This window comes from Aotus nancymaae, unplaced genomic scaffold (genome assembly GCF_030222135.1).
Source record: "Aotus nancymaae isolate 86718 unplaced genomic scaffold, 86718_ANA_hifiasm-v0.15.2.pri h1tg000072l, whole genome shotgun sequence".
In the NCBI taxonomy this organism is placed as follows: Eukaryota; Metazoa; Chordata; class Mammalia; order Primates; family Aotidae; genus Aotus; species Aotus nancymaae.
Genome location: NW_026988487.1, coordinates 15,675,502 through 15,810,084, shown reverse-complemented (window position 1 = coordinate 15,810,084; position 134,583 = coordinate 15,675,502). Strand labels below are relative to the sequence as shown.

The following is a 134,583-nucleotide window of genomic DNA, read 5'->3' as shown; positions in this document are numbered from 1 at the left end:
GAGCCACAGGGCCTGGCTACATTAGTACTTTTTAAAAGATGCCCTGGTGATTCCAATGTGCACCAAAATTTGATGACCACATTTTCATCTTTTTCCTTTTCAGTTAACAATACATTATGAATATTTTTCGTTATAAAATCATATAGAGCAATATGACTGTTTTTAATTGTTGAGAGTTTATTTTGTTCTACTGATGTACATAACTTATTTAACCAATCCCCTGTTCATGGGCATTTAGGTTGTTTATCTGTATAGCTGTATATCTAAATAGTTTCTCCCTATACTCCCAGGTTCTGTTTTAACTGTGAATGGTAAAACTGAGAACTATATCCTGGATACTACACCTGGCTCCCAAGAATCTCTGATATGTGCTGTTCAAAACCACACCGGAGAAGAAGAACTGCTCTGGTACCGAGAAACAGGGAGAGTGGATTTGAAATCTGGAAACAAAATCAATTCCAGCTCTGTATGTGTCTCTTCCATCAGTGAAAATGACAACGGAATCAGCTTTACCTGCAGGCTGGGGAGGGATCAGTCCGTGTCCATTTCGGTGGTGCTGAATGTTACTTGTGAGTAAGGGGAGAAGAAACGGCTAGTGGGTCTTTCATGTCTGTAACACAGGAAGTGGTAATTGAAATCTAGGTCTTGGTATTGCCAAATTGCCCAATTTATGCTCCCACCACAAAGCATGAGAGTACCTATTTCCCCTCATCCTCATGAGCACTGAATATCATCAAACTCTAAGAATTTACCAGCCTCATTTGAAATTTTCTTTTCCTTTTTTTTTTTTTTTTTTTTTTTTTTGAGACAGAGTCCCACTCTGTTGCCCAGGCTGGAGTGCAGTGGCGCGATCTCGGCTCACTTCAATCTCCGCCTCCCAGGTTCAAGCAATTTTCCTGCCTCAGCCTCCTGAGTAGCTGAGGCTACAAGCACGTGCCACCACGCCTGCCTAATTTTTAATTCTTGTATTTTTAGTAGAGACAGGGGTTTCAGTATGTTGGCCAGGCTGGTCTCTAGCCTGACCTCAAGTGATCCGCCTACATCAGCCTCTCAAACTGCTGGGATTATAGGCATGAGCCACTGAGCCCAGCCTATTTACATTATTTAAATTAAGAATGAGAGTGTTCACCTTTGCATAAGTATATTGGCCTTTTTTTTTTTTAATGAAACGCCTGCTTGTATCCTTAACTCGTTTTTTTTTTTTTTTTTCTGTTGGGTTTTATGCTTTTTCTCATTAATCTGTACAAGGGCTTTGTAGATTAAGGACATTAGACCTTTGTCATTTTGAATTTTAAGTATTTCTCCTATTTGTTTTTGAAAATTTTTTTAGTTCTTTTTTTGCCATATTGATTTTGAATGTTTATATATTTAAAGCTACAAGTCTTTTCCTTTGTAGTGCCTAGCTTTTGTATGCTGCTTAGACAGATTTTCATGGCGGGGCACAGTGGCTCACGCCTGTAATCCCACCACTTTGGAAGATCAGGAGTTCAAGACCAGTCTGACCAACCTCTACAAGAAATACAAAAATTAGCCAGGCGCAGTGGTGGGCACCTGTAATCTCAGCTACTCAGGAGGCTAAGGCAGGAGAATTGCTTGAACCCAAGAAACGGAGGTTGTAATGAGCTGAGATGCCACCACTGCACTCCAGCCTGGGCAACAGAGACCACATCTCAAAAAAAAAAAAAAAAGAAAAAGAAAAAAAAGATTTTTATTAGGGAATCAAACCTCACCTTAAAATAAAAAAAACGTGAAGCTCTTCAATGCACGGGTTCCAGGTATTGGTAACCCATTGATGGGACTGTACAGGCTTAGGGGACTGTCAAGTGATACTATGTATGTGATCACATGGGTCGTTGGGTGAAAAGCTGGTTCTGCATGAGAATGCTGTGGATGGTATGGTGATGGGTGAGGTAGGATGGTGCAGTACGATTTGGTAGAAAGACCCTATCTCTACAAACATAACATAGTGAGACCCTATTCCTACAAAAAAAAAAATTTGTTTTTAGTTAGCTGGGCATGGTGGTATACACTGGTAGCCCCAGCTACTCAGGAGGCTGAGGCGAGAGGATCATCTGAGCCCAAAAGCTTGAGGCTTCAGCGAGGTGTGATTGTGCCAACCTGGGCAACAGAATGAGACCTTGTCTCAAAAAAAAAAAAAAAAAAAAAGACAGCTAAGGAAATTAAGGCCCAGAATAGGGGCTGAAATCATAGCTGCAGCTGAGAACAAAACACTAATTCCCAAGCTTTTAATCTAGTGCTTAAGTGCTTACTCCATGAAACTTTTTATTTTATTTTATTTTATTTTGAGACAGTGTCTCACTCTGTCAGTTAGGTGGCACAATCTCAGCTCACTATAACCTCTGCCTCCCAGGCTCAAGTGATCTGCACAGGAGTCTCAGCCTCCCAAGTACCTGGGACTACAGGTGCACACCACCATGCCAAGCTGATTTTTGCATTTTTTTGTAGAGACGGGGTTTCACTATGTTGCCCAGGCTGATGGAACCCTCTTAAGGGAGACAAGGCAGAAATGCCGACAATGTGATTTGATTACTTAAATTGTTTTTAGTCCAGGCGCGGTGCCTCACGCCTGTAATCCAGCATTTTGGGAGGCCGAGGCAGGTGGATCACCTGAAGTCAGGAGTTCAAGACCAGCCTGGCCAACATGATGAAACCCTGTCTCTACTAAAAATACAAAAATTAGCGGGGCATGGTGGCATATGCCTCCGTAGTCCCAGCTAATCAGGAGGCTGATGCAAGAGAATTGCTTGAACCTAGGAGGTGGAGGTTGCAGTGAGCCGAGACCGCACCACTGCACTCCAGCCTGTGTGACAGAGTGAGACTCTGTCTCAAAGAAAAAAAGAATAGTTTTCAGTTTTCCAGCCTCAATCCACTTCTTAAATCGTCTTTATAACAATCTCCTAAATATCACTGTTGCTAAGTGTGTGGGTATGTGTGTGTATAGTTAATTGCTCAGTAATCCACAATGACAACACTGACACAAACTCATCAACAAATAAATCAAAATGAGCTCATAAAATGTGACAACGATATTATGTACCATTCAAAGGCAGTACCATTCTTGTTATAAATAGCAGATTAAGAACTAAATGGAAGCTTGATAACACACTGTTTGGGGGAGAATGTGGAGAAACAGGTTTTCTTATACATCATTGCTGAAAGTTTAAATTGAGAACACCTCTTTCGTAATACCTATCAAAATTTAAATTGTGCATATCCTATGACACAGCATTTCTCCTTCTAGATATTAACCTTGGAGAAATACATGCACATGAGCATAAAGAGATATGGACGAGGATGTTTATTGTAGCATTGTTTAATATTTTAACATGAAAACCTAATGCCCATCAAAACACAAATGATTAAAAAGGCATACATTATACGATAGCACTCTAAAAGCAATAAGCTAGATCTCTGTGGTTCAATATAAATACATCCAAAAAGCATGCAAGTTATTGAGAGAAATGAAGTATTTTATGTAAATCCTTCCCATGCTCCTAAAATAATACCATATATTTCCTATGAGTACACTATAGGTAGAGAAAACTATTTAAGAGAAAACAAATATAGGGAAGGATTATACCAAACTCATAGCAGTGGGTATCTCTGGAGATTCAGGAAGTGACCAGGTTGGACTTTAGCTTTATCTGAAATGTACTAATTTTTAGAGAGGGGATATTCACTTATACTGATATGCTTAAATTAATTTCAAATCATTACATAAAAAGAAATCACTAACAGAATCTGTCCACAAATGGAATTGTTCTATTTGGCAATTAGGTTCTCTATTCCAGCAGCTTCCTACATATCTGAATACCATATAACATCCTTGTTGGAAATGATACAGAATTCAAGCTCATTCCAAAGAGCAACAAAATGTCATTCTTCTGAGAGCGTTATTAATAGCACAGCCTACTCAGAGTCTAATTATTCAGCGTGCAGATTATACAAGCTCCTTTTTCCTCCTTTTCCGCCTCTACCTTTTTCCTAGTTCCACTCTCCAACCATTTCGTTACTATTCTGCACCTCTGCCAGAATATGCAAGGTGATATACATTGTCTACAACTGCCTTTATTGTAGAGGGAATAAGGAGTTGCTCACATGGAGCAATGAGAGGGGACTCAGCTGCCTTCCACAGATGCCAGAGTTGTCATGCTTAGAACACTTTCTGGAAGGGGGACATTATTTCTAGAGGATCACTGAGAAAACACAAAGATGCATTGGTAAATATGTTACCAAGGCAATGGTTAGAGAAAATGCAAAAACAGACAGTGAGAGTAACCCTCAAAACCACCACCACCGTAATAATAAAGCTAGCACTGTGGCAAATGCTTTACAGGGATTACTTTATTTAATCTTTGCAGCAACTCATGAGATGTATGATTATCCCATTTTTTTTAAATGTGAGAAACAGAGGTCTTAGCAGTTAGTTAACTGTCTCAAAGTCACAATAAATGGTGTGGATGGAATGAGGTCTAATTGCAATGTATGTCTTCTGAATTTTGTACTGTTTTGTGCAACACTAATACAGCTCGTTTTATTAATTCTCAGAGAACAAAGACTCAAGGCTTATACTCTTGGGTAGTGTTACAAATTGCTTGTCATAGATTCATTACTATATATATTATCTTCATAATCCTATGTTAGTTCATGGTTTGTCTTCTTCATCACATTAAAAGTTGTATGAGATTTAGAACTGGAACTATTATTTGCCCTTGTTACCCCAGGGCTTGGCACACAGTACGTATTTAATAAATTTTTGTCAAATGAATAAATAACCGGATGAGATAGACTGAAGGAAGACCTTGATCTCTGACAGTGAACTATTGCTTATCTGCTAATTAAATCTAAATGCTTGAGTCTTGCAGTTCCTCCTCTCCTAAGTGGAAATGACTTCCAAACGGTTGAGGAAGGCAGTAATGTGAAGTTGGATTGCAATGTGAAAGCCAACCCCCAGGCTCAAATGATGTGGTACAAAAACAGTAGTCTCCTGGATTTAGAGAAAAGCCATCACCAAATCCAACAGACAAGTGAGTCTCTTCAGCTGTCAATCACCAAAGTCAAGAAATCTGACAATGGAACCTACAGTTGTATTGCAAAGTCACCTCTGAAAACGGAGAGCTTGGACTTTCACCTGTTTGTTAAAGGTAACACTCTTTTTAAGTAATACCCAGCACAGTGCAAAACTCAGATTAGATGCTCAGTAAATATTTTTGGTGACAATAAATAATAATAACAGTTATGATTAGTAGCTAGGATTTTCTTTGGAGAATCATCCCCATCCAAGGATTTTTCCACTAAGAATCCTAGTCCATCCTTTTAGGGAAATCTTGCCCATTCCATATAGGACACTGTTTTTTGAGCAAAGATCCTTTCTTAGAACCAAATATAGAAAACAATTCTGCTTGGCTTTTAGGGAGGAGAATTTCCACGAATTCTTCTGGGCAACAAGGTGTATAGCAACTAGACTTCGGAGTTCACAGCCTCATAACAACAGAAGAGAAGTAAAAAGACACAGAGAGAAGAAAAATTAGGACTAGATAAGAAAATAGATCTCTGTAATCACTCCTAACTCAAATTCTAACCTGTAGGCTAATCAGCAGAGAGAGTAGGAGAAAAATAAGACAGAAGAAAGCCCTTTCTCTTGGATTATGCTTCATCTACCCAGGGTTATCACCTCTACAATGACAGATCAAATGAAGCTCTGAGGGGTTTCCCCTCCTCATATTTTTTGCTCATACAAAAAGAGAAAGGCAAAATACCTGGGGAAGCAGATGCCGAAAATGCTTATTCACACATTGTCTGGTCTCACGCCAGTATCCCAGGAGCGGCCCAACAAGCTGAGACTCCTATATCTTGTTAGAACAGTATTCACTTTGTCATTTGCCTCCCTGTACCCCCTCATTGCCAGTCTTGCCAGTCCCCAGGAAGCCAATTGAACCTCTGCCCGAAGTGTTGTGGTGATGTAACCATGGGATGTCTTATTTCCTTCCCTGCGAGGGGAAGGGTTATGTGATATGAACAGAGCGGCTGGTGGGGAAGAAGAGTTGCTGGTGGTTGAATACCCATCACTGTGATTTATGGCATGATAAATTCATTCTGCAGAGCAGTAGCAATATGCCCAGGGGCTACTTGTTTTAAAAACCAAACCCGCCTGTAATTCCAGCACTTTGGGAGGCCGAGGCAGGTGGATTACCTGAGATCGGGAGTTCAAGACCAACCTGATCAACATGGAGAAACCCTGTCTCTACTGAAAAAAAAAAAAAACAACAACAACAAAATTAGCCAGGCACGGTGGCACATGCCTGTAATATCAGCTACTCGGAGGCTGAGGCTGGAGAATTGCTTGAACCCGGGAGGTGGAGGTTTCGGTGAGCTGAGATGGCGCCATTGCACTCCAGCCTGGGCAACAAGAGCAAAACTCCGTCTCAAAAAAAACAAAAAAAAAAAAAAAAAAAACAAGCCCACAAATATCCTAAGTAACCATGGGATAGAAAAAGCTCTGTGGCTATCCCTTTGGACCACAAAAGCATGGAAGGGTGGGCCTCATGCCCTGCCATCGTGACTGACTACAAACACCACACTTGGAGACCAGGAAATTATATCCCTCCTGGTTAAGAAGAAATCATAATTGTTCTGTGTCACATTAAAAAAAAAATACAGCATATGTGGCAAACAAGATGCCAGCTTAGTACATTGGCTTTCAGGTGGGCAGAAACATATTTTGGGTAGGGCTCTTCCAAACCAACTGGTTTTTCTTATCTCTTCTTGCTTAGCTACTTCCCTGGCTGGTGGCATAAGCGCTCTGCTGCTGGGGCTCAGGCTAAATGCCAAGATGTTCATGAGCCCTCTCCTGGCTTCATGTCTCAGTGAGGAGGCTCCTAAATGAGGCCATGCAAAGCTACAAATTACATCACAGATCTTTTCTTGAGCATAAGATTTAGCCCATGTGTTGGGACTATTTAGCCATGATGCATAGGGGAGGAAAATATCAGGTCTGGTTACAAATGAGAGCATAAAACAGGACAAGGGGAGAGGTGTGTTTATGTAGTTACCCTTGCCAAAGTCTCTTTTTTCTTTCCTTTTTTTTTTTTGAGACAGGGTCTCACTCTGCCACCCAGGTTGGAGTGCAGTGGCATAATCACAGCTCACTGCAGCCTCATCCTCCTGGGCTCAAACAATCTTCCCACCTCGGCCTCCTGAATAGCTGGGACAGGTGCATGCCACCACAACCAGCTAATTAAAAAATTTTTTTTTTGTATAGACGAGGTCTTGACATGTTGACCAGGCTGGTCTTGAATTCCTGGGCTCAAGCAATCTGCCACCTCTGCTTCCCAAAGTGCTGGGGTTACAGGCATGAGCCACCATGCCCAGACCAAAGTCACTTTCAACAGAAATTTGGAATCCAAAGCAAGCCAATGGGTAAGGTAGTTTACTTCAGTTTGTTCGTAGAATAAGAGCTGTCACATGTGGCTTCATTTTATCTGGCTTGGTAAAAATATTCCAACCTGTGACTGAATTCTGATTTTTTTTTTTCCTAATTGTCCCACCTTCACTTCCCCTTTGTTCTGACATCTTGCAAATGGAGGGGCTCCCCAGTAAGGTGAGGGCCCTTGGGTGTGTCCCAGAGCTGACTAGTACAGAACCAGGGCTTACCAGAAAAAGGTTCACTGAGCAGTTTCTCCATAGGAGTGGTATGACCCATAGCTTCAGGAGAAGAATTTTTAGAAACAGCCAAGACAGGGCAAAAGTTTAATCCATGTAGTCCCCAAAATTATCCAGAGCAGGAAAATGATAAAAAGGTAATTACAGGCTGAGTGTGGTGATTCCTGCCTGTAATCCCAGCACTTTGGGAGGGCAAGACAAGAGGATTGCTTGAGCCCAGGAGTTCAAAAATAGCCTGGCAACATAGTGGGACCCTGTCGCTACAAAAAAATAGAAAAATTAGCAGGGTATGATGGCATGCACTGGTAGTCTCAACCACTCAGGAGGCTGAAGTAGGAGGATCTCTTAAGCCCTAGAGGTCCGAGGCTGCAGTGAACCGTGATCACGCCACTGCACGCCAGCCCGGGTGATAGAATGAGACCCTGTCTCCAAAATAATAATAATAATAATTGGTTAGTGTGTTATACAGTTATGGGGACAGAAGAGATAAACCCTATTTCATAATCTTAAGGTATACAGGGACTGGGTTTTGAAATTAAATGTATCTGAAGTCGCTTCTTCCCCTCCTCCCTGGCTTTTGCCCTTCACTTGCTATCTCATGGCCCTGTTTCCATTCTAATACTTAATCTGTAATATCTGTTTGTTTAATATCTGTCTCTCTCCTAGAATATGAGCTCCATGAAGGCAGAGGAGCCTTCCACATCTGTCCTATTTTCTGCAGAGCTGAACACAGTGCCTAACACACATTAGTCACTCAGTAAATATTCGTCGACTGTACGTCAATCCACAAACTCAATTGTACAATAAATAGCACATGCTAAATTTCCTTTAAATGCCTAAAATTTGATTTAAGCCATGACTGAAGCTCCTTCCCCTCGTTGGGCAGCATCAGAATCCAGGGACTTAGACAAGGTCTCTTAAAAACCTTTGTTGACCTTAAGTGTGTTTACTTTAAGAAACAGGATCCTGCCAGGTGCACTGGGTCACGCCTGTAATTGCAACACTTTGGGAGACCCAGGTGGGAAAATTGAGGTCCAGAGTTTGAGATGAGCCTGGGCAACATACCCAGACTTCATCTCTTAAAAAAAAAAACAGTTGGCCAGGCGTGATGGCTCACACCTGTAATCCCAGCACATTGAGAGGCCGAGGCAGGCAGACCACTTGAGGTCAGGAGTTTGAGGCCAGACTGGGCAACATATGGTGAAACCCTGTCTCTACCTAAACTACAAAATTACCCAGGCATGATGGTGTGCACACCTGTAGTTCCAGCTACTTGGGAGGCTGAGGCAGGAGAATTGCTTGAATCCAGGAGGCAGAGGTTGCAGTAAGCCGAGATCAAGCCATTGCACTCCAGCCAGGGCAACAGAGTGAGCTTCTGTCTCAAAAAAAAAAAAAAAAAAAAAAAAAGAATAGGGTCTCACTATGTTGCCCAGGGTAGAGAAGAGTGGCTGTTCATAGGTGCAATCATAGGGTGCTATAGCCCTGAACTCCTGGGCTTGGGACCTGTAGTCCCAAGTAGCTGGGACTACAGGTGTGCCACCCTGCCTGGCTTTTACTTTTACTTTTAAGAGTTTCATTCCATATCATAAATCAAATATATTTTTTTAAAAAAACACATTATATGTGCTTTCTGCTACAAAATTTTTGAAAGAATCTTTATAACTTATATAGATTTTGAATTTTGTTATAAATAAGTTATTCATTTGGTTCTTATGGATTAAACTTTATTATTTAACAGTTGGGTTATAGTTGACACCAGGTTGCATTTTATAGATGCTTAAATGTTGATTAATTTTGCTATGTTCTTTTCATATCTTGAGGCCAATCATTTTTTTCTGGGTCTCAAATATTTTCATAAGCTCTTAGAAAGCCTGCAAACATAGGCACTATGCCTGTAGTGACTGATAAATAAAGTAGCTCTCAGCCAGGTGCGGTGGCTCACACCTGTAATCCCAGCACTTTGGGAGGCCAAGGCAGGCAGATCACCTGAGGTCAGGAGTTCGAGACCAGCCTGGCCAACATGGTGAAACCCCGTCTCTACCAAAAATACGAAAATTAGCTGGGCATGGTAGCATGTGCCTGTAATTCCAGCTACTTAGGAGGCTGAGGCAGGAGAATTACTTGAACCTGGGAGGCACAGGTTGCAGCAGTGAGCTGAGATCACATCACTGTACTCCAGCCTGGGCAACAAGAATGAAACTCCGTCTCAAAAACAAAAACGAAAACAAAAAAAACTAGCTCTTGGTTTGCCTGCTGTTCAGAAAATAGAAGAGTGGACTTTCACTTCCAGGTGGCCGTGGTTGCTGCTAACCTCTTCCTAGTCCAAGTTAGAAGTAGGCTCTCTGTCCTTGCATGACATTTAGAGAGATGCAGAAACCTTTGCCAACGTTAGGAAGGCTAATGCTTAGAGTCCTACTTCCCTAGAGGCACTTTGCAGCCACCTGCTATAATGTCTTGTCACCTGCTTGGGTACCATCACAGTACAGGTACAAGGCTCCCCACTGCTTTTGAGGCCCACAGACCTCTCTCTCCTTCTTAATCCAGAAAGCTCTCCACCCTTTCTCTTCTTGCTCTCAAAGCCTTCCGCCCTCTCTTTCCCCTCCCTCTGGAATACTTCCCAATATATTCTGAGCTTTTCAAAATGCAGGCAAAACCATTGACTTCAATCTACTTCTGCTCTGTGTGTGGCAAAAATTGTGGGTGAAGGAAGCCCAAAATGGTCTACTTGTTTTAGGGGAGTTACTCATTTTACATTATTATTCCACAAAGGAATGGATTCAAAACTTACCTCTGCCATTTACTAGATCTGTGACTTATTTTTTTATTTTATTTTTTTTGAGAGAGAGAGTCTCTCTGTCACTCAGACTAGAGTGCAGTGGCATGACTCTGGCTCACTGCAACCTCTGTTTCCTGGGATCAAGCAATTTTCCTGCCACAGTCTCCCAAGTAGCTGGGACTACAAGCACTTGCCACCACACCCAGCTAATTTTTGCATATTTTTTTTAGTACAGATGATGGGGTTTCATCATGTTGGGCAGGCTGGTCTTGAACTCCTGACCTCAAGTGATCTGCCCACCTCAGCCTCCTAAATTGCTGGAATTACAGGCATGAGCCACCTCACCCAGCCTAGTTCTGTGACTTTGGACAAGCACTGTAACCTCTTAAAGGCCCTGGTTCCTCACCTGTGAAATGAGGACAATAATACCTACCTTTCTAGATTGTTGGGGAAGATTTAGTTAAGGGGATGATATAAGTAAAGTTCAAGGCACTATGTCTTGAATACTGGGACATATTGGAAGTATATGAATGTTCATTCTTATTCCCTGTGTTTGCATTTCCAACAGATAAAACCACTAGTGTACCAGCAGAACCCATTATTGCTGCATGTGTTGTGGTCTTTCTGACATTGTGCTTTGGACTGATTGCTAGAAGAAAGAAAATAATGAAGGTATCTAAGTATTCTGAGCTATTTAGGTAAAAAGCCATCATCTGAATAAAGACAGAAAGCTAGAAATACAAGTGACTTCAGTTAGGAATCCTTCTTGGCAAAGTTGAGTCTGGTCTTTCTACCACGTGTTCTAAAATACAGTTGCTCATGGGAATAAAAAGTATATGTATATTATGAGTACAGATTTACAAAGAAGAGAAGTGCACATGGGCAAAGCCTGAATTGAAAATAGCTGTGTTGGCAAGGGTAGGGAATTTGGGGCTGATTTTCCTTCCTATTAAATTTCCCTTTATTGTTGCTATGGTACCTGTGGTATAATAAACAAATATAGGGAGGAACATCTGCTCTAGATTCAGAGATCTGCATGAAAAAGATGGCATTGGCTGCTCACCTCTGGACTATGGCCACATGTCCTGGCTGCAGTTTGAATTATTAAGTGGTTATCCTCGTTGGTTGGCATGATTCAGAATATGTGCATGCATAGGTTAATGCCATGCATTTGACTCTGCCAGCTAATCCAGTGCCAAAGGAGAGCAAATATGGCAGAAAGCCCTAGGCTGAGTTCATCATTCAGCAAGGGGCATTCTCCTTGGAACACATAGTAACTGGGCAGCCATGTCTCCCAAGAAGCAATTCACTCCACTTTCTATTCCAATCCAGAGCATTTTTTTTTTTTTTTTTTTTTTTGGAGATAGAGTCTTACTCTGTTTCCCAGGCTGGAGTACTGTGCCATGATCACAGCTCACTGTAGCATCAACTTCCTGGGTTCAAGTGATCCTCCCACCTCAGCCTCCCAAGTAACTGGGATCACAAGCATGCACCACCACACCCAGCTAATTTTTGTATTTTTTGTAGAGACAGGGTTTCTCCATGTTGCCCAGGCTGGTCTTGAACTCCTGAGCTCAAGCCATCAGTTCACCTCAGCCTCCCAAAGTGCTAGGATTACAGGCACGAGTCACCATGCTCAGCCACAAAACATTTTTTTTCTTTTTCTTTTCTTTTTTTGAGGCAGAGTCTCCCTCTGTCGCCCAGGATGGAGTGCAATGGCACGCTCTTGGCTCACCACAACCTCTGCCTCCCGGGTTCAAGCAATTCTCCTGCCTCAGCCTCCCAAGTAGCTGGAATTACAGGTGTGCACCACCATACCCAGCTAATTTTTGTATTTTCACTAGAGACCAGGTTTCATCATGTTGGTCAGGCTGGTCTCGAACCCCTGACCTCGTGATCTGCCTGCCTCAGCCTCCCAAAGTGCTGGAATTACAGGCGTGAGCCACTGTGCCCGGCTTATTTTTTCTTTTTCTTTTTTTTTGAGACAGTCTCACTCTCGTCACCAGGCTGGAGTGCAGTGGCCCGATTTCAGCTCACTGCAACCTCTGCCTCCCAGGTTCAAGTGATTCTCCTGCCCCAGCCTCCCGAGTAGCTGGGATTACAGGCACGTGCCACCATGCCCAGCTAATTTTTGTATTTTTAGTAGAGATGGGGTTTCATCACATTGGCCAGAATGGTCTCGATCTCTTGACCTCGTGATCTGCCCACTTCAGCCTCCCAAAGTGCTGGGATTACAGGTGTGAGCCACTGTGCCCAGCCTAAGCATTTTTTTTTTTTTCGGTAAAAAAATAAATACTCAGGTATCTAAGATCCTGGAAGCATCTTAACTAAGAGTTACATCTTCTTTGTGTTTAATAAAAATTACTAGTATGGCCCCCAAAACGACACCTGAGCCAGTGCAGAGGTGGCTATATTTCCACAGCACCTGTCCCTGAGCCATCTTAATGCATTCAAAATATTTCTCCAGGGCCTTAAAAAGCAGGCTAATTTATTGCCATGTTTGCTTTTAGCTCTGCATGAAGGATAAAGACCCTCACAGGGAAACAGCTCTGTAAGTACTCTAGGCTGGGACCAATGCTTTTCTAATAAGCAGATGGATAGCAGTGATATGCATCACTCTAGACAAACTCCAGAGATGGGAGGTGCTGGAAGGGGAAGGGGTTCAGAGAAGAATAGAAGGTGGAGGAAAATCTGCCTCCACTTTAGAGGAAGACAGGTTGAAAAGTTCCCTAGAACAGAAAACACCTTTGGTCCTATGTCTGGTCTCTCTTTAAACAAGTTTGCCCAGTGCATGTGCAACTGCATTCTATTGCCACACAATGCAAATGCCGTGGCGGAAGCCACTGCTCCATGCTCCTTTACAACAAGACCAGGAGCCACCTTCATCCTCATGCTGCCTTCTCTTTGCAGCTTCATTTAGTGTTTCCAGCATACGTGGAGTGGGTAGTAGGTAACAAGAACAAAGGCATGTTGTCAGGGAGTATGGGTTTTGTTTTGAATTTTTTTCTTATTGCTATAATCATCATTATAATTAATTTCTTCATTCATTTCAGTTGAGAAAGATGAGATGCATCGACTACAGAGAGAGAGTTTTGCATCAGGACCTCCACAATTCATGTAGTCCCATCTGTATTTATTGCTATTGTTAAATTCACTCCTGTCACTTCTATTTCATTAATCACTTAACAGTAGTTGTTATGGCTAATTTGATATACTTGTGGAACACTTTTGTGGAGAGAGCTATTAAGAATGAAAAGTAAGATTCGTTAAGTCCTCTCCTTGAAGTATACATTAATTAATTGAGATTTGTTCTAAATAGGTTGTTAGTCATTTACAGTTTAGTGTGTTTTTTTCTAGGTAGGAGATACTTTGGTCTCACAAATCAGTGTAAAACCAAAAAAAAAAAAAAAAGGAGGGGGAGGCAACAAACATAGTAATCAATGTTTTAAGTTGCTCAGGAAACACATTAAAAATATCAGTTATGCCAGGCGCCAGGTGTGTTAGCTCCTACAATCCCAGCGCTTTGGGAGGTTGAGGCAGGCAGATCACTTGAGGCCAGGAATTCAAGACCAACCTGGCCAACATGGTGAAAACCATCTCTACTAAAAAGGCAAACAGCCGGGCATAGTGGCATGCACCTGTAATCCCAGCTACTTAGGAGGCTGAGGTAGGAGAATCACTTGAACCTGAGAGGTGGAGGTTGCAGTGACCTGTGATGGCATCACTGCACACCAGCCTGGGCAACAGAGTGAGACTCTGTCTCAAAAATAGACAAACAAACAAAAAAATCAATTATAATCTACGTTTCATAAAAAGTGTTTTAGGACTAAAGAAAGAAAGAAATATATAATCTCGAAATATAAGATGCTCCTTTAAATGGAATAAATTTAGTATTATGAAGAACTCAGCATATGTCCTTATTTTTCTCATCTCATTGTATTGACATGGTCACAAATTTTGTGTGCTGGATGTGGCAATGAACATGGTCATTTGTGTTGAGATATCTGTAATAATTCTGAGTCAGCCTGTACTGTTCTTATACATTCCCAGTTTAAACTGCAGCTCTCTTATAATTTATCATCGACTTTCCCCACCTCCATTCTTTCTTCTTTTTTCCCCATAAGTTTGTGCTTCTCCTTCCCACACAACTGGGGGAGCTTCTGGGAGAGGCAGCCTTGGCCAGAATCATCTTTGATGTCTCTTCTGTGCTCCTCCTCTCTTAGAAAAACAAAACAAAACTGTTTTCATCTAATTTTGAAGTAGCTAAATGTGCCACAGTGCGAGAGAGATCTGCTATCAGACAGGTGGTAAAAAGTCTTCTTGACATAGAAGCAAAAAAGAAGAAATTAGCAGAATGTATGAAATCTCAGCAGACTTGTTTCTAAAAAGAACAGACATAATCCTCCTGTTAGCCTCTCTTTGCTTCCTTGGAAATTTCAATATGAAATTGATGAGAGAGAGACTGCTACAGATTGTGAGTTACAGATTTCTCTGTCTTCTTGGAGGACCCACAGGGTTTTGTGGGGAAGCCTCCAGATCACATTCCTCACTCAAGATTTCTCAAAGTAGAATCTGGAAACCCTGGGAGAATGCTACAGGGATAAAATTGGATTATGAAAAAATCTGAACGTTTAGATGATTAAGTAGAAGCCATGAGACTGTAAAGAAAAAAACAAATCTCAGGCAATGGTGGCTGGGATAGTTTAAACATGGAAAAGGAAACAGAAAACTTACAAATCAAATTGGAACTGGAATCAGGAACCAGAGTTCTAGTGTTGGTTCTGTTAACTTGGGCAGGAAAAACTCTCGTGGACCTTTGGGAAATGAGGAGGTTAGATTAGGAGAACCTTATCCTTAAAGTACATGTTAGCTTGAAAAGTCTATAATTCTCAAAAGATCCTACATAATTTAGTTAAATGCTGGAAAGAGTTGGCAAGAAACACTGAAAATGTAATCCCTTTGCCCCACCTAGTAGAATTATGAATCAGCTTTGTTCTAGGGCATACAGCAATCCTTGCGAATTACGAGTCATAAGAAAAGAGTTTCCTCACCCTTATAAAATATAGTGACCTTGTACATTAGCACAGGTAAGAAACATTAACTAGTTTTAACAGAGCACAGCAATATTGTAAATGTCATTGCATTTCATTTTGCCTTGCAGTTTGGAAAAAACAGAACCTGTATTAAAAACTATGTATATTATTAACACTGAAATTGTAAGTGAGCCTGCTTGAGAAGGACATGAAATTCCAGGCCTCAAAAGAGGACCCCACTGCCTTTCCCCAAATGTCTTTTCCACTTACTATGAGATACCTGAAATTCCAACATTCATTCTTCTGGTTTTGACCCATAGGACTAGAAGTAGCAGCAGAGAAGTGACAATCTCAGTGTCTCCCTTCTCAACCTTTCCACCAGTAAGGATACCTCTTGTTATTATCACATTCTCCTTCTTGGGCCCCATTTTCCCAAGAACTAATCTATGAAGCAACCTTTATTTATTAAATAATAATTATTATTTGGCCAGGTGCAGTGGCTCATGCCTGTAATCCTAGCAGTTTGGGAGGCTGAGGTGGGTAGATCACTTGAGGTCAGGAGTTCAAGACCAGCCTGGCCAACATAATGAAACCCCATCTCTACTGAAAATACAAAAAAATTAGCCAGGCATGGTGGCGGGCACGTGTAATACCAGCTACTCAGGAGGCTGAGGCAGGAGAATCGTTAGAACCCGGCAGGCAGAGGTTGCAGTGAGCCTCAAGCATGTTATTGCACTCCAGCCTGGGCGACAAGAGTGAAACTACATCTCAAAAAAGAAAATTGGAAAAACAAATAATAATTTTTTTTTGAGATGGAATTTTGCTCTTGTCACTCAGGCTGGAGTGCAATGGGGCAATCTCAGCTCACTGCAACCTCCGCCTCCTGGGTTCAAGCAATTGTTATGCCTCAGCCTCCCAAGAAGCTGGGATTACATGTGTGCGCCACCAACGCCCAGCTAACTTATGTATTTTTAGTAGAGACAGAGTTTCATCATGTTGGCCAGGCTGGTCTCAAGCTCCTGGCCTCAAGCGATCCACCTACCTCTGCCTCCCAAAGTGGTGGGATTACAAGTGTGAGCCACTGCACCAGGTCAGATCTTCTGATTCTTTAAGAGAAGTCAGAGATCTGAATTTTTATGTGTAATTCCCCTAATTTAAAAATGTTTTTTTGTTTGTTTGTTTTAATCCTAAATATCTAGGAGTAGAAGAATCCTCTTATCTCATTATATGCCATCCTCTGGAAGGGAGGTTCTAACAGTGTTGACTTGGGCTTTCATTGTCTCATGGAGATTTTTGTGAAACTGCTCTTGGAATTCTCACTCATTGCTTCCCCAGAGATCAGGCATGATCACGAGGAGCTAAGTCAGGAGACAGTTAGCTATGCTTTGCTGAGGATTTATGCACAAGATTTTACCCTATAAACAATCCTATAAAATGGTCATAATTGTCACAACTTTGGAGATGAGGACACTTGGGTTCAGAATACATAATTAATGTATAGAGAATGAGTAAGCTGAGATTCATACCCGGGCTGATCCAAAGCCTGGGACTGGAGTAGGAAGGAGGATATCACAGAAGGGGTAAAGGTTGAATAATAAAAACTTCACCTCTCTCATCATATGCTGAGAGTGATATCCATATTAATACCACTTCTAATGACTTGTAGAGAATTTATTTCCAGAAATAAAGGAAATTTACAATAATCTTAGTTGGAGAGCCTTTTGGAAATGTTACAACACTCGTTGAGATAATTTGCAATACCCTGCAGTGTTGCAGGACTGGAGCTGAGAATTGCTGCCCTAAATATTTGTTTGTCCTCCTGATGATAATAATCACCAAGTATTACTCTTTGTCAAGGGGTGGTTTGCATAGATCATTTCTGATCTTTGCAACAACCCCTGAAAGGTAGGCGTTGGAGCCTCCATTTTATTGGTAAGGAAAGGAAAGAGCTGAGAAACAAAATAACTTTGATTGAAGTTATAAAACTAGTATGAGATTGAGTTGAAATTCAAACTTAGGGCAGTCTGACCCCACAGGCCATGCTCTTTTCCCTACACTACATGGTCCTAGGGCAAGGGTATGAGGATAAAGATGCTTGAATGTGATTGAGAGCATCTTGCTGTGTTAAGGTTCTGGGAATTGTGGCAGAGGTATTTATCATTCACCGAATATCCTTGAGCTCTTCACGTTCTCCTCCCTCCTTGCCATTAGGTAGTCCATGTGACTAGTTCTGGCAGAGAGACTATGAATAGAATTATGGTGCCACTTCTGGGCAAAACAGGATGGGTGCATGTTCTTTAGATTCTTTCTTTGCCTGGCGTGGCAACTGGCAAGGTGAAGAGATGTTGGAGATGTCACAGCATCTGTCAGCCTGGGGTTCTGAATAACTATATGGAGCAGAGCTCCCTGCTAACATGTAAGTAATGAACATGAATACAATACTTCCTGTATTCTTCCTATATTCTTGTTTAAGCCACTAGATTTTAGGCTTAATTTGCTACTGCAGCCTACCTTAACAGGCTTGTTCTGACTGATGCAAATATTTTCATTATAGTAAGAATGCAAGAGAAAGTTGCATTTAGTCTACGACATACAACAATCCTCGAGAATTATGGGCCATAAGTAACAAGTTTCCTCACCCTTAATTTCAGGGGCAAACTCTTTAATAACCCCTATTCCTCCTACTGCGGACCCTGAATCATATATAATACTGAATAACCTGCAACAAAAACATGCTTTTCTCTTTGAATAGACAACATTTTTTTTTTATTATTTTTTTCTAGAAAGACCCAGATCAGAGCTAGGCTTAACACCCCGCTGACAATACATCTTTGAGGAGATAGGGCAACAGGAGTGTGAACCAGAATAAAATTTGTCTTTTTATTAAAAAAAATCAATTCATACTTAATCTCATGCCAGAGATTACAAGAAATAAAATTGACACATTAATCACAAATTTCCTAATACTCAGGTAATCTTTTCCCAAGATCCTATCTCTGCAACTTCAAGGTTGCTATGCAGCAAACAACTTACATCACAGGTTGTTTACATATACATACTGGTGAAAACTATGGGGAACACTATTGTAAATTAACACAAAAAAACTGAGTTCTCAGAAAATTGTATATATATATACATATATATACACACACAAGCATATATATACACACACACCCACGCATATGTACATCTATAGATATATATAATGGAAGAACTTCAGATCTTCCATTTGTTCTTTGTGTGTATATATATACACACGGATATGTATATTTTTTATGTGTGTGTGTGTGTATATATATATACACACACACACACATAAAAATGGAAGATCTGGAGTTCCTGCCAACATATCCCTACAGTAAAGTGTTGCTGTGGAAACTCATTAATTCCTGAATTATTTGTCCTTATTTCTTCTGACACTCCTGATAGCAGCACTAGTGCTAGACTCTGTTTAAATTGTAGTTAGTAATAACAATCTCATATTTTCATGTTACCTTATACATGAAATGCCTCATGTAAACATTATATGTTTGATTCTCACAGCCACTCTGTGAGACAGGTAATGCTATCACTATTTATGATTTGCAACTATGTGATGTTAAAATTCAGAAAGGTTAAGTGATCTGTCCAAGGTCACAGAGCTAGTAAGAAGAGTCGTTTCTCCCATCACTCTGCCTTTTGATCCTAAGTAAATACTACAGTTGTTCTTGGTTTTGTAGAGGACAATCATTCGGCCCTTTTGTCTTATAGGTGATTACTGTATGACAGGAAAAGTGACAACAGGAGATGAAAAAATAAACGATCTCACACAAATACTAATTGTTTCCATTGGGTATTGTTAGGAATTGTCAAAATTGAGTTCTCTGCATTACCTGACATATAGTGGCATCACCTAACAGAAGTTACACCCTTATGAGCACTTACCTTGTACTGTTCTGAGCATTTTTAATATATTATAACTCAATCTTTTTAACAATCACAGAACAAGGGTCCTATTTTTAAGTCATAACCTTTTTACAGGTGAGGAAACTGAGGCACAGAGGATCTAAGTCATGAGCCCTGGGACACACAGCTTGTTGGTGGCTGGACCAGGATTTGGGCCAACATTTAGATGATTAAGTAGAAGCCATGAGACTGTAAAGAAAAAAACAAATCTCAGGCAATGGTGGCTGGGATAGTTTAAACATGGAAAAGGAAACAGAAAACTTACATATCAAATTGGAACTGGAATCAGGGACCAGAGTTCTAGTGTTGGTTCTGTTAACTTGGGCAGGAAAAACTCTCTTGGACCTTTGGAAAATGAAGAGGTTAGGTTAGGAGAACCTTATCCTTAAAGTATATGTTAGCTAGAAAAGTCTATAATTCTCAAAAGATCCTACATAATTTAGTTAAATGCTGGAAAGAGTTGGCAAGAAAGACTGAGTATGGTCCTGGGTCTTTAATCACTAGACTAAATTGCCTTTTACATTAAGAATGAACATGTATACAATACTTCCTATATTCCAGGAGCAGATATATATAGACTTATTTAATCTCCATTATTGGCACATTTAACATTTTCATTGAAATAGGAAGCACTGAGGCCAGAAGTTTGAGACCAGCCTGGGCAACACAGAGAGACCTGTCTCTAAAAAACTTTTTAAAAATTAGGCCAGGTGAGGTAGCTTACACCTGTAATCCCAGCATTTGGGGAGGCCAAGGCAGGCAGATCACTTGAGGTCAGGAGTTCAAGGCCAGCCTGGCCAACATGGCAAAACCCCATCTCTACTAAAAATACAAAAATTTGCTGGGCATGGTGGCACATGCCCTTAATTCCAGGTACTCTGGAGACTGAGGCAGGAGAATCGCTTGAACCCGGGAGGTGGAGACTGCAGTGAGCTGAGATCATGCCACTGCACTTCAGTCTAGGTGATAGAGTAAGACTCTGTCTCAAAAAAAAAAAAAATTAGTCAAACATGGTGGCGTGCACCTGTACTCCTAGCTACTCAGGAGGCTGAGGCAGGAGGATCACTTGAACTCAGGAGGTCAAGTCTACAGTGAAGTATGATCATACCACTGCACTTCAGCTTGGGTGACAGGGCAAGACCCTGTCTCCAAAAATATTAACTTAAAAAAGCATGTAAAAAGACAGGGAGGGAAGGGCAAATGGAGAAAAGGGAGATGAGAGAGACACACACACACACACGCACAACTTGAAGTGCCCATGATGAGTCCTGTATTCCACTCAAAGAACATATGCCTTGAAGTGAGCACAGGAGTGGAAGGAGCCTCGGCTCCCCTGGCCAGTCTTCGTTCCCTCATGGCTCTCTGGGTAGGAGCCTATTGTGTGCTAAGGATGAGTCTAGTGTTCAAGAATTTGTATTTTTTTGTACAACATAGCCCCTAAAAGGAAGCCAAATACCTCATTTGGTTCTCAACCAACAAAGACCTCTCTTTCCATTCTGGAATAAAAATTGTCGGGCCAGGCGTGGTGGCTCACGCCTGTAATCCCAGCACTTTGGGAGGCTGAGGCGGGTGGATCACGAGGTCAAGAGATCGAGACCATCCTGGTCAACATGGTGAAACCCCGCCTCTACTAAAAATACAAAAACTTAGCTGGGCATAGTGACGCGTGCCTGTAATCCCAGCTATTCAGGAGGCTGAGGCAGCAGAATTGCCTGAACCCAGGAGGCGGAGGTTGCGGTGAGCCAAGATCGCGCCATTGCACTCCAGCCTGGGTAACGAGCAAAACTCCGTCTCAAAAAAAAAAAAAGAAAAGAAAAAAAAATTGTCTCTACTGTGCTTACAAAGAGAAGATATTTGAGTCTCTGATGATGCTTTCCCAAAGAATTTGCAAAGATAATTTTGACTACAATCAATTTTTGTTTGACTTTGGAACCTCATCCTTGAGTAAGCTGCAATTCCACTTGTGTCTTTGAACATGGTCAGTGCTGAAGGGAGTAGTTCGATTCCTGTAGATAGTCATGTGACTGAGTTGTATGTATTCAACATTGCTCATGGAAAGGTTGTAGCTACCAGACATACATGAAGCTACCAGATGCATAAACAGTTGCTTTGAAAACCCGGCTCCTCATCCTGGCTCAGCTACTAATGAACTGCTCAACTCAAGGAAATGATGTAACCTTTTATAGGTTCAAAACCTAAGGGACTAGACCACAAGATAATCTGTAAGATCCCGTGAGGCTTCATATTATATGATTGATTTTTTTTAAAATTTAACAATAGATGGGGCATGGTGGCTCATGTCTGTTAACTACGGCACTTTGGGAGGCTGAGACTAGTGAATTGCTTGAGTCCAAGAGTTTGAGACCAGCCTGGGCAACATGGTGAAACCCCTTCTCTATAAAAAATACAAAAATTAGTTGGACCTGGTGGCGTGGCCCTGTGGTCCCATCTACTCTGGAGGCTGAGGTGGGAGTATCGCTTGAGTCAGGCAGGTTGAGGCTGCAGTGAGCCATGTTCTCACCACTACACTCCAGCCTGGGTGACAGAGCAAGACTCTGTCTCAAAAAGAAAAAAAAAAAAAAAACCCAAAACAATAATGAAACAACTCTTAGGAGGCCTTACCACTTCTTAGGCAGCTCAAGGGCACCATTAAACAATTCCACCAAAGAGGATATAAACTTTGTTGCACTCAAGAATCATAGCCTTGAATTCCTGAAATGATTTTATAGCTATGGTACTTCATAAAAGTGTTTAATAACAAACTTGACTCACTTGGAAATCACCAGTCAAAAGGACTTTGCTCCAATTTGAGATGTGAGTTATACTGGTTTTTAAGACAATATTTAATAATTTATTAACAAGTTCATATTTCTGCTAAAGAGTCATAATTTTTTTTTTTTTTTTTTTTTTTTTTGAGAGAGAGAGTCTCACTCTGTTGCTCAGGCTGAAGTGCAGTGGTGTGATCTCAGCTCACTGCAACCTCCACCTCCCAGGTTCAAGTGATTCTCCCGCCTCAGCTTCCCGAGTAGCTGGGATTACAGGCATGCACCACCATGCCCAGCTAATGTTTTCATATTTTTAGTAGAGACGGGCTTTCACCATGTTGCCCAGCCTGGTCTCCAACTCCTGGCCTCAAGAGATCTGTCCGCCTTGGCCTCCCAAAGTGCTGGGATTACAGGCGTGAGCCACCATGTCTAGCCTAAGATTCACAATTTCTAAATCACTCTAAATGTAGGGATAATGCTTTTATGATTCCACAATGCTGTCAGTCATATAACAAAGGCTTCTATCAATGGTTCCTTGTTTGTCATGTTGAGTGGTCATCATTATTTTCTGCCTCTATCAGACAAATTAAAATGGGCTAATGTGAAAACTTAACAGCTGCAAACTTATGTGCCTAAGAAAAACTTCATGATTATGTTCCATTAACTATCCACAAATGGTTGCTTTGCGACAATTAGAAAAATGAGATACGAAAACACTCAAGCCATTTATACATCTGCAGGTGTGCTGTATAGACTAGTATGTCTAAAATGCTTGAGCTTCAAAGTGCTTTCACTTACATTATATCTTCTGATTCTTAGGCTTAGAGAGCTTAAGTCTCTTCCTTCCTTCCTTCCTTCCTTCTTTCCGTCTTGCTCTGTCACCCAGGCTAGAGTGCAGTGGCACAATCACAGCTTATTCATTGCAGACTTCAACTCCCAAGCTCAGATGATCCTCCCACCTCAGCCTCCCAAGTAGCTACCAACAGACACATGCCATCATGCCCAGCTTATTTGTGTGTGTGTGTGTGTGTGTGTGTGTGTGTGTGTGTGTGTGCTTTATTTATTTTTTGGTAGAGATGGGGTTTTGCCATGTTGCCCAGGCTAGTCTTGTGCTCTTGGGCTCAAGTGATCCACCCGCCTCAGCCTCTCAAAGTGCTGGGATTCCAGGTGTGAGCCACCATGCCCAGCTGAGAGTTTAAATTTTTAATCTCTGGAATCAGACTATTTGGGTGTGTATTTTGACTCTACCACTTTATCGGTTGTATAATTATGTGCAAGTCACCTAATTATACCTTCTGCTCTTGTGCTTTCTCATCTATAAAATGGGAATGGCAACAGAACCTACCTCCTGACTTACGGTTATTGTGAAGATTAAATGGGCTAAAGCTTGTACAGAAAACAGAACAATGCCTATGGCACAGGAAGCACTCAATAAATTTAGCTACTACAACTAGTATTATTATTCACCCCACTTTTCAGAAGATGAAACAGACTCAGAGATTAAATGAATGCATATACCTATAAATACTAAAACTATTAAATACTAAAGCTATTAAAATATTAAAGCTATTAAAACTAGGTATAATAGACTTCAAACTTTGGCCTCTTAACTCCATGCCACCTTTCTTATTTAATGTAAGAAATTAAGAGTTCTAATTGAGTACTTTTAGGGAAGAATTATCTTTCTTTCTTTCCTCCCTTTTTTTTTTTTTTTTGAGTCTTGCTGTTTGTCGCCCGGGCTGGGGTGCAGTGGCGTGATCCTGGCTCACTGTAACCTCTGCTTCCCAGGTTCCAGCAATTCTCCTGCCTCAACCTCCCAAGTAGCTGAGATTATAGGCACCTGCCACCATACCCGGCTAATTTTTGGATTTTTAGTACAGACAGGGTTTCACCATGTTGGCTAGGCTGGTCTCCAACTCCTGATCTCAGGTGATCCACCCGCCTCGGCCTCCCAAAGTGCTGGGATTACAGGCGTGAGCCACTGCGCCCTGCTTGCCTTCTTTCTCTTTCGTTTTCTTCTTTCTTTCAGGGTAAGATGCATGTTTATCTTTTGTTTTCAGTTTTCACTTGCACTGTGAATGTATTCAGTTTTACTTTTATCTGTTGAATCATTCTTGTTGGAACAAGGAAGAAATAAAATTAAATGAAAGAAAAATAAGATGAGAACCAAAAAGTGGAAATTGGATAAGAAAACATTACAAAGGATATGCATTGGAAAAGGTGGAACTGAGTCACCAGCTCCTGCATATTAACTTTGTTTTGTGATTTTTATGCTTTGTTTTATTTCAAAAAAAAAGAAAACCAAAAAAAAACAAAACAAAACCTCTGGCCAGGTGTGATGGCTCATGTCTGTAATCCCAGGACTTTGGGAGGCCAAGACAGGTGGATCACTTGAGATCAGTAGCTCGAGACCAGCCTGGCCAACACAGTGAAACCCCGTCTCTACCACAAATACAAAAATTAGCCAGGCATGGTGGTGCACACCTGTAATCCCAGCTACTCGGGAGGCTGAGGCAGGAGAATCACTTGAACCTGGAATGTGGAGGTTGCAGTGAGCTGAGATCATGTCACTGGACTCCAGCTTGAGCAACAGAGCGAGATCTTGTCTTTTAAAAACAAAAAGATAACATCATAATTATTATACTTAAATATTCGTTTCAGATAGTAAAGAATGTAATTCATAAACAGAGGAAGAATTAAAGAAAGCTCTGGTTTTGCAGCTTTAAGTAATGCCAATCTAACAGCATTCCCAAAAGGAAACTGAGGTCTAAGGTCTCCAATGGTACTTAATTGTGATTTTCTCTCAAGTCCAATGTCTCCTGTTTCACCTCTGTCACTTTCTCTTCCATTTGTCCTTATTTTCCTTTTATCTTTGTTCCAAGATTTAGCTTTTGGTGATTGTGGAAGTCACTTTTTAAGAATGAGTAATGTAAAGAAGCATTTTTAGGGTAACCCAACCAGGACTTCCTTCTAGCTAGATCCTCACAGCACTCAGGATCAGCGCCTTATTTTGTTGTTCTTCACAAGGATCTTCCTTTCTCCCTAACAGAAGGAAAGAAAAATAGAGGCAGTTTCCCTGCATCTTCCAGGATAAGGTCTTAACTCCTCAGTGAGCACTGTTGGCTGTCCATGTTTGGCCCCTCCCCTCTCTCGTTAGTTCCGCTATGCTCAGTTTCCAAACAGATTTTGCTGGTTTTTCTTTTTTTGAGAAGGAGTTTCGCTCTTGTCGCCCAGGCTGGAGTGCAATGGTGTGATCTCGGCTCACCGAAACCTCCGCCTCCTGGATTCAAGTGATTCTCCTGTCTCAGCCTCCTGAGTAGCTGGGATTACAGGCATCCACCACCATGACTGGCTAATTTTGTACTTTTTAGTAGAGACTGGGTTTCTCTATGTTGGCCTGCTGGTCTCGAACTCCCGACCTCAGGTGATCTGCCCGCCTCGGCCTCCCAAAGTGTTGGGATTACAGGTGTGAGCCCGGCCCAGATTTTGCTGTTTTAAGATTTTTGCATATTTCATTTAACTGGAATTCCTTTTCTCTAGCTATTTTCACTTGATAAACTCCTAACTGGGCAAAACTCAGATGATCTGTCATCTCTTTCAGGAAACTTTCCCTAAAGCTCCCAGGGAGTTTTATTTAGATATTTCTCCTCTGCAATCCACATCACACAAGGCAAATCTCTACCACAGCACAGGGTTAGGGTTAGGGTTAAGGTGATCCACCTCCAAAATGTGTTCCATATTCATCTGTTTCTTTTCCTCTCCACCACTGACTTCTTTTGTTTTTTTTAATTGAGATGGAGTCTTGCTCTGTCACCCAGACTGGAGTGCAGTGGCGCCATCTCAGATCACTGCAACCTCCACCTCCTGGGTTCAAGCAATTCTCCTGCCTCAGCTTCCTGAATAGCTGGGATTACAGGTACTCACCACCATGCCCAGCTAATTTTTAATTTTCATATTTTTAGTAGAGATGGGGTTTCACTATGTTGGCCAGGCTGGTCTTGAACTCCTGACCCCAAGTGATCCTCCCACCTTAGCCTCCCAAAGAGCTGGGATTACAGGTGTGAGCCACTGGGCTAGGCCCCACCACTGCCTTCTTTATCCAGGTCACCATTCACCTCTTGCCTGGACAAATTATAGCCTCCTAACAAGTCTTTGACCAGCCTGCCTGCCTGCCTTCCTTCCTTCCTTCCTTCCTTCCTTCCTTCCTTCCTTCCTTCCTCCCTCCCTCCCTCTCTCCCTTCCTTCTTTCCTTCCTTTTGATGGAGTCTCACTCTGTCATACATGCTGGAGTGTAGTGACACGAACTTGGCTCTCTGCAACCTCTGCCTCTGAGGTTCAAGTGATTCTCCTGCCTCAGCATCCCAAGTAGCTGGGATTACAAGCACCTGCCACCACACCCAGCTAATTTTTGTATTTTAGTAGAGACAAGCATTCACCATGTTGGCCAGGCTGCTCTTGAACTCCTGGTCTCGAACTGCCCACCTTTGTCTCCCAAAGTGCTGGGATTACAGGCGTGAGCCACCACACCTGGCCTTCCTTTCTTTTTTTAGTCCATCATTTACACTGCAGTCACAATGACCTTTTAAAGAAGAAATATTTCATACATACAAATACATAGATAATGTATAAAATTAGGTATAACAAATACTGTAGAATGAATGCCTATGTACCCAACACCAGCTTAAGAAACAGGAAACTAGGCTGAGTACGGTGGCTCACACCTGTAACCCCAGCAGTCTGGGAGGCTGAGGTGGGCGGATCACCTGAGGTCAGGAGTTCAAGACCAGCCTGGCCAACATGGTGAAACCATGTTTCTACTACAAATACAAAATTAGCAGGGCATGGTGGAAGATGCCTGTAATTCCAGCTACTTGGGAGACTGAATCAGGAGAATCACTTGATCTCAAGGCAGAGTTTGCAGTGAGCCAAGATCACGTCATTGTACTTCAGCCTGGGCCACAGAATGAGACTCAATCTCAAAATAAATAAATAAATAAATAAATAAGAAACTCAGTGTCTTCTCCCCAAAGGTAAATACTATCTTGAATTTGGTGTTTAACATTCTCTTGTTAAAAAAAAAAAATCTTTTACCACCTATGTATGTATTTCTAAGTAATACATTATTTAACTTTGCTTGTTTTTGAACTTTTGAAAACAGACTGCATGCCATTTGATTGGCAACATGATTTTTGGACTCAACATTGCTTCTGAAACTCATCCATGTAGATTTTTACTTCTGTGTAATAATATTCCATTATATGACTGTGTCGCGATTTATACAAATTCCTGTTGATGAATTATTGGACTTTTTTTTAGCTTTTATGCAATTGCCAGCAAAGCTAGTACATGCATGCCAGAATTTCTCTAGGGAAAGAGAAATTACTGTGACAATGAAAATGTTCTATATCTATGCTGTCCATCTAATAAGGTAGCCTTCAGCCATGTATCACTATTGAGCACATGGAATATAACTACTATAACTAAAAAACTAAATTTTTTATTTTAATTAATTTAGATTTAAATAGCCACAAGCATCTAGTGGCTACCATAATGGACAGAATAGCTCAAGAAAATATAACCAAGAATAGAGTTGCTAGATTATAGAGTATGTGTGTCTTCAACTTTACAAAATATTGACAAATGCTTTCTAAAGTGGTAATACTAATTTATACTTCTATCAGTTGTATAAAAGAATTGTCAACATATTTTTAATACTTGCCACTAAAATTTTTGCTTCTCTAGGTATAAACTGGGAATAGTCAGAGGTGTTTGAATCGGAGCAATGCCATACTGAATTGGGGCTGGGTAAAATAAGGCTGAGACCTACTGGGCTGCATTCCCAGGAGGTTAGGCACTTAGTCACAGGATGAGATAGGTCATTGGCACAAGATACAGGTCACAAAGATTTTGCTGATAAAACGATGTGGTAAAGAAGCCAGCCAAATCCCACCAAATCAAGATGGCAATGAAAGCTACCTCTGGTCATCCTCACTCCTCATTATACACTACTTATAATACATTAGCATACTAAAAGACACTCCCACCGGCACCATGACAGTTTACCAATGCCATGGCAATGTCAAGAAGTTACCCTACATGCTCTAAAAGGGGGAGGAACCCTCAGTTCCAAGAATTGTCCACTCCTTTCCCAGAAAAACTAATGAATAATCCATCCCTTGTTTAGCGTATAATTAAGAAATAACTATAAGTAGTCGAGCAGCCCAAACTGATGCTCTGCCTATGGAGTAGCCATTCTTTTGTTTCTTTACTTTCTTAATAAACTTGCTTTCACTTTATGGACTCACCCTGAATTCTTTCTTGTGCGAGGTCCAAGAACCCACTCGTTGGGTCTGGATCAGGACCCTTTTCCAGTAATAGCATCTTATTTCCATTTTAGTTTGTATTTCCTATGTCATTGTTTATTTGCCATTTATGCTTTTTCTTTTTTGTAAAATGTCTGTTTAGGTCTTTTGCCTCCCTTTCTGTTGGGTTGTTTGTCTTTTCCTATTGATATTTTGGAGTTCTTTATATATATTTGTGTTTGTTTGATGTTTATATATTTTAATGTTATATTTTTCAATTAAATGTGTTACAATTATCTGCAAAGTTACCCCTAGAAATACAAATCAAATCCTGTCTCTTCATTTCTTAAAACTCTCATTGCACTTGGAATAAAACCTGAACTTCTTATGATGATGCAGTGAACATTATGACTAACTCTCAACACCCATACATCTCTGCAGCACTGAGGAGAAACAACACAATTTGGGGAATTGCCCATTGCACTAGGGACAGTCTTCATTGATGTAAGGGTAAGCTCATCTCCTAACCAATGATTGGTTCAGGAAAAGGCATGTGATCTCATTTTGGACAACAAAATTCAGGGAGAGATTTGCTGAAAGCTTCTGGGAAAGTTGGCCTTAGGAGGGAGTAAGAAAAAGCCAGACTTTTTTCCACTGGACTTGAAAGAGGAAGTGAAACTGCCTTCTAAATTGTAACAGTGAGAAAATTATGACAATGAAAAAGATCTGATCTAACAAACCCCATATTGCCTTTAACCTCCAAACTGTCCTTGTCCATTCCTGGGCTTGGGCCAAGTTAACTTTGGGAGAAATTTAGTTTGTAGCTTAAATGATAATAGCCTTTCTCCAAATTAAACTGCCTTTGTAAAACTAATGAAAGATCACCAAGTTAGGAGGATGAGAGGAGCCTGGATTCTGCCAAGATGTAGATGTGAACAAGGACCAGCCATTATGATAGAGATCACAAGATTTGCTTCTTCCCCAGTTACTCCTACAGCTAACATCACTATTGCAGAATCTAAAATTGGCCTTTTGAGATATCTTTTCAGGCTTTTGTGTTTCTGACAACCGGAGAGCCCACCCAGACATGTGACTCTGGACTCACTGGTAATGTGGCCCTCACCAAGAAGTAGACTTAGCACACAAGGACTGGAGTTTCCACACCCCTATGATTGCATCCCCAACCAATCAGCTGAACCCATTCCCTTGCCTGCTGCACTGTCCTTGAAAAACCCTAGCCTCTGTGTTTTCAGGGAGGCTAATGTGAGTAATAATAAAGCTCTGTTCTCCCAATTAGCTGGTTCTGTGTGTATTAAACCCTTTTTCTATTGCAATTCCCCTGTTTTGATAAATTGGCTCTATCTGGGCAGCAGGCAAAATGAACCCAATGTCCTTGTTGAGTGCTGCTTGTTTCTCTCCTAAGGCCCTTGCACCTGCTTTTTCCTCCTCTTGCGACTTTCTCCCACAGGTCCTCAAAAAGCCAAATCTTTACCGCCATTCAGTTTCAGGACAAATAGTCACCTCCTTAAAGGGGCCTTTAATGCCACTACTCCCCCTGCCCAGTCACTATCACATTATTGTGCTTTATATTCTTTATATCACTATTTGAAATTATCTGCATATATTTGTTTATTGTCTTACTCCCCCTCTAGAATGTAAGCACCAGAAGGGAGAGACCTTGTCTATCTGGTTTTCCTGTGTATTTCTGTATCTAATACAGTGCCTGAGACGTAGTAATGCTCAATGATTTTTTTTTTTCTTTTTTTGAGAGGGGGCTTCACCATGTTGGCTAGGATAGTCTTGAACTCCTGGCCTCAAGTGATCCACCCGCCTTGACCTCCCAAAGTGCGGGGATTACAGGTGTGAGCCACTGCACCCGGCCAAATATTTTTTGTATTAATCAAAAAATAATGATTAATTTTGTTGTTCATTGTCCCTACTAGATGGAAGCTTCTTTAGGTCAATGACTAGTCTCCTTCATTTTTTGTATTTTAAGTGCCTAGTACAGTTGCTGCCAATCAGTAGATGTTCAACAAGCAGTTGAATAAACGAATGAAAGACAAAAATTGAGGTGAAATATAATGTCAACCTATTCCCTTTATGGAAATATAATTTGAAGTTGAGTCTCTCTTATTTTTTTTTCTACTGATATAGGAGGATTTTGTGAATATAGTTATATCCCCATGAGTAAAAGATGCATACCTTTCAAAGGGCTTCATGATTTGACTGTAAACCATTTTTTCAACTTCATTTCTTATCTCCTGTATACATTTTTCCCCCTGCCATTTACTGTATGTTACTGCCACACCAAATTCTAGAACAGCCACATTTTATGAAAGGGTTACATTCCTGAAACCTTCACGCAAAATTTAAAACTTCCAAAATCCAAGACTATTTTTCTCATAGCAATAAATGTGAATTTATTGAAGGAAAGATACTATTTTTTCAGCTCAAATGGCTCCGCCATGTGGCAATAGCATCAACAGTTTCTAATTTACCACCACCGGATTTGAAAGTATGCAATTCCTGACAAATATTAAATATTACAAAGGTTTCACACCACTTCAAATTTTGTATTAATGGTTTATAATGAATGATTTCAAATTTGCATAATTCGAGTACTCATAAAACTCGACCAAACTTTCTCATTGTTTTTGAATCAGACTCAAGGCCGTTCATGCCGCTACATTTGCTTATGCTGTTTCCTCTGCCTAGAATGCTCTGTGAAGTGCTAGCACCTAGAACAGTGACTGGCAGAAATGTTACATCCCGAGGCAAGAATAATGTGGGTATAAACAACAACATTCAAGAACATTGGCTAATGTTTCAAAAAACACCCCAGACATAATCTACGACTAATGTTGAATATGCTGGAACACCTAAAAATCTGAATCTAAAGTTCTTTGGGTTAAAGGAGGGGTGACAGGGTTGGTTTAAGCCCTCATGAAATTTAGGAGTGGCAGGGAAGGTGGAAGTCAGAAAGTTGCCAGTTCTCCTAGACTCAGATGGGTGCATGCCACATTCTGGAGAAAAATTACAGAGAAGGGATATAGGTTCCTTTAGGCCCAGAAAGCCCCAGGATTCAGTATGTCAAAGTTTTAGCAGGGTCAGCATCTGCTGGTTTCGCTCATCTCAGGGAGGTGGGAATTATGAGGATGAGAGTGGGGACGAGAGTGGAAGGGGAGAAATAATTTTCCCAAACTCCACCCAGGTCATTCTTAATCAGGGGTTGAAAAATGCCTGATTTTTATAGGCAATAAGTCCTATGGATAACAAATATCCATAGGCAATAAGTGTAAGACTTCTTTTCCTCCTTTGATGCAGAAATGACTACCATGGGAAAACAACATTTTTGTTTTTTTGTTTTTGAGACAGGGTTTGGCTCTGTTGCCCAGGCTGTGGTGCAGTGGAGAAATCTCTGCTCACTGCAACCTCTGCTTCCCGGGCTCAAACCATCCTCCCACATCAACCTTCCAAGTAGCTGGGACTGTAGACACACACCACCACACCTGGCTAATGTTTGTGTTTTTGGAAGAGATGGGGTTTTGACACAGGATTTTTCTCAGCCACTTTGCCAGCCAGAGACCTCTGGCCAGTGATGCCCCTGCCCAGGCCTTGCTTGGCACTAAGTTCAGTGCAGGAGGCACCCTGACCACTCAGTGTGCCTGGTTTGTGCTCTGGCACAGATCCCACAGGCACCACAGCTGCACACTCAGCCCCTAGTGGGAAGAGGTGTGTGGGTGAGCGAGTGCAGGGTCTGGCCAGCCTCTCCAAGTGCTGGCATAGGAGCAGGCTCCATGTGGGGCTTGTGGTTGGACCAGATGTGTCTCAAGAGACTCCTGTGGTGGACTCTGGCATCCAGACAAGGGGAACGTAGTGGCACCCAAACAGGGAAGCCTGTGACCCTGAATCCCCAGAAGGGGTGTTACAGCATGCTAAAAGCTCTTTTAGTCCCATCGTCCACAGCCCAAAAAACGGGAGTGTATTAACAGTTCTGTCAGTCCCATTGCCCTGCTCTGGACCATGGCTCTGGGGCTGGCCCGGCCCTGCCATGGTGTGGGGCAGTTGCCAGGTGCCAATGGGGGTGGGAGGCAGAGGGCTACAGTGTTACTGCCTTTTTGTACTTGCATTCAGTGAGGTCCCGAGTTCTTGTCCAACATCCAAGAAGAATGAGACCACACTGAAAATCAAAGGATGAAGAGGGTGGAGAAGAGTTTTATTGAATAATGAAATACCTCTCAGTGGAGAGGGAATGCGAGGATGGTCCCCCACCTGAAGGTGGTGTCTCTCCCATTGTGGCTGGGTCTGGGGCTTTTATGGGCTCAGAATGGGGCAGGGTGTGCTGATTGATTTGTGGGTATGGCAAAAAAGGCTAAAACAAAGGCACCACTCAAAGGTGGGCACGATAGTGTAAAAAACCAATTAGGGAAGGGTAGGTATATATAAATTAGGTAAAGGATGGGGCTCAAACAGAGGAAAGCATGCCAAATAGGAAGTGGGGTTCTCAATCCAGTCCATGGATTTATCCAAGACTTGTAGCTTGGCTTTCAGGCTTTAAAGTATATTTGGCTTGAAGGGAGTTCACCAGGGACTGTCCCCTATCTGCCCAGGCATTTGACTGCCTTCTGTCACTATCAGTTTCACCAGGTTGCCCAGGCTGGTCTTGAACTCTTGGATTAAAGTGATCTGCCTACTCAACCTCCTAAAGTGCTAGGATTACAGGCATGAGCCACTGCACCCAGCCAAAACAATATTTTAAAGAGAAACCAGCTACCCAGACTTGTATTCTAAACTTCCTAATTCTAAATATTGTCTCAAAAAAAAATTATTTTGAGACAGGGTCTTGCTCTGTCACCCAGGCTGGAGGGCAGTGGCATGATCACAACTCACTGCAGCCTCAACCTCCCAAACTGAAGCAACCCTTCCACCTCAGATTCCCAAGTAGCTTGGACTAGGTGCACACCATTACACTGGCTAATTTTTGTATATTTTATGGACACAGGGTTTTGCCATGTTGCTCAGGCTGGTCTCAAACTCCTGGGCATCCTGCCTGCCTCAGCCTCCCAAAGTGCTGCGATTCCAGGCATGAACCACTCACTGCCCCTGGCTAGCTCAAAAATTTTAAATTACCACGCAGACCAAACAAAACATCTTGAAGCTGAACTTGTTCCAATAGGCTACCAATACGTGAACTCTGAAGTTGACTATCAGATCTGGTGAAATATAAGGACGTTTCCTGACCTTCAAGGCAAATCTTGAAGTTAGTGAGACAACACTTAAATATGAATAAGTTGCATAGAATTGGAGTACATTTGTGTTAGATTCTAGTCTAGATTGTATTCAACATAAAATCCTGTTTTTTTCTATCGAAATAGAAGTAGTTGACAAACATATGTCGAAGACTGGTGAACAGCAAAGGAGGGCACAAAGGGTGAACAATTTGCCTTGAGACTGGCCTTATTTGCTTTAACTTGGTAGAGTTGCATGGAAGCAACAGGCAGAAGGTGTATCTGCAGTGGCAGATGGTGCTGCTTCACAGGATTTATAAAGATTTTCTTTTTAGAGACAGAGTCTCACTCTGTCGCCTAGGCTGGAGTATAGCAGTGTGATCATAACTCACTGCAGCCTCAAACTGCTGGGCTCAAGTGATCCTCCCATGTCAGCCTCCAGAGTAGCTAGGTTTGAAAGTGTCTGCTACCACATTCAGCTAATTTTAAAAAATATTTCTCTCTTTTTTTTTTGTAGTGGTGGGGTTTTACTATGTTTCCCAGACTGGTCTTCAACTCCTGGCCTTTAACTTGAGGCAGCAATCCTTCCACCCCAGCCTCCCAAAGTGCTGGGATTACAGGCAATATTTTCTTTTCAAATACTATGGAATTCATACTAGAATTCTGTTTTTGGTTGCTTTGTCTCACAAGGTGCCACTGGGCTGTACAACATCTCTTCTGGCTGGAATAAGAGGGATAGAGCATAATAATTCTCTTCTTGAAGAAATGTCTTCCTGGGTGGGTCATTTGGGGGCAACCCACTGGGAAAACCAGTTTCATTCCGTACTTCCTCGCCATGCCCATATAGGGGCTGAGTACCTGGGTGTAAATTGCTGGGTGGAAAGCTGGTAATATGGGTGCCACCCTGATGATGGGGACAGAACAGGAGGCTGGCAAAGAGATGATGATAGGAATCTATGGGCATGGGGTGGAGAAATGTAATCACCAGCATGGAAAGGGTGGCAATAGCTGTAAAACTGGTCCCCTCCACCCTCCCCAGTGATTCCATCTCCTCCTGAGCTCTTACTCTTGGAATTGCATCCTCTCTGACATGTATTTAATCTCTCATCTTTACTGGTTCCTTCCTCTCATCCTCCAGTAGACATAAATTTACCCTTTCTCCCCAAAGAGCTTCCCTAATATTTACCTCCCTCTCAACTCACTGCAATGTTGCTTCTGCCCATGCTGCCCTTCCACTAAAACTGCCCTCTCTAAGGTTGCCTCTAACCCAGTTGCCAAAACCAATCTTACTTGATTTTCTGCAGCTTTTAGTTGAATTCACTATCCTCTTCCTGCCTTCCTGGGATTCCAGGACATAACTCCCCAGCTCTCCTACTTCTCTGACTGCTCTTTATATTTCTGCTGGCTCCTCTGTCTTTACCCATACTTTAAACATTATCATTTTCAGAGATAATGTTACCCCCATATGGCATCCTTATAAGAAGTAGTGAAAGAAGCCAGGTGTAGTAGCTCACACCTGTAGCACTTTGAGAGGCCAATGTGGGCAGATCATGATGTCGGGAGTTCGAGACCAGCCTGGCTAACATAGTTAAACCCCGTCTCTATTAAAAATATAAAAATTAGTCAGGCATGGTGGTGCACGCCTGTAATCCCAGCTACTCAGGAGGCTGAGGCAAGAAAATTGCTTGAACCCAGGAGGTGGGGGTTGCAGTGAGCTGAGATCATGCCACTGCACCCCAGCCTGGGCAACAGAGCAAGACTGTCTCAAAAAAAAAAGAACTAGTGAAAGGTGCATCATCCTCTGGTGCATGGCTTGGCAAGCAGAGCCTGGACTGCATTTCAGTCCCTACTCACCACGCTCAGCCTGGTGCCCTTGTGCCATGAACACCCTGTGCAACTGCATATTGCAGCTCAGGGCACTATCTGTGGTCTTCATCTCTTTCTTGCTCTATCCTCTTTCTGTACCCTGTTGACTTTCATGGTTCCAGTTTGAACCTATAGGTATCTTACCCAATCTCCAGACATCTTTTCATCTACCTCCTGAACTTCTCTTCCTGGGTGTCCTGTGGACATCCTAACTTTGTCATGGCCCAAACTCAGTTCAGATCTACGTGCTTGCATACTTAACGCCTATCTTTCTGTATGCCTTCTCTTGGTTAATGACCCACCTTCCATCCTCTTATTCAGCTGACAACTTCAAGATTATTGATGCCTCTTCCCTTTCCACCATTTAAGGCTTTTGTCTTCTCCCAAGCTGACGACTAGAAGAACCTTCTAACCAGTTTCCCTATCTCCAGAGCCTCTGCCATCCAAATCGCTCTCCCCATTGCCACCAGATTTCTTCTTTTACACAGAAATGAGCATATTTTTCCTTTGTCTCACAACCCATTTTGTCTTCTAATTAACCATAAGATAAAGTCCAGATGCTCAGGTGTGGCATATAAAACTCTTTATATCTTGGCCCAAACCTATGAAACTTTTCCAGTCCTACACCTTGCCTCTGCTCCCGACACACTGCTTGCTCTTACCCACATCAGAATACGTGCACCCTTTCTTGAACATGATTTTATTCTCTGTGCTTTCGCTGGTGCCTTGGATGCCCTTCTCCTGTTCTTTGACTTGTAAAAATCTCATCCACTCTTTAAGATCATGCTCTCTTGTCACTTGTATTTTCAGGTACCCTCTGGTCCTAATTGACAGTGCTCGACAGTGCTCTCTTCATTGCTTCTAGTCTACAGAGCTATTGGTATGCTAGTACAGATAGTCTAAAAATTGTTTTGCGTCTCTTTCCTACTACATTGAGTTTCTTAAGGGCAAGATTAAGCTTTATCTGTCTCTATCTTCAGCAGCTTGTCCAGTGCCTACTGCATGGTAGATACTTAATAAAAATTTGATTTGAATTGGGCAGGATGCTTGAACATCATTCTGTATAATTTTCAGCCCCTTCTTCTTCAGATATTGAAAAAATAGATGGTTGATGGGCCCACTTAAAATAGTTGCTATGATATAACCCCAATTTTTATCTGAGTCTCTCTAGGGACATGGAAACCGTAATTTCTCAAATGACTTATTGGTGCCTGAGTATGGATTTTTCCAGATATCAGAGTTCCTGTGATGATTTTCAATCTAAGAAGACCTAGATTCTAGGTTACACACACACACACACACACACACACACACTCATTGTTTTGAATAGCAGATACAGGGTTTCACTGTTTTTAGTTTTACCCTCTGTGGGTTCTATCCCAACATCTCACTAAGGGCTGAGATTTCAGGGCGTGAAAAACAGAATCAACAAAAACAAGGTTTTTACAATCTCAAAACTTTGGAAAACTGCTGAGTTATCTTGAAAGCCTAGAGGGGGAGCATCAGTTAGAGGTTTTGTAGAGAATCCGGTGAAACAATATTGATGCTTAAGGCTGACCACTGTCATCCTCCTGAGTTAAACCCAACAGGACATGCTGGACTACACAGGAGACACTCGTGGACTCCGTGAAGACCAGAAGGGTAGTGTTCTTGAAATGAGCACATGCCTATTTGTAGAACTCTGGTGGTAGCTTTGGAGTGGGTGGGAAAGTCTTGGCTCCAACTTCCCCTCAAAGAATTATTTGCTTCTGATGAGAATCCAAGCAACAAGTGGCCATTGAAAATGCAGTGATTGGTCAGCAAACGAAGCCTACAGTAAGAAGAGCCTTCGGGTGCATTTATTGTGACAAGTCAACCCGTCCTAAGCCCGACGCTTAATTACGGGACCTCTCAGCATCTCCTTCCCGCCTCAAGCCCCCTTTTGGCTTCTCACAAGGCTTCCTAGGGACGCTTCCACTATGCTAGCGTGAGTACTCGGGGCCTGGGCCCGTAGGGAACCCGTCAGCCTCCCTCCCGGAGCGGGCCTGATAGCAGCAAGGCGCCCGCGCGGCCCGGAGGCTGGAACCCAGGGGAATAGCGCTTCGGCGCCGCCCAGGCGCGCAGGGCAGTGGCGTGGTCGTGCGCGGCTGCAGGCGCGGCCTCGGCCTCCGGGCGCGGGCCGACCTAGCGCGTCAGCTAGGCCGCCCCCGTCGGCCCTCCCCCGGGCGGGGCTAGCCCCGACGGCGCTGACTCAGCAACGCGAGGGGGGAGTTTTGTCCCTCCGCGGACCCCGTTTCTCCCGGCCTCAGACTCCTCGCCGCCGCAGCCGAGCCGGTTTCCTTCTTCCGGCGCTCCGGGTATAAGAGGCAGGTCGGGCCACCTAGGCAGCTAGCCGCAGCGCAAACCCGGCGCTCGCCCGAGGACCCTGGAAGCTACCGTTACCCCGCCGGGCAGCGTGGGCGCCATGAGCAGCGCAGGTGAGGCGCCGCCGTGGTCCTCTCTGGAGGAGCTCCGCGGACCTCGTGAGGCCCGTCGGCGGGGAAGGCTGGGGGCTGGGACCCGGGGCGATGGCGGGGAGGGAGCTTTCGGGGCAAGCTGGAGCGGCCTGGAGGGGCCTGGAGGGAGACATCGCCTTGGAGAAGGACGCTGCTCCTGGGCTTCCTCGCTGCAGCGGGCACCTCAGGATGCGCTTACGAAGTTAGATCTGGGATGCGGGAGCCCCAGATCAGCCGTTTCCCCCGGTCTTTTTGGCGTTGAAATCCCGTTTGGTTTCCCAACAGGACTGAATTCGGAGAAGGTAGCTGCTCTGATAAAGAAACTGAATTCCGACCCCCAGTTCGTACTTGCCCAGAATGTCGGGACCACCCACGACCTGCTGGACATCTGTCTGAAGCGGGCCACGGTGCAGCGCGCGCAGCATGTGTTCCAGCACGCCGTGCCCCAGGAAGGCAAGCCCGTCACCAACCAGAAGAGCTCAGGTGTGGGCTTCCACTTCTCCCGTACTTTCCTTGACCTTCCTGACAGCATCCCATTTTGGTGTCTTATTTACGAGTGGTCTTAAGTTCGTACTCAAAGAACTGGTCGTAAATTCGTAGAGAATGAGGCACAGGTACAGGCAGGTCTAAGAACATTACCCATGTGGTTTGTTTTAGTGTTCTGTGGCTTGTTAGCACATGCGGTTAGAGTACTAAAGTGACAAGTCCGTGAGCATACGTTTGAGTGTAATTCACTATATTATGTCCTGATGTTACGTGATTTGTAGTCCATGTCTTGCAGATCGATGGTCTTGGTCACAAAACAGAGCATTGAGGAAATGTTCGTATTCTTGGAGGACTCTCCAGAAATGCCCTGAAGGCACGATACAAATTTATGAAATAGAAAGGATACAATGTAATTTGTAATTACATTAAAATAAATATGCTTCTTGGTTACAACTGAAGCTAATGTGCTGATGGGCTCAGTTCCCACCAGTAGATCAGTTTGTAATACAGGAAAAAGTTCTGTTCTCATGCCTTACAGGTCAAGAAGTCTCGTTTTGCTCTCTACTTTCTAGCACCACTCTTAGAAAAACAGCTACAGTGAAAGATTGGATATCTAGGGATCTAATTAAGGAGCACATTCTCATCACAAAATTGTAGTAAAAGGATTTTTTTTTTTTTTTTTTTTTTTTTTTTTTTTTTTTTTGAGACGGAGTTTCGCTCTTGATACCCAGGCTGGAGTGCAATGGCGCGATCTCGGCTCACCGCAACCTCCGCCTCCTGGGTTCAGGCAATTCTCCTGCCTCAGCCTCCTGAGTAGCTGGGATTACAGGCACGCGCCACCGTGCCCAGCTAATTTTTTGTATTAGTAGAGACGGGGTTTCACCATGTTGACCAGGATGGTCTCGATCTCTTGACCTCGTGATCCACCCGCCTCGGCCTCCCAAAGTGCTGGGATTACAGGCTTGAGCCACCGCGCCCGGCCAAAAGGATTTTTTAAAGTCTTTATCTACTTAAAAACGACTCCCAGTCTATCTGTATGAACAGGAAGCACATTAGTGCTTGTTTACAGTCGGTCAGAACTCAAAAAGCACACATTTCACGTGAGTACGTTTTATAGTATGTACATTATGCATCAATAAAGTTGATTTTTAAATGTTAAGGAAAAGTCAAGACCTTACAATAATTAATGTTTTGCTCTAGAAGAAAGTGCTTGGAGTGGTGTGAGCTCTCAGGCTACAGATGATCCAGTTGGTAATGTTACAGTGGTCCTACATAGTTTAGATTGCAGTGATCTCTTAGGGAACAGGTCAGGTCTTACACATTTTGCAGTGTCACTTTCATATATACAAAAGATCCAAATAGCATGTGAGCTATGTACTTTATTTTCATGCAGTTTTCACATCACCAGTGCATCCAGATCCCTTCTACTGGAAATATGTAGCATATAGAAGAGAGATTGCATACAGATAAATCTAAGGTAAAGATGAACTATAGTAAGGCACTGGTGACTTTCAGAAAACACTATAGTTAACTTTAGAGTTTTTTTCTTGTTGCAAAATTATTTTTGTTTAATGTAGAATATTTGCAAATACCAGGTGAATATTTTTCCTATATTTGTGAGGTCTCTGTGTGTCTGCGTGTGTGTTTTTAATGTGGGTTGATAGCTTATATATTGTTATGTAATCTACCTACTTTTTTCACTTACCAATATATTATAAACATATTTTCATATCAGTAAAGTTATACCCAATACAACTGAAGGTTTTTCCCTCAGAATTTTCCTTCAGAGAAGAGAGAATTACCCTATATTTAAGACCTTGAAGACTTTTCTAATGGGCGCTCTCAGTTAATTTATTTTGAAGTAGAGTACAATTTGGAGGAGACATTACTCTGAAAAACCTCAGATGCATACATTTTTGCATGCTTACAGAGGTCCTTTGATTGAGTCAGCTTCTTTTAAAAGGTGACAAATTTGAATAAATTGATGTTGCATATAGTTGTAAATAGACCTTTTAAATTAAGATCACTTAAGTCAGAACACGAAGTGGTGACGTGGAGTTTGTGATTATACACATACAGGACACATGAAGAATCTGATTGTGTAGTTGATGCTTGGTGTAGAATTTTCAGGGACAGCATCATGCATGGATTCAAAACATTGCTGTGACTCAAACATACTAGATGGAAGAAAGATGACGTGTGCTGATTGAAAAAATGGATCTAATGATGGCACAGATACTGATTGCTAGGTACATGTGAAGATTGAATCAGTGTGAAAATGAAATGTGAAGTGGGAAAAACAGCGCTTCTAAATCCATTTATTATGTTAACATGATTTTAAATCTAAAATATATTTAAATTACTAAAATATTGGCTAGATGCTGTGGCTCGTGCCTATAATCCTAGAACTCTGGCAGGCTGAGGCAGGGTAAATCACTTGAGGTCAGGAGTTTGAGACCAGCCTGACCAACATGGCAAAAGCCTGGCTCTACTAAAAATTACAGAAATTAGGTGGGCGTGGTGGCATGCACCTGTAATTCCAGCTACTCAGGAGGCTGAGGCACGAGAATCAGGAGGCAGAGGTTGTAGTGAGCTGAGATTGCACCACTGCACTCCATCCTGGGTGACAGAGTGAGACTCTGTCTCAAAAAAAAAAAAAAAAACTAAAATATTATGGGTAGACAATTTGCTATTCATATATATCTTTAAGTGTTTGTAAAATCCAGTTAGGCAAATATCTGCCCTTTTTTTGACTTATCACTGGAAGAATGGAGTATTGACTTATGTTAAGGTCAGCCTATATTGAAACATATTGAAATGCATATTCCAGATTAAAGGGTAGAGGCTTTTTTTCTTTCTTTATTTTTTGAGACGGAGTCTTGCCCAGTTACCCAGGCTGGAGTACAATGGTGCAGTCCCAGCTCACTGCAACATCTGCTTCCTGGGTTCAGGCGATTCTCATGCCTCAGCCTCCTGAATGGCTGGGATTGCAGGCATGTGCTACCAGGCTTGGCTAATTTTTGTATTTTTAGTAGAGACAAGGTTTCACTATGTTGGCCAGGCTGGTCTCAAACTCCTAACATCAGATGATCCACCCACCTTGGCCTCCCAAAGTGCTGGGACTACAGGCATGAGCCACTGCTCCCGGCTGGATGGGTAGGGCTTTTTAAAGCTTTTGCTAGGTATTGCCAAATTGCATTCAGATATTTTGTACCTATTTAGATCCCTATCCAGATTGATAATGATGCTTATTTTCCCAAATGAAATAAATGAAATGATGTTTCCCCACTTAACAGATGTCTTATCATGAACTTTTAAAACTGCTTCTACCGTTTGTATCTTTTTTGGCCACTGAGTGATCTGTTTGTGATCTCTGTTCATGGTTTTCTAGCATGTTTCTTTTTCTAATGTGATTTTCTTGGGTGAGTTGTAATGGATTCTTTATTTGATATGTAAAGAGTGTTTGCGTTTAAGATATTAAACCTTTGCATATATATTGCTAAAAATACCACCTTTCTTTTTTTGTTTTGTTTTTAATTTTTCTGCTCTTACTGATTTACTCTTTCTGAATTGTCCAGATTGTGTCATGAGTTCATTGTTGGAAAATAACAGTTGGAGCAATGCTATCTGTGTGAACCCTCATAATTTCTTGATGTGCTTTCTTGTTTCAGGGCGATGCTGGATCTTTTCTTGTCTGAATGTTATGAGGCTTCCATTCATGAAAAAATTAAATATTGAAGAATTTGAGTTTAGTCAATCTTACCTGTTTTTTTGGGACAAGGTATGGGACTGATCTGGCAAGATTCTTTTTGTATTGATAGGCCTCAGTAGGGACTGCCTCTGCATTTGTTGCTTTTCCAGTTACAGCCTGCCCTTTGATGATAGGTGAAACACCTTTCATTCTGATTTCCAGAGTATCAAAAGTTGACTCTTTCAAAGGCAGAACTGTTTTTGGTTAAGTGGCTATTTTTTGCAATGAAATAATAAACTTACTGACTTGACCTTACTGCTTGTCTATTTGAAATTTTGAATTTTGAATTCAATATTCAATTGAATATATCTCCCTTTTTAACATCTTTTTAGGTTATTTGTTCTTTTCTAGGAGCTAATTTCCCTTCTCTAGTACTTGTCTGAAAAAGAGTAAATAATTTTATTTATTTATTTATTTTTGAGACAGGGTCTTACTCTGCTGCACAGGCTAGAGGACAGTGGCGCAGTCTCAACTCACTGTGACCTCTGCCTCCCGGGTTTAAGCCTCCCTCCCAACTCAGCCTCCTAAGTAGCTGGAATCACAGGCGCATGCCAGCAAGCCCAATTAATTTTTGTATTTTCAGTAGAGACAGGGCGTTTCACCATGTTGGCCAGGCAGGTCTCGAACTCCTGACCTCAAGTGATCTGTTTGCCTCGGCCTCCCAAAGTGCTGGGATTACAGACGTGCACCACTGCGCCTGACCATATTCCTTTTCTTAATCTTCAAAATGCATATTACTAACCTGGTTTAGTGGCTCATGTCCGTAAGCCTGTAATCCCAGCACTTGGGAGCCTGAGGTGAGAGGATTGCTTCAGCCCAGGAATTTGAGACCAGTCTGGACATAGCAAAACCCTGTCTCTACAAAAAATAAGGGAATTAGCCAGGTGTGGTGGTGCACACCTGTACTTTCAGCTACTCAGGAGGCTGAGATAGGAGGATTGCTTGAGCGGGGGAGGTTGAGGCTGCAGTGAGATTGCACCACTGTACTCCAGCCTAGGCAACAGAGCATGACCCTGTCTAAAAATAAAATCTGTATTACGTAAGTGTTCATTAAATGTTTATTGATTAAAGACTCTAAATACCAGGTTTTGTTTTAATATTGGAATATAAGCACTGTACATATATACATAATATATTGGGATACATACACAGGTATAAGAAGAAACTTCCAATATTCTGATGAAATCAGATACAATGTTTAATTACCAATTTTAGTTTAAAAGTACTTATTATGGGCCAGGCGTGGTGGCTCACGCCTGTAATCCAAGCACTTTGGAGGCCAAGGTGGGCAGATCACTTGAGGTCAGGAGTTCAAGACCAGCCTGACCAACATGGTGAAACTCCGTCTTAAAAAAAAAAAAAAAGTACTTATTATGGTGCTTGTTTCAGCATCACATATACCCAAACTAGAATGATACAGAGAAGATTAGCATGGCCTCTATAGGATGACATGCAAATTCATGAAATATTCATGTTTTTAAAAAAGAAAAAAAAAACTATTATGTTGGTTCCATGGTAATTACAAGACTCCCATTCTGTTGATAATGCCAATAAAATTATTGGCTCTTTTTTCTTTTAATTTTATTTAACTTTCTTTACTCTTTAGGTTGAACGCTGTTATTTCTTCTTGAATGCTTTTGTGGACACAGCCCAGAGAAAGGAGCCTGAGGATGGGAGGCTGGTGCAGTATTTGCTTATGAACCCTGCAAATGATGGTGGCCAGTGGGATATGCTTGTCAATATTGTTGGTAAGAGTTCTTTCTTTAATGGAACTGAAACTCAGCATGATTAAGTAAGCCTCTATAGTTAGACATGGGCCATTTCTTTGGTGGTTACGTACAGAGTAGAATTGGTCTCCAAGAAGGATATATAGTTACTTCTAAGGACCTTTATTTCCCATTCTCACCTGTAGAGTGACTTTCTTAAATGAGGGGTAAGGAGATAGCTACTGTGAAGGTTGGGCTGGAAAAGAAAAGGTAGTATTAAGTAGAACTAACTTTCCTTGAAAAGGTTGTTGTCCTTTCCATTGATGTAATCAGGAAACACATTAAAACTGTAGCTGTTTAAAAATGTCTTCAAACATTATCTTTTGGGGAAATCTCATCATGCTGAGCACTTTACAGAAGTATGATAGATACACTTGATCTTGACCAAAAGGCTGAGAAGTGACAAAGTATCATAGATAAAAAGAATAGAATTAATTCTAGCATAGACAGATAAATATGCACATTAAAAACCTGCTTAGGTGGGATCCGAGGTGGCTCTGGCCAGTTGTCCTGGCGCTTGAGGAGCGGCCTAATTTTTAAAACAATCACTATTTTTGGCAGGGTTTCTAATCTTTTACCTTATTGAACGCTGGAAATTTGTTTTCTTTCAGAAAAATATGGTGTTATCCCTAAGAAATGCTTCCCTGAGTCTTATACAACAGAGGCAACCAGAAGGATGAATGATATTCTGAATCACAAGGTACAGTGTTTGAAGCAGAGTTGGATTGAATTCTTAAAGTACTTAGTAGTGTACTTTCCTTAAAACTTATTTTTAAAAGGGGTTTCTGGGTATACAGTGTATATAGTTTGTATGCAAGATAACTACTGATGTCAGTGTCTGTCAAAATCAATGTAGCTACGTATTAAGTTTAAAAATAGTTAAAATTAGAGGGTTTTTCCTTATAAAAATCTTCCACCTTTATTTCTGTTGATTTTAATGTTTTCTTAGGGGAATATTTAGGAAATAGAGTCCTATGTCCAATTAATATTGGCCACAAGCACTTAGGGTGTTGTGTCTCTCACTTGGTTCTAGTGGAGGTGGGCTAGAACTCCTTTATATGCTAGTAAAACCAAAAAGAACTATTTGCAAGATGCCTTTAAAGAGGGTGCTGTGTTCTGAGACTTCCCCAGACCACATCAATGTGGTTTATCCACCCACTAAAGATTTGATGCAGTTACTGAACTGCTTTTTATTTGCTTCAGTTATCTTAATGAATCATTATGTCTTCTCTACATAACCAGTTTTCCCAAGAATTATAATTCCTACAGGGATGCTGCTTTGCTAGCCAGGCATCCTTTTTGAGAACTGGGAGTTACCAGAATCTGCTGTCCTAATCCATGAGGCTAAAATGGGATTTTTCATTTTCCTGGGAGAAAGATTACATTTTAAAATAAACTATAGATGTGTTTCCCTAACATTAGAAGTAGGTTATTTTCTATCCTGGAAACACTTTTAGCCTTTATTCCAAAGGCTAAAAGATCATTAATAGTATGGCATTTGATTCTATTTGAAGTGGGAGCAACATCTTCTTTAGCACTGTGGTTAGATTTCAGTTTATCTTGGTCAGCTAAAAAAAATGAAAATTTTACTGGGGGATGGCATAACCATGGTCATCGTCAATTGGCAGAGAAGGAAAAATGGACAGCTATTGAAATTCTAAGTAAAAATCTACCAGAGTGACTTAGTGGCATAAGTATCTTGTCTTCTGCTTTTTCTGAGTGATAGGCATTATGTAATCAGATGTTTTTCCCATGCCCAGGCACATAAAACATCTTTATGTGATGTTTGCAGAGCAGGAACAGTTCCATCTAGTACTTTGGAGGAATAATTTTTGCATTTTCTCCTTATGGAAAGTATTTTTAGCTATGTGTTTAAACGGACAAGTTGAAGAAAACCATTTGCCTTTATGAACTTTGCATGAGTATGGTTTGAGTTATATGTCAATTAAAATTAAAGAGAACTAGCGTTGGTCTATGAGGCTCATTTACAATTGAATTTGGGTAACTATTGGAGTGCTTAATAAGTTTCTATCATAGATGAGAGAATTCTGTATACGACTACGGAACCTGGTACACAGTGGAGCAACCAAAGAAGAAATCTCGACCACACAGGATGTCATGATGGAGGAGGTAATAACAAAATTTGGATTTTTTGTGACCCTTCTAAAGAACTCTTAGAATATTCCCATCTGTTAAATTAATGATTAGGAAGCATAAGTCATGAAAACAAATGTTTAATTGAATTTAAAATTACTTATTTTACAGCTGAAAAAACTGAGCTTAAAACTTACTTTCCCTTTTAGTATAGGACTTGGACTTAGGTTTTCTAATTCTTAGTTTAGTGGTTTGTATAATCATTCTTTTATCATTTCATAAATACTAAAAACCTTTTATGAGTTTGGCACTGAGGAAACAGATGAGAAAGACATAGTCACCGCCCTTAAAGAGCTCAGTCTCTTGGGAAAAAGAAAATACATCTATAATTATAATAAATCCTATGCTAGATGTGTAAAAACTGATGTGGTGGTCATAGAGGAGGGAGTGACTAGCTCAGTGAGCTGAAGGTTCCATAGGGAAGATATTTGAACCACCTCTTGAATGAGTAGTCAGAATTTACCAGGTAGATAACAAGGAATACCATTCTAGGCAAAAGGAATCGTATGACTAGAGCCATGAACAAAGATAGAATCTTCAGGGAATAATGTGGCTGAAACATAACTTGTGTCAGTATGATGGGTAGCAAATTAAGCTAGAAAGGTAGAGATGTAAGGGATGTTGAATGGATGCCAGAACTTTTGACTTTTTTCTGTGTAAATAAAGATACGGAGCTGTTGATGGTTATATTTGTTAAAATAATGTATGTAAAAACATTTTGGAAAATGTAAAAAGCACTAAACAAATAGGAGGTGGTAATATTATTTATGATCAAGACAGTTAAGAATTTTTATTATTAATACATCTATATCCAGAATGAATATACATAAAACTGAAATTGGTTTGAGGAAAGAATAAATGTTTCCCTTTGTCAGCCAGTGGGCCCTTTATTAGGCTTCCTTTCAGGACTGTATGGAATTAAAATGGCCTACTTTTTTTCACTGCAATGGAGAACACTAATGCTTCACTCATGTTATCCTTTAAATTTTAGAGAGGCAGCATAAAAGATCATTAATGATCTTTTAGGAGTAGTGGAGTGTGTTATCTCTGGAATCAGGCTGTCTTGAGTTTTAGTCTTCTCATTACTTAGTAGCCATATATCCTGGGACAAGTTCCTTAAGCTCTAAATGCTCAGTTCATATTTAACATGTCTAGCCTAGTGTTTTACACAATAGCTGTTTCTTAAATATTTGTTAAGTGGATGAATGCAGAAATTTCATTTACCAAATGCATTTAAATAACCTCATTTTTATCTCAAATTCTTATGGAAGAGAGGCATCTTAGTATAGTAGGAAAAAATAGGCTTTGAAGTCAGACATACATGGATTTAAATTCTGGCTCTTTTACTTAACAGTCTGTCATCCTAGATAAGTTAGTTAACCTGTCTGAGGTTCAGTTCAGGATCCAAAATATTTTCCTTTTTGGATTTTTGGGGAATCAAATAAGGAATTAAACATAAGCATACAGGCATAGTGCCTGGCACATAGCAGGAATTCTGTAAATGTTACTTCTCTTCCTTTCCTGCTTGGAATGATCTGTCTTGCAGAGGCTGTATCTCCTACATAATTTACCTTTATTTAGGATTAGATTAAGATGGTGGGGGTATAGTAGGAATGAAGGTTCTGCGAACAGTTATGGAAAAGGGCCCAGATAATACTGCTGTAGATTGTAAGCATCCATTTGGCCTTTGATGTTTTCTTTAATGATCTTTGAGCTAATGATGTGTCTAAGATTCATGTCCTCATCATTGGTAGAGCATGATAATTGGCTGATAAGAATTAGGGCAGATATGTTTCACATATTATTTTCCTCCCCTACTCCTGCCTCAGAGAAATAGTAAGATCCCACTTTGCCAAGTCCCTTGTATGAATGTTTTATAGGATTATTTACTTAATGATGCTACCTAAACTATTTACTACAGAATTTTGTGTGTAAGGGCTTTTTCCCCCCTAGAGACAGAGTCTCGCTTTGTTGCCCAGGCTGGAGTGCAGGGGTGCAGTCGTAGCTCCTGGACGCAAGTGAGTCTCTTGCTTCAGCCTCCCAAGTAGCTGGGACTATAGGTGCATGCCATCATGCCTAGTTAATTTTTTTAAAACACTTTTGTGGAGATTCAGTCTCATATGTTTCCTGGGCTGATCTCCACCACCTGGGCTCAAGCAGTCCTCCCACCTCAGCCTCTCAAAGATTGCAGGTATTATAAGCATGAGCCACCACACCTGGTCTTGTGTATAAGGTTTTAAAATTTTTACAATCCCCCAAATAACTCCTTTTTATTGAACCTGACTCTTTGGTAATGAAGAGTCTAGCTACAGTTTTAAAGCCACAAATTAGTACCTATGATTTGCCTAACCTTGTAGGCAAGTCAAAATAATGACTTAATTAACAGCCATGAAGCTCAGATGGCTTTGAATTTATTCAAACACATTTTAATATGTTTATGCTAAAGGCATTCTTACTGAGAGAAGTGAGGTGCAGGCTGCTTGTTGAGATGACCGACAAGGCAGATTTGTTTTAGAGCTGTGTAGTCACCTCTATTGCAATGTTATTTCAGTGTCCATTTTTTTAGCCTGCAGATCTCCTTAAGATTATTAATGTATTCTCGGTTGGGCACAGTGGCTCACGCCCGTAATTCCAACACTTTGGGAGGTTGAGGCAGGTGGATTGCTTGAGGCCAGGAGTTTAAGACCAGCCTGGCCAACATGGCAAAACCCTATCTCTACTAAAATATGAAAAAAATAGCTGAGTGTGGTGGTGTACCCCTGTAATGACCACTGCTTGAGTGGCTGAGACATGAGAATCACTGGAACCCTGCAGGTGGAGGAGGCCAAGATCGTGCCACTGCACTCCAGCCTGGGTGACAGAGTAAGGCTCTGTCTCAAAAAAAAAAAAAAAAAAAAAAAAAACCAGAACCCCAAATCCCTGACTGTTAAAAAGCAAAACGTAGCCAGATATAGTGGTGACACTTGTAATGCCAGCTACTTGGGAGGCTAAGGCAGGAAGATCACTTGAGTCCAGAAGCCCAGGAGTTCAAGTGCTACCTGGGCAACATTGTGAGACCTCATCTCTAAAATCAGTCAATCAAAGACCCAAAACAATGTTTGTCAGTGCCACAAAAAGGGAAAAGAAGCCATTATGATTGACTTAGGAAATTCTACAGCAGTGGCTCTTGCTATTAAAAACAATATGTAGTCCTAACTTGTCCCAAACCCACAAAGTCAATTTCCCTGAGAATAGAACCTAGTTATCTTTATTTTTATTTTAAAGACATTTTTGATTTAAGAGTACATTTTTAACATCAAATATATAAAATGTTTGAGTTTGATGGCATATACTACACAGGAGGCTGAGGTGTGAGGATCACTTGTGCCCAGGAGTTCTAGGCTACAGTGAGCTATGATTGTCATCATTTCACTCCAGCTTGAGTGACAGAGCAAGACCCCATATCAGAAACAAAAAAATTTCAGAGTATATTTTGGAAATGAAGCTGTCAGGACTTGCTAATGAATTGGATGTGGAGGACAAGGAAAAGGGAAGTATTGGGATAATGTCCTGGGATCTTGAAGGGTGAACTTACAGATAGGAAAGAAGGCTTTTGGCAGTTACGACAGTGTGAGGGAACCAATGTGTAGAAAAGATTAGCAGGTGTGAATGAGAGAAATAATAATTAAAGAAGCAAGGTTTTGGAAGAGGGAAAGAATAGATGTGGTCTAAAGTAGTGCCATGAGACTTCAATGTGTACGTGCATCACCTTGGGATCTTGTTAAAATGCAGATTGATTCAGTAGGTGTAGGGTGGGGCCAGATAGTCTGCATTTCTATTTCCTGATGTAAACACCTCTAAAGTAATCTCAAGATCATTATTTAACTGAGTTATCATCTATGTGAGTTCATTCTCTTTAACATCACAGAAGTGCATAAAGTATACATTTTTTTTTTTTTTTTGAGATGGAGTTTCCCTCTTGTTGCCCAGGCTGAGTGCAATGGCACGATCTTGGCTCACTGCAACCTCCGCCTCCTGGGTTCAAGCAATTCTCCTGCCTCAGCCTCCCGAATTGCTGGAATTACAGGCATGTGCCACCACACCTGGCTAATTTTGTATTTTTAGTAGAGACGGGGTTTCTCCATGTTGGTCAGGCTGGTCTCAAACTCCCAACCTCAGGTGATCTGCCCGCCTTAGCCTCCCAAAGTGCTGGGATTACAGGCGTGAGCCACCATGCCTGGCCTATAAAGTGTACGTTTTTAGGTATTTCTGTGCCTGAAAACACATTTAATGCCTCCAGAGGCATCTGCTTTTCTCCCTGCTTTTGCAGGCATAGGTGGTTTTAGTTTTGGTTTTTTTTTTTTAAAGAAGCAGATCTTTGCCCTTCTTTCATTGCCTACCAGAAAGTAGTAGAGAGCTGTCTTCCCTTCCCCTTCCTCTGTGAGTAAACAGTCACTAAGGTAGGTTCCTTACTCCTCTCCTATAACTAGCTCATTTACCCACAGCGCTGCACTTTCATCAAAGTTGAGCTGTTTTCTGTGACTGCTTTAGTGTTCTTGTGACCATTCTGTTTGATCAATAGGTTGTTTTACCTTTGAGACTGCTTTCTCCATCAGTAAAACTATAAAAGTTGGGCTAGACTGTGCACAGTGGCTCATGTCTATAATCCCATTGCCTTGGGTGGCCAAGGGAGGAGGATCACTTGAGCACAGGAACTTGAGACCAGCCTGGGCAACACAGAGACACCATCTCTACAAGAAAATGAAAAAATTAGCTGGATGTGGTGGTCCATGCCTGTAATCCTAGCTATATGGTAGGCTGAGGCTATAGGATCACTTGAGCCCAGGAGTTCAAGGCTGCAATGAACTATGATTGTACCACTGCACTCCAGCTTGGGCAATAGAGTGACACCCTGTCTCTTAAAAAATTTTTAAAAAGTTGGGGCAAATGATTGTAGGGCTTTACATTTTTATACAGTAGAATTAATTAATATTTCTACAGTGCTTTAGACTTTACTGTGTTAGAGTTTCTCAGAAACCCAGTATTGCAAATACAAATGAAGACTAAGATTCTGTCTCTTCTGCAGTGGTTTCAAGCACTGAAATCTTTTAGCCTTAACAGTGGAAAGGTAGAATTAGACATAGATAGTAAGAACTTAGAATACTAACATGAGAGTTTGCCCCAATTGAACAGACAGTGAGAAATCAGGAAGATTTTTGAGTAGAAGAATAAATAATATGAAGTTTTGCTCTCTTTCAAGTAGTTTGGTTGTTATCTTTGAACTACCTTACTATTCTAATCTCTCCATTCTGTGTCTGCCTGTAGCTGCCTTAAACAACTGTTTAAGGTTCTTGCCCTTTTTTCTTTTTTTGACAGAGTCTTGCTCTGTCTCCCAGGCTGGAGTACAGTGGGGCGATCTTGGCTTACTGCAGCCTCTGCCTCCCAGGTTCAGGTGATTCTCCTGCCTCAGCCTCCTGAGTAGCTGGGATTACAGGCACGCACCACCATGCCCAGCTAATATTTGTATTTTTAGTAGAAACGGGGTTTCACCATGTTAGGCAGATGGTCTCGATCTCTTGACCTTGTGATCCACCTGCCTTGGCCTCCCAAAATGCTGGGATTACCGGCATGAGCCACAGTGCCCAGCCAGGTTCTTGCCCTTCTAACACTTATGACTGATTCTCAACTGCTGCATCTTTTCCTCCTTCTTCGCACTTGATGTCTGTCATGGGTATGGGAATTAACTCAATCCCATATAATTTGTCTTTAAATTGGGATCTATGCCTTTTTTCCCTTTATTTCATATCTCATTCTTTTACCTTTCTCTCCTGATTCTATTTTTTTAACCATGTTATACTTCAGCAAGTCATTTAAAACAAACAGATCTTTCCACTAGGGAGATTTTTTTTTTTTTTTTTTTTTTTTTTTGAGATAAGGTCTTGCTCTGTTGCCTAGGCTGGAGTGCAGTGTCACGATCACAGCTCACTGCAGCCTCAATCTCCCAGGCTCAAGTTATCCTCCCACTTTAGCCTCCCAACATGCTGGTATTACAGGCATGAGCCACTGTTTCTTGCCTGAAAATATTTTTAGGAATTTGTTACAGTGGAGCTCCTTTATAAAATGAGACTTGAGAGGTAGGACCCTTCTTTATAATTTACATTCTTATGAAATATATTTAAACTGGAAATAGGGCTTGGACCTTTCTGGCACCAGTTGCAGCTTTTCTAGTTATACGTTGCTAGAAGGGGACTATATAATCCAGTGTTGTAGGTTAGTTTAAGTTCCCGATTTAATTAGCTAAAGATGTAAAATCGTAATCAGAAGACAAATGGCCCCAAGAGGCAAGTGCAGATGCATTCAGCATAGCTTCCCTTGACACCCGCCTCCAGGGTGCAAGTGAAGGGTCTCTATCAATCAAAAAATTGAGCTCAATTTTGGGCAGGCTGCCCTTTGTACTTTGGTACTCATATCACAATTTTAGGAGACCTTTCTCAGTAATCTGTATTTAAGGAAATAATTAGAAACATTGGCTGCTTTTGTTCTTTTTAAACCAGACTCAGAATGAATAGGATCCCATTATTATTCATTTGAGGAATTGAGGAAATCAGAATCAGTTGCCAGGTATCATTGAGCCATGTATATCTTTGCCTTCAACTTTCTAGCATTTTGGAAAGCCCATATTCCGAGTCCACCCCCTTCATCAGGTTAGTTCTAAATTTGGTTTGAAATGACAAAAGTGCTCAGGGCTGGGTGCAGGGCTGGACCTGGTGGCTCACGCCCATAATCCCAGCCCTTTGGGAGAGGGGAGAATCGTTTGAGGGTGAGTTCGAGACCAGCCTGGCCAATGTGACGAAACCCTGTCTCTACTGAAAATACAAAAAATTGGCCAGGCGTGGTGGTGCATGTCTGTAATCCCAGCTACTTAGGAGGCTGAGGCATGAGAGTCGCTTGAACCCTGGAGGCAGAGGTTGCAGTAAGCTAAGATCATGCCACCACACTCCAGCCTGGGTGACAGAGTGAGGCTCTGTCCCTGCTCCCAAAGAAAGTCATGTGTTCGGTAAATATTTCTATAACATATGTACCTGACACTGTTCTAGGCATTGGAGATTGAACAGTGAGCGAAACAGAAAAGAATACCTTTGTGTAGTTTATGTTCTAGTAGGTAAAGCAAAGTATATAAGAAGTATAATATGCCAGAAGATAAGTGCTGTGGAGAAAAATAAGTGTTGTGGAGAACAGATAGGAAGTACTGGGATGGGAAGTGAGCGATTTTAATTAAAGTCACAAATACATTTCCCTAAATGGGCTAATTGTTGGTTTTAATATTAATTTAATGTGTAATTATATTCTTAGGAATATGGTTGTACTCTCATTAATTTCTGTATAATCTCTTGTGTTCAATGTCCAGTATCTTTTGTCCTGAATGCCAAGTAGATCTTGTGAGAAGCAGGTGACACTCCTGTGTTGCCCACCAGAGAGCAGACTTGGATATCTAAAGCTCACTGCCCAGGGAATGATTTTTCAGAATTGCAGTCTCTTATCAAGGAAATAAAGTATCAGAGACCGTGGAAGTTATTCTTTGGAGCATTTTTTTAAAATTAGAGCTCATTTAGACCAGGTGTGGTGGCTCACGCCAGTAATCCAAACACTTTGGATTATTCCTGAGGTCGGGAGTTCAAGACCAGCCTGACCAACATGGTGAAACCCTGTCTTAAAAAAAAAAAAAAATTAGAGCTCATTTAATTAACTGCCGTTATTTGGTGCAGAGTCAAATATTCCTTCTAAAATGTTACAGACTGAAATATTAATGACTTTGGATAATTTATAGTAATGGTAAACAAATAGTATAAAACAAAGCAACATCTCTCAAGTTACAAAGTTTTACTAGTATCTAAAGAGAAAGAAATATCACCCTTATCCTTATTTATGCCTTAGTTATATCTTTGATACAATTCAGATTTATAAAACATAGGTGATAGGGCATAAGTATTGTCTTACAAAAGGACTCACTATAGAATTCATTTAGATAGCAGAAATGTGGATTTCCTCTAATGTATTTGGGAGAAGGAGGAATTTAACACTTTTTATTTCAAATAGGGAGTCAAGTGCATAAGTTATTTTGCAAATTATAGTGTGAAACATTTGTATTTATCTTTGGAATATGTTTAAAAGTAAACAGAAATTCACATAGTTATCTTCATCTTAATTGGGCCTGGCCTTGCCTCTCCTTTTTTGGCCAGGGCCTGGCTAAGCTGGATTTACCACCCTTGGGTAACTGAGAATTGATCTAATTGATTCCACTACTACATGTAGATAAACATATAACAATAGTTACTAGTTGAAAGTACATACAATTTAAGTCTTTAAAACTTTTCTAATCTAAACATATTGACTGTACACCTTCATTGTCATTGACTTGATCGTAGTTACCAGTGGCAATGTCCTCCTCCTCATGACAGATGGCTAAGTTGTCATTTGTAGCCTTGGCACTGAGCAAATGCAAAGTGACTGTTCCATGTGAATCCCAAACAGAGCTCATTAATCTTTGACTAGAGTAACTCAATCATAGTTGCTTATGTGATACCCTGCCTCTTCTTTTCTGTGGTAGAAACTAACTTGAGAGTGACACAATGTTAAAGAGAGATTATTTAATAACCAGATGTTCAGGCTTATGACACATACAATAAATCTTAATAAAGGAAGGTTCTTTCTTGGAAAACAGAACAAAACAAAATGACAAGCATAACTTCTGTAAGATAACTTGCTTCTGTTAAGATAGTAGAATCACAGCAGTGAAGAACAAATTGCTCATATACACAGCAATATGTGTGAATTTCACAGGTATTATGTCTGCCAAAGGAAGCCACACACAAAAGATAATATGTTCTTTGAATACTTATATGTGAAGTTAAAGGACAGGCAAAACTAATAGATGGTTATAAAGTAAAAATGATGGTTATCTGGTGGAAGTTGTGAGTTATTTACAGCAAAGGGGCCAGAGAACCTCCAGAGCCCTGGAAACGTTCTGTATATTGATGTGAATGATGGTTACATGGGTATATATGTATGCTTTTTAAAAAAATGAAATTGAGCTGTATACTTAAGATTAGTGTGTTTTACACACTTAACATATGTTATGCCTGACTTAAAAAGTAAGAAAAAGAAATTAGGTCACGGAGTTTGGATTTGTTGTGGGAGGTAATAGGGAAACATTGGATCTTCAACAGGGAAGTGAGTTGACAAAAGTAGTGCTTTTAACATTTCTTATTCTGTGGTGATATGGAGAAAGGAACAGTGTTCAGATCAACTGGTATACCTACCTCATGTCCCCAGCCCTGCTAGATGCTATAAAGGGCACAAAATGTCCATGATCATGTTCTTTAAGAAGTTTATAATCTTTTACGGGAGACAAGTTATATGAACCCTACAAAGTTACAGTAAATGGTAGATAGATGGAGTTTTGGAAACAGCATTAAAGTCAGACCTGTGTTCAAATCCTAATTCTGCCGTTTAGTAGCTCTATAACTTCGGGCAAGTGATTTATTTCCCTGAATCATGATTTCTTTATCTGTAAAAGGGGGATAATATCTACCATCTTTGTTGAGAGGCTTAAGAGATATGATAGTGAAATATAGTACAGCATAGTAGATGGTCAGTAAATCTTCCCTTTTTAAATCCTGTAGCCAAGGAGCAATACTTTGTTGTTGTTGTTGTTGACAGCATGTGACCTCAGTTTAGATTGTGGTTTTCTGCTTGGGCTATATGACCTTAAGTAAATTACTTGGTTTCTTTGTGTCTCAATCTCTGATTAAAAAAGAACAAGAAGAAAAAAAAAGGTGAGGGGGCAGTGGAGGGAATTATACCTTGAGTGGGTATTACGAGAATTAAGTGGACCTAGCAGATACATAGTATCTAGCACAAAATAGGCACACTTGGTAAATATAAAATTTGTTTCTCTTGAACACCATAGCAGATACAAATGTGTGATATAAATAACGCAGGTAGGCCGGGCGCGGTGGCTCAAGCCTGTAATCCCAGCACTTTGGGAGGCCGAGGCGGGTGGATCATGAGGTCAAGAGATCGAGACCATCCTGGTCAACATGGTGAAACCCCGTCTCTACTAATACAAAAAATTAGCTGGGCACGGTGGCGCGTGCCTGTAATCCCAGCTACTCAGGAGGCTGAGGCAGGAGAATTGCCTGAACCCAGGAGGCGGAGATTGCGGTGAGCCGAGATCGCGCCATTGCGCTCCAGCCTGGGTATCAAGAGCGAAACTCCGTCTCAAAAAAAAAAAAAAATAAAAAAAAATAAATAAATAAATAACGCAGGTAATAGGTGATTGGATCGGGGCAGGGGGGTGACTGTAGGTGTAGAAGGGAGAGGCAGATCATAGCATTACATTTTTTAAAAGACAAGGACATTTGATATAGAAGAGTAAGTACTTGTGGCTCGGCACAGTGGCTCACGCCTGTACCAGCACTTTGGGAGGCTGAGGCAGGCAGATCACAAGGTCAAGAGATCGAGACCATCCTGGCCAACATGGTGAAACCCCATCTCTACTAAAAATACAAAAAACTTAGCTGAGCATGGTGGTGCGTGCCTGTAGTCCCAGCTACTTGGGAGGCTGAGGCAGGAGAATTGCTTGAAACCAGAAAACGGAAGTTGCAGTGAGCCAGGATCACTACTACTGCACTCCAGTCTGGCAACAGAGTGAGACTCTGTCTCAAAAAAAAAAGAAAAAAAAAAAGGAAGAGGAAGAATACTTTCTATATTCTGTCCTTGTGCAAGGTACGTCTCTTTTTCTATTTTTTTTTTTTTTTTTTTGAGATGGCGTGTCACTCTGTCACCCAGGCTGGAGTGCAATGGCACGATCTCAGCTCACTGCAACCTTTGCTTCCCAGGTTCAAGCGATTCTCCTGCCTCAGCCCCTGAGTAGCTGGGATTATAGGTGCATGCCACCAGGCTCGGCTAATTTTTTCTATCTGTAGTAGAGACGAGGTTTCACCATGTTGGCTGGGCTGGTCTCGAACTCCTGGTCTCTCCTGGCCTTATTTTTGCATTCCTATAAAATGAAAACAATATAAAATACATCCTTGGATTGTAATGATGTTAACTTGAAGGTGTTGTGACATTATTAGAAAATATGTTGTCTCACAACCCAAAAAATTATACCTTATTACTAAAAGTTACTCGTTTTATTTTTGAGACAGGGTCCTTGCTCTGTCACCCAGGCTGGAGTGCAGTGGTGTGATCTCAACTCACTGCAACCTCCGCCTCCTGGGCTCAAGTGGTCACCCCATCTCAGCCTTCCGAGTAGCTGGGACCACCCACAGGTGCAGGCCACCATGCCTGGCTAATTTTTGTACTTTTTTTTTTTTTTTTTTTTTAATTTAACCATGAAATAGCTCTCAGGAGATCCTGAGAACATGTGCCCCTACTTTTTGTATTTTTTGAGATAGGATCTTGCTCTGTCACCCAGGCTGGAGTATAGTGACACAATCATGGCTCACTGCAGCCTCTGCCTCCTGGGGTCAAGTGATCCTCACACCTCAGCCTCCTGAGCAGCTGGGACTACAGGCATGAGCCACCATACCCGGCTCATTTTTTTCTTTTTTAAGATGCGGTTTCACTGTGTTGTCCAGGCTGGTCTTGAACTCCTGCGTTCAAGCGATCCTCCCGCCTCACCCTCCCAAAGTGCTGGGATTACAGGCATGAGCCACCTCACCTGGCTGTCTTCTTCTAATAATGCTTTTAATAGGCATTGTCATCCAACTCCAGCTGAAAAACTAGTTTCTTTCCTATGAGTAGAGACCTGTGTTGTAATATAAGGAAAACATCAATGCATAAAGGGAAGGAAATCCATTTATAATATTTGTCATTATTTGTTACTTGAAAAATAATCAGCAGAGCAGCAACTCAGATCTTGTTAGTATCAGTGGTAGGCAGATTCTTGGCCAAGGAAGTTTAATAAATATTAACATTCAGAATTGCATTGTTCACAGTATTTATTTGAGAACTCACAAGTTGACTGATAGCAAATCCCAGACATCAACTTTCCAATTTTTGACACAGTTAAAAACTGATTTTTTGTGAAATTTCTGGTTTGAATTTAACCACTAACTTCTTGTGTTTCCTAAGCTTAAGGAAAGTGAAGAGGTGAAAAAAATAACATTTCCCCCTAGCCATTGCTCGTTTGTCCTCCTTCTCTCTTCCAGATATTCCGAGTGGTGTGCATCTGTTTGGGTAATCCACCAGAGACATTCACCTGGGAGTATCGAGACAAAGATAAAAATTATCAGAAGATTGGCCCCGTAACACCCTTGGAGTTTTACAGGGAACATGTCAAGCCACTCTTCAATATGGAAGATAAGGTTGGAGAATGGCACTGGTAGTCACTGGCTGTTTACTTTCAAACAGCTGTTAACCACAGGGAGTGGTATAAGATTCTGGGTTAGCATGCATGATTATCAAACTAGAAAATAAACATTTTCCCCCACTTCTTCTGAAGTATTTTATGCACCTAATGAAGTTGGTGGTGCCAGGATTTATCATACTTTCCCCAATGTTCCTCTTCAGAGACTTTTTAAACTGTAAGCCAGCAGTCATTTTAATTCCCACATGCGCCCCTGTTTAGGACCAGAATCATTCTCAAGTGCAAAGACGATGGAGGTGTATTGGGTGTTTCTTACCGTGGATTCAGAGCACTTCTGTACTGAGGTCCCCTCTGGGACCTCTCTTGTTGAAGGGACCAATCATAGTTTTTTCTGTTCCCTTTAGGTAGGTCTTCCTCATCTGCCTAGCAGGATGATTCCTTTTATTGGCTTCTTGGTCCTGTTTAAAGCAGATGCCCGTTTTGTAACTCGAGAGCAGGAGCCTTGTGATGAGCTCTCCAATTTTCTTTACTCAGTGCATGTAATTTTTCAGAATTAGTTTGGGGGGTCAGATGCGGTGGCTCACACCTGTAATCCCAGCACTTTGGGAGGCTGAGGCAGGCAGATCACCTGAGGTTGGGAGTTTGAGAACATCCTGGCCAACATGGTAAAACCCTGTCTCTACTAAAAATATAAAAATTATTTGGGCATGGTGGCGTATGCCTGTAATCCCAGCTATTTGGGAGACTGAGGCAGGAGAATCACTTGAACCCAGGAGGTGGACGTTGTAGTGAGCTGAGATCACGCCATTGCACTCAGCCTGGGTGACAGAGCGAGACTCTGTCTCCAAAAAAAAAAAAAAGAAAAAGAAAAAGAATTGGTTTTGGAGCAGTTCCTGCTGACAGGAAAAACAGATGTACCTCCTAAGTTGTCTCTTACATGAATTAGAATAAGTAGGGGCCTCTCATATGTATTTTACCACCTTTTGTTTCTTTGTTAAATAACAAAGAAATTGTTAAATAACAATGTGGCTGTAGTGCTTAGCTTATAGGCAGAGATGATGAGCTTGGTGCAAACATGAACCTAGAGGAGAGCTATGTCTTGCTTGACATTCCTGGTTTTGTACTCTAATCAGTATGTTCTTGATCTCAATAGATTTGTTTAGTGAATGACCCTAGGCCCCAGCACAAGTACAACAAACTTTACACCGTGGAATACTTAAGCAATATGGTTGGAGGGAGAAAAACTCTATACAACAACCAACCCATTGACTTCCTGAAAAAGATGGTTGCTGCCTCCATCAAAGACGGAGAGGTTGGTATTGTTTTTGTATCTTTGGGGTTCAAACATCTTTTACTTCTTTGATGTAATAGGAAGACAGGGTTTATGTTGACTTTCTTTCATCCTCTTCTATTTCTAGGCTGTGTGGTTTGGCTGTGATGTTGGAAAACACTTCAATGGCAAGCTGGGCCTCAGTGACATGAATGTGTGAGTGTAGGAAATTTAAAATAGAAAGTCATTTGTGGGTTGTTGCTGTTGGAGTGTGCTCCTGGTACAAAATGACTCTGCTGAGGTTCTTCCGAAGATTAAGGTTGGCCTAAGGGCATGTCTCTTTCTTTGCATCCTTTAGAGTTTGAGGATTCATAGCAGAAACTCCACATACTTAAATACTCTAACCCAGGACATCAAGATCACACTTTGTATCTGAGTGGAAATTGTTGGGTGTTCCTAAAAAGACATCCTCTATGAGAAAGACAGTTTTAAAAAAATAATTGACTACTGTGTAAATGTGTTTAGTGCATTTGGGAATGTAATGAAAGATTTTCCAGAGCTCCTGTTTGCTGTCTTACTTTGGTAACTTTGTATTCTGTCTTTTTGACAAGTGGGACTAATTTGCATGCATATTTTAAAGCATTCCTCCTGGTCATTTGTGACAATGAAGGTTCATTTGTGAACTATATAGGATTCCTTGACTGTTAAAATTCACCATTTTGGGGTTACTTATAAGTAGTTGTTACTTGCAGGAAGTTGAATAAATATCTTGATAGAGAAATCTGCTAAAAGAGAATTAATGAGGTTTAAAAACTTTTTGAAAACAGATCAAACTCCCAAGTGTGTCTCTCACACCAATTAGAACAAGCAAGGACCTCTCTTACATGTACTTTGCCTTTTGTTTGTTATCTAACAATGTGAGTGTAGTGCTTATGCAAAAATATCCCCAATATTTTGGGCATTATTTATTTAAATTTTAATCATCAATGATATAAAAGTATTCTTGCCTAAATGACAATGTAAACTTGTCAACTTCTGATGTGGAGAATATATGTTTAATCTTCTCTTTTTTCCCTGCATACTCTTGTGACACATAGAGAATAGACTCCCACTGAGAGACTAAATTCTACACGTTCCATATTCTTTCTGAAGAGCTACAGCTAGAGGCTTATTTATTTGGAGCTGTTGAGCCCCTTCAGATTCTTCTGAATTCCTTTTACAACCAAAAGCCAGTTTTCCCTATGATGGTACTCCCTTTATTTTGTACTATCATTCTTTTTACAGCTATGACCATGAGTTAGTGTTTGGTGTCTCCTTGAAGAACATGAATAAAGCAGAGAGGCTGACTTTTGGTGAGTCACTTATGACCCACGCCATGACCTTCACTGCTGTCTCAGAGAAGGTATGACCCTCAGCATGCCTGCTGGAGTGTTTGCACAGATGGATCTACATTCTCCTGCAGACTGTTTACCCAACAGAGCTTCATTCATAGTGTATATGATTTCTGTTCCAGGAGGTGGAGGTTGCAGTGAGCTGAGATCATGCCACTGTACTCCAGCTTGGGTGATAGAGTGAGATTCTGTCTCAAAATGAATGAATGAATAAATAAATAATATTAAAAAGGTTTTTAGCCGAGTCCTGTGGCTCACTCTTGTAATCCCAGCACTTTGGGAGGCCAAGGTGGGTGGATCACAGCCTGGCCAACATGGTGAAACCCTGTATCTACTGAAAATACAAAATTAGCCAGGCTTGGTGTTATGCACTTATAATTACAGCTACTCAGGAGAATCACTTGAACCCGGGAGCAGAGGTTGCAGTGAGCCAAGATTGTGCCACTGCACTCCAGCCTGGGTAACAGAGCGAAACTCTGTCTTAAAATAAAAATAAACAAACAAATTAAATAAATAAAAAAGATTTTTCAAATAAGGATGTTTTATAACTAAAGCTCTTTAAATAAAATTTTTTAACTATATAGAGAGTTCTTTTTTTTGAGACTGAGTCTCGCTCTGTTGCCCAGGTTGGAGTGCAGTGGCACAATCTCGGCTGACTGCAACCTTCTTCTCCTGGGTTCGAGCTATTCTTCTGCCTGATTCTCCTAAGTAGCTAGTACTACAGGTGTGTGCCACCACGCCAGGCTGATTTTTTTTTTTTTTTATTTTTAGTGGTGACAGGGTTTCACCATATTGGCCAGGCTGATCTCGAATTACTGACTTCAAGCAATTTACCTGCCTCAGCCCTCCCAAAGTGCTGTGATTACAGGCATCAGCCACCACACCTGGCCGAGAGTTCTTTTTTGAAAAAAGAAAAAGAAAACCGCTTGTAATTTCCAAGAGAAATTCAGCTTTTTATCATTTCCATCTCATAGAATATTTGTATTTTTAAGAAATAAAAATAAATACTTCAATGTCATTTTCTTGGGAACTTTCATTCTTTGATTAGCATAGTTTATTTCCTTAGGAAAATGGAGCTACCTTACATGCTAATAGTATATAGCAGAATTTATATTATTATAACTGGAATTTTATATTGAACATTTTTCTCTTCATTCCACTAGAGTTTTTGATCACTAAAACAAGTTTGAACTATACTTGAGTAATAATACAGAGATAAATGCATACTAGTGGTTATATTCCCACAATTTTCTTTCTTTTGTTGCTGGTATCATGGAATCCCTATAAGGGAGTTCCAGGTATTACCATTTTGTAATTTTAGATGACCCAGAGAACAGTTTGATCTAGGTCACTGCATTGGCCAAAATTCATTGGCCAAAGGGAAAACATCGGAAACATTTTCAGACTTACAGTAACAAGTAACTATATCACTTTAGGTGACATCGACTCTAACAGTGATATTTAAAAGGAAAGGAAAGTTGGACTACAGTGGGGAGAATAGAAAACCAAAACAAACATATAATATTCCACGTATTATATACTATGTGTATAGTATATAACGATATGGTTTTAAAGGATTTGGTGACAGAGTCAGGATTAGTACAGGTAAGGGTGTTTGCAACTTTTGAGTTTGTTGTTTGTTGGCACTATTTGTGAGACAGAAAATTACTGAGATCCAAGAAAACTGCCAAGAGTGGAGTGTTTGGGTTAGCAGAGCCAAAGAAAACCAAATCCCATATAGTTGAGACTCATCATATAGTTATTTGCAAGTGGGAGTTGACAGATGAAATCATTAGACGGTAATACAGGGGTCAGTGCTCTTCTCATGCTACAAAGATTTAAGTTACTTTGACATCAGTAAATGTCCTGGGTAAACATGAAAGAGAAAAGTCTTTTCCCAAATGGAGCCGCCTTCTTGTCCCTCTCTGTGTCACTGTAGTAAAGGCTGTAAATGAAGGTTATCATGATAAGTATCACTGTCTCTTTAAGAAGATGAAACTTGAGCTTATTTTAATAATGAAGATGGAAGAAGGAGAACAGAACTGCCTACCTTTTGTTTATGAAAATAGTCTTTTTACTTTTGCTTTGCCATTCAGTCTCTTCTATGAAATTCAGTATTTGTGTAACTGCATCAGTAAAAGAACACATTTGGAGAGTGTCAGTATTTGGTTTCCCCAAGTAGAAAATCGGGCAGTATGATGAGTTTATTTTGTTTTGTTTAAGAAAGACTCTGACAATGTTTTAGAATTATTTCTAAAATAAAATAGGATGCATTTGCTTTAATCAGTATTAAAAGCAAGAATCCCCAGCTTCAAATGGTGTTTACTGCTTTTAGTAGCTTAATATATTTTTCTTAGTCAAGTAGCACTTTTACATGCTTATTTTATGTATAGAATAGAAAGGATAAAATAGTATTTATTATTTTGTTAGTTTATTATGTGTTTGCCCCAAGAGATTCAAATTTCATTTCTGTTGGAGTATCCCTTTGGTGATAGTAGGAAATATATGGCCTTGACCAAGTACGTCCTGCCTGTATAGAGCAGGCTACAGAAGAGTTAAAATTATGTGACACCTCAGCAGGGAGAATCTGGCTTCAGACTACTTACCATCATCTACTTTTTTGCAGGATGATCAGGATGGTGCTTTCACAAAATGGAGAGTAGAGAATTCATGGGGTGAAGACCATGGCCACAAAGGTGAGCTCAGTTTGGTAATACTAACTCCAAGTGATTGGGTCTGCTGTACTCTGCCTCTCTGGGTGTCAGGCTGCTCTAGTATGGAGGATTTCTCAGGAATTGGCTCCACTGACTAGACTATTCTACAGAAAAATCTGAGGATCTGATTTGACCCCAGGATTTCCCTGACCTGTATGGCATGCCTAAACTCCTTGACTCTGAGACTGCTATGTGCTACATTTGTTGCAAACTATGCTGACCCTCCCCTCTTTGTGGACTGCTTGGCTAGTGAGGAGGTTGAGTGCCCTTGCCAGGATACTTGCTATATGGCGTTTGATGCATTGTCATCTATTACATCGGTACTCTAGAAAGTCAGAAGCCTTCTGCATGGGAGAATGGGACTGGCAAGAAGCTTTCTTTAGGCATTTATTACAGGCTCCTTAGAAGTTATCATGCCTAAAGTGGAAAAGAATGCTTTGCTTACTACTTAGAACTTTTTTATACTGACAAATCAAAACCTAGGGAAAAGTCATAACTTATGCTAACTAGACTAAACAAAATAACACAGGTAATATGTGAGTTGTAGAAAAATTTTAAAATATAGATTTAAAAAAATCTCTAATAATCCAACCACCTAGAGATCACCATTGATTAACACTTCAGGGTATATTATTATAAAATTTTGAGACCATGTTTTTAAAGACTGTCTTTAGTAATTGACCAAAGCCTTTTGAAGGAGATTTTACACTTTAATTTTTAGGGTTCCAAACCAAAAGTGGCAACTACCATGGCATATGTGTACATGTGAGCGTGTAGATGCATGTGTGCTGGTGGCATTTTGTAGCCAGCTCTTTCCCAGAGTCCCTTTTTCTTTTAGCCAGTGGATTCTGTCTAGGAAAAGCATTAACTGCAGCTTAGTAGACTAGTTAGAAGACTGAGAGGAAACAGGTAGGAAAGCCAGAGAAGATTCACATTCAAAGCTTTTTGGAAACAAACTTTATCATACATTTTACACAACAGGAATTAGCCAGGCATTTTATTTTTTAAAAAGGAAAGAAAAAGAGATTTTAGCAGCTCTTTGTTGTTGCCCCACTCTGTATTTAGAATAGCGATTTTCCAACTATGTTCCTCACAGCCCTAGGATTTACAAGGATAAAGGAAGAAGAGGAGGTGTGGAGGTTTGGACATGAGCATATGGGACTTCCATAGCTCATATTTGAAAATTGCTGGTTAGAAGAGCCTGCTAAGCTGAGTTTTGAACTTGACAGCACTCTAGTATGTTGATTGGGCAGCACAGGGTTGTATATGATAGCCAAAATCTGAAGACCATTTATTTGTCATTCTAAGGCTTTTCATCTCCCTATGAGAATAATCACTGGTGGATTTTGGCTGACTGCCCCAGGGATCTGCTGTGAAACTCAGCAGCCCAGTGTTTATATGTAAACAAATACAAGTGTTGTTACTGCATTTCTCTTCATCATCAGATAGTTGCATGTTCACCTTCTGTGATTTCTGTAGTTGTTCTATGGTTTCAGAGGTGCCTGTTAAATTAACTATTATGAATTAGAATACAACATTTTAAAATTGGTGGTTTCTTGTAAGGTGAATTTTAAGATGAATACACATTAGGATCAAGTACAGAAGGGTTTAAACCTCAGCAAAGCTAGCAGACAGTAAAAATAACTCACAATTTACTTATATCTGTAAGTTGGTGATAGTTAAGAGATGGATACTTGTCTTAAATTTGAAAGATTAGATTATTTGTAGCAAACGTAAGATACTGAGTTGAAGTTTTCTGTTGTTTCCAATGAACCCTCTGCAGCTTCTGTTTCATTTCTGGTCTAATTTGGTTCCTGTAATTGGGTTTGTTATTGTATAGGTTAGCACCTAGGAAAAGAAGTAAAGTTACATTTGTTTAGATGAACCTGGATCCATCAGCTTGCTGTGATAATTTTTTTGTCTGCAATAGTCACTGAGGTTGAAGATAGTAGTATTTTCTGTTTAAGAGAGGATAGACACTTGTTAAATCTGGAAAATATGGTTTTTTGTACTGTGAGTTACTGTCTTTATTATTTTGAACCTAAATATTTACTCTTAAAGATAATTTTATGTCTCTTTACTGTATATAATTTTTCCATTTAGCTTTACCTCTTTATTTGTACTCAATAAAAGTTTTGCTTCTGCTAACTGACTCATTTCATTATTATGCTGAGAGAACTGCATAATACAGGGTCTTGATATCCCCATAACTTGTCTGTAATCCTTCTTAGTGAAATCTGCAGCTATCTAGTAAAGATTAACTTTTTTGTTGTTCTCAAATAACTGAAATGCCTGTGATTATGCACAGCAAAGCATTTCAGAGGACAGCCAAAAGATAAGAAATAGAACTAGAGTGGGGGTAGGGAGTCGTTCATTTGAAGCCAAAACAAATTATTCTCATGTATTTCTTGGTAATGTTCTTTCTGACTTAACAGGAAGGAAGGAAAGAAAACATGATCTAATTTAATTGGCACACTTGGTCTGACCTTAGGAGAGCGCATAGTATGTTATTATGTTGGCAATGTGTGTTTACCCCAGCAGAGCCTTCTTGTCTGTCATCCTAGTGGACATTGGCTGGCACGTCCGAGGCAGGACCTCTTTTTTGCCCTCTTGGGAGACGACAACCTTAAGAAGCATTGTTGGGATTTTGTTTCTGTAGATAACATTGTTAACAGTTTGTTGCTATTCTCTTTGGGATTTCTGACTATTAAGATGGATGTTTCTGAAAAGCGGTGTTGATAATACATGCTGGAGATAAGCAGAGCAAAGATACCTGGGCAAGCTGCCCTTCCCCTCTGCCCAGCCCTGGCTTTGGTTCTCCCCATTGGTCATGTTCATGGCCCTCTTGCTCAGAAACTGTTTTGTAACAGATAAACTATTTCGCAAAATGGACAGAAGGTTTTGTCTGACCAGGAGAGACATAAAAGGAGAAATTAGTTTTTGCCTTACTGTACCAGTTGGGTTACTTCAAGTTGGTGAATTCTAGTATTTATAGTCAGTTATACTGAAAATTGGGTGCATATCTAACACATAATACCAACATGGGTTTCTTTTCTCTCCTGCTTCTTAAAATACTTGACTATGCATTTTGTACCTTGTTAATGGATTATATCAGAAATGGATTTCACAGTTAGATGAGGAACAGACTTTGGGATTTGATATATTATCTTTCATTTTGAAAAGTTGATAAAAATATTTTGTAAAATAAGAATTTAAAATCTAGAAAGTCATCTTTGATTCCTCTCATTCTTAGAAATTCATCTGAGAAGAGCCTAATCTTTAAGCCACAGTAACCTGAAGCTCCCCTAGCTAGTAAATGTTAGAGCCAGAATTATAACCCAGATGGTCCTACAGCAGAGCCAGTTTTCTTAACCACTAAACTGTGCTTTCTCTCAGCTTCTCTTTTCTAGTAGCATGTTGTCTACTCATGAAATAACAGGTCAATTCATGGTCGTTGGTGAGCAGAAACAGTGAATGAGGGGATAGAAAACTGTATAAAGGACCTGGAGATGTTGTGTAAGTGTCTGGCGTCGGGAGAAAAGGCCTTTAGAGTGTCATTTTTGGCTGGGAATTTGAGTGCAGCGTGGAGAATAGGGCATTTTGTGAAGGTTTATGTCCTGTGAGGGTTTGTGTCCCACATTAGCACGTTGTGACTTAGGCAAATAAGAAACTGCAGCCACTCAAAATTTTCCTGAATTTTGTCCATGCTGCTTTATAATAAGGTTATTTAGTTCTTAACTTTTTTTCTTGGACAATTTTAAACATATGTAAAGTAAACAGGATTGTATTAAGGAACTCAGCATATGCCTGTCACCCAGCTTCAGTAGTTACCAACATTTTGTCATGCAAATAACAGTGTATTTGATAGTCAAGCAATTCCTAGGTGGTCTTTCTAATGAACCAGTCTTAAGATGAAACTTTACTTCTTTGTGATTGGTTCACTTAGTTATGAGATTGTATTCCATTTCTAGAGCCTGACACAGCAGAGCTCTGAATGTGGAATTATCATAAGATGGTTCTTAATGCTTATTTGGTCTAGTTTCTCAATATGATAAGTAACAACTTTTAAGTAAAGATACAGGGGGATATTATCTAATTCTGCAATGTTCACTGAAGGAAAATACTTAAGTTTTAAAACTTTTGTCTCTCCTGGTTTTCATTTTGAACCAAGGTTGAGTTTTCCATTTTTCACATTGCTTTTGTTCCTTTCGGATACATGAACATTTGAAATTGTTTCTAACTCACTATCTTTTATTACAAATGAGCCTCTCTGTTCCTGATTTCTTTCATTTTAGTAAAATTTCCAGACTTCCTTCTAGAAAGGAGCCCTCTTAATGATTTCAGTTAAAGAGACTTTGGCATGTTAGAGATTAGAAAGAAACGTGACCACTTCAGATTATATCTAGATTTCTGCTGCTTTCTAAAAACCAATGTTATGACCTGTAATTGTCTCACCAGCCAAACTGCCACATGTTATTTTGGAGATGGTATGTTCAAAGCTAGGCACAAAACTCAATACATTATTTATATAATACTATGTTGTAGAACCAGTTGAGTTGTGGAGAGACAGTTACTAATAATTAATTCTTGATTTTAGATTCTGGGCAGTAGTTTAACTCCTTGTAATGTCACATTTCTGTATCAGTAACATGGACAATTAGTTTGTTTCTTTTTATTTATTTATTTATTTATTTGAGACAAAGTGTCGCTCTTTCGCCAGGCTGGAGTGCAGTGGCATGGTCTCGGCTCACTGCAACCTCCACCTCCCGGGTTCAAGCGATTCTTCTGCCTCGGCCTCCTGAGTGGCTGGGACTACAGGCATGTGCCACCACGCCTGGCTAATTTTTGTGTTTTTAACGGGCTTCACCATATTGGCCAGGCTGGTCTCGAACTCCTGACCTTGTGATCCACCCACCTTGGCCTCCCAAAATGCTGGGATTACAGGAATGAGCCACCATGCCCTGCCTACTTTGTTTCTTTATAGCTCCTACAGTTTGTATGGAGCCATCAAATGAAATAATGTATGCAAGCATTTTTCAAACTGTATACTGTTATATAAATCTAAGGAGTTATGATTAGCCCATATTTCTGTCAGAGGTACTCAGGACATATAGCTACAGGGCATCTTGCTTCATGCGAATTCGTAGTTTGCTAATGTATTCGTACTTATTTCTCCTCATGACATCAGATTAGAGTAACTCAGGGTGTGAATGTGGGTGATTATATCCAGTTTTTATGGGAAGAAACTGAAACTTATTGACAGTTGTGTCTTATTCAGGTTGTACAGAATTAGAGATAGAATTGGAATTCAAATCTCTTAATTTGACACACACAGCTTCCTTAAAAGTACATATTACTTACAAAAGACATTATTTGCAGGTCTGTTTGAGGTTCAGTTCTGGATCTTTAGTTACAAGTAATGGAAATTATAGGCAATGTTGGCCAAACTTGCTGAAACAAGAGTGAATTGTAGAACTTAAAAGCAGAGGTTTCTGATTTCCAGGAAAAGGGCAAGATGCAAATTTATTTTGTCACCTCAGAGGGCTTCATGTCTCTCCAGGCTTGGGGAAAGTGTTGCTATCATCAAATCTGGATATCTGGGTTCTTTCAGAAGGGCTTTTTTGTTGATGTTGTTGTTGAGACAGATTCTCGCTCTGTCCCTTTTTTGTTGTTGTTGAGATGGAATCTTGCTTTGTCCACCCAGGCTGGGGTGCAGTGGCGCGATCTCAGCTCACTGCAACCTCTGCCTCTCAGGTTCAAGTGATTCTTGTGTCTCAGCCTCCTGAGTAGCTGGGATTACAGGTGCCCGCCACCACACCCAGCTATTTTTTTTTAAATTTTTTTGTAGTTTTAATAAAGACGGGATTTCACCTGTTGTCCAGTCTGGTCTCAAACTCCTAACCTCAAATGATCCGCCTGCCTTGGCCTCCTAAAGTGCTGGGATTACAGGCATGAGCCACCACACCCATCCCTCTCAGAAGGGCTTTTCATCATCCATCTTTATTAACTAAAGAGCCTGCATGACTTCAGCTGAGAAATAGTACATGTAGATGGAATAGAGGAAGCATGTGTTCTCCAGTTCACTGGTGCTTCCTTATCAGTGTGTGACTAAGAGGGGGCTACCATTATGTGGGCAAGGACAGACTACGTGACAGAGGCTCCTAACCTGCAATGAGGCATCTGCTTCAGGGAGAAATCTCCTCATATCTAATGTAGAGTTTTGTGTATAGATGTGCTGTCACCTGTAGAGAGAACCTATAATTTTCACCAGATTGTCTCCAGGGTGTGTTTGCATTGGTTAAGAAGGACGGAGGTTAAGCACAGAATCTGGAGCCAGACTGCCTGGGTATGCATCCTGGCTAACTCATCTATTGGCTGTGTAACAGTAGTCATTGACATTTAACCTATCTGAGCCTCAACTTTCTCATCTGTAAAATAGGGATACTAATTGGACCTATCTCATAGGGTTATTGTGAGAACCATACCAGGTGCATAAGTGCTTAGAAATATTAGCTTCCATTGCTACTGCTGTTAGTGTTACCTATAGACTAATGAGAGCAAGAGAACTGGAACATGAAGCTCCCTAACCTTTCCCTTCTAGAGCAGAGCCGTCTAAATTGCTCCATGGTTCCAGCTTCAGATCTCTAAAAGTTCAGTGCCCTAGTGTGATCATTATGCTACATCACCAGTGTACTGGGCAGGTGACCCATAGTGTGGGCTTAGTGTCGTGAGAGAAAGCAGTGGAGGTGAATAAACTAGTGCCAAGGAAAAATCATTAGCCGTAGCATCAACTCACATTTATTGATGGGTTGCAAGGAACCGTGCATAGACGGTGGTGGAATGAATATCTCTGACCCTCAGAGGAATTTATACTTATTCACCTGTGACACAGGAAGGGGATTTGAAGAGGGCTATGATGTGACAGAAGTGGCATTCATGGTGTGCTCCTCAGACTGTAAGATACAAGATAAATAGACCGCAAAAAACAGAGAAGCGATGATTTTTTCCAAGAAGGCAGTTGACAAGAATTAGGGAGGACCTTCCCTCAGTGAGGAGACAATAGGAAGACCTGGAAGCTGAAGTTATTGAAAAGCGGGTAGGGGGTTGGAGAGAGCACCTCAGAAGCCCAGGGACTAGAGGGTGTCAGGAAGAACATGGTGGTAAATAGTGAACAACAGAGCAGACAGAAGATGGGTCAAGGAGAAAGGCTGTTGGGTTGGACTTAAGGTAATTTTTAGAAACTAGGAGGGGTGAGGGTCTAAGCCCAGCTGTCCTATTACGCTCTATCAGCAGCATGTTAGTACTTTGCTCCTTCAAAGGCTAGGTACAGTGGGGTTGCAAGGAATTGAAGCTGGGACAATTAAGTCTGTAAATCTTGGCTCCATATGGTGTTTAATTTATTGTAAGAACAAATATGTAAAACATAAACACAAGAATAAGCTCAGAGTCACACGGGATAAACTGCAAGGGAGATGGTGAGTGACTGGAACTGTGAGGCCTCCTCAGGGATTCTTCAAGGGTGAGTAGAGTTTTAGGGAGGATTATTAGGGCTGTGGCTTTTTTCTGAAAAGGGAAAGGGAGCCCAGCCAGAGAAATGGTGGCTGAGAATGGCAGCTCTTGGCATTTGGAGCATGAGTTGAACAGGTCAGAGGAGTGAAGCCAAGAAATAATGTGACTTGCCATCCACAGAGCTTTTGAGGAATGACTGACAAGCAGACTTCCTCTGAAACAAATAGGAATAGCGATAGTTTGGGGTTAGAGAAGAGTCACTGAGTTTCAGTGGGAAAGCAAAGCCCTTGGATGACATCTAAATTTGTGCTTTCCTCTCCTGGTCCACCCTCAGAGCTCCTGGAGAGCTGCATGTGCTCTCAGGACCGCCTGGCTTGTGCTCACTGATCTAGAGAAAGGAGAAGACAGCCGGGAAGTGAACAGGCTTCTTTTGGGCTCCTTAGTAGAGGGCACTTCTCGGTCTGTGGACACTTCTGCTGACTTAACTTTGTGGTGGTTTAATGGTTTAAAAAATACAAACCACAAGCCAAAACAACCCCTTTTCTCTACCACATTTTCCACCCTGCATTTTTTCTAGTGTATTTACCAGGGAAACGGTACCTTCTAACCTTTGTTTCTGAAAGAGGCCACAAGTAATATCCGGCTATAAGAGTATCTTTTCTTTTATCAGCAAATGGTTTATGAATGTAAATGTGTCATCACCACACAGCCAGACTTTTATGTTTCCTCTGGAGGAAAAAGAAGCCTCTTCTCAGATCACCGTTTGAAATGGCAGTCATATTATAAGTGGTGGTTTTGGTTCCCTTCCTCTGGCTTTTTTTTTTTTTACATTCAACCTGTCCTGTTAAGCCTTTCTAAATACATGCACTTAGAACACATGGCGTCTCTTTTGTTTAAAAAGACAAAATAGCTAGCCAAACATGGTAGTATGCACCTGTAGTCCCAGCCTACCCAGCAGGCTGAGGCAGGATTGCTTGAGCCCAGGAGTTCAAGTCCAGCCTGGGCAACATAGTGAGACCCTGGCTCTAAAAAATAAATAAATAAAAGATACAAATGACCTCATAAATGGACCCAACAAAAGCTGGATTCCTGTTTGTTGATATGGGATTTGTGAGCAAATGGAGTTGGTTTCAAAGTTATGTACCTGAGCTAGATTAAATGCTGTCTGTTCCTGAAGCCATGACTACCTCTCAAGTTTCTCTGCCCACCGAGTGCTCAACTGGAGGAAGCTGAGCCCTATGAGAAGGACAAAATTTGAATGTAAGACCTGGATTTGCTGTCGGCTTTACTTACTGCCCTCCTGCCTCACAGTATTGTTGTGAGGATCAAAATCAAAACGAGGATAGTGATGTGAAATTGCATTGTGAAGTATGAGCTCCTCACAGGGTTTTGGGGGTATATGTGTGTACATTTTTTGTTTTATTTTCTAAAGTGTAATTCTTTTAATAGATAATGAAATTACATTGTTCCAAAATCAAAATAGAAAAAGATAGATGAAGAAGAATTTTGTTTCCATCTCTGTCACTCTTCACTCCATTCTCCTGCCTCTCTCTCAGGTTATTATTTCTGTTAGTTTCTGGTGTGTCTTTCCTTGTTTTTTTAGTACAAACATACATAGATATGTAAGTATATTATTACCTCCTTTTGTTATATTAGTAGTAGCACACCAGGTCTCCTGCTCTGCATCTTGTTCTCGCGTCACTTACAGCATATCTTGGGGACATTTCCTTATCAGTACATCAGTACAGCTTCATTATCCTCCATTGTCTGCATCTACCACAGTTTATTTAACAATTTCCCTTACTATTGGGACTTGGGTTGTTTCAGTCTTTTGCTATTACAAACAATATTGCAGTGGGTTACTATATATGTGTACAGTGCTTAGTAGAGCGCCCGGCACATAGTAAGTGCTGAGTAAATATTAGCTTTGTTTCACAAAAATTCATATTGTATGCATGTAAGTACTGTGTATCTGTAGGATAAAGTCCCAGAGATGGCATTGCTTAATGAAGAGGGTAAATGCATTTGTAATTTTTCTAGGTACTGAGGAGGACAGATCCAACACCTGTGAACACCATTCCATAGGCATTGTGTCATTTTGCACATTTGCAACATACCCTGTACAAATTCAAGGAGATATTAGCACATGCTTCATCCAGTGGGTACCTAGCAGAAGTGGTTGACAAATTTTCACTACTTAGTTACCTGTTGAAATTATCTGTGTTCATAGTTGGGGACTATGCCAAAGCCTTAGTGAGTAATGGATTTTTCATTGAGACTTTTTGTTTCTGATGTTTTCTTATGACTTATCCTACTTTTTTTCTCATAATTTATTTTTCATTATAATAGCAGAAAAATGTAAGCATAATACCAGTTAGAAACCAAAAAGAAAAAGATTGATAAATTTGACTTAATAAAAACAAAAAATGGGCCGGGATCGATGGCTCACGTCTGTAATCCCAACACTTTGGGAGGCCAAGGCAGGTGGATCACTTGAGGTCAGGAGTTCGAGACCAGCCTGGCCAATGTGTCAAAACCCCGTCTCTACTAAAAATGCAAAGAATTAGCCGGGTGTGGTGGTGGGCACCTGTAATCCCAGCCACTCAGGAGGCTGAGGCAGGAGAATCACCTGAACCCGGGAGGCAGAGGTTGCAGTGAATTGAGATAGCGCCACTGCACTCCAGCCTGGGCTACAGAGCGAGACTCTGCCTCAGAACAACAACAACAAAAAATATTGGGCTAGAAAATATAAACTAAATTAGAAGGCAAATTACATAATAGGAAAAAAATGTTTGCAACTAATATAAATATAGAATGTACTATATTACTGGTCACTGTGAAAAGGAATAAAGCTCCAATTTAAAATGTCCAGAGGGCTAGGTGCAGTGGCTCACACCTGTAATCCTGGAGCTTTGGGAGGCTGAAACAGAAGGATTGCTTGAGCCCAGGAGCTCGAGACCAGCCTGGGTGACATGGCGAGGCCCCCATCTCTACAAAAAAAATAAGAAAATTAACTGGCTGAGGAGGTACACGCCTGTAGTCCCAATTACTTGGGAGGCTGAGGGGGGGATCGCATGTCCCCAGGAGTTCAAGGCTGCAGTGAGCTATGATTGTGTCACTCAGCCTAGGTAACAGCAGAGTGAGACCTTGTCTCTTTTTTTTTTTTGAGGCAGTCTCGCTTTGTCACGCAGGCTGGAGTGCAGTGGTGCGATCTTGGCTCACTGCAACCTCCGCCTGCCTCGTTCAAGCAATTTTCCTGCCCAGCCTCCTGAGTAGCTAGGACTACAGGCGCACGCCACCATGCCCGGTTAATTTTTTGTATTTTTAGTAGAGATGAGGTTTCACTATTCTGGCCAGGCTGGTCTTGAACTCCTGACCTTGTGATCTGCCCACTTTGGCCTCCCAAAGTGCTGGCATTATAGTCTCAAGCCACTGCACTCAGCGAGACCTTGTCTCTTAAAAAAAAAAAAAAAAATGAACAGTTCTGAAGCAGACACTTTACAAACGAAAACTGTCAATAGCAAGCAAACACATAAAAGGAGAAAAGGCTCAAATTGGATCCAAGAAGAAAGTTGATAATTGTGTATACCAAATATTGATTAGGATATAAGGAAATTTAGTACAATGAAGCATTGCTTAAGACGGGGATCTTTTCTGAGAAATACTTCGTTAGGTGATTTTGTCATTGTGTAGATGTCATGGAGTGTACTTACACAAACCTAGATGGTATAGCCCATTGCTCCTAAGCTACAAACCTGTACAGCATGTTACTGTACTGAATACTGTAGGCAATTGTAACACAGTGTTATTTGTGTATCCAAACATAGAAAAGGTACAGCAAAAATACCGTATTATAATCTTAATGGAACCATTATTATATATGTGGTTTATTGTTCACCAAAATGTCATTGCACAGTGCATGCATATAGATGATTAAAGGTGTGCACAAAGATTTACTTACAGAAACATTTATAACAATACTGTTTCTAAGCATGGAAAAACAATTGGGATTCCAACAGTAAGGGACTGATTAAATATGTTTTGATTTAATCATGTGGATTCAGTACTTAAAAATTATGATGTAGATAGATATATTTCATTATCAATAAGGAAAGAGATTAATGGGAAAACAGCATGCGTATTACTTTGTAATACAAGACCACCATGTGTGATATCTCATTTTTAGAAAATTTGTAGCATCTAGTACATGTAGAAACTTTATCAAGGATACATGTAAAATTTGACAGAGCTTGAATATGTGTCTCAAGGTGGTGGGATTGTAGGCAGCTTAAAAATTTATATTTGGCCAGGCGTGGTGGTTCACACCTGTAATCCCAGCACTTTGGGAGGCTGAGTTGGGCGGATCGCCTGTAGTCAGGAGTTGGATACCAGCCTGACCAACATGGCAAAACCCTGTCTTTACTAAAAATACAAAAAATTAGCTGGGCGTGGTGGTGAGCGCCTGTAATCCCAGCTACTCAAGAAGCTGAGGCAGGTGCTTGAACCTAGGAGGTGGAAGTTGCAGTGAGCTAAGATGGCGCCATTGCACTCCAGCATGGGCGACAGAGTGAGACTCCATCTCAAAAAAACAAAAAAATTATATTCGTCTTCTCTTTCTCCTCCTTTCATGTTTCCAAAAATTTTTATGATGAGTCTTTGGGTAATTTTTAAGGAGTTAAAAAGCAGTATAACATTTCAGAAATTTTGGAGAGAAACTCATCTATCCCATGGTATAAAATTCTCATTTGTTAATTGCTTTTCATGGTTTTTTTTTTCATGTCCATCTATATTTCCAACATAGTTGTAATTAACAGGATATGCCACTTTAATCTCTTTATCACCTAAACATTTTCTCATGTTGCTACACAGTCTTTGCACCTTTATTATAAAATGATTCCTGTTCTGTGAGGTGGTTTCTCCCTGATGATTAGCAAGCTTGAAATATAAGACAAGTGCCAGTGAGACTTCTGCTTTCCTTTCTGGGAGTCTTTCATCAACCTTGAGTTATGGCTGCCAGGTGAAAGATTGGCAGTGACTGAATGAGGTCCTGGTAGTCCAGCTTCTTAGTTCTATGCTGCCAAGCAGACGGTCAGAGCAGAACACATACCTTCATTTTGTCATAACTTTTTAAAAAATGCAAAAAGTAATAGCCACATATAGTTTGTTAGTGAGGTGAAATACCTCATAGAACAAAGACAAAGAATATAAAAATTTCTAATATGTTAGAATATATTTTATATTCTTTGTACTCTTTAGTCTGAAAAGCTTAAATCTTACATCTATGGTGGGATATCAGAAAAAAATGTTTTCTTAGGTAAAGCATCTTCTTTTCCCTTAAACTAGACCACTCGAAGCTCTTCTGTTGCTGAATGAATTTCACCTAGCCTATCTACAGCTATATTCACAGACACTGTTTTTCCCTTTGTAGACCAACCCTACCCTTTGTGTTACAAAATACAGAACCAGTGCTGGTGTTTTTTGTATGGTTGGTTGGTTTGGGGTGTTTTGTTTTGAGGACTGTTCACTTTTCTTTCTTTCTCATTGCATGTAAACAAGACATTAAAGTTAAACAAAATTTAATTTCACCTTGGTTCCTAAAGCTGACTTTATCTGTTTATCTATTTGTTTCCCTCAGTGTAACCTTGGGATCCCTGGAGGAAGTTTTTATCTTGTTTTCTTTTCTTCTTTCCTTGGGGAATGCTTGTTTCTAATGGCCAGTGTGCCTAAGGGTTAGGAGCTGCACTTTCCCTCAAATCAAAAGGGCCACCAGAATCCTGCCTGAGCAGGTGCTTTGCTGCTTCCTACACAGGTTTCAGACATACTGATCCTAATCTTCTCAGTCAAACTCCAAGACACACAGTGTCAACAGTTACGGCAGCCACAAGTTCATTATCTACATAGGGCACAATTACTTGGCAGCCACCTAGACTGTGAGGTTTTTGTGGGTCCCCAGAGAACTCATATCCTGAAGAGAGAGACTAATCAAGACGGGTCCTCTTGGCAGGGACATTGAAAGGGTGGGTTACAATTGATAGGAATTTTAATTTGTGAGGACTTAATCTGATATGCTTTTGGAACAAGATAGTGTAGATGTACTTATCGTCCATTTTCTTGGAGCATTCTTTGAAGATTCATTTGATTATGTGGTGATAGTATTGTTGAAAGGACACAGAATTTTATTACATGAATCTGCTTCTATCCTTCACCTGCCTCACTGCCCAGGGCTACTGCAAGGATTTATTCTGCCTGCATTGTGGTGAGGGAAGGGATGACTAATGTCTCAAACAGTCTGGTGTTCCTTAGTCTGCTCTCCTGCTTGCTGAGAGCTCCTTTTTGGGAAGGCCGATGCTGAGTTTTTCAGGAAGCACTCAGTTAGGATGCAATGTTTTAGTTTTAAGTATATGCACTGGTTGACCCTTGAGTGGACAGAACTTTTGTTGCCAGAACCTGGTGGCACTGGTGTGTGTGCTCTTAAGGGCCAGGTCCTGACACCAACAAAGCCAGGAAGTTTGGGATATATAATCAAGACAAGCCAGCAGTAGCACAGGCTACAGAATGGGCCTGTACTCTTTCCATCTCTCGTCTATTGAAAGTAGGGTCAGTAGGAGGCCAGCTCATCAGGAGACAAGGATGCATTCTTTTACCTGCCTTGGTCAGAGCACTTGAACACTTTTCCAGAGTACTCTGAACCCCCTCCATCCCCATGACAGGGTCTTGCTCTGTTTAGGCTGGAGTACAGTGGTGTAATCTTGGATCACTGCAACCTCCACCTCCCAAGCTCAAGCGATCCCCCCACCTCAGCCTCCAGAGTAGCTGGGACCACAGGCTCAGGCCACCACACTGGCTAATTTTTTATTTTTTATTTTTTTATTTTTGGCATTTTTTGTAGGGACGGGGTTTCGCCATGTTGCCCAGGCTGGTCTTGAACTCCTGGGCTCAAGCAATCCACCTGCCTCAGCTTCCTAAAGTGCTGGGATTACAGGTGTGAGCCACTGCACCTGGCCTCCAGAGCGTTTTTGAGGGTAAACGTATACTGTGCCACATCAGAATGATCTGTCAGAGTTGAAAAACAGGATTGGGCATAGATGACTTCACTAAATCCATTGTGTTTTCAGGTTGAATAATGTCCTTCGTCACACCCTTTAGCATACAAAATTAGACTTACCACCATTGTTGCCTTTTAATTATTTAAACCAGTCTTGCCTCAAGAGCAGCAGTTCTCAAAGTGTGATCTGTGGGTCCCTAGGATGCTTTGAGGGGTGTGCAAGCTCTGCCCTTCAACAACATATCTGTGTGAGACTGGATTTCCTTCATCTGCTTCAACCAGAACAACATACTGCAACAATTAAACACAGATGCAGATACAGGAATTCAGCTGTCTTCTGCAAACTCAAACATTAAAATGTAAAACAGTGCCACTTTTCTAACTAAAAATATTTTTTTACAGAATTTAATTTTTTTTCCTTAAAATATATTGTTTATATTCATTTTTTATACTTATTTCTAAATAAATTAATATGTTTAACTTTCGATTTTAGTTTCTGGCATAGTAAATAATGATAGCTGTTAGGTCTAAATTATTAAGGACCTAAAACAATAGATATTAATGTTTTAGGTGCTTAATAATTTTAAGAATGTAAAGGGCAGGGCTTGAGGCCAAGAGGTTTGAGAACCACTGCACTAGGGGACCCTCTTGGTGGAAATGCCTACTTCTCCTTTCTCTTGGTCCTGTGTAGTGGGAAATGGTATAGCACAGGCCTAGATGTATACAAACACTTTCAGAGAAAAATGGCTCCAGTGTTTACTATAAAACAGGTATCAGACACAGTCAGCTGACAGTCATGACGATGATGGTTATTGCTAGTCTGGGGAGCTCTTGGATGTGGGTGCCCGCATTTCTCTTGATTCAGTACACATCGTTTCCTCTGTGTTCCTTCTGTGGCCCAACAACCCATTCTTGTTTGAAATATACGGACTTCAGTATCTCATTTTAATTTTGCTCTTCTTATTAGCAGTGGTTCGGGTAAAGCATTTTTTTCCCATTTAAAAATGTTTTTTGGAGATCTTGGGGAATTTTGGAGATCTTTGGGGAATTTGTTTTTATTTAAATTTCAGTAGTTTTGGGGTACAGGGGGGTTTGGGTTCATGGATAAATTCTTTAATGGTGATTTCTGCGATGTTGGTGCACCCAGCACCTGAGCAGTGTACACTGACATGTTGTCTTTTATCCATCAGCCCCTCCCACTCTTCCACCCTTAGTGCCCAAAGTCCATTATATCATTCTTATGCCTTTGCATCCTCATAGCTTAGCTCCGACTTATATAAGTGGGAACATAGGATAATTTGTTTTTTCATTCCTAAGTTGCTTCATTTAGAATAATGGCCTCCAGCTTCATCTAGGTTACTACAAAATACATTATTTTGTTCCTTTTTATGGCTAATATTCCATGGTGTATAAATATCACATTTTCTTTATCCACTCGTTGGTTGCTGGGCACTTAGGTTGGTTCCATGGTTTTGCAGTTGTGAATTGTGCTGCTATAAACATGCATGTGTATGTGTCTTTTTCATTTAATGACCTATTTTCCTTTGGGTAGATACCCAGTAGGGGGATTGCTGATTGAATGGTAAATCCTTAGTTCTTTAGGGAATCTCCATACTGTTTTCCTTAGTTGTTATACTAGTTTACATTTCCACCAGCAGTGTTCAAGTGTTCCCTTTTCACCACATCCACGCCAACATCTGTTATTCTTTTGCTTTTTAATTATGGTCATTCTTGCAGGAGTAAGGTGGTATCACATTGTGGTTTTAATTTGTATTTCTCTGATAATTAGTGATGTTGAGCATTTTGTCGTATGTTTGTTGGCTGTTTGTATATCTTCTTTTTCAGAATTGTCTATTCACGTCCTTTGCCCATTTTTTGATGGGATTTTTTTTCTTGCCGATTTGTTTGAGTTCCTCATAGACTCTGGGTGTTAGTCCTTTGTTGGATGCATAGTCTGCGAAGATTTTCTACCACTCTGTGGGTTGTCTGTTTACACTGCTGATTATTTCTCCTGCTGTGCAGAAGCTTTTTTGTTTTAATTAGGTCCCATTTATTTATTTTTGTTTCTGTTGCATATGCTTTTGGGGTCTTAGTCATGAATTAGATTTGCCTAAGCCAATGTCTAGAAGAGTTTTTCCAATGTTATCTTCTAGAATTTTCTGGTTTCAGGTTTTAGATTTCAGTCTTTGACCATCTTGAGTTGATTTTTGTGTAAGGTGAGAGATGAGGATCCAGTTTCTGAAGGGGAATTTGTGTTGGCCTAGTGGAGCCTGAGATGTAGGTTAACCCTCCGCATGGAAGACGACAGATTACTAGAATGGGTACCTGATGACACCACACTCTTTCTCTCAGCTGAGTTCTTAACCTTAAATGGTGCATTAGTGCCAGGGCATCTCTATATAGTCCTAACCCACTGGAGAGGCCTTCCTAAGGACAACAGGGTAAGCAGATGTCTCAGTCTTATAGTTCTGCCTGATCCTCATCAGAGATTTCCTCCTAGGAAAGCAAGGACTGTTTGATCATTTGACTCCCAGAGTATCATATGCAAATTTCCTACCAGGGAATGATGACATGGCCCATCAGACTGCCCACAGCAGCTTACCTGGTTGTTGTAGGAGTGTGTGATAGAAAGGAATCAGGGAGAATAGCCATTGACACTGGTAGGGTAAGAAGGGAACTGGTGCGCTTGCCTTTCTGACCCAAGAGATTTATGCCCTAGGTGTGGCTGTATGAATGAGAAGTTTTTCTACCTCCCTACTAGTATACAAGTCATCACTCACCATCAGCAAGGCAGCTGAGGGAGAAAGCAGCAGCACGGGATCTGGTGTTAGCCTTAGGTCCAGGGCCCAGCTCCAGCCCTCACTCTGTGACCTCGGCACATCCCCTAGTTACTTCAAGACCTAGTTTTCTAATTGGTAAAAATAGAGCCATGCCTGTCCTGTCTGACAGAATTGCTAATAAGATTTAGATTAAGTGAAATTACAGATAGGAAAGCTGAAAAATATGTATGAATATTAGTTTTGTAAAAGGTTTATCCTACCAAAAGGGTTTCTGCTCTTTGCCTCTTGCCCTCTGGACTCATAAGCCTTCTGTTTTTTTCTCCAGGTTACCTCTGCATGACAGATGAGTGGTTCTCTGAGTATGTCTACGAGGTGGTGGTGGACAGGAAGCATGTCCCTGAAGAGGTGCTAGCTGTGTTGGAGCAGGAACCCATTGTCTTGCCAGCATGGGACCCCATGGGAGCTTTGGCCAAGTGATACTGCCTCCAGCTCTTTCCTCCTCCCATGGAACCTGACGTAGCTGCAAAGGACAGATCCAGGGACTGAAGCCAAAGTTATGCAAGGGACTATGTGTTGCCACAGGACACAGTCAGAAACTCTCCAGGAACCTCTTCAGGATGTGTGCTTTATGCTGAAATAGAATATTCTTAAAGAAAATTAAAAGGGAACGATCAGGTCATACTATCTACTCTCCTCATCTCTAACAGCTCAGGATCTCTTACAGCATTTTAACCAGATGTAATTGTTTGTCTTTAATTCTGTCAAAAAGTTTAGTTCTGTGTCTGTGTTTTAATAAGACAAGAGAGGACGAGCGATTGAGGTGTATGGAGAGCAAACAGACCTAATGCTCCTTGTTCCTAGAGTAGAGTGGAGGGGAGGGTGGCCTGAGAATTGAGCTCTTGGAACTGCATGTTGCCTGACAGTATCACTGTCTTTCCTCGATGGCAGTCACTGAATTCCATTTTTTCAAAGTAATTTCTTGTGCCTCTAATAGCCCAAGAATCGGAGGTTGATCAGGTCTGACATGATTCCTTCCCATTCTGAACTGTGGCGAGCACAGCTCTGCTTGAGTCAGGTTTGAGTAGAGGCTTAGAGACAGTTGGATGAGAACAACCAAAATCTTACCATGGTCTCAGTTATAATCATTAGGGGGAGCTCTAGCCAAATGGTTTAACTTCTGCCTTTTGGAACTAGGGGTTGGGTGGGTAGGAAAAGGTGATATCCATTCTTTCTGATAACTAGATGGTGCTGAGAAGCTTTTGAATAAAAACTTTGCTAAATGAGAATAAGTTGGTTTATGTAATCTGTCTAAGAAGTGTTAGTTTAACTACAAAAGAAAGCAGCCAGGTGGCTCATGTTCTTGAAAGTGAAAAAACAGGAAGAGGGCTACCTTCGTCAGCTTCTCCGCAGGATATGTGCTGTTTCTCAGACTCTGCTGATTATCACCAGCTTCTGCAAAGGGCCTGCAAGCACCTATTTAAGAAGAACTGTTCCCCTGCCATGTAAATGTTCTTCCACCTAGATCCGGGGTCCCTCCAAGGATGGGGAGTGAGGCTGTTGGGCCCACACTTAGAATGGGTCAACAAGTATCTTACTGAGATCGGTCCACCCTTTCAAGAACAGGGTGAAATAGAAGACAATTTCACAAAACACTGAATTTGCCCCAACAGAAGAGAATTGATCCAGTATGGAAGGTTTGAAATGTGTTGAGGAATGTAGAACAAAGAACATGATAGTTATGTGGATTAGCTACACAAAAAGCAACTGTAGATGAGTCTTACAGGGTTCAAAAAAAGGTAAAACTAAAATCCATGAAAGTAGCAGATAACTAGGGAGGGAGGTAATTGCAATTAACATACTCTTAAGATCTTTGCGTCATTCAGGAAGAAGGATCTTTAGACTTTGGTATGTAAAACATGTATGCCAAAAACTTCCATAGTATCTACTAAAAATAAGCAGAGGAGCCAGTTTCCAATCAAGAATAAATAGAAGCCAGGCTCGGTGGCTCACACCTGTAATGCCAGGAGGCTGAGGTGGGCGGATTACCTGAGGTTGGGAGTTCGAGACCAGCCTGACCAACATGGAGAAATTCCGCCTCTCTTAAAAATACAAAAATAGTTGGGCATGGTGGCGCACATCTGGTAATCCCAGCTACTTGGGAGGCTAAGGCATGAGAGTCGCTTGAACCCAGGAGGCGGAGGTTGCAGTGAGCCAAGATCGTGCCATCGCACTCCAGCCTAAGCAAAAGAGCAAAACTCTGTCTTAAAAAAAAAAAAAAATAGAATGGGAAAATGCAGTCAATCCATAAGAAGACAAGATAGGGGAGAGAAAGAAAAGGCAGAACAATAGAGCATCCAAAATAAGATGGTAGAGAGAAATCTAAATATGTCAATAATTATATGTAAATGGATTAAATGTTCCAGAAAAGGAAAAATGCCAAACTGGATTTTTAAAAGAAATCCAGTCATAGGTGATGACAAGAGAGAGACATTGGCAGCCTAGAATATAAGAAAAGATGGAAAAGATACATCGGGCAAATACTAACCAAAATAAAACTGAGAAGTTATAGCCCACAAAATTAAGGTCTCTCCGAATAACCAAACACACTAATTCCAGGGTATACTGTTTGCATAAACTGTAATGTGAATGCCCTCCCTGGAGCTGTGGAACACCGCAGCCCCGGAAATAGGCTTTAAGACAAAAAGCATTACCACAGATAGAATCACTATATAATGATATGCTTAATTCCTCAGTAAAACAGATTCTAAGTTATGTACCCAATAACATAGCCTCAAAACATGTAAAACAAAAACAGCTATATGGAAAAATAGGCAATCCAACATCATAGTGGGAGACTTTAATATACTTCACAATTATTAATAGATCAAGCAACAAAAAATTCAGATAAGAGATTTAAGCATTTAGTAATTTTGGTAAACTGGACATGTGTAATAACACCACGTCTTCATCCTGAAAGCACAGATGTGTGGAAACCAATGACCGAGTATAAACCTGTTAAATAAAAAAACTGCATCTAACAACTACACATTCTTTTTTATCACATATGGAACTGTTTCAAAAATTGATCACATACTGGACAGTAGAATCAACCTTAACAAATTTCGAAGGGTGGTTACAACATAGACCACACTCCAACCACAGTGCCATTAAGTTAGAAACCAAAATTAAAAGATCACAAGAAGACCTCTGTACATGGGTCCAAGAAGAAATCATGAAGGAAATTTAACCTGAACAATAATAAAAATAATGTATGTCAAACGAGGGAGGGATGCAGCCACAACAGTAATTTAAAATGTTTATAGCATTAAATTATTAATATTGCATTAAAATAATGTAATTATGTTAATTTAATTATTACATTAAGATAATGTAATATTAAGATTACAGAATTTTAATTCTAGTTCTGAATAATAGAATATAAATTATTCTACAAAAATTAGAATGTAGTAAAGGCTGAAAATTGAGCTAAACATCTGTTTCAAGAAATTAGAACAGCAAAATAAACTTAAAGAAAGTAGGAAGATATGCACAGAAGTTAAGCATAGCATCGACAAAGCCAGAAGTCGGTTCTTTAAAAAAAAATTGACAAACATTAATTTTTTTAAAGCACCCAAGGAACTAAAAGGATATGCTGCAAATATTAGAAAAATAGAATATACTCTTCACTTTCTCAAAAGCAACAGTAAAGGGATTTGTTTAGAAGACAAATCCACAAGCTCGGGAAGACCAGGAGAGGAGTCAATGAAATATTTGAAGCCAGAAAGCAGATGGAGACGTTGGAAGATTAAGCAGAGCTGAAAAAGTGGAATCTCACTGAGCCAATAGTGGAGAAAGTCATTGATAAGCAAATCAATTTACAATGCATGATCCCCCGAAAAGTGCAGATACGGTAGCAATAGAAGGCATGACTTCTGGAATTGGGCATGAAGGGAGGGTTACCGAAAAGTTGAATGTCTGTTAGGTCGCCTACCTATGTCCACCAACTTGGTGACTGCCCTTTATCCACTCAGCCCATTAGAGATTTCTTTTCTGGAGAGAGAACAAGTGTATGGTCTAGGTGTCAGGTGAGCCCCAAAGGGGATTAAGTGAGCATTTACATTCTGAATGTCCTTGCCATCCTTCTGTAGCCAGGAAACTGGAAGTCTTATCAGGAGCATCTTGATGAAGCCAATGGGAGAGACATAAAAAACGACTTTATGGCCTAAAGAATGATTTTATGAGGCTAGCATAATCCTGATAAGGATAGCGAAAAAAATACATGTAAACCTCCCCCATAAACATAGATGCAAAAGTCCTAAACCAAATCCAGCAATATGTAAGAAAGATAATCTTCATTACCAAATAATAAAAGCCATTTTTCAAATAAAATTAGGATCCAGAGGGGAGAAATGAAGCATGGTGCGTTTATCTTCGCTGCTAAAGATCAGGGAAATGGGTTGAAGTTGTGGCCGGAGGTCTCAGCTGGAAGAAATTGCTAATATTTGGGTGATGAATGAGGAAGGAAATGGGAGGGCATGGAGTTATCTTTTGCTTTAACTCCTAATCATACAGTGTCACCAGAGGAGAACTTGATGACTCTGGCCTCTGGAAAGTCCTGGACTGAGTAATGGTGACCCTATACTTCCAAAAGCCAAGATAATGAGACATGCCTTCAGGATGTGGCATGGCCCCATCTGCTTGCTTTGGCTTGTCCTTAAAGAGCAACTGAATTCTAATTTGCTGTTGGTGGCACCAGGCCACTTGCACTTGAACCCCCATTCCTCTACTGCGGTGTGGGTGAGCATCGTTGCCAACCATGGCTCTTGTTAGTCATTTGTTAAGTTAGATACTTTTAAAAGTAATTCCAGATGAGCATGGTCATATTTAGGACAGCTTGTTCAGAACGATTGTTGAGATCATGAAGCCAATGCTTCCTTCTTGAGGTCTGTGACACAAATGGGTTCGAAACTAGGAAAGAACTGGCCAGAGTTTTTCTGTTTTTCAAACTCCAAGTCCTTTACACATTACTGCAGAGGGAAAGGAAATAGGGAGGGAATGTTCAGTTCACACCAGCTGCAGCTGTTTGGTTTTTTGTTTGTTTTGTTTTTTCTTTTTTAATTTTTTTTTTCTTTTTTAAGACGGGGTTTCACCATGTTGGTCAGGCTGGTCGTGAACTCCCGACCTCAGGTGATCCACCTATCTTGGCCTCCAAAGTGCTTGGATTACAGGCGTGAGCCACCGTGCCCGGCCATGTTTTGTTTTTTCTTTTGAGTCTCGCTCTGTCACCCAAGCTGGAGTGCAGAGTCTAGTGGTGCAATCTTGGCTCACTGCAGCCTCCACTTACTGGGTTCGAGCAATTTTCCCACCTCAGCCTCCAGAGTAGCTGGAATTACAGACGTGTGCCACCATGCCTGGCTAATTTTTTGTATTTTTAGTACAGACAAGGTTTCGCCATGTTGGCCAGGCTGGTCTTGAACCCTGGCCACAGTTGATCCACCTGCCTCGACCTCCCGAAGTGCTGGGCTTACAGGCGTAAGCCACTGCATTGGCTAGCTGCAGCTAATTGGGAAGAGGATTTGTGTGCAGATCAAAAGCCCTCCACGTCTTCTTTCCTGGATATTGTTTGAACGCTCAGTGCTTTTCCCTCTTGCTGACTCCTCTAGAAAAACTCTAGTTTGGTAGCACATCTTGAAGTGGACAGAATGAGTTCTGCAGCCATCTTTCAGGCTACCCCATGACAGCTGTTTGTTTTTTAAAAATCAGCTGTTGTGCAGAAGGCTAGGGCAGCCGAGGCAGGGTGGCTATTTGGTAGAGAGTATGGGAGGGTGCTTGACTTAGAATTGCAGCATCCCTGCATCTCACCTGGCAGAGACCTTATGGGTTAACCTAGTCCAAACTCTCCAAAACGAGTGAGTCTTTTAAGTTCTGCTTGCACACACTCAATGAGAGGAACACAGCCTCTCACTGTGGCCCTGCCCATCTCTCTAGACTCGACTTACTCCTCTTCTTATATACTCTGCTTCAGCCAATCACTGACCACCTCCCACCCCGTCCCGCACTTTGTCCCTCAGACACATCAAGCTCATCTCTGCCTCCTTGCCGTTCCTTCTACCTAAAGCTCTTCCCTCGGGTCTGCACGGCTGGCTTCTCATTTGGGTCACGCCTTCAGTGTCAAGGCCATCTCTGACCACCTTATCTAGGGAGCCAACTTCCTCCTCCCACTGCCTGTGCCACCTCCATGCCTGTCACTCTCTGCGCTGTTACAGGGTCTACTTTATTCACAGCTCTTAACCACTTTCCAAAGGTATTGATGTATTTATATGTGTATTGTCTGTTTTCCCCAAAGTCAGTCACTCCCTGTCAGCTCCCGGGGGCGGGAACTTTGTCCTGTTTGTGACTATATTCTCAGTGTCTGGCTCCTAGGAAATACAGGGTAGGCTAACACTTCGCACACTCTCCATTCTGACAGCTATAATTAATGAACAGTTTTTACATAGACCTGAAGTCAGCTTTGCTGTAACATGCTCAGTAGGGACAAGCAGAACAAGAACAAGTCCCGGAGATCTTCGTATTTCAACATTTAACATTAAGGTCCCGATTTCATTTCATGCAGGTGCCCGGCAGTGGGGAGAAGAGTAGGTAGGAAGAGAACCACAAGGCTCACCTGGCTTCCGCACTGCTTAAACCTTCTTTGTTTCAAATCCGCCCAACAGAGCGGGAAGAGCAGGGTTTGGACTCAGGTGTGCTGGCCTTGCCACTTGGCAAGCATATGCGCTTACACCTGGCAAGTCTGTATAAATGTGGAGAAGTTACTCAACCTCCTCGAGCCTCAGTTTCCATGCAAATGATACTAAAATGTATTAAATATGAGAACTCACAGCCTGATAAGGAGGAAAACTGTAATTTAGTTTTTGATAACATTTATAGTTATCCAAAAATAATAATACCAGTTTATATTGCATTATTTCCCACATGGCAGAAAAAGGACAAAAGATAATGCATATAATGTGCCTAGGAGATGCTGAATAAATGGCAGCTTTTATTAAAAACCAGTTCTCATGGAGCTTCTTCAATGTGTCATGTGGTAGGCCCTCTGGGGGTTAAAATAATTCCCTTCTCTCCAACCAAATGTGTCATTTAGTTGGAAAATAACATGTTTATGCATGAACCAGTTGAAAATGAAGGTGACTTGATATGATTATTATGTCAGTAAACTCCATAATAATTGTGAAAGGGCTTGAAATTGGAGAAGGAAACCTGCTGACTGGTTTTAAAGTAACTTTTAACCACAGTGACCACAGACATCAAGGGTGAGGGCGATCAGCTCACCAAGAAGAAGCTAAGGGAAGCCCTTCCCAGAGGCAGAGGCACACATTATCCTGAAGTTTGCTGAGGGGACAAAGAGCCAAAGAGAGAGTGAGTGTCTTAGAAACTCGAGCAGGAGGGAGGAAAACGGACATGGGACACAGGAGAGAGGACTGGCTTCCGAGCTGGGAGCAGAGAGCTTGAGTTCTAGACGGAGGTCTGGCTCTTTGATCAGATCCTGAGCAGAGCGTTGGACTTCACCTCTTGCCTTACAGCATCCTTACTAATAAATAAGAAAGTAAAATGTCCTCCTTAAGTGAACAGCAATGGTGCCGTGTGATGTGGCCGCATTTGGGGAGGTAACGCACCTGTTGTAACATGGAGCTGAGCTCCTGCCAACTCCCTAGGGCTCCTCCCTCCTTTGTGAGAAGCTTGAGGCCCCTTAGAACATTTTCTTTCCTTCCCTTCTCTTTTATGTTCCCTCCTCCCACCCTTACCCCTTTCTTTCTTTGCCTTTTATAATTAAATGCTTTTCTGAAAAAGTTTCATAAAAATACCACCTGGACATGGCAAATGTCTGAATAGCATAGCAGGCTAGCAGGCTACACAGTGACGAAGTGGGTTTCCCTCCACCCTAGTGTCCTCTCCCTCCAAGGTACCTACTGTTCCCAGTCTCTTGTGTGTGCTCACAGATTTCAATACACGTATCAGTCCCTGTATCTTGCCCTCAACACCTTGGAGAAGCAGCTGTTCTATGCATCTTTCCTCCATTTACAGTAAATCTTGAGAACTTCCCCAGATCAGCCCATAGACAACTGCCTTACTCTTTTTACCTGCTGCGTGGTACTCCATTGCTGGATACGCCACTGGGGCCCTGGTGTTACGGCACTAAGTCTGGTAAGATTCAGAGGCATTTTCCTAGCCATTCATTGCCCATGTGTACATTTATGGAGTCTGCCGTTCGCCCACACAGTGGTAGGTGTTGAGGTGTGGAGAGAGGCAGCGCCCTGTCCCTTGGGAACCCAGAGCCTGGGAAATTCAGAGAGGGACCAATGCGCTTCAGCAGCTCTGTGTGTGTCCAGGGCCGTGGGGCCCTCCCTGGTTCTCTGTGCTTCTGGCGTCAACATCTCCACCAAGGTGGAAGGGTGCCCTCCAGAGCGTGGCCCTGGCTGATGGAGTCAAGGAAGGGAGTCCCCTAGGGAGGAAGGAGAAATCATAAACCCTGGCTCACAGAGATCGCAGATAGAGTGTGGGGTAGTCACAATATCTGTAAGGTCTCGGGTGTCCCCTACACCCTGATTTCCCTCATGTGTGAGTATCCTTCAAACTGGGCCTTTCCATATCAGCCACTCCCACCTTTTCCCCTCTTTTAGAAAAAATTATCCATGAAGTCTGAATACACAATGAGGTAAGCAAGGATAGCAACCGAAACTGGCATCGATGGTCCATGGTGGCAGCAAATCCTGCCTTGGAGGTGCCCTGAATATGAACACAGAGTCACCAAAACCATGCCAGGTCCCAGGACAAACCGGGGGTGTCCGGGAAGCGCTGCTGGGCGTGGAGCAAGGCGACACTCTAAGGACTGTCAGCATTTTCCCGGGCCTGAGAAAAAGCCCACAAGGAGGGGTGGGCCTCCTTCTTCCGGTATTGTACAAACAGGGCAGAGGCCGGACAGACAGATGGCACCGAGGGCTTCCGGAGAGACAGCCTGGGATTCACATGGCTTGTCCTGGCTGGCTCCACAGGGGACTCACTGCTGGCCTTTGAGACTTCCCGGAAGTGGGTCTTCTGGGTGGTGTTTGGGGCAGGTGTAAATATTTACATGCTCCTTACCTCTCAAAGCGAAAGCCTCTGTTTATTCTGAGCCCCAGAGCAGGTTCTAAGCCCCACTATTTCTGGGCTCAAGCAGGTGAACAAAGAAAATGTATTGCTGTGCAGTGATTCCTTGGCAGCCTCTTCCCAGCTGCCCAGGACCTGTTGCTCCTGACATCTCCATGGCTGTCCCTATATGCCACCAGCACCAAGCTTTGCGGGTGCCCGCTGGGTTTCCGCCTTGCCTCCCTTCCCTGCGGCCACCCGCTGACACCTGCATTCACATTCTAAGGAACTCGTCAGTCCCCAACCACCAGACACTCCCCCACTGTTACCTGAAGCCCACGCTGGTCACAGCCTTTAGATCCTCTCCCCCTCCACACCCCCAAACTCTGCTTCCCTCCTGCTATGCCCAGGGCTCCCTCCTGCCTTCCACGCCCAGGACAGCGCCTCCTGGCCTCCCCAGGTCTCTGGGGCAGAGGCTGTGCCTTCTTATGCGGTCAGGCTCCTGTCACGAAGGAGCAGCCCAGAGGGAGGGCAGGTGTGGGTGCGGGGCTGCTCTTTCCTGGTGGTGGACACTGAAGCCTGGCCACCTGAACTGGAGGTGGGGAGGGGCAGTCGAGTGACCCCCAGGCCCAGGCAGGGGAACGGGGCGCAGGGTCAGAGGATCCTCCTGAGGGAGGGAGTGGGAGGCCAGGGAAGGACAGGGCACTGGAGGCGAAGAGTATCAGAAGCAGGACAGAGTGGGGCTGCTGGAGGTGGGGGTGGGGAGGGGCTGGTTCTGTGGAGGTGAGGACCTGCAGGTGGACCTGTCCTCTCTGTGGGATGGTGCTCAGGGCAGGAGGAAGAGAAACATCTCTTTAGAGAGAGGGGGACAGTGTGGACCAGTTGTGTTCCGACTCTGCCAGGGAGGCAGGGGAAACCAGGGGGGATGGGGGAACCAGGGAGGCAGGGGAACCAGGGGGGCACTGGGGGAACCAGAGGGAGGCCATCTGTATAATTCTAATGTCTCTTGCTAATGGTGCCAAGAGGGGAGGAGACAGAACCACCCGGCCAGAGAGAGGAGGGGTTGGATCTCCCCTTGGAGGAAGGGCCTGCAAGGAGTTGGCCCCTTCACCACCCACAGCTGAGCAGTGCCCACCGAGATCATCCTCCCTACTTCACAGAGACACAAAGGCCAGACAGCTTGAGGTTAAGGAGCTCGGCCAAGCCCACATGACAGTACATGGTGGGAGCCAGGGTTTGACCCAGGTCCACAGGGGGCCCACTCTCTAGGCAGCGCCTGGCCCAGAGCAGGCAGTGCCATAGGGAGGGGCTGGGCGCTGGGCAGGAATGGATGTTCAGCTAGAAAGAGTCTAGAAGAAAGGCCAGGAGTGGTGAGGTCACGTTCACGAGACTGCCCAGTTAGGAAGTGTTAAGAAGTCAAACTGGGCAGACCGGGTGGAGACAAGGGCCTTGGTGGCCAAGCGCTGAAGTCACCCCTGCTGCCATCCTCCACTTTGACGCCTCTGCCCAGCACCCCTGCCCCCTCCTCTGCCCTCCTGCAAAGGGCACCTTGCGTTTTTTGTTGCCCTTGCCTATACAGCACAAACATGTTCATTTAAGAAGTGGAACATTGGAGGCAGCAGACAACTGTGTTCATCTGAAAGGAGAAGCCCCTCCATGCAGGCACTGCCCCCAGAATGAAATTCCCAAGCTTGTTGTGGAATCCCCACTAGGTATTGCTGCTCTGAATGCCAGCACCTAACCCTACTAATGTCCCTGCTGCACTCCTCCCTTCGTCCCCCCTGCACCCTCCCAGCATCCCCCCTGCAACCCTCCCAGCATCCCCCTGCACCCCTCCCAGCATCCCCCCTGCATCTTCCCAGCATCCCCCCTGCATCTTCCCAGCATCCCCCTCCCCTCTGCACCCCTCCCAGCATCCCCCCTGCAACCCTCCCAGCATCCCCCCTGCATCTTCCCAGTATCCCCCCTGCACCCTCCCAGCATCCCCCCTGCACCCTCCCAGCATCCCCCTGCACCCCTCCCAGCATCCTCCCTCCCCCTGGAACCCCTCCCAGCATCCCCCTGCACCCCTCCAGCATCTCCCCTGCCCCCAGACATCGCCCCTGCACCCCTCCAGCATTCCCCTCGCACCCTCCCAGTATCCCCCTGCATCCCGGGCTCCAAGCCTCCCGCCCACCTTGCGGTCCCCGCCCTGGCGTCTAGGTGGCACCAGAATCCCGTGCTGACTCCTCCCGCTGGGAGCCGCCCTCGCCTGCCCATGGTTGTCCAGCTCCGTCCCTCTAGATGCTCAGCCCAACCGGCTGCACAGTTTTAAGGGGTCAGTTCCTCCAAGTACAAGGGGCTGCGGCTTCTCTGGAGCTGCAGACTTGTCATTGCTTTTTCCTTTCTGTCTTCTACTTCCTATGGTTCTTGGCCTCCTCTTGGGGAGAGGTAGAGCCCTCTCCTCTCCGCCTCAGGGACAACCCAAAGCAAGTACTGCATGTGCTCTTTAAAAAGTTTTAAATAATTAGCAAAAAGGATATTAACATTAAATCAATTTTTAAACTTTTTGAAAGAAGTATCAAAACAACATGCACGTGGTTCAAAACAGTAGGCTCCTCTTGGGCCCTTTCAGATAATTGAAACTGTCACTCAGGCTGGAGTGCCGCCGCTCACTGCAGCCTCGACCTCCGGGGCTCAGCTGATCCTCCCACCTCAGCCTCCTGAGTAGTAGCTGGGACTACAGCGCGGGCAACCACACCTGGCTAATTAAAAAAAAAAAATTCTAGAGATGGGGTCTTGCTGTGTTGCCCAGGCTGGTCTTGAACTCCTGGGCTCAAGCGATCCTCTCGCCTCAGCCTCCCAAAGCACTGTGCTCTGTTTTGACGCTGCTTTGAACTGTAGCTGATCAAAAAATGAGAACCAGTTCTTCATTCCTTCATTCTGCAAGTCTTTATTGTGAGGCTCTGGGGACGGAGAGGAATTAGACAAGGGCCTCTACGCCGAGCTCACATCCCAGCGGGGCGGTCAGAGAAACCCGTGGGTACCACGTGTTGTTACGTCCCAGGAAGAAAGAGAGAACAGGTTTCGGGATGGGGGCGATGGGGAGGTGTCGGGGGGGTCAAGAGAAATGGCTGGGAGGAAGCGCCACAAGCAGAACCCTACATGCAGTCCAGGAGGGGTGCCGGCAGGGGAGGCGCATACCCGCCCCTTTGTACAGCCTTCCCCTTCCCCCAAAGTTAAAGAGCAGGAAAGTCAGGATTCCTCGCTGGCCCTGCCCTGCCGAATGCTCCGCGCGCCGCTCCTCCCTGCGGGCTTGTGTGTATCGGGGGTCCCTCCCCTCCCCTCCCCGCGCTGGGATCGGGCGCGCACCCCGCCCCGCAGCGCGGCCCCTCCCGGGAGAGCGCACCCCCATCCAGCGGGAGCGCCGAGCCGCGGCCGCGGGGAAGCATTAAGTTTATTCGCCTCAAAGTGACGCAAAAATTCTTCAAGAGCTCTTTGGCGGCGGCTATCTAGAGATCGGACCATGTGAGGGGCCGCGGGTACAAATACGGCCGCGCCGGCGGCCCTCCGCACAGCCAGCGCCGCCCGGTGCCTCGAGGGCGCGAGGCCCGACCACCTCCCCAGCCCGGGACCAGCCTCCGCCCTGCAGTCCGGCAGGTGGGTCCGCTTTTCCTCTTCGCCTCGAACCCACGCTTCTTCCAGAACTTCCCTGTCTTGGGAAGGGGGAGACAGCCGCTGCGCCCCACCGCCCAGCGAGGAGGCGAGGACGAGCGTGCGTCCCAGCGGTGGGCGCCGGATCCTACCCGCGCGCCCTCCACGCTCAGCAAGAGCCAGAGCTGAAGCGGACGGGCCAGGGTGGGGCGGGGGACAAGGAGCGTGGAGGGGACGAGGAGCGTGGAGTGCACGAGGGGTCCTTGTGGGGTGGGCGTGGGGGCCTCCTTTGTCTGTTGTTACAGGGGCTTTGCAACCTCTTGAGGACCCGCGAAAGACCCCTTAAACAGGGTCTTGAGCAAAATGCTGTCCTGCACTTTGGGAAGAGTTGCTTTCGTTTCAACCCATGGTTTATGTTTGATCTTTACTTTGCTGTCATCGCGTGCTGTTGGCTTTATTCAAAGGGAGGGTTCTGGTTGACACAAATGCCCAGATAGCTAGAGAAATCAATGAGTGGCGCTTAAGTGGGCCGAGTCTCCGTGGCTTGGGTGGCTTCACTGTCAGAGCAGAGGCGTGCTCAGACACCTCACGGGCCATTCAGAATTTATGTGAAACTCCAACTCCAGCGACTGTGCTACGTGGTTGAAGGGTATAATCATCATTTGCTTGAAAATTGTGTACATTCAGATTTATTTTTTAAAAAAATGCTCTCTGGAGCTCAAGACTGGATTTGGTTCTTGGGCTAAGGAGCAAATTTTCTTTTGAACTGGGGCTTTTCCATGTTGAATTGTCCCTTTTCCATTTGGGACTCTGAAGAATTTGAAGAGGGGTAGAATTTCTGAATCAGACATTACAAAGGCTTTGTGTATGTATTTTTACGATCAATTTTGTCCAGAAAAGTGAACCAGGTCAATGGATTATTTATGAGCCTGCTAGCTAACTCTCATCATAGGAAGATGAGATCAAATATTTAATGTGTTTTGCCTTCAGTGACATAGGAAAACTGTCTTAAGAAGGCGACATTGGGACTTGTGTTTAATGAAACAGAAAACTGTGGACAGCATCAGTGCTGGTTTTTTAGGAGCACAGGGAGCACACAGCTTTGACTCTCTCCCGTGACTTGCTTCTGTGTGAAGCCATTGAGACCCGAAGGTTTGGGTTTTCCTGCCACACACTCTGGGGTGGCAGTGACCTTTCCAGCATGGATGAGAGGCAGGTTCTTACTAGGTTTGTGCAAACTGAGCAAGCCATTTGGGGCATGGGTTTTTCCTCTTTTCTTTCTTTCTTTCTTTTTCCCACTATAGAACAGATTGAAACTGCTTCGCAATTAATCAAAAGTCCTCTCAACACTCTGGTGATCCATCTACCTTTCAGAGATGTAACCACCAGCACAGATAATCAAATCCATTTGTTTTCAATCTCGTTGTTTAAGAAATATATATACTAGGAGTGGGGTAGAGGGAATAATGTTGATGTTTTAATGGAATCCGAAAGACCTCAGAAATTCCTCTTGGGGGATGTGTAGAGTTGTCTGAGCATTTTGATGAAACGTGGAGAGGCATGTTGAAGAGTGTCGCAAATGGGTGAGGTGCCTGAGGAATGGGGACGCTTGGCTGAAGCGGGGCGTAGGAGCCTGGAGCAGGCTCTTTCCTATAGCAGGTTTGCTTCCCAGACACCCTGGATGTCCCCTGCCAAAGAGAAACACAGGTAACTCCAGAAATTAAGCCAGTAGGTGTCAGGGCCTTCTCCTTCCTACTTGTGAATGAGTGGTATAATTGGAGAGAACATAGAAGCCAGGGCTTCCTGAAGAAGCTTAATTTTAATTTGGCTTCATGAATCAACAGGATATGGTCATGACTTGACTTTTTCTAAAGATGTCCAGATAGCCAGAGCAAAAATTATACAGTCATTTTTGGTTGTTGATGAGAAGGTAACTTAATACCTTAGTTATTCCCAGTAACACGTCAGCTCCTCACAGTCGTCAGCTATAAATGAGGGGCTGTGGGGAGGCCTGCCTAACACGATGTCCGCGTCCCCTCCAACTCACCCTGCAACTGTGACCTAACCTCTCCGCTTTAAGAAAGCAGGAGTTGAAATGATGGTGCAAAAATGCCTGAGAGCCGGTACTCTCTACCCAGATACGCCTTCAAAGCAGGGTCTCCTGGGGGTCCCTCGGGTTTCACTCTAAGGCAGAGGCTTTGCACACTCTGGAAGCTTTGCACACATGTAAATTAAGCCTGCAGATTAACCCCATCCAACCAACAGGGGCCCAATAACCCCACTCCCCAGCTGCCCAAATGCCCTTTGCAAGACACCCTGGGTGTGGTGTGGTAGAAATGGCCCCCAGGCAGCCCAAATTTGGGCTGCACCGATTTCCCCATCCAGTCCCTGGGCTACTGACAGCCGCCTCTACTCCCCTGAGGTTTGTGGTGTTCCATGGAACAGATCTGGGCGTGGAGCGAAACATCTCATAAAAGCGCCTGTTTCTCCGTGCTTGGGGCAAGGGAGGCAGACTCCTCTGTTCTTACAGAGGCTTCGTTTCTGGGCTTACCTGGGCAAATGACATTCCAAAGAAGGAAAACTGCCATCTTTCTAGGAGGGATGCAGGTGGAAAATAGATGAAGCTGCCTGTCACAGAAACCTGGCATCAATGATCTTCCCTGAGCAGAGAGGCAAACTGCTCTTCTAGGGTGAGCACGGCTCCACGGTCGGCCAACACAGCCCTGAATTTCCAGGTGGAGCTCACCGTGCTGACTTTGGTCCACATGCAGAAATGTTGGTCTGTGGCACCATCTCTGCAGGAGCTGTTTCCTTCAGCCTGACTTTTGGTCGCTCTGGGTGACTGGGAAGATGAATGCTCGTTTATTGAATGTCAACAACATGCTTTTAAATGGGAGCGAGTGTTTTCCCAGACCTGTGTCTAATGAGGTGACAAAATGAGTAGTGATAAAGCGGGTGTAAGGCAGTCTGACTGCCTTATTATTATTTCCTCTTTCCTTTGGCCCCCGTGGAACCTGGCAGCAGCTCCCTGCTTCCATCCCAACCCTGAAGCAAGGGGATTTGTTAATGGGATTTAAGCCCCAGGCTCTTTAGCACCCAGGACTGGATGGACCTCCATTAACCCCAGAAGCCCCTGGACTGCAAAGGGAGAGACGCACCCCAGTGATGTGAGACACAGAGGCAATGTCCCAGGGCCTTCAGGCACTGATGGTGACAGACGCAGTGGTGGGTCTCCTGGGATGGTGAGGTCCAGTCCTTCAGGTCATTCTTTGAGGTAGGGAGGGTAGAGGTGACAGGAGGGGTTGTGACCAGGCCAGGTGGTGATCTGGGCAAGTGCTTCTAAGCCAAGTTGGGGACACGGCAAGCCTCGGGAGAGCTTCGGGAGAGTGTGCTTCGGGAGAGTGTGCTTCGGGAGAGCCCAGAGCCCCAGGCTGGGTGAACAGCCAGTGGGAGGCCGGGAGGGGGCAAGTGCTTGGGCCTTTGCCATCTTGGGTTTTGGTGTGATCTTTCTGTGTGTATCCCAGGAAAAAAGAGCATTTCATTTCCTTTGTTACTGAACTGTTGAATAAAATAAGCTGATTTGTTTTCTCTAAGGGAACTTTTTATTCTAACTAAGGGGCCAAGAATTAGAGAGAGGGAGACCTGGAAGGACCAGGGAGGGGTCCTCAGCTCTGTGCGTGGCTGGCTTGAGCTCACCCACAGGTCATGAGGACAAAGCCAGGCCTAGAACGTGAGTCTCTTGTACTTTTGCTCTCTTCTCCTCTCTCCCTAATGGTGGGCACATCGTTTTTTTTTGTTGTTTTTTTTTTTTTGAGATGGAGTCTAGCTCTGTTACCCAGGCAGGAATGCATGCAGTGGCACGATCTCGGCTCACTGCAACCTCCACCTCTTGGGTTCAAGCAATTCTCCTGCCTCAGCCTCCCAAGTAGCTGGGATTACAGGCATGTGCCACCACGCCCAGCTAATTTTTGTATTTTTAGTAGAGACGGTATTTCACTGTGTTGGCCAGGCCGGTCTCGAACTTCTGACCTCATGATCCACCTGCCTCAGCCTCCCAAAGTGCTGGGATTACAGGATCCCAGCATGTCATCTTTAAAAGGCAAATCCAATTAGCTGGACCTTTCCTTTGTTTCAGAGGAGAGGAGCTGGGCTCGAGGAACAGGGAGGGAGGGAGGAGCCTGGAGGGGAGAGGGGAGAGAGGCTCTTCTGGCCAACAGGGAGCTTTGGTTGACTGGAAGTTTCCCAGCTCTGGCTGAGGGCTAGAATTATTTTTTCTTTTGAAAAATTTCAACTGAAAAATCAGAGATGTGGTCCATTTTCGCCAGTTAGCATTTTGCCAATTTGTGTACAAAGCCACTCTAATTATGCACTTATCTAATTTTGCATATGCAGCATATATATAATTGGATATATTATGTATAACATATAAGATCATTAATATAATTATCCCATACATATATATTCATATATATATAGTTGAACCTTTGAGAGTTTGCAGACTTCCAGATACTTCTTCCTTAAATACTTCAACATACATTTCCAACAAACAAGGACCTTCTTGTACATAACCGCAGCCCCATTTTCACCCTCGGGAAGCTGAACATGGATACAATACCATTATTGCATCTACAGCTCATATTCCAATTTCCCCTGCTGTCTCAAAGATGTCCTTTTTAGCTTACAGAGTTACTTTGTGAGACTGTAAACTCCTCAAGTCAGAAAGTTTTTCTCGCTCTCATCTCTGTGCATATCTGAGAACTAGATTGGTACAATAATGTGTAAGGATGAACGGATTTTTCACGAATGTCCCCAACTGTGTGACTCATGGTAAAGCACATCTCAGAGATTTTTAACCTAAGAGTATAGGCACCTTTGATCAGCAACACCCAAACTGCAAACACCTTGCGGCTGAAGAGGGGCTCGCATGGGGTGACCTCTGCACCTCCCTCTCCACCTGGATGCTCCCCTTCCTCCAGCAGCCCCATCTCAGCTGACCTTGCCTCTCCTTCGCCCCTTCCATGCCCCACCCAGAGAAGTGGCCAGTTCCCCTCTCCTTTCCCTTCTCCACTCCCATTTTATCTTGTCATTCCACTTCAGACCCCTTTCTCCCCACTTCCCTCACCCACCCTGCCCAGCTGCCACAGGTAAATCCACCCTTCCTCCATAGCACCCTGTCCCTCGGGCTGTTTGCTGTTTTTCCCGCTTCTCCCTGTCTTAATCATGTCTGCTTTACACAAAGGTAATCTTAGTAATATACGCGTATAAAGGAAAAAGAAAAGCTGTGTTCGGACATGTTCCCATGTGTTTTATCTTGATTTCTATTTATTGCACAATTTGCATTTATTGCAACAGTAAAGGAGTGTTTAGAAGATGTAAGTGACTCTCCTAATCCTGCTGAATCTAACACATCACCTGCTTTGAGTTTCTCAAGTCTCTTTCCCAGACTCATCCAGATTTAGATACACTACGGTAACAAAGTAAAAGCAGTTTTGTTTTCTGCAAAAAGTTGTAAGTTGTGAAATTAAGTGTCACAAGCAATTCATGTCACCAACTTCTAAAGCACTTGGGCCTGGCACAGTGTCTCGTGCCTGTAATCCCAGCACTTTGGGGAGGCTGAGGCAGGAGGATTTCTGGAGTCCAGGAGTGCGAGACCAGCCTGGGCAACATAGCGAGACCTCATCTCTACTATATATTTTAAAATTGAACAACAAACAAACAAAACTAAAGACCTTAAAAGTGCCTAAAAAACACCTCCGTGGAATCTGTACAAGAATCTCCCTCTATCTTGTTCTTTTTTTTTTTTTTTGTATTTACTTTATTGTTTATTTAGTGTCATTTTTATTTTAAAGTTAGGGGGTATATGTGCAGGTTTATTACAGGGTATATTGTGGGACACTGAGGTTTGGTCTTCTATTGATTCCATCACCCAATAGTGAACATAGAGCCCAATAGGAAGTTTTCAGCCCTCCCCATCCTCCTTTGGAGTCTTCACTCTTTATTGTTCCTATCTTTATGTCTGTGTGAACCCAAGATTTAGTCCCCACTTATAAGTGTTTTCTTTCCTTAAATTTAGTTTTCCTTAAGAACTAAAAAGAAAAGTAAAATAAAGAACTTCAGATCGGTCTCATTGTGAACCCCCTCCCCACCCCCATGCTGTCGGGTAGCGCTTAGCACCGTGTGCTACAGCTTTCATTTCAGAAGTTTTCGTTTATTGCATTTATTTCTCTGGGTAGGAAATATATGCCAAGTTCCAAACCACCAGTTCACAGATGAACATTGGAGCCCAGGCCACTGATGGGCGTGGCTGCCGGTACTTGTCTCAAAGTCTGAAAGCCCAACCTGGGCTCTGTAATCCTTGGCACGTCAGTCTCTTCCAGTCCATAGTCCATGAAAATGATTGTTAAGGCAGCCCTCCTCCTCTGCCCCCAAGATGCACAGCCCATCTTCATGATGGGTGTGGCAGGGAGGGGCAGGGCCCTTTAGAATAGAACCCTGATCCCATTTGACTTAACTCCAGGGAGGAGAGAAAGAGCAGGACCTCACATGGGGCTCTTATCTGTTGGCACCCTTGCTCACTCAGAAGAGCTGAAACCAGCCCTGCGTGCTGACAGCTGTACAGGGCATGCTCCAGTCTGCAAGTATTTTTTTTTTCTTTTTGTCTTTTCTGAGACGGAGTCTCGCTCTGTTGCTGAGGCTGGAGTGCAATGGTGTGTTCTCGGCTCACCACAATCTCCGCCTCCCAGGTTCAGACGATTCTCTTGCCCCAGCCTCCTGAATAGCTGGGATTACAGGCGCGCGCCACCACATCCAGCTAATTTTTGTATTTTTCGTAGAGACGGGGTTTCACCATGTTGGTCAAGCTGGTCTCGAACTCCTGACCTCGTGATCTGCCTGCCTCGGCCTCCCAAAGTGCTGGGATTACAGGTGTGCGCCACCGTGCCTGGCCCAGTCTGCAAGTATCTGGACACGGGGACATGTAGCCATGGCCCTGCTTCCCGGGGCACATGAAGCAAATGTGCATAAAAGGATAACTAATGATGCCTGGTAATCAATGGTGAGTGACAAATGAGAATTGAGTAGAAAGAGCGCATCTCGGGCTGGGGCTGTGAGAGGAGGTGGATAGAAGCTTATGCCAGGCCGTGGAGGGTGCAGGATGATTAGAGGAAGGGAAGGTACAGGGTGGGGGTGCACATGGCACTGTCGGTGCCTGCTGGCCCCTGGGTAACCTGTGGTGCTTGTTGAAAATGCAGATCCCTGAGCACCCACGTGGATCTCTTGAATTAGAATCTCTGGGAGAGCAGCCCACGTGTCTGTTTCCCAGGTGACCCCAAGCCACTGACTGAGAGGACCAACCATTACCTAGTGAGGCCTGTGCTGGGAGCCACAGATCGCTTAGGTCCCGAGTCTTGTGGGTCTCAGTTTCCCTAACTAGAATGTGAAGTAGAAGGGCAGAATGGGCTGCGATGTGTGGTGGTGCTAGTGACATCAACTCACGGCCATTCATTGATGCTTTCCCTGTGCTAGACGCTGAGTGAAGCATTTGTCATACTTTAATTCCCATGACAGCCTTCAGGAAGCAGTGATTTTAACATTCTGCTTTTACACAAAGGGAAATGGAAGCTAAGAGAGGTTAAGTGACCTACTCAAAGTCACACAGCCAGTCAGTGGTGGATCGGGGATTCCCGTGCAGATCTGAGGCAGAAAGGAAAGCTATGGGTTGTGAACACAGGACCTGTTGAAGGATGACTCTGGAAGGAAGTTAGTCTGGGCTTGGCTGTTTATGTTCACTGGGGGAGGGCTGTTCATGTCTGTCTATGCCAAATTCATTTCCTTCTAGTAAAGTCAAAATAAATGATCCAGTGTCCTTTTGGCCAGCCTCTGGGGGGGATCTTAACTCCATCACAAGGGGCAAATCCTCTAGATTTTATACTCTGTGTAGAGAGAAGCCCAGGGCTATCCTCTCCCAGGCAGGCAAAGTTTTGGATGGAGATTCTTTTCCTTTCTCGTGATAACTGGCCCAAATGGCCCTGAGGATTTTATTCTATTTAATTCCTCTCCAAAAACTTAAACCAGGCCGGGTGCATTGGATCATGCCTGTAATCCCAGCACTTTGGGAGGCCAAGGCAGGAGGATCGCTTGTAGGCCAGTAGTTCAAGACCAGCCTGGGCAACATGGTGAAACCCCATCTCTGCCAAAAATGCAAAAAATTAGCTGCGGGTGGTGGCACATGCCTGTAATCTCAGCTACTTGGGAGGCTGAGGTGGGAGAATCCCTTGAGCCCGGGAGGTTGAGGCTGCAGAGAGCTCTGATTGTGCCACTGCATTCCAGCCTGGATGACAGAAAAAGACCCTGTCTCTTTAAAAAAAAAAAACAACAAAAAAACCAACTAAATTGTCTGACTCTCGTATAAGGAATCCTTTGGATAAGGAGATGGTTGTGATAGTGGAGTTCATTTCTACCCTTTTTGTCCAAAAAACAAGCAGATTTTCTCTACCCTCTTCATTTCTGTCATGAAATCTCTTTACTTCATTGGAAAGACAAGCTAGGAGGGCCTATGGCTTCTGACCTGTGCCCCGATGACCCTGCACACTCTGAGAACACAGCAGGGCCTTCAGCAGATGTAAATGTGAGCTCCCATTTCACACGGTGGAGCCTGCAAGGAAGGATCAGCCAACAGCCAAGGTCCTGTGACAGAAACTGTGCAGTAGCAGCCAAAGAAGACTTAAAGCCTGGGGGCAGCTGTGGTGCAAAACATGTGAGCCATCTCAACACGCCGCGGCAAGCCAGCGGCAGCCTCTGTGACCGCGTCTCCAGAAGCATCGTGTTTTTCTTAGCAGCAGTCGGTCTTCCTTTTCAGATTTTGGGCTTGGCCTGTGGACTCCATGCAGGCAGGACTGTGCTCACCTTGTTTCTTTCTTTCTTTTCTTTTTTGAGACAGAGTCTTACTCCGTAGACCAGGCTGGAGTCCAGTTCCGCTCACTGCCACCTCTGCCTCCTGGGTTCAAGCGATTCTCGTGCATCACCCTTCTGAGTAGCTGGGATGACAGACATGCACCACCACGCCCAGCTAATCTTTGTATTTATCTATTTATTTGTTTATTTTGAGACAGAGTTTCCCCCTTGTTGCCCAGGCTGGAGTGCCGTGGCTCAATCTTGGCTCACTGCAACCTCCACCTCCTGGGTTCAAGCAATTCTCCTGCCTCAGCCTCCTGAGTAGCTGGGATTTCAGGCGCACCCACCACACCTGGCTAATTGTTACATTTTTAGTAGAGACGATGTTTCACCATGTTGGCCAGGCCGGTCTCAAACTCCTAACCTCAGGTGATCTGCCCGCATCGGCTTCCCAAAGTGCTGGTATTACAGGCGTGAGTCACCTGGCCTGGCTTGCCTGCCTTGTTTCTGAGGAGACTAGCATGTGTGGCCCAACAGCATATCTTCGCTGAAGGAGTGTTCTCCGTGGAGAGGGCCAGATTCCATGTTTACTGCTTTGGGTGGCACCAGCATTCAGTAATTCCCATCACCCCTGATAGATACCTTGGGAACTTCAGCCTCCTTCTGAATAGAGACTACGAACTGCCAGTTGGCTATATGACCTGTAATTAATTCTATCTCTGCGTTAAACCCACAATTCATTTGTTTTTGTTTGTTTTGAAAAAGAAAATTGAGTTTCCTGAGAAATGAACTCACTTTGATCTTGATGCACGAAATCAAAGTTCATCATTTCTGTAATGTCTTTCTGCTCAGAATGCACCGATGGACATCAAGTAGATGAAGAGTCACAGCTATCGCCAAAGGGCTGGGTCTTTGTGACTAATCATCATAATTGCATGCTTGGTCAGGTACGGGTTGCTCCTGGCTATAGAGACAGAGGGTGTGGAAAGAGGATTGGCAATTTGATCAGGAGAAGTTTAAATAGAAACAGCCCTTTTTCACTTGGGGTCAGGGATTGGGAGAATGGAGTGAATTAGCTCCGGGAGAGTGAAGAGAAAGTCAACCACACCCATCAGCTGGTCAACTGCACCCCTCATGTGCAGAGAGACCTGGGGGGACGAGCTGTCATCCCACAGCAGAGATGGGGTCCGTGGCACCACCCTCAGCCTGTCACCGGCTCAGCCTGGAACAACAGCACACATCCAAGGTGCAAAGGAAGGCTTCCTTCCGGGGCTTTTTCTGGCCATGGAGAAACTCAGAGGCTGCCTGGAGAAAGTCACAGCTGTAATATTGACCTCGTTTGCAATTTTTCCACCCAGCAGGATAAAAATATCTTTTAAAAAAGAAAGCTTAGAAGAGGGCATTCTCAGAAACCAGCCTTCTTAACAACTCACACTTCTCTATTCTTGGGCCAGCTTGTTTTCAGCCATTGTTATGTCCAAGTCTCGGTAGAAAAAGCCAGCCAGGGCTCTGCAGAATCAGAAAGATGGGAAGAGAGTCTGGGGCTTCACAGGCAGGAGCTTGAAGGCAGAAAGGGCCCCAGGCACTTGGCGTCTGCTCCTGGCAGACCCGATTAGTCACCGGGAGGAGTTTTCCTCTACCTGACAGAGGCAGAGGAGTGGGTTAAGGAAAGGAGATGTGTGTCTCCTGTCTTTTGGTAGCTTGAGTGGCTGTAACTTTCTGTTTGCACCCCAGATTCTATTATGATGAGTGGGGGCTCAGTAGGAGAACCCCAGAAAGCACAGATGGACAGAGGGAGACAGTCTCTGGGGAGAGGCAGCCCGGTCATGAGTTGCCTGAGGGATACTCTGGGTTTTCTCGCACTGGGGCCATTTCAGCCTGTTGATATAAAATTTATAAATTAAAAAAATTAAAAAGAACTAGGGGATATTTCCAGAAACAAGACCTCTGTAATGGCCCAGAACACAAATAGAAACAGTGTATTATTCTTCCAGGAGCTGCTCGCCATAGTTGCCAGGAATTCAAGATTGGATGCCTTTGGGGCTGAACCCCTGAGGACTCCGGAGAACACACGTTGCCCCCCAAAAATCTGCCTACCTGCACACATTTTCCACCCTCTCTGCAGGATGCCTCAAGGGAGAAAGTAAATGAAATCCAGAACAAATCACTTGGCCCCTGAGGCAGGAGGGTAACTGCTCACTGCTGTAGCTAAGTGTTTATTTCCTCTCCACAAAGTATTGCTTCTGAGGTGGACCGTTTCCCTGCTGTAGACCCTCTGGGCCTGGGCAGAGAGGCCAGGGAAGGGTTAGGTGATGCAACTGGAGCTTCTATTTAAATGAGAGGAAAGTGGCAGTACTGAAAATAGAAGAGGTTCTTGCAGAAAATTGTGGAGTCAGGCTGGGCTCGGTGGCTCATACGTGTAATCCCAGCACTTTGGGAGGCTGAGGCAGGTGGATCACATGAGGTCAAGAGTTCAAGACCAGCCTGGCCAACACAGTGAAACCCCATATCTACTGAAAATATAAAAATTAGCTGGGCGTGGTGGAGCACGCCTGTAGTCCCAGCTACTCAGCGGCTGAGGCACGAGAATCACTTGAATCCAGAAGGCGGAGGTTGCAGTGAGCCAAAATTGTGCCACTGCCCTCCAGGCTGGGAGACAGAGCAAGACTCTGTCACACACACACAAAAAATGGTGGGGCCAGTGGGAGGAAGAGCAGCTCTGTGAGCTTGGCACCCTCCGGCCACACATGGGAAAGCTCTTCATCCCTGCCATTTGGCCTTCAAGTTCGCCAACATTTAACTTAAAAAACATGTCATTGATATAGGCCAGAGGAAAGTACAGAGGCCTTCTTAAATACCACCACCAGAGACCACCAAGTTCAAGTTTAATTTAGCTGAATATTTAAATATGTTGACATCTCATCGTGTAATAAAATAATAATAATATCTCTGGCCTGGTAAATGGTTACTATGGTGGGTGAGAGGACGTGTGGCTATTTTAAAAGTCTATCAAGCCTAGTATGAGGGCCCAAGGCAGGGGGAAGCGTGGGGAGGCCAAGGCCGGACAGTAGCATAAATGGTGAGCAGGACGAGGTTCTGGAGCCACTCTTGTGAGAAATGCACATCCTCCTGAGTGGTGTCTGCACCCTTGAGCCTGGGGTGGGTGGCATGGGGCCCAAGCAGTGGGGGACAGCCCACGACATCTACCTCCCCTTATACACAAACCCCCTGGCTTCACGGAGCTGATTTCTCTCTTGTCGCTGTAGATATTTTTGGCAACAATCAATCCCTTTAAAATTTTTATTTTCCACTTTACAGAAAAAATGCAGCAAACACAAAACCCTAGTGACTGACAGTCCCTGGTGTTCTAATCCTGTTCATATTTAGAGACGTATTCATCAGTGTGAAGCTACTATTTTGTGTCCTGATTTTTCACATACCATGTTTTTGTCTTCTTCACATGTGTAGATAGTTCAGTTGCAGTCACCGAAAACCCTAAATAAGTAGGAGACATCCTTGTGCCATTTCGATTAGCCAGTTCCCAGCCATCCTCTTAACTGTTGGATCTGGAAGGTTAGCCCCAGATCAGTGCAGTTATAAATAGTCCATCCCTGGCTATCTTTTCCTAGAAGGATCCAATGTCATCTCATCTAGGCAGAAGCATATTTCAACTCCCAAACTGTTTCAAGAGTTTGAAAAGCTCAGGCCCAGAAGAAACAGAGAGAACAATTAACAGTCTTCTCTGCTTACAACTTTATAACAGGCCATAGGTTTAAAGTCCAAAAGGGCTCAAATTTCTACCCCACGTTTGACGACTCAGACCTCAATCCAGAGCTGAGTTGACTTTCCTGCGCCCAGGCCACGGCGGTGAAATGAAGGCGCAGCAGCCCCGGCCGGGCCCTCCCGATGGAGGTGCGTGGGGACCGTGACACCCGCTACCACGGCATCTGTAACCTGCATGCTCTTCTCCCTGGGTCTCCTGGAGGCAAGGCAACCTTGCTTGCCCGCTGTTGCAGAATAACGAGGGTCTTAGCCACAGGAGTTGCTGGCAAGTGGCAAGAACGAATGGTGAGCAGCAGTGCCGTTTAAGGCTTGGTCAGATTTGCAGATGCATAGTGGGAATGCAGAAAGGCCATGTGCAGACAGACTGGACACAGCCGGAGGCAGCTCAAATCTGCCCCAGCCTTCCCGGGTGCTAAAGGATGAGTGACAGAGTCTGTAGCTAAGGAGCTGGGATGCCCCACAAAGGGTGGCCTTTTTACCTTTGTCCTTTGCTTTTTTTCCTTTTAAAATCATATCTGTCTTCCTGTAGGTAAGCAAGACAAAAAAGAAAAAGAAGATGAAATAAAATCATATCTGTAGTTGACATAAAATGTAACTTTGGGTGTGCAGCTTAAATGATGGCGAGGACTCTCCTGCCTACTGAAGGGCAGAAACGCCTTTGCCTGTCAGTGTTTCCCCAACATGGCATCCAAGGCAAAGTGGGTGCTCTGTGACGCTTTGGAGCCTCGCTCACCTTCTCAGAGCTGCTAGATAACCACGGGGTGAGGTTCCAGTGGCTCCCAGGGAAGCGAGCGCTTTGCTGTCCGGTCCGGCCTCTGTAGAACCTGGGTGACTTGCTGTCTATTTTTGCTGGTTTTGTTGTCTCCTTTTCAGATTACTTGATTGTAATTTGATGCGCGGCATAGGTTGAGAGATTTAATTGATTTCATGGACTGTCACGTCGCAAATAGGACGTTTCACATTTAACAGGTGCATTTGGAATCCCCTTAACTAAGGTAGTTTAAGATGTACAATGAGTTAATACCAAAGACTAGTAAAATGTCTAATCGTATTCTCCTTCTTCTGTGTGTCTTTCTGACAGAGCCCTCAGTCCCGACGATAGGAAGCTCAGAGGTGATCCACATATCCACGCACCCAGACTTCAGGGGGATCCTTGGCAGATGGGCATCGGTGTCATTTACTAACCAGCAGGATGGAGACCACGCCCTTAAATTCTCAGAAGCAGCTATCAGCGTGTAAGGATGGAGAAGATTGTCAGGAAAACGGAGTTCTGCAGAAGGGTGTCCCAGCCCCAGGGGACAAATTGGAGTCCGGGCAAATATCTAATGGATACTCAGCGGTTCCAAGCCCTGGTGCGGGAGATGACACGAGGCACCCTATCCAGGCGGCCACCACCACCCTAGTGGCTGAGCTTCATCAAGGGGAACGGGAGACCTGGGGCAAGAAGGTGGATTTCCTCCTCTCAGTCATTGGCTATGCTGTGGACCTGGGCAACGTCTGGCGCTTCCCCTACATATGTTACCAGAATGGAGGGGGTCAGTATCATGGGCTGCGAGTAGAGGCTGTGACCTGGGGTGGGTGGCAGGTCCTCTTGAGAGGCTAGAAGACAGCATATGTCTTTTCGGTCTTCATTGGTGTAAGTCTGGGAACGTGATGGCTTAGACTTTCAAGCTGGTTGAAAAGTCAAATCTTGTTGGGCACAGTGGCTCATGCCTGTAATCCCGGCACTTTGGGAAGCTGAGGCAGGCAGATCGTCTGAGGTCAGGAGTTCGAGACCAGCCTGGCCAACATGGCAAAGCCCCATCTCTACTAAAAATATAAAAATTAGCTAGGTGTGGTGGCGGGCGTCTGTAGTCCCAGCTACTTGGGAGGCTGAGGCAGGAGAATTGCTTGAACCCGGGAGGTGGTAGTTGCAGTGAGTCGAGATTGCACCACTGCACTCCATCTGGGGTGACAGAGCGAGACTCTGTCTCAAAAAAAAAAAAAAAAAGTCAAGGCTGGGTGCAGTGGCTCATGCCTGTAATCCTAGCACTTTGGGAGGCCGAGGCTGGTGGATCACAAGGTCAGGAGTTCAAGTGCAGCCTGGCCAACATGGTGAATCCCTGTCTCTACTAAAAATTACAAAAATTAGCTGGGCGAGGTGGCAGGCACCTGTAATCCCAGCTACTCGGGAGGCTTAGGCAGAAGAATCACTTGAACCCGGTGGGCAAAAGTTGCAGTGAGCCAAGATCGCGTCACTGCACTCCAGCCTGGGCAACAGTGAGACTTTGTCTCAAAAAAACAAACAAAAAAAAAAGAAAAGTCAAATCTCCAGCAAGCCAAATGCTGAAGGCAGCGTGTCTGAGGCTCTCCAGGTTGTGAAGCTGGGTGAAGCCCTCCCAAGCCTGACCTCGCAGACCTCCACATCGTTAGCACTCCATTTATTGAAGGGTATCGTCCTCATCCTGCATTCTCCAGGCCAGAAGTGAGGGAATGGCTGTCAGCCTTGTGCTAAGTTCCTTACTCCTGCTGGCAGGTTCTGCTGGGAAGAGAGTCCAGAAGGGTAGGCTTGCGTAAGAGAAAATTTGGAGGTGGCTTCAGAGTCCCAGATGCTTCTGGACCTTTAAACCTGTGTGAGGTCAGAGAAGGGCATCCATGTAGGTCCAGAGTCTTAAACCAGGCTGAGCAGAATCTAAAGATGGATTAGATTCACAGCATGACATTAAAAGCCAGCCTCAAACCAGGCATGGCTGTCCCTCCTATCTCCTCCTTGAGGCCAGAGGCCCTATCTTGTTCCTTCTACCCCTAAAGCCTCTCAAGTAGTTAATTTGTAGATTATCAAAAATAGTAGCCAATTGTGGGCATGAAGATGGGAACCTGAGGGAGAGCAGAGCAGTGGGGAAAGGGAGTGGGTTGGGGCCTCTCACTTGGACTGGTTATCAGCTCAGGAAGATAACAAGAAGTGGGGGTCCAGTGAGTCAATCTTGATTTTGATGGGAGCTCAGACAGCAGATTTGGGAGGGCAGCTAAAAGAGGTTTGGGGATCATCCATTTGTGTCACCCTCACTTCCCTCCTGACCTAACACAGAGTGGCCTGGATTTGCTGCCTCTTGTAAGCATTTCTGTCCACGCAGCTGCAAAGGTAGTGCCAGGGGCCCCCGGGAAGCTCCGCGCTTCCTGCCGAGGAGGAGCGAAAGTCATAATCACCTTATCTCCTGCGCCAGAGGGCTCACCTTTAGCCTGAGCGTTATGTAAGGGGCTGGGTCACTGGTGACGTTTCTGCTACACTCATTCCCCAGCATAAAGCCGATCAAGCAAACCCTTTGGAGGAAGGCCACCACAAGAACACGTGGTTTTTATTCTCAAGCTGGATTTACCTAGTGTGATTGTAAATTATGTGGACCTTTCTGACTTGCACAGACCTCAGGTTTCTGGGTTCAGAGTATTTTACAGCAGGGAAAGTTATCAGGGAAAATCACAGCTGACCCACCCTTTTGGCATTTTTATTTTTTTATTATTTATTTATTTAGAGACGGAATTTTGCTCTTGTTGCCCAGGCTGGAGTGCAATGGCGCGATCTCGGCTCACCGCAACCTCCGCTTTCCGAGTTCAAGTGATTCTCCTACCTCAGCCTCCTGAGTAGCTGGGACTACAGGCGCCTGCCACCACGCCCAGCTAATTTTATATTTTTGGTAGAGACAAGGTTTCTTCATGTTGGTCAGGCTGGTCTCAAACTCCCGACCTCAGGTGATCCACCCGCTTCAGCCTCCCAAAGTGCTGGGATTACAGGCACGAGCCACCACTCTTGGCCCCCAACTTGGTATTCTTAAATTTAGCCTCAGCCACAAGATCCAGGAGACACCAGCATCTCCAGTTAGGCAGCAGCTCTTGCTTTCTTGTTCTGTGAAAAACTACCCTGTCCAGCCACTCCTGCAAACGGGGCTTGTCAGGGAGCATTCTGGCTCAATGGAATTATAGACGTGTAGCCAAACATCAATAATCATGTGTCTGGAGCCATAGATAATACTGATGAACAAAGGTACTGATTCAGTGACTCACAGATGGTGGCAGCTGTTGCTACACATTGTCACAGGTGATCTATTCCAAGGGTCCCAGGTACTGGTTCCATCAGAATCACCTACGGAGCCTGAACACAATTTTTGTGTTGTACCCACGCTTGGAGATTCGGCTTCAGGAGGTCTGGGGTAGACCCATGAATCTAGGTGATTATGAGGTGTGGCTACATTTGGGAAATTCAGCTCTCCTCAACTGTGTTCTTTTATAGGGAGGAAATTGGGGCTCAGAGAGGGGAAGTGGCCCAGGGTTCTCCAGGCAGTTGGAGTGGACGTGGTCTTGCCCGTCTGTTGACTCCCAAACCTGGCTTTCTTCCCAATTGCTCTCTTGGCCTCCTCTGAAACTTCATTTTAGTCATGGTGCTCTCCCTACAACTGCTTCTGGCAAAGCACTAAGACCAGGGGAACACAGCGTAAGGCCACTTAGCCTAGGGTGGCTCCGGGACACTCAAATCATGCTGTGACTGTGATTCTCGGGGTCACAGATCGGTTGGGCTATCCTAGGACAGATGTGGGCAGGGAGTGAAATTGTCTTTCATCTGCCTCAGGGGCATTCCTCCTACCCTATACCATCATGGCCATTTTCGGGGGAATCCCGCTCTTTTACATGGAGCTCGCACTGGGACAGTACCACCGAAACGGATGCATTTCCATCTGGAGGAAAATCTGCCCGATTTTCAAAGGTAACCGAAGGATTCTGTGGGGTGGGTAAGTGGAGCCTGCGGGGAAGCGATTTCCGTCAGTGGGTGGGAGCTGGGGGCCTTCTTCTGGAATCAGTCAGGCCTGAGGCATCCCTGGCTTGAGCAATAAAGGTTCTGACTGCGTATGTGGCATGCAATTGCTAAAGAGAAACAGAATAAATGGCAATTAGAAGTAAACAAATGTAAACATTTTAAAGCATTAACAGGACAAGGACACATTTTCTAAAACGTATTACCTTGCTAATACATACGAGCGACTCCCTGCAGGCCACTTTCCCCGCTGCGGGCTGGAGTCCTTGGAACGGAATGGAAGGCAGCACCGCCCTGTCCCCCTCTGCTGGGCTGCGGGCCTCTCTGGTGCCCGTGCCGTGTCAGCCTTCTGCCGTCGGGCCACCCTTAAACCCAGCCTCTCTCTCCCGTCTCACCCTGCGCAGGGATTGGCTACGCCATCTGCATCATTGCCTTCTACATCGCCTCCTACTACAACACCATCATGGCCTGGGCGCTCTACTACCTCATCTCCTCCTTCACGGACCAGCTGCCCTGGACCAGCTGCGAGAACTCCTGGAACACTGGCAACTGCACCAATTACTTCTCTGAGGACAACATCACCTGGACCCTCCATTCCACGTCCCCTGCTGAAGAATTTTACACGTAAGTGCATGTAAGTGAGGGGTTGGCCTGTTAGGGGCAGGCCACACCCCTGTGGTTTGGCTTCTTAGGAAGAAGGCCGGGGCCAAGCGCACATTTCTGAGAGATGAAGTTAGCCGGGGGTGGGAGTAGCAGAATTCGGAGTTGGGAAACTACTTCAACTGCCCCACGGGCTGGCCCTGCTGTGCCTCCCCAAACTTTCTCAAGTGCCAAGCGAGCTTGCTCCAACGTGCCCATGCCGGTGCCTCCCTTCACATTCCAGAATCACTCCCCTGCAGCTGCCCTGCTTCCAGGCTCCTCCTCTCAGCCAAATGTCTTGGAGACAAAGCATCCTACTGCTTCGATAGTTCAAAACTATTCAAATGCTTTAATGTGTTGACTTTATAAGTGGGGTCTACCCTTTGGAAGAAGATGCTGGAGAAGGTCATTTTCTTTAATGCTGGAATTCTAGGCAATGGTAGCCCAAAGAGAGACCTACTTCAGGGGCGGGAAGGGAGCCCACTCCCCACACTGACACATCCCTCAGGTTCCCAGAAGCCAGTCACGTTGGTCCAAGGAGTTCAGGTCCCAGCCAGCAAAGGAGAGTCAAGGAAGTCTGCCTCTGGGTTGAACACTCTTCCCAGGCTGTTGGCCGAATGTGCTGTGTGGTCCTTCAGGACGGGCAGGGCCAATCCCAGCTCATCCTGGACCTCAGGCAGCACAGTGGCCATTTGTCCTGGGCACCCTCAAAGGAACAGCACAGATGTGTGCCCAGGTCACTCTCCAGAGCCCTCAGGAGCTTCCTTTCTCCTTCACCCCAGACGCCACGTTCTGCAGATCCACCGGTCTAAGGGGCTCCAGGACCTGGGGGGCATCAGCTGGCAGCTGGCCCTTTGCATCATGCTGATCTTCACTGTTATCTACTTCAGCATCTGGAAAGGTGTCAAGACCTCTGGCAAGGTGAGGAGGGCTCTGGCGGCTGACCCAGGCCTGCCCAGGGGCCCACAGGCTCTCAAACTCAGAACCCAGTAGCCTGGATGGCTCCTGCTCAGGGGATAGCCATTGATTCCTTCCACATCAAACACATTCCTGATGCACCCTCCCTCTCTTCACCACATTTGTTAGAAAATTCTATAAGTGGATTGGACATGGTGGCTCACGCCTCTAATCCCAGCACTTTGGGAAGCTGAGGTGGTGGATCACTTGAAGCCAGGAGTTCAAGACCAGCCTGGCCAACACGGCGAAACCTGGTCTCTACTTAAAAAAAAAAAATAGCCAGGTGTGGTGGCAGGTGCCTGTAATCCCAGCTACTCAGGAGGCTGAGGCAAGAGAATCACTTGAATCCGGGAGGCGGAGGTTTCAGTGAGCCAAGATCGCACCTTTACACTCCTGGGCAACAGAGTGAGATTTTGTCTCACAAAAAAAAAAAAAAAAAAAAAAGGAAAAGAAGAAAGAAAATTTTCTAGACATGGGCCAGTGCCAAGAATCATTACATGATTTTTTTTCCAAAATTCCTTTAACCCACTGGTAGTATCACAATCAATAATCATAGCAATAATTTACTGGAAACCTATCATGGACCATGTTCAGTGCTTTTTATATGCTGGCCAGCTTGAGATACTCCCCCAGCCTTACAGATGGATAGTGGGCTCAGAGGCGGTTCTACTGGCCAAGCGGAATCCAATCCCTGTCTGTGTGATTCCAAGGGCTGTGAGCTTTCTGCCATACCCCCTCACCCTCCTTTCTCAAAGCCTTCAAGAATAAAAGACACTGACATCCACCCAGCTCCCTCCTTCCCCCTCCCCACCTAGAACAGTAGATGATAACGCAGGCTTTCGCCCTCCTTCCTTACAGGTGGTGTGGGTGACAGCCACCTTCCCTTATATCATCCTTTCTGTCCTGCTGGTGAGGGGTGCCACCCTCCCTGGAGCCTGGAGGGGTGTTCTCTTCTACTTGAAACCTAACTGGCAGAAACTCCTGGAGACAGGGGTAAGACACTGAGGGAAATATGTGCACCTGTCTGTCATTGGACTAAATGAAGCCGTTCCTCCTCCAAATAGGACAGAAGGGACAACTGAAATTTGGTTTCAGTGTGCAAGTCTGCAATGATACTTTAACTCAGAAATACAAGCATTAAAGTACAGTTGAGGCCACTGGGTGGGTTTATGCCTAAATGATAGGAAGAGAAATCACATTTGTTTGCACTTGATTTATGGCTATGCCTGGAATGAGCCTTAAAAGTTGGTTTTCTGCCTCTGCACTTGGCCACATGGAGGCAGGAGAGGCGACCCTGCTGGTGCCCAGGGTCAGCCTGTGCCCCCGCCACCCCCTGCCCTTCCCCCCGCTGTGTTCCAGGTGTGGATAGATGCTGCCGCTCAGATCTTCTTCTCTCTTGGTCCGGGCTTTGGGGTCCTTCTGGCTTTCGCTAGCTACAACAAATTCAACAACAACTGCTACCAGTGAGTATCGGGGGTCCCCAAGCAAGGCTTGAAAGTGGGGTGAGCGAAAGTCAGCTAGTGTGGAGGAAGATGATGGGACCCATGGCCTCAAACCTGGCCAGGCTTAGGCCTTGATGCCATCGCCCCTCAGGGGTGCTGCAGGCCCCTGACCAGTTCACCCATGGCCAGAGCACTCATTGAGGCCGTGGCTTCACCCGGGCCACTCAGAGGTTGAGAGGGGCCCCAGGCTGTTCGGTTTTGTCAGCGCTCCTGTATATAAAAATAATAAGAGGCTGGACATGGCGGCTCAGGCCTGTAATCCCAGTACTTTGAGAGGCTGAGGCTGGCGGATCACCTGAGGTCAGGAGTTCCAGATCAACCTGGCCAACATGGCAAAACCCCATTTCTACTAAGAATACAAAGATTAACCAGGCATGGTGGTGAACACCTGTAATCCCAGCCACTTGGGAGGCTGAGGCACGAGAGTTGCTTGAACCACTGTACTCCAGCCTGAGCAACAGGGCAAGACTCTGTCTCAAAAAAATAGAAAGAGAAAGGAAGGAAGGAAGGAAGGAAGAAGAAAGGAGGGAGGGAGGGAGGAAGAAGGAAGGAAGGAAAGAAAGAAAAGGAAGGAAGGAAGGAAAGGAGAAATTACAAAGCAAGTTTACAAAAAGTTGCAACATACAATTACGTAGCTAGGTTTAATTAGTTAATGTGTTTAACAACAAAAATTGTAATGTGATTATTTATTTGTATTATGTATAAAGAAAAAGTATGATGATCATATTATTTTGACTAACACAAAATGCCATAATTTTTTCAACAAAATCCTGCTTCAGAAATGTTAACAAAACAGGGAGTGTTACACCAATTATGGTTTAAACATCACCCACTGGGCCAGGTATGGTGGCTCACACCTGTAATCCTAGCCCTTTGGGAGGCTGGGGCAGGAGGATCACTTGAGCCCAAGAGTTTGAGTCCAGCCTGGGCAACATGACAAGACCCAGTGTCTACAAAAAATTTAAAAATTAGCTGAGTGTGGTAGTGCATGCCTGTGGTCCCAGCTCTTCAGGAGGCTGAAGCAGGAAGATTGCTCGAGCCCAGGAGGTTAAGGCTGCAGTGAGCTGTGTTCATGCCACTGCACTTCAGCCTGTGCAACAGAGGGAGACCCTGTCTCAAAAATAAATATCACCCATCATCTTTAGACTTAATTCCGATCAATCACAGATGACAGCATCCAGCAATCTCCTTGTGCTATGCATAAGATAATTGCAGAATTGATTTTTTTTAAACGTGGGAGGGAAATTCACATGTACACTAAGTACTGTGGCCTTGCACTGGGACACCACCCTGAAGTTGTACGATAAGGTTGTCTTTTAAAAGTGTGAGGGTGGGAGTTCGAGACCAGCCTGGCCAACATGAGGAAACTCTGTCTCTACTACAAATACGAAAATTAGCCAGGTGTGGTGGCAGGCACCTGTAATCCCAGCTACTCTGGAGGCTGAGGCAGAAGAATCACCTGAACCTGGGAGGCGGAGGTCGCAGTGAGTCGAGATGGAGCCACTGCACTTCACCCTGGCTACAGAGCGAGGCTCCATCTCACAAAAAAAAAAAAGTGTGAGGATATCTCGGTGACTGGCAGTCTTGTCACTTCATGTGAAGATAATGTCAAAGTCTAAATCTGAAGATCTCACAAATGGGAGGCCCAGGGCCTGTCCTGGCTCCCCTCTAACCCGGGCCCTGCTCGGGAACAAGGCTGGTTTGAAATGGAGTGGCCTGTGCTCTGCCTGTTTACCACAGATGGCCTCTGAAAGCACCCCCACTGCTCTCCGTGCACCACGTGTGGTGGTCACGGCAGCTGGAGCTTCAGGCCTCGGCAGCTGGGTTCTGAGAGGAGGGGAGGGGACTCCGGGACAGGCCTGAGGTCCCTTAAGTTCAGCCTGCTTGTCCTTGCTGTGGCCAGCCTGTCTCAGGCAGGACAGACACACAGACAGATGCTCCTTAGACCCCCGATCTTGGAACTGTCTCAGGCGGCCCCTTGGGTTTTTCACTGCAGAGATGCGCTGGTGACCAGCGTGGTGAACTGCATGACGAGCTTCGTTTCAGGATTTGTCATCTTCACGGTGCTCGGCTACATGGCTGAGATGAGGAATGAAGATGTGTCTGAGGTGGCCAAAGACGCAGGTAGGACCTCAGCTTCTGTGCAGGTCCCTTGCTCCTACTGAGATGCTTTGCTTTGAATCTTTATAAATACCTAACTTTTGATTTATTTCTAAATGTTCTCGAAATTTTCCAAAGAATGCGAGGCATGGTGGAGTTGAAGAAGAGCCTGGGCAACATAGTGAGACCCTGCCTCTATAAAAAATAAATTCGCTGGGCATGGTGGTGCACACCTGTAGTCCCAGCTACTCAGGAGGCTGAGGTGGGAGGACTCCTTGAGCCTGGGAGGTCAAGGCTGCAGTGAGCCATGATCACACCACTGTACTTCAGCCTGGGTGACAGAGCAAGACCTTGTCTCCAAAATAAGAACGTTTTTTATTCAAAGATTTGAGAGAAGCCCGATGCCTTGGAGATTTTTCTGTCTCAGGCCGTGCAAGGACAGGACCCCTTCCTTGGCACCCAGTACTGGGGCCTTCAAAATCTGTGGGCTTGAAATTATGACTCTGACGATGGCTTTACAGCCATGGGGTTGCTTTCTGTGATAAGTCTTATGTTGGATTAAAGTCTAGTAAGCAAATCATCATTTATCCTTAGAACTGCCCCTTGTAGAAAAATAAAATCTAGCCAATATGACCAGTCTATTTTACTGAGCAGTCTCATGGAAAAGGCAAGCGACAGAGGTTGAAAACACAGATGATGGCATCTAGTGGACGAGGTCCCGGGCCTTCTTGCTAACACGCTTGTATCTTTGGCTGATTTGGTGCTTTGACCAACCCCATACCCCAAACGAGGACGCCCCTAGCTAGCCCATGAGAGGCTGAAGACACGTCCCTCACACTATCAAAAGGGACTTCAAAATAGAAAGAGGTCTTTATTCCAAGGCCTCCGTGACTCTACGGAAATCAACTGAACATTTCCTACTGTTCTGGAGCTAAAGACATCAGAGGGGGTAACTGCCATGGACTTCAGAAATCTTAATCCTGGCCCTGAAAAACCCCGCGGCATTGTGATAGGGTGGAAACTCTGATCCTTGTGTGCAGCTTTGCCGGTCTTTGGGTCTTGGGTCTGTTACTACCACCCCTGTGTTAATGGAGGGCACACAGTCTTCAAGATGGAGGCTCCACCCTTCCTGCCTCCCAGGAACTGGGGTGGCCAGGTCAGACGGAACAGAGTGTGAGGAAGCGCTTGGTGTGTGTCAAAACCTGATTCATGAGTCAGGGCTTGTGATGAGAACCGTAACCACTGCTGTGGCTGAGTTTCCTCTGTGACGTCCTTGTAGGACAGGTCTTGTCACCCCCCGCCTCCTCTCTCCCCTCTGTCTCAGGTCCCAGCCTCCTCTTCATCACCTATGCAGAAGCGATAGCCAACATGCCAGCGTCCACTTTCTTTGCCATCATCTTCTTTCTGATGCTGATCACGCTGGGCTTGGACAGCACGGTGAGTAAATGGGAAGGGGACATGGGCTCTGGAGGATGAGAGGAGGACACAGCTGTACTCAATTCCCTCCTGTCCCGGCCATCCCAGGCAGCGCTGGCTGCTCCCTCCTGGTGCTCCAGACCCCCAGCTTCCTCCTCGGCATTTACCACTAGTACATTCGAGTCATTACTGGGATAATATGGGTCAAGTACCTGGCACAGGCCCAAGGCTCACACATGTGAACTGTTATTGGGCACTGCCTCTTGGCCTGATCATGGCGCCTGCAGGCCAGGGCGAGGTCTCTCCTGGGTCTCTGCCTTGCCGAGCGTTCAGTTCAGGCCCTGGCATGAGTGGAGTGAGTCTTATCTTTGAGTTGGCTTTTCTGGTGCAAACAAAGTCTCCCCAAGAGACCTCACATATCGAAGTTCTGCCCACGTGTTCTGTTTTCTTTCCTGGCTGTCCTTAGTGATGGGCTTTAAATGACAGTGTCAAACAGGGAAGTACTCTTTGCGATGCTCTTGTGGGCCAGTGAGTCGGGAAACTGGTGATGATCAGCTTGACCGGTCACTCAGCAACCTTACCCCTCCCTCCCGTTCACGGTCCTGAAGGCCACGGCCTTGTCCCAAAGCCTCCACCGTGACTGCTTGCCTGTACCTCTCAGTTTGCAGGCTTGGAGGGGGTGATCACAGCTGTGCTGGATGAGTTCCCACACATCTGGGCCAAGCGCCGAGAGTGGTTTGTGCTTGCCGTGGTCATCACCTGCTTCTTTGGATCCCTGGTCACCCTGACGTTTGTGAGTGCCACGCCCCTCAGTTTTGAGTTGGCCTCCCCTAGGGCAACAGAAGTCTACAGGAAGCTGTTCCTCTCCTTCCATCCCACACAGTGCCCTGGATTTGGGACCAACAGAGCAGAGGGTCGTTACTTACATTTAAAAGTTTGCCATCGGCCGGGCTCACCCCTGTAATCCCAGCACTTTGAGAGGCCGAGGAGAGTGGGTCATTTGAGGTCAGGAGTTCAAGATCAGCCTGGCCAGCATGGTGAAACCCTGCTTCTACTAAAAATAAAAAAATTAGCCGGGCATGGTGGCAGGTGCCTGTAGTCCCAGCTATTTGGGAGGCTGAGGCAGGAAACTCACTTGAACTCAGGAGGTGGAGGTTGCAGTGAGCCGAGATTGTGCCACTGCACTCCAGCCTGGGTGACAAAGTGAGACTCCATCTCAAAAAAAAAAAATTGTCATCCAAGAGAAGAAGAAAAGTTGTTTCTGGCACATCTATTTGTAGACTCTGTGCATAGCATCCCGGGGCTCTCAGCATTTCACAGTAGACACAACTAGATTTCAGAAAACAAAACTGTGACCAAGGCCCTCAATGTGTCTGGTATCCTGGGCCCTTCTGGATTCAGTCTTTAGAGGCAGGGATTCCTCAGGGTCATGTCCACAGCAAGTGTTCAATAAGCTGAAGAAAGTTTAAAATAGATCCCATGGTCCTTTGGAGTTTGTCTCTTAAAATTTGGCAAAGAGAGGAAACAAGAAGAATGAACTTGATGGGAAGAGGTGTCTGCGTGGGTGAAACCCACCCACACTGCAAAGGCCCGTCCAAGAGGCAGTTTCTTTCTTTTTTTTTGAGACGGAGTCTCACTCTGTCCCTAGGCCTGAGTGCAGTGCTGAGATCTTGGCTCACTGCACCCTCCACCTCCCAGGTTCAATCAATTCTCCTGCCTCAGCAATTCACCTGACCTCAGGTGATCCACCCATCTCAGCCTCCCAAAATGCTGGGATTACAGGCGTGAGCCACCATGCACAGTCTAAGAGGCAGTTTCTGGGGTACTCATGTTTGGTCCCAGGTGGGATTTTTCCAGAATGATTCTAAGTTAGGAAGCCCCTGTAGGTCTCTGTAGTTGGGAGGGGCAGCACCTCGGAGGGCCCTCACCCAGGCTCTGCTCTCCCCTCCAGGGAGGGGCCTACGTGGTGAAGCTGCTGGAGGAGTATGCCACGGGGCCCGCAGTGCTCACTGTGGCGCTGATCGAGGCAGTTGCTGTGTCTTGGTTCTACGGTAAGATGCTTCCTTCAGTCAGCTGTGTCCTTTCTACACCATCAGCCGGCACAACACAAAGGGCTGATTTAACCCGAAAAGGCGGGGAGGGGCAGTTTACAAGAGGTGACATCCTGACAATGGGTCTGTAAAAGAGTCTTGGCCAGGTGAGGTGGCTCATGCCTGTAATCCCAACGCTTTGGGAGGTAAGGCAGGTGGATCAACTGAGGTCAGGAGTTTGAGACCAGCTTGGCCAACATGGTGAAACCCTGTCTCTACTAGAAATACAAAAAAAAAAAAAAAAAAAAAAGCTGGGCATGGTGGTGCATGCCTGTAATTTCAGCTACTTGGGAGGCTGAGGCAGGAGAATTGCCTTAAATACTGGAGGCAGAGATTGAAGTGAGCCAAGATCGCGCCACTGCACTCCAGCCTGGGTAACAGAGTGAGATTCTGTCTCAAAACAAAGAAAAAACCCGAAAACAAACAAAAATAAACCACTTTTGCATGGTATTTGCTACACATATTAAGAAGGTAGGGGGCATATTTTGGGTTGCACACGGGCTTGGATTTTTTTAAAAGAAGAAATCTTCCCACCTCCCTGGCGATTCAGAGGACCGAGTTCAAGTGTGTGAATCTCTACAGACCTGCCCCAGGAACTGCTGGGACCTCGGGGAAGCAGCCACAGAGCACCCTTCCCTTCTCAATTGCTCCCCTTCTTTGGGAGTTTTCAGTTCTCACTTCTGCACCAGTTACTTTAGACAGAAGAACCTTGATCTTGATCTGGCATATGAATGAGCAATATTGGGGTTAAAAATTTCCCTTGAAGGTTTCCAGTGTAACGGTCAAAGTGAGTGTCAGGCGGGTTCACCATTCCTAGACAAGGTTCAATTTTCTTTTCTATAATAACATTGAAATCAGTTACGCCGAGAAGGGCGTGTCAATCTCCTCCCAGATGCCCATGCATCCTCCCTCCCTATGTAGGAAGAGCCTTGCTTGCTTAAAAATGCAGTTTTGCGACAAGTCCCCCAATCTCACTTTTGGACCAGATTGCTGTGGCTGTGCTCCTCCTAGAGAGAAATTCCAGAGCTGCCCTGTGTGTCCTGGGTAGGAATTCCGGTTCCCGTTCCCCTTGTCATTCCCAGTGCTGATCCTGTGACTCTGCCTCTCCCGGAGAATAAGGGCACAGCAGCACAGCCCGTGTCTTCTCTCAGTCTCTGCCTCTCTTCCCCTTGGCTGGTTCCAGGCATCACTCAGTTCTGCAGGGACGTGAAGGAAATGCTCGGCTTCAGCCCGGGGTGGTTCTGGAGGATCTGCTGGGTGGCCATCAGCCCTCTGTTTCTCCTGGTGAGTTGCTATTTCCCTTCTCCTCCTTGCCCTGGTGAAAGACTCCCTGCCAGACACGTAAAAAATGAATCACAATGGCTGGGTGCTATGGCTCATATCTGTAATCCCAACACTTTGGGAGCCTGAGGCAGGCAGCCAACATGGTGAAACCCCATCTCTACTAAAAAAAAAAATACAAAAATTAGATGGGCGTGGTGACGGGCACCTGTAATCCCAGCTACTTGGGAGGCTGAGGCAGGGGAATAACTTGAACCCGGGAGTTGGAGGTTGCAGTGAGCTGAGATCGCACCACTGACTCCAGCCTGGGCAACTGAGCAAGATTCCATCCCAGAAAATAAATAAATAAATAAACAAACAAATAATAGTATTGGAGAATAACATATACAGAAAAGTATTAATATACAGATCATAAGTGTACATCTCAAAGAAATGTTATAAATTGAGCACACCTATGTAGCCAAAACCATACCAGGAGACATAAACATGACCAGCAGCGCTTCAGAAGCCCCTCTTGTGCCCCTCCCAGCCACTGTGCCCACCATCGTTCCCCACCCTTCTGACTTCTAACACCGTGGAGTAGTCTGGGCTCCAGTCACTCCAGCACGTCGCACTTCTGCTCAGTAATAATGATGCATAACATTTATTGAGCACTAAATGCCAGGCCAGACTTCATGCTCAGCTTATACTCACTGCTCTATAAATCCTCACGATAGTTCTATGAAGTGATTACAGTTTTGGCACTCCCATTTTACATGTAAGGAGATTAAGGCCAGGTGTGGTGGCTCACGCCTATTATCCCAGCAGAGGCTGAGGTGGATCACCTGAGGTCAGGAGTTCAAGACCAGCCTGGCTAACATGGTGAAATTCCATCTCTACTAAAAATACAAAAATCACTGAGCATGGTACTAGGTGCTTGTAATACCGGCTACCTGGGAGGTTGAGGCAGGATAATTGCTTGAACCTGGGAGGCGGAGGTTGCAATGAGCTGAGTTCATGACATTGTACTCTGCTTAGGCAATAGAGTGAGACTCTGTCTTTAAAAAAAAAAAAAAAAAAAATGGAGATTGAGGCTTGGCAATGTAAAGTGAAGAGTTCAAAGTCACACAACAAAAATAACTGTTCAAGACCAGGGAAAGATCTGCTATGCTCTTCATGGGGGCCCTGCGGGGACTTTTGTGCATACAATTTTGTATGCATCTTCTTCAAGACGATACAAAGCTCCCAAAGCACAGATCCACGTCAAAAGTAGAATCCATTTATTGCCAAAGGACCTGGGTGAGAAAGTTGAGTCCCAAGGGTTGTCCACGTGTTGAGATGTGTTCAATATTCACTTTGTCCTTGGTTCACGTGCCCCTGCTCCAGCCTACTGGCCTCCCAAGTGTGTGCTGAGGTACCCTGGGGTACACCAGTGCCATCAGCAGGCACTATTCTTCAGTTTTTCCATTTATCTGTAATTTTTCTTTGTCTTTTTTTTTTTTTTTTGAGACAGAGTTTTGGTCTTTTTGCCCAGGCTGGAGTGCAGTGGCACAATCTCAGCTCACCGCAACCTCTGCCTCCCAGGTTCAAGCAATTCTCCTGCCTCAGCCTCCTGAGTAGCTGGGATTACAGGCGTGTGCCACCATGCTCAGCTATGTTTGCATTTTTAGTAGAGACGAGATTTCTCCATGTTGGTCAGGCTGGTCTCAAACTCCTGACCTCAGACTATCTGCCCTCCTCAGCCTCCCAAAGTGCTGGGATTACAGGCGTGAGTCACCATGCTTGTTTTTTGTCTTTTAGAGCCAGAAATGTTGTTAGATTGATCCTTCAGTCTACCTTCAGCTTATTAGGAGCATGTGGGCTATGCCATTTTGTTTAAGGACATCTTTTTGGCATCCAGCTATTGTATGTCCCCTTTCAAAATAGCCCTTTTGGTTATTCGAAATCACCTAGCCCATCCTTACCAAAAGCAGAAGTCCTGACATAAATGGGTTATTAATTTATATTATTACCAGTACTTCTCAATAATCTACTTAAACATTTTTGTTTTTCAAAGGAAGCAAAGTCACTGGATTAATTCCTTGAGGGCAGAAAGATGTTTGCTTGTTTGTTTACTTTCCTATTATTCCCACACAGTGAAGCAGCGCTGTCCACGGAGACCTGAAGGCAAGTGAGATATTCACTGTGGGCATAAAGTTTAAGAAGGCACCAAACAACTCAGTACTCAAGATAAATATTATTCTCATGCAATGCTTTTCAAAAATAAAAATTGCCAGGTGCAGTGGCTCACGCCTGTAATCCCAGCACTTTGGGAGGCTGAGGCGGGTGGATCACGAGTTTAAGAGATCAAGACCATCCTGGTCAACATGGTGAAACCCCATCTCTACTAAAAATACAAAATATTAGCCGGGCATGGTGACGCGCACCTGTAGTCCCAGCTACTCGGGAGGCTGAGGCAGGAGAATCACTTAAACCCAGGAGGCAGAAGTTGCAGTGAGCTGAGATCACGCCACTGCACTACAGCCTGGCGTCAGAGTTAGACTCCGTCTCACAAAAATAAAAATAAAAAATAAATAAATAAAAATTAATGCAAAAAGATTCATGATTAACAAAATATCAACGTTTTAAATAAACACGGGAGCCAGCCCTGTACTTGTACATCTTACCTCACTCGCCTTGCCCTAATCTGGTCCTGTTAGATCCTGTCTTTTAAAAATTGTCGTAAAATATTATTTATTTTGATTTTGGCTCCCGCTTAACTGTTGTACCTGAGGTGAGTACCTCCGTATACCCTGGGGCTTGGGTCTGTTCATTTCTGTCCGTTTCTGGCTGTAAGGCTGGGTAAACTCTTGGTACACAGTCAATGAGTTTCTTTGCCCAGTAAAACCCACGTGCAGCTTTGGATGTGGGCCCATTACTCATAATTCCCGTGATGTTTGCCGTACTCACCCCCTCTACCGGCAAGAGCCCTAGTGCCTAACTGAGAGAGGCAAATCTGTCTTCCACTTCTACGTTTACTTAACAGATCCCCTGCCTGGGCTTTTTAAGGCTGCTTTCGGTAAACAACAAGTAGCTTACTAAAAATAATTCTTTTTCACTGCAGCCAAGTTACAAAAAAAGAAAATATTGTGTATGAGTAGAAGCCAGGATGTGTGAGGGGGTTTCTGAAGTAGCACATGCCCCAACCGGAGGCTGAGCCCCGTGACGACTGAGTAGGATTTCACACACCTGACGTGAAGAGACACATGGCTGGGATGGCTCCTAACCAGATCCTCTATCCCTGTTCCCAAATAGCTCCCTTAGTAGCCGGGTCTGGGGATGAGGAGTGTGGGTTAGGAGAAAGGTTTGCAATTGACCAGGCTCCTGTTTTGAAGCCTTCTTTGTAGTCTTAGGATAGCCCTGCTCAGAAGATGAATGTGTGTTTAACAATTTCCCGTTTTATTACCTGCAGACAAAGAAGAAAAAGATATAAATAGATGTTTAACCACACAAATAATTTACATTACTGTCTTCTTTATGACTATGAAATAATAAAATAAAATTAAATCAAGAGCAATGACGATTTCGACACAGTGGTTACTAGGCAAAAACTGATATTTACACTCTCTGGAAACCAAACTGAAATAAGAAAACTCATAAACTGGGTGTTGGGAGCACACTGTGGACTTTTTCTTGGTCAGAATTCTCACAGAATTTTCAAGTGAAAAGTGTATTAAGCTGCTTTTTTTCCTTCCATAATTCCTTTTGTGATGAGGACCTGTGGCAGGCGGTCGGTCATTCATTGTTGAGGGGCCTAGTGGCAGAGCCAACCTTGTTGAAACGCCAGGCGATGGAGCTTAATGCAGAAGGCAGAGAGCTCAAGAAAACGAGAGAAGGAGCACACCCCCAGGAGCCTGAGTCCCCTCCAGGTCTTGAGAACCTTCTTATCTTTCTTGGACATCAGGCACCTTCCATCTGACCAAAGACAATCACAGCCAGAAACACATGAAAGGCAATGAAAACAAAGCAGAGAGAAATATGAAGCCTGGGGCTGGCAGGGGCTGCGGAGAGGTCACCCAGTTTATTCCTCTGCCTTCTGGCAAGACAAGGCCCAAACCACTCTCACCAAAGGTTGCCAGTCTCTTCGCCTGGGCAGAGGCCAGCGCTGAAGCGGGAGCTACAGGCTCCCGGACTGTAGGGGCAGGGGAAGGGCTGCTGCAACATCCCCCGATAGGAAGTGTGGGCTGGGGAGGAAAATCAGGGAAAGCACCTGGCTGGTTTAGTCTTGCCACTTGGGTACGGAAGTTGATAATTCTGTGTGTCAGAGTTCAGGATATATCACGTCTTGGGAATTTTCTGAAAGTATCTTAGCTTTAGCATCTGGTGTTTGCTGTATCAGAAATGCCTCTCTCTGCGTGGATATTGTTAAGACTTTTAATGTTTCTTGGAATTTCTGTTTTAGTTCATCATTTGCAGTTTTCTGATGAGCCCGCCACAGCTACGACTTTTCCAATATAATTATCCCCACTGGAGTGTCATCCTGGGTTACTGCATAGGAACTTCATCTTTCATCTGCATCCCCACATACATTGCTTATCGGCTGATCATCACTCCAGGGACATTTAAGGAGGTATGTGCTAGTTAGTGTGTATATGTCTGTGTTCAGACTACCAGTTGTTGGGAGAAAAGGATTCTCTTGTGCTCTATTCAAAAGAGAGAAGTCTACTACATGAGTTTCACCAGGAGGCATGCAACCTTACATATGTGTGTACCTGCATCATGGCGTAGACCGCTAATGGCTGTCACTGTCATCTTAAGGGATCTCCCAAAGCCTCAAATGCAATGGCAAAAGATCAACTCAGTCATGTAAATTTTGCTGTAAGATCTCAAATTAGTGCATCTCCCTTCTCAGGCTATCATAGATGGTGGTTCCTTCTGCCTTTCCCCAAATATCACCCCTCACCAAAGAGTGAGATGATCATTTGAGTGCACCGGAACATTCAGCTTGGGCTATGTATAGCTTTTCAAACTGCTCAGACAACTATCCTGCCTCCTGCTTGCCACTGGGTGTGATCATCAGATCTCTGATGTCTGGAGAAATACACAAATTTTAAGTGGCAATTATGGTGGGAAATGTCCATGGTTACTTTTCTTTCTTTCTTTTCTTTCTTTCTCCCTCTCTCTCTCTCTCTCTCTTTCTTTCTTTCTTTCCTTCTTCTTTCTTTCTTTCTTTCTCTCTCTTTCTTTCTTTCTTTTTTTTTTTGACAGAGTTTTGCTCTTGTTGCCCAGGCTGGAATGCAGTGGTGCAATCACGGCTCACCGCAACCTCCGCCTCCTGGATTCAAGCAATTCTCCTGCCTCAGCCTCCTGAGTAGCTGGGACTACAGGTGCACGCCACCATGCCCAGCTGATTTTTTGTGTTTTTAGTAGAGATGGGGTTTCTCCCCATCTTGTCATGGTTTCTCCCCATGTTGGTCAGGCTGGTCTCAAACTCCTGACCTCAGGTAATTCACTTGCCTCAGCCTCTCAAAGTGCTGGGATTACCACTGCGTGAACCGCCGCATCCGGCCCATGGTCACTTTTCTAACAGCAATGTGACAAGTACTATTTTGAAAATGATCACAAAATAGGGATTTTGCAACAGTATCATAGTGTCAGCTCAAAATTGTTAGCTGTCCAACAATAGCATAGTTTTAGCTCAAGCCATTGGCGTAAAAATGTTTTGCCAGGATAGCAAGATTCATTTCAGTAATGAATGCGCTATGGAAATGTTGGTAACAGTACCTTACAAGATGTATGAGCGCCACACTTTTCCAAGCGTCTGCATGCCAATTATCCTATTCTGTTGTCAAAACAGCTTGGGAGGTAAACGGGTAGGCATTATTAGCCTACAAGGACACTGAGGTGGGGAATAACCCTGCTCGAAATTTCCTTATTTCAGCCAGGTTGTGGTGGCTCACGCCTGTAATCCCAGCATTTTGGGAGGCTGAGGCGGGTAGATCACTTGAGGTCAGGAGTTCAAGACCAGCCTGGTCAACATGGTGAAACCCTATCTCTACTAAAATTACAAAAATTATCCAGGCGTGGTGGCGCACACCTGTAATCCCAGCTACTTGGGAGGCTGAGGCAGGAGAATCGCTTGAACCCAGGAGGCAGAGGTTGCAGTGCGCCGAGATTGTGCCACTGGACTCCAGTTTGGGCAACAGAGACTCTGTCTCAGAAAAACAAAAAACAAAAAAAACACAGTTTTCTGTTTCAGTGAGCTGCCTGTGGACACACAGCACAGAGCGGCTCAGAATCCAGGTCTTCTCACGCCAGTGCTCTTGTAACTTTGAGATGCAGCTTGCCCCTTGTCCTCAGGGAGAGATGAGTAGCCAGTTTTTCAACCTGTGCTGACAGCTTGTGGTTCAGCCACCAGGATTCCCAGCAGACACTTCACATACGGGACTTTAAAACCCTTCAGTTGCTACTTTTTGATTGTGCTCCTAGCTGCAGTAAGAAGGGTGCAATGGCAGAAGAGCCTATAGAAGTAGCCACTTGCAGGTCCATAGTTGGGTGCATTTGCAGGGGCCAAGCTCAAAGGTGAGGGGTGATATTTGGGGAGAGGCAGAAGGAACCATCATCTATAATAGCCTAAGAACCAAGGCAGGCTAATTTGAGATCTTACAGCAAAATTTACACCTGAGACCATCACAGTAGTCACCCTAAAACATTTCATAAGAAACAAGAAGCAAGAGAACATAGGCAATTAAACATCAGCTCTTTCTTTTTTTCAGACAAGGCCTCGCTCTGTACCCCAGGCTGGAGTGCAGCGGTATAATCACGGCTCACTGCAGCCTCAAACTCCTGGACTCAGGTGATCCTTTCACCTCAGCCTCCGAGTAGCTGGGACTACAGGCACCTGGCTAATTTTAAAAATTTTTAATAGCGACAAGGTCTCAATATGTTGCCCAGGTCGGTCTCAAACTCCTGAACTCAATCCTCCTGCCTCTGCCTCCCAAACTGCTGGGATTGCAGGCATGAGCCACCGCACCCAGCCACACATCATTCTGAGAACAACTGGGTTCATTTCTTTTTCCAAACAGGAAAACTGAATTCTGGGTGAATAGAACTCTGAACTCTGTAGTTACTAATTTCCTGCAACCAAACCAGCCCTCCCATGACCGCACCCCTCCCAAAGAGCCTTGGGCTCTGCGCTGCTTCCCCACACTCTCATACCCAGTCATTGAACGCTTTCCTTCTGGTCATCCTTCACGGCAGTTGTGAGGACCCATGAGCTCTGTTGCTTCAAATCCAGAGGCCAAGGTCAGAGGTGGGAACTGTGTTAGATTAATAAATGTCAGTATTCTTCAGTCACAGGCTGCACCTCAGATCCTGGCCATCTTTCTCACAAATTCCCCCAGTTGGTCACAAGGGAATGCCACCCAAAAGTGTGTCACTAACAGAGCTCAGATTCGTTAGCAGTAGAGGTAAGACTAATTGTAGGTAGGGCCATCTTCACCAGGGGCCACGAGAGGAGGAGTACTGGGTTACCCAGAAGCAGTGTAGACCATGGAAAAGGCCCTAGTCAGCTATGACAGACACTCACCTTATCTGGGCGTCAGTTTCCTCATCTTCAAAATGTGCTCGTTCGATATATTAACACTTCCCAAAGGGTCTTCCAGGGGCGGTCATAGGTGTTAGTGCTGGAGAAAAAGTTTATGAAGTCAGGTAATTTTTGGAGAATGCTGAAGTAAGGCAAGTTAAACATGTTTCTTGGCCGGGCGAAGTAGCTCATACCTGTAATCCCAGGTGTGATTTGGGAGGTCAAGGTGGGCAGATCACCTTAGGTCAGGAGTTCAAGACCAGCCTGGCCAACATGGTGAAACCCTGTCTCTACTAAAAATACAAAAATTAGCTGGGCGTGGTGGCAGGTGCTTGTAGTCCCAGCTACTCGGGAGGCTGACGCAGGAGAATCGCTTGAACCCAGGAGGCAGAGGTTGCAGTGAGCCAAGATCACGCCACTGCACTCCAGCCTGGCGACAGAGCAAGACTCTCAAATAAATAAATAAATAAATAAACAGGTTTGTTTACCTCAGGACTTCTCAAAAAAACTTTAATATGCTCGTGTGCATGTTTAATCTCTGAGAAGAATAAAGCATGCTGTGCTTTTTGCCTAAGGTCTAGAATTCTTTATGATTCTTTGTGAATACCGGGACTTGATAGTCTGTAACTTTCTATGAGGGAGGGAAGCCTCATATGAAATCCTTTTGGGCCCTGGCCATATGCAAGGTTGGAGTTTGTGGAGCGAGCTGCCGCTTACTGCTGTAATTTGAAGGATATCACACACGCCTATAGCCTGGAAGTCTTGCCAGCCTGGAAGTCTCGCGGTTGGAATCTTTCACTGGCTTAGGTCATTTTTGCAGAAACTACTAATAACCCACCCAAAGATACTGGAAGGTGGTCCCTAATGAGTACACGTTTATGAAAATATCAAGAGTAATCTGTTTCTTAGATTAACTTGTTATCATCTTGCAGAAGGCCAGGGCCTGGCAAATTTTGAAAGCCACAGTAGCCTGGCAACTAGAATGCTGGCAACGCACAGAAAACAAACGTGGGCCTGGCATCCTGGGTGGTCAGTCACCAACAGGGCAGCAGACCATGTGGGTAGGTTAGGGCACAAAAGCCAAGTCTTTGACTTCATGACATTGTTCATTGCTGGCCTTGCCCCACCCTCAGTGATCTCTTCTCTCTCCGTACACCATGGCTCCACTTAAGACAAGTTGTAGTAGTTGAGCATGGTACCGAGCACCTGCAGCTACTTGGGAGGCTGAGGCAGGAGGATCCCTTGAGCCCAGGGGTTTAAGACTGCAGTGAGCCATAATTGTGCCACTGCACTCCAGCCTAGGCAACAGAGAAAGACCCTGACTCTTTCTTTCTTTTTTCTTTTTCTTTTTTTGAGACGGAGTTTTGCTCTTGTTGCCCAGGCTGGAGTGCAATGGCACAATCTCGGCTCACTGCGGCCTCTGCCTCCTGGGTTCAAGTGATTTTCCTGCCTCAGCCTCCAGAGTAGCTGGGATTACAGGCATGCACCACCACACCCAGTTAATTTTGTATTTTTAGTAGAGACGGAGTTTCTCCATGTTGGTCAGGCTGGTCTCGAACTCCCGACCTCAGGTGATCTACCCACCTCGGCCTCCCAAAGTGCTGGGATTACAGGTGTGAGCCACCACACCCAGCTGACCCTGACTGTTAAAAAAAAAAAGGACTCATTATAGTGATCCCTGTCTAGTTCTCAACTAACAAGACGTAATTCTGTTTAATCAGGTATAGTTTACGTGTTCATCTGTGGGAATGTGTGGTTTCTGAAAGGTTGCTTTCCATGACTCAGCAGCTCTGGTAGCTCATGAGCCCCACAACAACTCCTTTTTAGATGGATTTCTAGTGTGAGAGTTCAATAGGCAGATACTAAAGCCATGAGGAGCACAAAATGTACAATTTTGTGCGTTTTGTCCTATAGTACATTTCATCAACTGTAGGACTGGAACTTTTTGAATTCCATAGGCCCTATTCCTTAAAGAACAAACTCCCTGAACGAGAAAATAGAAAAGCTTGAAGGTGACTCCAGACGTTTTCAGTCCAAAATAAAAAGGACCGGAGCAGAGCTTCGCCTAAAGATCCTCAAAGGATGCTTTCAGATCCAATTTTGTCTGCTTATGATATATACAGACTTTTGGCCAACAACGATTTTATTAAGCAACTTACTGAAGGTTTTTCTAAGCCTCTGCAGTGCTGCTGGTTTTTCTTCTCCATATCCTTGAGCTGCTTTTTGTCACTCTGATGCTAAGTTTTACAAGGCAGGTTGTAGATTTCATGCCCAAGCCCAAGTATATTTCGGATCCATCTTAAAGCTTCTGTGTACCTCAGCTGTTTCTATAGCAGACATTCTCAGCCACGTCTCTGTGATGAGTACTACATCGACACAAGATTGCATTAGAAGTGATGGTTTCAATAATCGCATCTTTTACAATTCATGTGATGATTTATACTCTTGTATGAACTAACAGTACTGCTTTACAGGTGAATTCATTAAATTAGTGACATCCTGGCTGTTACAGTGGCTGATAATACTGGGCACTATGGCTACAGTGTGTCTGCAGGGGACAAGGAGCCCGGGTGAGGGGATGGGGGCCAAAACCCAGCAATTACTCTGCTCCCCAACCCCTGTGTGGCTGTAGAAGCCTCCTCTGTCCAGAGAAAAGGGTACCCTTTCCCAAGTCATTCAAAAGCATGTTATTGGCCAGCAGAGATTCTAATGAAGGCTCGTCTTTAGAACTTTCTTCCATTAGTGTTATAATGATTTTCTTAGTTTACAGATGCGTACAGTTCCTGAATATACCATTTTAATTCATATTTGAGAATAAATTGGGAATTCTTTCTCTAAGGAAAGTCAATGAGACTATTCCGACTCACTGTTAGATATTATCAAAGTGCTATTTAAGCTTTGTTTTAATATTAATGTTGAATATTTTTGCAAGTTTAAAAAATGACAAGAATGTTTATAACATTGTATGTTCTTCCCGATAGCGTATTATTAAAAGTATCACCCCAGAAACACCAACAGAAATTCCTTGTGGGGACATCCGCTTGAATGCTGTGTAACACGCTCCGTGAGAGGAGAAAGGCTTCCCCACAACCTCTTCCTCCGGTTCTGACGAGCCACGCCTGCCTTCTCCCTCCAAGTGAATGAGTTTCCAGCCAAGCCTGATGATGGAAGGGCCTTCTCCACAGGGACACAGTCCCAAGAGACGATGGTGCCCAGACTCAAGGCCTCCAGCCACTTAATTCCTGGGCTCCCCTGGACGTATTCCCACGGTAGACTGTGATGCAGCTGAGCTGGCCTATTTTGGACGTGTGAGGATGTGAATGGAGGTGATGAAAACCACCCTATCATCAGTTAGGATTAGGTTTAGAATCAAGTCTGTGAAAGTCTCCTGTATCATGTCTTGGTCTGATCATTGGTATCTGACATCTACTTCTAAAGGTTTCTCTGTTCATGAATACGTAAACTGCGTAGGAGAGAACAAGGCTGCTGTCTCGCTAGCCATATATTTTCTGAGTAGCATAGCATTTTATTGCTGGAATCTACTAGAACCTTCTAATCCATGTGCTGCTGTGGCATCAGGAAAGGAAGATGTAAGAAGCTCAAATGAAAAATAATGTGTACATGTAAGCATGTGAGTCTGTGTATATTGTTGTTTCAGTGTATTCTTATCTCTGGTCCAATACTTTGGGCCCATTACAAATATATGAATTTCCCTGAATTTTTCTTACTTTAACAAATTCTACTGACTCAAATGTGTATGGAGGTTATTATTTGAAGGGTACAATCACTATGACATGCTCTGCCACCCACTCCTTCTCCAGTGACACTGCGTGAGCCTGCACACCTTCCTTCACGGGCCAGCCTCTGGCGTTTGCTGCACTTCACTGTCACCTTCCTGTCTCTCTGTGCTAAACATTCAGGACAGTGTCCACAGGCAGATCTGGCCTATTTCGTTAGTCAGCGTGGCTTGGCTGTGAAGTACTTTGAGGATGGATCTTGACGCATGCCCCTTCAGTGTTTAGCTGGCCATCTGGTTTAAGCTCTGTCTACCTTACATGACTGAGTTAGACTGTCCAGGTTGGTTTGCTATGTGAAGAGAGGAGGGCAAATCGGGTTCTCGCTTAGCCCTGGGGTATCTAGATCTGGCACCCTAACCTAAACCAAGGGCGTCTTTGCTCCGAGAGCAACTGGAGAGTCTGAGTTAGCCTTACAGGGACCTCACCACTTGCTGGCAGTCACGATTGTGAGCCCTCCAGATAACGTTTAAGATTGAGTCCAAGTAAGGCTCCTTGGGAAATGGTCAGCTAAATAAATCACCTTTCATTTCACATAAAGCCCTTAACATAGATAAGTAAATTTGGCCTTTGGTGGCTTGTGACTCTCAGAGGCATAGGTAGAGGAGCAAATTAATATTTGTAGCATGGGAATTCCTAATCAGAATTTTGAGGGAAATAAATCCTCATCAGTGATAAAAGGACTTAATCATCTGGCCGCTTATCACTTCAGTTCTCTGTATAATGAAATTTAAATCTAACAGCCTCATAAAGAGGTCCAGACAGCAGAGGAAAGGTCCTGTCCAATCCCAGGTCTTCCTCCCTTGGCCTCCTTTCCTAGCACTGCCTACCTGGCCACCTTCCCGCACTCTTCCCACGGCCTGCTAGTTCTGATTCTTTGCTTCTCCCGCAAGATACTTACCTTATATGATAGCTGCTGAGAAGTTTCCCAGAATGCTAGAGGAAAAGAAGAGGGGAATTTAGAAATGTCTCTCACTGACCTAGCTCCATTATCTTCACTCTTTCATTCTTTCTGCTGCCTCGTTTCCATTCTCTTTACTGTCTAGCATGCTGAAAAGAAGTGATCTAAATGCCTTCGTATTCAGTGGTAAATACTGGGTTGGTGCAAAAGCAAAAACCGTGATTACTTTTTTTGCCAACCTAATAGCTTTGCAAATTTTAAGAACCTGCTTTATGAAGATATTTGGATATGGATTCTCCCCACCCCACATTCTTAGACATTGTTCAAACATATTACTTAAAAAAAAAGCCGGGCTCGGTGGCTCACGCCTGTAATCCCAGCACTTTGGGAGGCCAGGGCGGGTGGATCACGAGGTCAAGAGATCGAGACTATCCTGGTCAACATGGTGAAACCCCGTCTCTACTAAAAATACATAAAATTAGCTGGGCACGGTGGCGCGTGCCTGTAATCCCAGCTACTCAGGAGGCTGAGGCAGCAGAATTGCCTGAACCCAGGAGGCGGAGGTTGCGGTGAGCCGAGATCGCGCCATTGCACTCCATCCTGGGTAACGAGAGCGAAACTCCGTCTGAAAAAAAAACAAAAACAAAACAAAACACCTTTTTAAACAGAATTAGAGTTTTGCCAAGTTTGGTATTAAGGGAATTGTACAGGAGCTTTGAAAGTTTTCAAACTTTATTAAACTAAAAAAAGAAAATCCCAAATATCTGTCTGTTCTGCGTAGTTTGCATTTATCTGACTCCTATGTATCAATACTACTATGGGGATTTTTTAAAAGAAAATTTAGGGGTAGGTAGTT

The 134,583-nt window shown here is 43.8% G+C and overlaps 3 protein-coding genes and 1 non-coding gene across 5 annotated transcripts in view; all 4 read left to right on the top strand.

Annotated features, from left to right (window-relative positions):
• The window catches only part of TMIGD1 (transmembrane and immunoglobulin domain containing 1), an 18,680-nt gene extending 4,313 nt beyond the window's left edge, over window positions 1–14,367 (top strand). The window contains exons 3-7 of the mRNA XM_064367660.1: window positions 291–569; window positions 4,887–5,165; window positions 11,028–11,131; window positions 12,970–13,010; window positions 13,513–14,367. Of these exons, the coding sequence (XP_064223730.1) occupies window positions 291–569; window positions 4,887–5,165; window positions 11,028–11,131; window positions 12,970–13,010; window positions 13,513–13,516 (707 nt within the window). The 3' untranslated portion in view covers window positions 13,517–14,367. The remainder of the gene's footprint in view (window positions 1–290; window positions 570–4,886; window positions 5,166–11,027; window positions 11,132–12,969; window positions 13,011–13,512) is intronic.
• Window positions 14,368–37,916: 23,549 nt separating this feature from the next.
• On the top strand, window positions 37,917–82,570 carry BLMH (bleomycin hydrolase). Of its 2 annotated transcripts, none has more exons than XM_012449291.2 (12): window positions 37,917–38,054; window positions 38,358–38,555; window positions 42,230–42,339; window positions 43,916–44,057; window positions 44,687–44,775; window positions 46,113–46,205; window positions 58,424–58,579; window positions 59,735–59,893; window positions 60,000–60,067; window positions 61,136–61,253; window positions 63,869–63,938; window positions 81,616–82,570. In XM_012449291.2, the coding sequence occupies exons 1-12, from the start codon at window positions 38,042–38,044 to the stop codon at window positions 81,765–81,767; spliced, it is 1,368 nt and encodes a 455-aa protein (XP_012304714.1). In that variant the 5' UTR covers window positions 37,917–38,041; the 3' UTR covers window positions 81,768–82,570. The 2 variants fall into 2 exon arrangements, with proteins under 2 accessions (XP_012304714.1, XP_012304713.1); XM_012449290.3 differs by having other exon boundaries at window positions 37,953–38,099.
• On the top strand, window positions 43,686–43,789 carry LOC135271023 (U6 spliceosomal RNA). The gene has a single exon (XR_010339172.1). It is a non-coding gene; the product is annotated as a U6 spliceosomal RNA (small nuclear RNA).
• A 24,212-nt stretch (window positions 82,571–106,782) lies between the features above and the next one.
• On the top strand, window positions 106,783–134,177 carry SLC6A4 (solute carrier family 6 member 4). The gene is made up of 14 exons (XM_064367659.1): window positions 106,783–107,006; window positions 107,803–108,256; window positions 111,322–111,456; window positions 111,909–112,128; window positions 112,926–113,064; window positions 113,959–114,093; window positions 114,460–114,563; window positions 116,599–116,726; window positions 118,027–118,139; window positions 118,780–118,911; window positions 120,070–120,169; window positions 121,392–121,492; window positions 125,910–126,077; window positions 132,014–134,177. Exons 2-14 carry the CDS (start codon window positions 107,914–107,916, stop codon window positions 132,086–132,088), a joined length of 1,893 nt encoding a protein of 630 aa, XP_064223729.1. The 5' UTR covers window positions 106,783–107,006; window positions 107,803–107,913; the 3' UTR covers window positions 132,089–134,177.
• Window positions 134,178–134,583: the final 406 nt, after the last annotated feature.

Bases quoted from the DNA above. Each gene is read 5' to 3' on its own strand.
- BLMH (XM_012449290.3), top strand. From the start codon at position 38,042: ATGAGCAGCGCAGGTGAGGCGCCGCCGTGGTCCTCTCTGGAGGAGCTC. The intron at 44,776-46,112 runs GTACAGTGTTTG...TTTCTATCATAG, and splicing joins ATGATATTCTGAATCACAAG to ATGAGAGAATTCTGTATACG. The intron at 59,894-59,999 runs GTTGGTATTGTT...TTCTATTTCTAG, and splicing joins CCTCCATCAAAGACGGAGAG to GCTGTGTGGTTTGGCTGTGA.
- SLC6A4 (XM_064367659.1), top strand. From the start codon at position 107,914: ATGGAGACCACGCCCTTAAATTCTCAGAAGCAGCTATCAGCGTGTAAG. The intron at 113,065-113,958 runs GTGAGGAGGGCT...CCTTCCTTACAG, and splicing joins GTGTCAAGACCTCTGGCAAG to GTGGTGTGGGTGACAGCCAC. The intron at 121,493-125,909 runs GTGAGTTGCTAT...TTTCTGTTTTAG, and splicing joins TCAGCCCTCTGTTTCTCCTG to TTCATCATTTGCAGTTTTCT.